The sequence below is a fragment of the Leucoraja erinacea genome, chromosome 1 (assembly GCF_028641065.1).
Source record: "Leucoraja erinacea ecotype New England chromosome 1, Leri_hhj_1, whole genome shotgun sequence".
Classification (NCBI taxonomy): Eukaryota; Metazoa; Chordata; class Chondrichthyes; order Rajiformes; family Rajidae; genus Leucoraja; species Leucoraja erinaceus.
In genome coordinates, this window is record NC_073377.1 from 91084841 (window position 1) to 91229019 (window position 144179).

The window sequence follows — 144179 nt, forward strand, 5'->3', positions numbered from 1 at the left end:
CTGTCAGGTGATACCATGTTATAACTGGACTGGAACAAATTAGCCAGAGGCACAATAAATTCTGGAGTGTAGGTCGGGAAGGTTCTCATTTTATCTCATTAGTTCAGGCTGAATAATCTCAGAGGCTGCGGAATGGCCAAGGCTGACATAAAGCTAGTGGAATAACATAAGACGTTTTTCAGAACATTTGTGCTCCCACATTGACTAAATCTGGCAGTGAAACTCTAGGTGAGATGTGGCAGCATCTGACCTCTGGGCTGTAACATGCAAGTGCAAAAGTCAGGAACTGTCAGGTCTCGGGTTTGATCTAGTTTCTGTTTCTTATTGTTTTTTAGTATTAGAGTGTGCATTCTTGTTTTATTTTGGTGTCTCGCATCTCCTCTTGTTTCAGGTCCCATTTCCTGTCAGGTCGTTTACCTCATGTGATTATTGGCCCTGCCCTGATGTGTTTCACCTGTGTCTCGTTATCCCCTGCTAGTCTGTATTTAAGCCCTTTGTGTTTTAGTTCTCATTGCCAGTTCATTGTGTATGCTACTTGGTATCACCTCGTTCCAGCTCTAGAAATCTTGTGCCCTCGACCATTGCCTGTTTTTCGACCTCTGTTTTTTTGCCTGCTCCTAGATTGTACTGTTGCCTCTGTTTTGCTTACCTGTGTACCAACTTGGACCGATTAAACTCTGAAGACTGATCTGCCCTGTGTCTGAGTCTGCATTTGTGTCCTCCTCCTTGTTCAGTTCTTATAGGAACACACGGCCCAGCCTGCTAATGGTTCTCTACTAAATAGATGACAAAAGGGAAGTATGATTTGGTCTGTCACTACCACAAAAGAGGTTCCAGTAAAATGGAGAGAACTAATTGAAGTCTTACTCGCAATCCCAAACCAGATGCTGCCTGACCTGCTGAATTCCTCCAGCATTTTGTGTTTTGCTCAATATTCAAGCATCTGCAGTTCCTTGTGTCTCCACTAATTGGTAAATCTGTTTGCCTGTGTAACCTCAGTTGGCACCTGCAAAATTCCCGGTGAGTTTCAAGAAACCTGGAAAATCAGTGGATTGTTTTGAAATATTGCTTTAATTGAGCAATTAACAGCGAACCTCTCTCAAAGGGTTGCCTAATTTGACTGTATAGTGAAATTCCCAAAATCCTTGATTGAACCTGTTTTCCCAGCATCCAAACTTTCACTGTTTACAAAGGCCCCATCTGTAATCAAACCCATGCATTTCTGTGATTAAAATTCAGTTTTGTCATTTTTATATGTAGCTATAGAGATTCAAAAGTAGGTTTCTTCTTTAAAATGTAGAATAAAATAAACCCACCAGAATTTCTTGGAAGTGGAAGAATATTCCCTGCAAATCTCTACTTTGACTTCTTCTTTGTAAAACCACTTTGTTTCACCTTCAGGGCTCAGAGGACAGTTAAGGGATAAAATTGAATTGACACTTGCCCACCAGGAGTGGGCAGGGAGATGTGCAACAGAGAAACTGCACAAAAACTTCTGACATCTTGCGCATAAAATAAGCCAAGGTTTCCCTCTGCTGGCTGGTTTGTTACTTTACTTATTTTATATTTCACACATAAATCATGGGCATTGGTGGAAACATCAGCATCAATTATCCAGCCCTAAATGGTCAGAAAATGTGGTGGTGAACTGATTTTTTGAAATTGAGAAGTTGAAAAGTATTAGTTTTCAAAGGATCCCGGATATACTTGTTCATGGATCACTGGACATTAATGTGTAGGTCTATACTGCAAATGTTAATGAGACCAAGTGTAGACTAGTCGACCGTTTCACCGAACACATGCGCTCGGACCACCTGGGCCGACTTGATCTCCCAGTTGTTAACCATTTCATCGCCCCAATGGACTCCTCCATTGCCAATGAGGTTACACGCAAACTGGAAGAAGAGCATCTCATATTCCACCTGGGTAGCTTACAACCCAATGGTATGAACATTGAATTCTCCAATTTTAGCTAACTAACCTGCACCACTCATTCCCTCATTTCCCTCCTTTGTTCCCTGTGCCCTACCTGGATGCACACCCATTTCTCCCTTTCCGCTTCCCACCATCCCCTTCTTCCTATTTTCCTTCTGCTGGCTTTACACTTCACATCTCTTCCCTCCTTATCTCACTTTATGTCTTTTCATCTCAGACCTTTGTTCAACCATCTGCCAATCAAAAGTCCCCTCGCTCATATCCCCTTATCACTTCCAAGGGTACAGTATGTCCCACCCCACCTCTCTTCCACCTCCCCTCCCACCCCCACCCAGCACTAGCAATTTGAAGAATGGTCCCGATCCAAAATGCTGCCTATCCATATTCTCCAGAGATGGCAGCTGAGCTGCTGAGTTACTTCAGCACTGTCTTTTTTTTGTAAACCATCATCTGCAATTCCTTGTACTGTATTTACAAAGAGGATGTGTGTTTGCCTGTAGTCCAAGAGCCAAGAATGTTTGTCATATGAACTGACATAGAACAATTACATTTTATTTGCAGGAGCTTACCGAGTCCACATATGAAGATTGTGTATTTTATACCCGTTGGGTCCAATCCCCCAACGAGGGGGCGGGGGGGGGGGGGGGGGGGCGCGACATCAGACAGGAGGGCTGGTCCCCAAACGCGGCGTTGGCGCTCACCCCGGAGACAGGTACCCCTCGGAGCCAATCACCCCATCACCCATTCCCTCAATGTAGCCCAGAGAGCGGGGCCAGGTCGAGCGAGTGGGGCTAGGAAAGTGAATAAAAGCAAGGCGGGCCAAGACGACTGGGAAATTTTGAGCGCTAGCGAGTAATGTTTTGACGAAGGTAGAAAAATACATACATACACACGCACACACATACATACATACAAGATGAGACTTTTATAGGTATATTAGACCAAGTGGGACCCGTTGGGCCCTGTCCCCCAACAAGGCGCGGGGGGGGGGGGGTTTGGTGGGGGGCGTAGGCGCTCACCCCGGAGGGGGGCGGGCGCCGATCCGAGCGAGGCCACGGGCTGACCTGGCGAGGCCGCATCTTCAGTGTGACCAGGCCAGGCAATGGGGGAGGGGAACGTTCCAGTGTGGTGACTCCTCCCCCATTGGAAAGAATCAATGGTTTATGAAGTTAAAACCGTTGGGGAGGTGGAGAGGGTGGCGACCTCCTCCCCTTGCGGGGGCATTGTGACGCCACCATCATTAAGCTATTATCCATGGTTGTAGAATACTATATACAGTTGCTCCTCGACTTGCGTTCCGATAAACCCATCGTAAACTGAAAATATTGCATCGAAAACGCATTTTATACATTGCGATCACGTGACGTGCGGCTCGCTGCTGTTGCCGAGCGTTTGCTGATCGTAAAGTCGAAATATCGCAAGTCGAAGCATCGTAAATCAGGGAGCATCTGTACTTGACTGGACCTTTAACAGTGATTAAAAATGGCCTCACTTGAAAGGACTGTCAGGGCCCCAGTATGAAGTTGAGGGAGGAGGTATAGAGACAAGTGATGCATCTCTTGGGGTTCAGGGGAAAGTCCTGGAGAGGGGGTGGTTTGGGTGGGAAGTGATGTGGGAACCAGGGAGTTGTGAAGGGAATGGTCTCATAGGAAATCAGAAAGGGGTGGAGATGGGAAGATGTGAGTAGTGGTAGGACCCTTTTGGAGGTGGCGGAAATGTCAGAGGATGATGTGTTGTATGCAAGGGCTGGTGGGGAAAAAAAGTATATATATATATATATATATACACACATACATATATATAGTGCCCTCCATAATGTTTGGGACAAAGACGCAACATTTATTTATTTGCATTTGTACCCCACAATTTAAGATTTGTAATAGAAAAAAAATCACATTTGGTTAAAGCACACATTGTCAGATTTTATTAAAAGGGTATTTTTATACATTTTGGTTTCACCATGTAGAAATTACAACTGTGTTTTTACATAGATCAGAAACACTCTTCAGGAGTCGGGTGTGGATTTGTCAATGACCACTGTCTGCAGAAGACTTCATGAACAGAAATACAGAGGCTACACTGCAAAATGCAAACCACTGGTTAGCTGCAAAAATAGGATGGTCAGGTTACAGTTTGCCAAGAAGTACTTAAAAGAGAAACCACAGTTCTGCAAAAAGGTCGTGGACAGATGAGATGAAGATTAACTTATATCAGAGTAATGGCAAGAGCAAAGTATGGAGGAGAGAAGGAACTGCCCAAGATTCAAAGCATACCACCGCATCTGTGAAACACGGTGGTGGGGCTGTTATGGCCTGGGCATGTATAGCTGCTGAAGGTACTGGCTCACTTTTCTTCATTGATGATACAACTATTGATGGTAGTAGCATAATTAATTCTGAAGTGTATAGACATATCCTATCTGCTCAAGTTCAAACAAATGCCTCAAAACTCATTGGCCGGCGGTTCATTCTACTGAAAAACCATGATCTCAAACATACTGCTAAAGCAACAAAGGAGTTTTTCAAAGCTAAAAAATGGTAAATTCTTGAGGGGCCAAGTCAATCACCCGAACCGAATCCAATTGAGCATGTGTTTTATATGCTGAAGAGAAAATGGACGGGGACTAGCCCCTAAAACAAGCATAAGCTAAAGATGGCTGCAATACAGGTCTGGCATTGCATCACCAGAGAAGACACCCAGGGTGATGTCTATAAATCGCAGACTTCAAGCAGTCATTGCAAGGAAAGGATATGCAACAAAATAGTAAACATGACTAATTTAATTACGACATTGCTGTGTCTCAAACATTATGGTGCCCTGAAATGGAGGGGCTATGTATAAATGCTGCAGTGTAAGCACAAGGTAGTGATTGTGGGAGATTTTCTACACATAGGTCAGGTGGCGGAGGTACGCGTTCTGGAGCACTTCGGGTCCAGTGATCACAATACCATTAGTTTCAATATAATTATGGAGAAGGTCAGAACTGGACCTAGGGTTGAAATTTTTGATTGGAGAAAGGCTAACTTTGATGAGATGCGAAAGGATTTAAAAGGAGTGAATTGGGACATTTTGTTTTATGGGAAGGATGTAGAAGAGAAATGGAGGACATTTAAAAGTGAAATTTTAAGAGTACAGAATCTTTATATCCTGTTCGGTTGAAAGAAAATAGTAATAATTGGAAAGAGCCATGGTTTTCAAGGGAAATTGGTCACTATGTTCGGAAAAAGAGAGATCTACAATAATTATAGGCAGCATGGAGTCAATTAGGTGCTTGAGGAGTATAAAGAATGTAAAAAGAATCTTAAGAAAGAAATTAGAAAAGCTAAAAGAAGATATGAGGTTGCTTTGGCAAGTAAGGGGAAAGCAAATCCAAAGTGTTTCCACAGCTATATTAATAGCAAAAGGATAACGAGGGATAAAATTGGTCCATTAGAGTGTCAGAGTGGACAGTTATCTGAAGAGCCAAAAAAGATGGGGGAGATATTGAACAATTTATTTTCTTCGGTATTCACCAAGGAGAAGGATATTGAATTATGTGAGGTATGGGAAACAAGTAGAGTAGCTATGGAAACTATGAGATTCAAAGAAGAGAAAGTACTGACACTTTTGAAAAATATAAAAGTAGATAAGTCTCCAGGTCCTGACAGGATATTCCCTAGGACATTGTGGGAAGTTAGTGTAGAAATAGCAGGGGCTATGATAGAAATATTTCAAATGTCATTAGAAACGGAAATGGCGCCGGAGGATTGGCGTACTGCACATATTGTTCCATTGTTTAAAAAGGGTTCTAAGAGTAAACCTAGCAATTATAGTTCTGTTAGTTCGTCAGTGCTGGGAAAATTAATGGAAAGGATACTTAGAGATAATATATATAAGCATCTGGATAAACAGGATTTGATTAGGAACAGTCAACATGGATTTGTGCCTGGAAGGTCATGTTTGACTAATCCTTGAATTTTGGGTATTAATGGTGTAGCAAGATGGATTCAACAGTGTCTGAATGGGAGATGCCAGAGAGTAATGGTGGATGGCTGTTTGTCAGGTTGGAGGCTGGTGACTAGTGGGGTGCCTCAGGGATCTGTGTTTGGTCCACTGTTGTTTGTCATATACATCAATGATCTGGATGATGGTGTGGTAAATTGGATTAGTAAGTATGCAGATGATACTAAGATAGGTGGTGTTGTGGATAATGAAGTAGATTTTCAAAGTCTACAGAGAAATTTAGGCCATTTGGAAGAGTGGGCTGAAAGATGGCAGATGGAGTTTAATGCTGATAAGTGTGAGGTGCTACACCTTGGCAGGACAAATCAAAATAGGACGTCCATGGTAGTGAATTGAGGAATGCAGTTGAACAGAGGGATCTAGAAATAACTTGCATAGTTCCCTGAAGGTGGAATCTCATGTAGATAGGGTGGTAAAGAAAGCTTTTGGTGTGCTGGCCTTTATAAATCAGAGCATTGAGTATAGAAGTTGGGATGTAATGTTAAAATTGTACAAGGCATTGGTGAGGCCAATTCTGGAGTATGGTGTACAATTTTGGTCGCCAAATTATAGGAAAGATGTCAACAAAATAGAGAGAGTACAGAGGAGATTTACTAGAATGTTGTCTGAGTTTCAGCAACTAAGTTACAGAGAAAGGTTGAACAAGTTAGGTCTTTATACTTTGGAGCGCAGAAGGTTAAGGGGGGACTTGATAGAGGTCTTTAAAATGATGAGAAGGATAGACAGAGTTGACGTGGATAAGCTTTTTCCATTGAGAGTAGGGAAGATTCAAATACGAGGACATGACTTGAGAATTAAAGGACAGATGTTTAGGGGTAACATGAGGGGGAATTTCTTTACTCAGAGAGTGGTAGCTGTGTGGAATGAGCTTCCAGTGGAAGTGGTGGAGACAGGTTCGATTTTATCATTTAAAAATAAATTGGATAGGTATATGGATGGGAAAGGAATGGAGGGTTATGGTCTGAGTGCAGGTAGATGGGACTAGCTGAGAATAAGTGTTCGGCACGGACTAGAAGGGCCGAGATGGCCAGTTTCCGTGCTGAAATTGTTATATGGTTATATGGCCTTTATTAAAATCAGATAGTGTGCACTTTAACCACGTGATTTTTTCTATTACAAATCTTAAATTGTGGAGTAGAGGCAAATAAATAAATGATGGGTCTTTGTCCCAAACATTATGGAGTGCACTGTATACAGGTGTATATGCACATATACTAACTTTATGTGTTTACTGTGATAGTTACAGAATACCATGTTTACATATTTGCTGTTCTGTTTAAATAAGAATTTTATTGCTCTATTTCTGAACATATGAAATAAAACACTCTGACTACCTGGCCAATTGAGTTACTCCACCAGCTTGTTTTTGCTCCAAACTCCAGCATCTGCAGTCTCTTTCGACTACATTGTGGAAAGTGGCTCAAGTGCAAAATTCCTGGCTCTGTCCAGCCATGATCATATTGAATGGCGGTGCTGGCTCGAAGGGCTGAATGGCCTACTCCTGCACCTAATTTCCTGTTTCTATGATCCATGTTTCACACATCCCCACCTCCCTCGAGTCTCGGCCACCAAAAGGGTAAAGAAAGAAGAACACAATTTGCTGGAGTAATTCAACGGGTCAGTCAGCACCTCCAGAGAACATGGAAAGATGACGCTCAGATTGATCTGGGATCAGGGCCCCAACCCAAAATGTCTCCGATCCATGTTCTCCAGAGATGCAGTCTGACCCACTGAGTTACTCAAGCATTTTGTGTCTTTCTTTGCAAACCACGTCTGCTTTCAGCCTCGGTTTATGCGATCTCGTTGCTAACACTTTAACACCCTTTCCGATACTGACCTTTCTGTCCTGGGCCACCTCCACTGTCAGAATGAGGCAAAACCCGAATGGGGATATGAGGCAGATAGATCAGCCACGATTGAACGACCCGGTAGACTTGATGGGCCAAATTGCCTAATTCTACTACTATCACCTATGACTTATGACAAATGCAAACTGGAGGAACAGCACATCACGTTTCGCTTGAGCCGCTTACACCAGTGGTATAAAATATGACCTGTCGAACATCGTAACCCTTGCACCCCCTATCTCTCTCTCTCTCTCTCGCTCTCTCTGTCCCTACCCCCACCCTAGTCATCGTACTAGTTTCACTGTCACCCTGCTGAGTTTCACTGTCTGTATGACTTTTTTTTATCAACTTCCCCACATCCAGCAATGTACCGATTGTGGGCTCAAACTTTCCTTGATCATCGTTACTTTTTATCCAAATCTTTCATTCGTTTGTTCTATGTGCCTTCTATATCTCTCGTTTCCCTTTCCCTTTCCCCTGACTTTGCTCAGTGTGAAAGAAGCGTGGCCTATATAATATATTCCTCCTGTGCAGAGCCGCCGCCTGGCCCGCTCACTGACTGAGTGAGTGACTCCAACACTCTGCGCCTGCGGTTCCTTTGCATCTGCAGGGGCGGGCACCTGACCGGAAGTCGCGCGCTGGAAGCGACGTCAGGCGTTCCATGGCGACGGCGCGGGGTTTGCAGCGGAGTGAGCGCGCGCTGCCCTCGGTCGCCGGGTGAGCGGCCCCGACCCGCCCGCCCGCGCACGCACGCGCGCCCACCGCCAACCGCCGCCACCGGCCCAGCGCCATGGCCGCCCTGGCTCCCGGAGACCCCAAACTCGTCTCCATGATCGTCAATCACCTGAAGAACCAGGGCCTCTTCGACCAGTTCCGCCGCGACTGCCTGGCCGACGTGGACACCAAGGCGAGTGAACGGGGACTTGGCCGGCCGGGGTGGGCTGCCGCGGGCGGGTTGGGGGTGCTGGAAGCGACGCCGCTCTGCGGGGCTGGAGCCCTGGCACCACCTGAGGAGGAGGAGGAGGGGGCAGATCTAGAAGCCCTGGCACCTCGGGGTGGGAAGGGATGTGAAGGTAGAAGCCCTGGCACCTCGGGGGGTGTGGTGATGGGAGCATGGACACTTGTTTTTGTTTCGTGGGGGGGAGAGGGTCGTAGTCGCTGCTTCAAAAAGGCAGCCAAAATCATCTTCAGTACTCATGTTTAGTACTTTGCTGCACATCCTTTTGCATGCAATGACTGCCTTCAGTCTGCGATTCATAGACATCACCAGTTGCTGGGTGTCTTCTCTGGTGATGCTCTGCCAGACCTGTATTACAGCCATCTTTAGCTTCTGCTTGTTTTGAGGGCTAGTCCTCGTCAGTTTTCTCTTCAGCATGTAAAAGACATGATCAATTGGGTTCAGATCGGGTTGGCCACTCAAGAATTGACCATTTTTTAGCTTTCAAAACGATAGCAGGCAGCCTTTGGAAGCCTTACCCCATTACTCAAACCTCACGTCAAAAACCTTGGCGTGATATTTGACTCGGCATTGAAATTTGACAAACAAGTCAATGCCGTGGTAAAAGCTAGCTTCTTCCAGCTTCGGACGATAGCTAAAATAAAACTATTCCTCCAGTTTGATGACCTCGAAAAGATCATCCACACATTTATCTCCTCCCGACTCGATTACTGCAACTTCCTTTACCCTGGCATCAGCCAATCTTCCCTGTCCTGCCTGCAACTGGTCCAAAACGCCGCAGCGAGACTCCTGACGGGCACCCGAAAAAGGAACCACATCACCCCGATTCTGGCCTCTCCACTGGCTTCCTGTGCGGTTCCGAATAAATTTCAAGATCCGTCTTTATGCCTACAAAGCCCTTAACAGGCTTGCCCCCACCTACATCAAAAGTCTGCTTACCCACCACACCACCTCCCAAGTCCCTCAGGTCGGCCGACTTGGGGTTACTGAACATCCTGCGGTCTAGGCATAAACTCAGGGGTGACCCCGCCTTTGCAGTTGCGGCTCCTAGACTGTGGAACAGCATCCCTCTTCCCTTCAGAACTGCCCCCTCCATCGACTCTTTTAAGTCGAGACTTAAAACTCATCTTTACTCTCAAGCCTTTCTTGACGTCCTCTGAGGGAGGGCTATATGCATGTATTTATGTATGTACTTAATCTATGCACCAATGTTGTGTAACGTTTGTACCTCCACCAATGTAAAGCACTTTGGATCAACGAGAGTTGTTTTTTAAATGTGCTATAGAAATAAAAGTGATGACTTTGAAAAACTCCTTTCTTGCTTTAGCAGTATGTTTGGGATCATTGTCTTGCTGCAGAATGAACTGCCAGCCAATGAGTTTTGAGACATTTGTTTGAACTTGTGCAGATAGGATGTGTCTATACACTTCAGAATTCAATATGCTACAATCATCAGCAGTTGTATCATCAATGAAGATAAGTGAGCCAGTACCAGCAGCCATACATGCCCAGGCCATAACATCCCCACCACTGTGTTTCACAGATGAAGTGGTATGCTTTGGATCTTGGGCAGTTCCTTCTCTCCTCTATACTTTGCTCTTGCAATTACTCTGAAGAGTGTTTCTGATCTGTCAGACAGGTGTTTGGGTTTAAGAAGGAACTGCAGATGCTGGAAGATCGAAGGTACACAAAAATGCTGGAGAAACTCAGCGGGTGCAGCAGCATCTATGGAGCGAAGGAAATAGGCGACGTTTCGGGCCGAAACCCTTCTTCAGACTGAAGGTGTTTGGGTTTTTTTCTTTATTATAGAGATAATTCTTCTGTCATCAGCTGTGGAGGTTTTCCTTGGCCTGCTAGTCCCTTTGCGATTAGTAAGCTCACCAGTGCTTTCTTTCTTCTTAATTATGTTCCAAACAGTTGATTTTGGTAAGCCTAAGTTTGGCTGATGTCTCTCTAATAGTTTTTAGAGGGCTGATGTCTCTCTAATAGTTTTTAGAGGGCTGATGTCTCTCTAGTAGTTTTTAGAGGGCTGATGTCTCTCTAATAGTTTTAAATGTTTCCCAGTCTCATAATGGCTTCTTTGACTTTCAAAGACTTGCACAACTTTGGTCCTCATGTTGATAAACAGTAATAAAAGTTTCCAAAGGTGATGGAAAGACTGGAGGAAAGACTAGGTGCTGAGAGCTCTCATACCTGCATTAACGAGGCAATTAAACACACCTGAGCAATTACAAATGCCTGTGAAGCCATGTGTCCCATACATTATGGTGCCCCGAAATGGGGGGGACCATGTATAAACACAGCTGTAATTTCTACATGGTGAAACCAAAGTGTATAAAAATGGCCTTTAATAAAATCTGACAATGTGCACTTTAACCACATATGATTTTTTCTATTACAAATTTCAAATTGTGGAGTACAAGCAAATAAATAAATGATGGTCTTTGTCCCAACCATTATGGAGGACACTGTAAGAGGTGTAACTAGCTGGTCAAAAATGTTTGCCAGCAATCCCACACATTGCTTTACATGTTGGGAAGTAAAGTGAAAAGCAAACAAAATCTGCAGACGCTGGGAATATATGGGGCAAAACATTGGGGATATGCACGCAGTAGGTCTGGCAACATCAGTGAAGAGGGAAAAACCTCAGATCAAACTGAGAAACATGAAGGACAGGGAACTCAGGAAAGTTAGTGGGGATCTCTTGGGGATAGTCTGCACCACAGTAGAGGAGATACTGGACACCTTAGAGTGGGAAAGGTAGGTAAATGAATGTCAGTGTTCAGGAATATACCTAATATTCCTGAACACTGAGAAGCTGGAGAATAAATTACAGGGGTCCTAGCTGACATATATGCAGCATCACTAATCAAGGTGAAGTACTGGAGGGTGGCTAATGTGTGCTTTGTTCTAAGAAAGGCTGTAAAACAAAACCTGTTAATTATAGACCGGTGAGCCTAAAACATAATTGTAGGTAAGTTACTTCTGGGTATTGTGAGGGATAATATATACATGCATATGAGGAATAGTCTCGACACCGAGACGTCACTATTCCTTTTTTCCAGAGATGCTGCCTGATCCGCAGAGTTGCTGCAGCATTTTGTGTCTAAATTTTGGAAAGATAGGATTGATTAAGGTTAATCAGCATGGAGTTGTGTGTAGGAGATCATGTCTGAAGAATTTGATTGATTTTATTTTGAAGCAGTGAGGGAGACGTATGACGATAAACACTCTTCATTTGTAATCCAAGAAGAATTGATACATAATTAGCTTGATGGTCGGAAGCAAAGGGTGAAGATAGTTTTTCAGAGTGGAGGCTTGTGACTGGTGATATGCCTCAGGTTGGTGCTGGGTCCATTATTTGTCATGTGTATCAACAATTTGGTTGAGAATGTGCAAGGCATAGTTAGTAAGTCAAAGACAAGTCTCAAAGAGTGAAAAGGGTTATCAAGAATTTCAGCAGAATCTTGATCAGTTGTGCAAATGGGCAGAGGAATGACAAATGAAATTTAATTCATACTCTGGTAAGTGTTGTAGATCAGGGACCCTGGTGTATGTAGTCAAGGACATTGTCAGGACATGGGGCTGATATGCCAATATGCTATATCTATGAAGAGGATGGGAGAGGCTGGGCAGACTAGTACTTTATTTGTTGGAATGTAAATGAATGAGGGGCAACTTCATTTGTGTATAAAATCATGTGGGGACATACAGGTACGTTGAATGCACACACTTTTACCTTGAACACCTCATATTTCTAGCATAAACTATTCTAAGTGGGACCCGTTGATCCCAGTCACACAGAAGGCCTGGCCCCCTAATGCAACCAGTTCCCCAACACAATATTCCACCACTCACCTGTTCCCTCAATGCAACCCGTTCCCCCAACACAGTATTCCACCACTCACCCATAGCTCCTAACTGCACAGGCATGGCTCATTTCCCCTCATCCCCCAGCACTCCCTCCCCACTCTTCATCCTCCCTCTTCTTTCCCTTCTCCCCCTCCCCAAATCCCTCCCTCATCTCTCCTTTTCCTTTGCCCTACCGTCAGTCCCTCCCTCCATAACTCATCTCCCCTCCCTACCCCTCTATCCCCCACCTCTCCCACTCCTCACCTCCCCCTATCTTTCCCCCCCCCCACTATCCCTCCTGACCTCCCCCACTACCTGCCTCTATTCCCCACTCCCTACCTCCCCCACTCCCCCCCCCCCTCACTCCCTCTATTCCCCCTCCTCCCCAACTTTCACATTGTCTATCCATTCTGCAATAAATGTTTACCAAAGCCATTCTGTTTAGCAGCTGGTATGTTGGGTGTCCAACCTGCACAGCTCATGTATAGACTGTGGTCTGTTAACTTTGATAAACCATTTGCAATCGTTCTTACTTTGCTGTTGAGGTAAAAAGATTTTCTTCCTTTCTCAATAAAATGTTTGTTCCAGGGCATTCCAGAGCAGTATCTTTTACCTTTCCCTTGTTTTTCTCCAAGGTGATTTTTTTTGTTGTTGAAAATACTAAGTCAGCTAACCTGACTAGGATATTATTAAAAATCAGGCTATGGTACAATTTTCATCGTGGTTTAATAGTAGTGAATGGTGGCTATCTCTATGCCCGTACTGATCTAAATGCAGATTACAGCAATTAATGTCAAAGAAGTATCTGGTATAATTTAAGCATGATCATTCAACATTTGTCTTAAAAATATTTAAAGTCTTCATGTAGTCAAAGCAAAATGAACGAAAGGAACAGGGATTCATCATTTGCCAAGCTTTATCCCACCCCCACCTCTCTTCGAACTTTCTCCCCTCTATTACAATCAGCCTGAAGTAGCGACCCGGCCTATCCATGTTCTCCAGAGATACTGTCTGATCCGCTGAGTTCTTAAGACCTGTGCAGACCAACTGGCGGGAGTTTTTGCAGACATTGTCAAACTCTCACTACCGAGGTCTGGGGTTCCCACCTGCTTTAAGAATGCATCAATAATACTGGTACCCAAGAAGAGTAAAGTGTCGTGCCTCAATGACTATCGACCAGTGGCGCCAACGTCTGTGGTGATGAAGTGATTTGTGATCAAGTGCTTTGAGAGGTTGGTTATGGTGCACATCAACTCCTACCTCGCCAAGAACCTCAACCAACAACAGTTCGCCTACCGCCACAACAGATCAACAGGGGATGCAATTTCACTGACTCTCCACTCTGCACTGGACCACTTGAACAATAAAAACACTTACATCAGGCTGTTGTTTATAGACTACAGCTCGGCGTTTAATACCATCATCCCTTCCAAGCTGGTTACCAAGCTCAAGGCACATTAGCAACTCTACTTCCTGAGAAGATTATGGAGATTTGGCATGTCGAAGAGGATTCTCCTAAACTTCTACAGGTGCACGGTATAGAGCATTCTGTCTGGTTGCATCGTGGCCTGGTTCGGCAACATGAACGTCCAGGAGCGAAAAAGACTACAAAAAGTTGTGACCACTGCCCAGTCCATCACCGGCTTTGACCTCCCCACCGTCGAAGGGATCTATCGTAGTCGCTGCCTCAAAAAGGCAGCCAAAATCATCTAGGACCCACACCATCCTGGCCACACACTCATCTCACCATTGCCATCAGGAAGAAGGTACAGGAGCCTGAAAACTAATATCCAGGTTCAGGAACAGTTTCTTCCCCACAGCCATCAGGCTATTAAACACAACGAATAAGCTATGAGCTCTGGTCTGCAAAATATTATTATTATTTGTTATTTGCACTATATTTGTTAATTATTGAACTTTTCCCCGTTATGTACAATGTTTACGTAGTCACATATTCTGTTGTGCTGCAGCAAGTAAGAATTTCATTGTCCTGTCCGGCACATATGACAATAAAACACTCTTGACTCTTGAGTTACTCTAGCACTGTGGCTTTTTAAACAAAATTGTAAATTGATTTTCTTTATTTTTAGCCTGCTTATCAGAATTTAAGACAACGAGTGGATAATTTTGTGTCCAACCATCTTGCAAGTCATACATGGAGCCCTCATCTCAACAAGAATCAATTAAGAAATAGTCTTAGACAGATGGTACTACAGTAAGTTTGTATTTTCTTGTGATATGTTTAATATATCAAACAAATTGAAGTATAAAATATACATTTGTGCAGTCAAATAATGAACACATTTTAATTATATTTATATTACAAGTTGTGTTGGATATTTTTCTTTAATGTAATTGCAGGTCGGGTATGCTGGAGGTAGGCGTTGACAGAATTATTTCTCAAGTTGTGGATCCAAAAATTAATCACATATTCCGACCTCAGGTCGAAAAAGCTGTTCATGAGTTTTTAGCAACAGTAGATCGGAAAGAAGAGCCTGCTGCTGTAAATGGTGCTCAAAACTCTGAGAAACAAGAATCAACTACTCCAGGTACCATTGAAAATTACCAGAGAAAACCATATAACATCTTAGATTTATATTTCAAAAATCTGTTTGATCGATAAGGGTATAATCGATAAAGTTTCCCTCTGGCAAACTTGCTTCATCACAGTTTTGAATATGCCATGTGGGTGGATGTTTTTATTCCAGGGTCACTGAGGCAGTAATGTTCAAAGCAGAATATAAAATATATTATTTGTGAAATCCCTCTGACAATGCAGTACAGGTGCACAACCTTTTATCCGAAAGCCTTGGGACCAGACACTTGTCGGATTTCGGACATTTTCGGATTTCCGAATGGAAGATTTTTAGCGTAGATTAGGTAGGTAGCGCGGGCGGCTTGAAAAGTCTGGAGCGGCTGCCTCCTCCCCGGAGACAGGGGAATCATTGTAAATCATTGCATAAATGTTAGTCAGTTAGTTTGGAGGGATTTTATGTGGTGGTGGTGGGGGTGGGGGGGGGGGGGGTGGTAAAGGGGGAAACTTTGATTCTTAGTCCCCTACCTGGTCGGCGACTCCCAACATCGCGGAGCTGGGGGCTCCGTCCGGCCGCGGGCGGCGCCGGTTGGAGCTCCGACCCCGGCAACTCTACCCCTGGCTGCGAGGCGCTCCAAATCCAGCGCCGCCCGCGGCCGGAGGCCCGCAGTCCCAGCTCCGCGAATGCTGGGAGTCGGCGGTCACAGCGCTCCGGAGCTTATCGCACGGCGACCCGGTAAGGCATTGCTCGCTCCCCGCTGGTATCCCAGCGCTGCGACGGCGCCGACTCCCAACATTCGCGGAGCTGGGGCTGCGGGCGTCCGGCCGCGGGCGGCGGTGGATTTGGAGCGCCTCGCAGCCAGGGGTAGAGTTGCCGGGGTCGGAGCTACAACCGGCGCCGCCGGCGGCCGGACGCCCGCAGCCCCAGCGCTGCGGAGCTTACTGCACGGCGACCCGGTAAGGCATTGACCGCTCCCCCGCCTCTCCGACCAGGTAGGGGACTAAGAATTAAAGTTTACCCCTTCACCCCCCCCCCCCCTTCACTTAAAAGCCCTCCAAACTAACTGACTAACTTTTAAGCAATGATTTACAGATGTTTAAGTGTCTCCCCGGTCTCCGGGGAGGAGGCAGCCACTACAGTAGTACAGACCTGGGTTGACCGTGGGTCATTTGGGGTCAAGTTTGGCGCCAAACGCGAGCTTTGGTGTGCAGACGACATCCTGGAAAAAATGGCCGGTTTTCGGAGTTTTTCGGTTTCCGGAACTCCGGATAAAAGGTTGTGCACCTGTACTGAAGAGGGAGCAATAAATTCTGGAAAAGGTATGGCAGTCCAACATTGGTGGTCTGTGGGATAGAGTAATGGAGATTGTGTAGGGGGAACGTGGAGTGATCTCATAGAGTCATAGAGTGATACAGTGTGGAAACAGGCTCTTCCGCCCAACTTGCCAACATGTCCCAGCTACATTAGTCCCACTTGCAAGCGTTTGGTCTATATCCTTCCAAATGTGACCTATCCATGTACCTGTCTAACTGTTTAATTACCTCCTCTGTCAGCTTGTTCCATGCACCCACCACTCTTTGTGTGAAAACGTTACCCCCCCATCCATTGAAGCCATGTGTGTACTGCACAATATTTTTATTAAATCAACATGAGGTAACTGTTAATTTCGCTTGTAATATTAAAGGCAGTAGCAACCTTTTAAGAGGAATCTTGACAGGTACTTGAATGAGCAGGGCATAGAGGGATATTAAATTAATACAAAGAAGTGGGATTAATATGGATAGGCATGCTGGTCAGAATATATGCTGTGGGCTAAATGGCCTGTTTCGATGCTGTACAATTCAGTGACTCTAAAGTTGTCCCCCAACACCCACGGTATATTGAGATATAATTTCTGATCGGATATGCAAATGCATTTAATGTCAACTACGAAATAAGGAAGAAAAATTCCAAAAGCTAAAATAATAAAGACCAGCCCACTTTTAAATAAAATTAAGTGACCCGATCAGCACACAATTATTAAAGAGGGAAATGAACAGCAGCTTTCAGCAGCAAGAAGTTTCGTTAATTGTAGAAATTGTCTGTGAATGAACTTGGTTACTCATTTTTGGGACATGGATTTTGTTGGTAAATCAATTTTGTTGGATTTTAGCTTCATGGTACTTCACTTGAGAAGTTTGGAACTGGTGATATTTTGATGTAATTGTTGATTTGTCATTGACATTAGTAGAGGCACCAGAATTGCAAAGTGCTGCCAATGAGGCTTTGACAAATTGTGGCAGTACCCTTTTGATCTATCACAGTAAACCGATATTGTGCAAATGTATATTTGAGATGAATACAGTGTTGATCAAGCATGGTGCTTTGACCTTGATGTTAGGCTAGTTGAGGTTTTTTTTTTAAATGGCAAGTGAAGTATATTCCATCAGATGCCTCACAGCTTGTGAGAGTGAAAACATTGAGGATTTGAGATTAATCTTCCGCTACAGAACACTACTTTCTGACCTATTCTTGGAGTCAGTCATTACCTGTCCAGTTGAGCTTTAGCACAGTGTTGCTTTAGCATAGCACTGCTGGGATATTGCTGGAGATTCAGTGGTAATGCTGTTAAATACCAAAGCACTGTAGTTAAATATTGGTCCCTTTGTCAGAGATTGTTACTGCCTGACAGCTGAGTGACATAATTACTGCATGTCATTTAATAGCCACAAAGCTGAATGTTCTCAGGCAGTGCTGCATACAGACCTGCTCCATTGTATGAACAATTACAAATTGTGGAAACACACAAGACTGCCGTTTGACCTTTTGTGTGTGGTTCAGTGAAAAAAATAAATGATTGGTTTAATAGAACATGTTAGAACAGAATAAAATAATGAAATCATCAGCAAATATATCAATTTCTGACTTTATGCTGGAGGCATGATATGCCATGATATTCTGGGAACTGGTGGAGTTAGCCTTTGTCTAAGGCAAACACTCAGTTCTTTTCCAATTTTATTTTTAATTTTGCCCAATTTTGGATGAATGTTCTGAAATTGTTGATAGTAATGGATGGCTGCTGCTGTACTTATCTTGTTTGTGCAATATCCCAAGTCTAAATGATGCATTTTGGGTCGCTGCGTTTATGTAATGCTGTAATGCTATGATAATTTATGAGGAATAGACGTTTTATATTTTTACATTGTACTATGTTTTAATTTGCAGGTCCTTCCAGTTGTCCTAATACAAGCAAAGCTGATGATGCCCTTTCTATCCTGGATACAATAACCTCTCTTAATCAGGAAGCTAGTGCTGCCAGGTCTACAGTTGAAAATTCGTCAAGTAAAAATTGTGAAAAGAATTCTAAGAAGATCTCCACGACAGAAATGAAGTCTCAAAGTTTTGATCTTGGAATGGAGAAAGATCATGTCACTGAAGAAGCTGAAAAATCTATATTGGAAGCCAAAGTGGATGATGGGAAGATATATTCTAAGTCAGAAGGATCAATTAATGCTTTAACATCTTTGAAGGCATGTGAAGATAAGCATGAAAAGGCTGAGACTATTGTGGAAAGTACAGAAGATGTGAATGATAAGAGAGACAAAGATGCAATAAGAAATGAACTAATTGGGCTTTCAAAGATCGAGAGAAGGGGAAGAAGAAAAAACTCTGAATCTGTGAGACGCATTTCTGAAATTCTAACTGTTAAACAGACGGCCAAGGAAAACTTAAAGAAAGGTACAGAAAACTGCTTTGTTGATCAGAATTACTTAAGTTACTTTGAAAATTGACAGGCAGAAAAAAAACTGTCTTGTGATAATAAAAGGTCTAGGGAAAAAGGTTTCCTTGTAACCTTTCCGCAGTAATCTGACATCATTGTTTCATAGAAACATAGAAAATAGGTACAGGAGTAGGCCATTTGGCCCTTCGAACCTGCACTACCATTCAATATGATCATGGCTGATCATCCAACTCAGTATCCTGTTCTTGCCTTCTCTCCATACCCCCTGATCCCTTTAGCCACAAGAGCCACATCTAACTCCCTCTTAAATATAGCCAATGAACTGGCCTCAACTACATTCTGTGGCAAAGAATTCCAGAGATTCACCACTCTCTTGTGTAAAATTTTTTTTTCTCATCTCAGTCCTAAAAGATTTCCCCTTTATCCTTAAACTGTGACCCCTTGTTCTGGACTTCCCCAACATTGGGAACAATCTTCCTGCATCTAGCCTGTCCAACCCCTTAAGAATTTTGTAAGTAGAACATTTCCTTAGAAAACAATCTGTCAGTTTCACTGCAGGTGACTATTAAAATTGATATGCAGTTACTTCCGTTGACCCATGTGTAATGACGCTCTGTCAAACAATGTAATTAGTCTTTAGTCTTTTTAGTTTGCTGTAACAAAAATAAACTTGCAGCTACTAAAATTACATATTTTTCAATCCTGCAGGAAAAAACTATTGTGTCAAACCCTGCAGCCGTAGCTCCTAACCCCCAACCTCATTGACACAATAATTTTTGTGCAATTTTTAATAATTCAAAGTTTCTCAGGAGCACAGCTCTCATGTCATAACAGAACTGTCAATACCTGTGGCAGAGCTGCTGTTCGATTTATGACATCACTGTTGGCAAACCTTCAATAATTACTTTAAAGGTTTAATTTGAATGTGTTAAAGACTGTGGTTGGACGTGGAGATTTTGGAAAGATGAAATGCAATCAGGGCTCTTGACAGCTTTTTTTAATATCTATTGATGTGCCCGACAAGAGGATGTTAACAGGTTAACTAGGGACAAGCATTTTGTATTTCTGACAAGCAACTTGCGATACATTTAATCAAGTATTTAAAGATTTTGAATTTGTTACTCGTTGATTATAAATTAACGTGTTAACAGTATTAAAGGAAGCGTGACAACAGCTTAAAAAAGAAAGTTACTTAAAGGGCAGAAAACAGGCTGGTCATGACTGTTTTTCCACGCGAATTGTAAAGGTACACCAGCTGTTACTGTTAAATTTCTTGTCCATCTAAATTATTTAGATGGGTAAGTGGACAACAAGGTTATTATTCGTGGGCATCTGTGCAGAACAGTACAGTGCACTGGAAAGCTGGTGGACTATAGGGGCACAATTCTTTGGCTAGAGGGTGAAAGCAAATTAATGTTCACATTTTTTAGAACAAAATGCACTGGAGGTTATTACAATAATAATTCCCATCTGAGTATATTCCCTTCTATTAATCTTCAGAATATTTCCTGGAAGATTCTGATTTTGAAGGCCTGAGTGACATTACTGTCAGTTCCGTCCACACCAGTGATCTTTCCTCTTTTGATGAGGAAGATGATGAAGAAGAGGAGGGTGAAGTTCCAGATTCTGACAGCTCTGATGAAGTTCAAGAACAAAGTTCAGAAGGTACTATATAATTTTTTTATAATTTGTCCCAACTTAGAATAGTAAAGTTAAAGCAAAATGTTAATCTTAAATTTCCTCATGAATACATTGAAAAAGTATTTATTTCTCTAAGTTTACAGAGAAGTTCCAGCTTTAATTGAGATTCTGCTGAATGAAAATTCTAACGCTAGTTTTACTTTGCTCCCCTAACTCCTTTTAATATTAAAATCCATATTAAAATCATGCAGCACGTATTGTGCAAAAGTACAATAAATAAATGATTGCTATATGCCGCATGTTGAACTCACTGGTGCAAGTATTCTTTTTAATCAAAAGTCGCCTTGACTGCTCCCTTGCCACTGTCCTGATGTTGACCTGAACATTCCCTCTAAAGTGCCAGTTATTGTAGTACTGGTTAACTGACCTTGTACATTTTTGCATAAATTTAAACTGGAAACAAAAGGTGCCTTTAGTATACTTGACATGACAAACTAGAAACTCTGGTTGCTTTAGAAAAGTGAGTCTTTGAACAATAAATAGATGGAACATTCCTGTTGCCAAAACCAGAAAATATTTGACAAATTATCAAAGGTAGACAAAAATGCTGGATAAACTCAGCGGGTGAGGCAGTATCTATGGAGCGAAGGAAATAGGCAACGTTTCGGGTCGAAACCCTTCTTCACACTGATGTGAGGGTGGGGTGGGGGGGCATGAAGAAGAAAGGAAGAGGTGGAGCCAGTAGGCTGAGGGAGAGCTGAGAAGGGGAGGAGAAAGTAAGGACTACCTGAAATTAGAGAAGTCAATGTTCATACCGCTGGGGTGCAAACTGCCCAAGCAAAATATGAGGTGCTGCTCCTCCAATTTACGATGGTCCTCAGGACAGAAAGGTCGGATTCGGAATGGGAGGGGGAGTTGAAGTGCTGAGCCATCGGGAGATTAGGTTGGTTATTGCGAAGCGGAGATGTTCGGCGAAGTGATCGGCAAGCCTACGCTTGGTCTCACTGATGTAGAGCAGCTGACATCTAGAGCAGCGGATGCAATAGATGAGGTTGGAGGAGGTGTAGGTGAACCTCTGTCGCACCTGGAAATACTGCTTGGGTCCTTGAATGGAGTCAAGGGGGGAGATAAAGCGACAAGTGTAGCATTTCCTGCGGTTGCAAGGAAAGGTTTCAGGTAGTCCCTACTTTCTCCTCCTTCTCAGCTTTCCCTCAGTCCACTGGCTCCGCCTCATCCTTTCTTCTTCCCGCCCCCCCCTCCCCACCCTCACATCAGTCTGAAGACCCGAAACGTTGCCTATTTCCTTCGTTCCATAGATGCTGCCACACCCGCTGAGTTTCTCCAGCATTTTTGTCTACCTTCGATTTTCCAGCATCTGCAGTTCCTTCTTAAACTTTTGACAAATTATCTAAATCTTTTTCACACAAGGATGTGATTCTTTGGTTCCTGAAATTTAAAAAAGGAAGGATATCTCCAGTTGTCATATTTTTATTGTCTTAAAAGTGTAAGTTGGAAGTTGATATATAGACGTATGAGGTGTTTAGAGAGAAAGTGGAATTAAATTCAAAAAGCTAAATTAAAATCAAAATGATTAGGCTTGGACCTCATGTGCTGAATGTTATTTGAGTAGTTATTTATTTTAATCAATGCTGTAGATCTGTCATTTCTGATCATAATGTAACATACCCTTCCTTAATCAGTATGTGCTATTTTTTTCTGACTTATTTACATCTGTTGCCCATGCCAATCTCTATATCTGTGTTCTGTAGTATTTTCTGTTGCAGTTCAATTTATTTTTATTTATTTATTTATTTTTTAATTTTATTAGAAGTACAGTACATTACAATAGTACAAGCCAAATATATCTTATTACATTTATTGTACCACTTCATTTTTTAAGCTTTAAAAAGAAAGAAACAAAGAAAGTGAGAGAGTCGTGATAATGTGAAAGAGTGATCAAAAAGAAAGACCCATTGAGCAAAGAGTTAGGGAAAAAAGTTAAGAAATAGGCCATAGAAAAGAAGAAAGAGAAAAAGAAACAAAAGCTCTATTATGAAGACCGCGCAAAAAGGGATATACCAACTTCGTATTTTTCGTGCCCCCCTTACCAGATCCTGACATCATTTCTTCAGTTGTTCAATTTCTGATGCAATTGTTTCAATTTAAATTATGGGGTTGTCCCACTTAGGCGACCTAATCTGCGAGTTTAGAAGAGTGTCTTCGACCTTCAAACTCGCAGCATGGTCGACACGTGTTCCTAGGAGGTCCTATGAGGTCGCTGGAACTCTCCTTCATGCTCGAGGGAAGTTTACGAATACTCGTGGCCTCAGCTAGGTCGCGGAAAACCTTTCAGCATGTTGAAATATTTTACGCGATTAAAATTAGGTCGGCATGGTTCTTTTGAACTCGTAGTGCAGTGGAGTGGGGTCGCTATTTAGTTACAGGCAGTCGAGGACAGCTGTAGGCAATCTCCTTCGCTGACCGGGCTTTTGATAGGCTCATGGGAGTTTTCAGGACCAGGGAAAACCTACCGTTAGATAAAATGCCCCCTAAACTTTATTATACTTCATAAAGGTGTCGCCACTCCTTCTCTTTCCCCCCCCCCCCCCCACACACGTCTTCCGCTTCTCTCCCCCCCCCCCTCCCGCCCGTCCTCTCTCCCCCCCCCCCCCTTCTCCCGCCCGTCCTGCTTCTCCCACCTGTCCCCTTCTCCCCCACCCGTCCCCCTTCTCCCACCCCCCCCCTTCTCCCCCCCCCCCCCCCCCCCCCCCTTCTCCCCCCCCCCCCCCCCCTCCCCTGAATGTCGTCCCATTTAACTTCTCTTTAAACCTGATCCCAGAAGTTATCACTGTTTCCCCACCCGTCCCCCTCCTCCCACCCGTCCCCCTCCTCCCACCCCCCCCATGTCCCAACCACCTCCCACCCACATTTCCTCTCAAAAATAAGTGCAAGGAGCTTGCTAACTTTGCCATAGAGATAAGACTATCAATTAGGTTACCTTTGATGTTTCTAGTCACTGCTTCCAGTATGCAAGTCCAATTTAATTTTATGCTCTCCTGTTTACTATCCTTAACTTTCACCTACTTTGCTCTGTCAGCACGCTTGTGCAGAATACACGATTCCTGCTTTCCTTTCATGCCACAAATGCCCTTAATCTCAACAGTCCTTGCAAGCCTTCTAATAATTAAAGTCATCTTTAATTATCCCTCCTACCTCAAACTTTGCAAACTTCATTGTGTCCCAAATCACTACAGAAGTTTCTGAATTTACATTTGAATCCCTTCAGTTAGATTTCTAATCCATCCATATAACCATATAACAATTACAGCACGGAAACAGGCCATCTCGACCCTTCTAGTCCGTGCCGAACACGTATTCTCCCCTAGTCCCATACACCTGCATTCAGACCATAACCCTCCATTCCTTTCCCGTCCATATAACTATCCAATTTATTTTTTAAATTATAAAAACGAACCTGCCTCCACCACCTTCACTGGAAGCTCATTCCACACAGCCACCACTCTCTGAGTAAAGAAGTTCCCCCTCATGTTACCCCTAAACTTCTGTCCCTTAATTAGCAAGTCATGTCCCCTTGTTTGAATCTTCCCTACTCTCAGTGGGAAAAACTTATCCACGTCAACTCTGTCTATCCCTCTCATCATTTTAAAGACCACTATCAAGTCCCCCCTTAACCTTCTGCGCTCCAAAGAATAAAACCCCAACTTGTTCAACCTTTCTCTGTAACTTAGTTGCTGAAACCCAGGCAACATTCTAGTAAATCTCCTCTATACTCTCCCTATTTTGTTGACATCCTTCCTATAATTAGGTGACCAAAATTGTACACCATACTCCAAAATTGGCCTCACCAATGCCTTGTACAATTTTAACATTACATCCCAACTTCTATACTCAATGCTCTGATTTATAAAGGCCAGCACACCAAAAGCTTTCTTTACCACCCTATCTACATGAGATTCCACTTTCAGGGAACTGTGCACAGTTATTCCCAGATCCCTCTGTTCACCTGCATTCTTCAATTCCCTACCATTTACCATGTGCGTCCTATTTTGATTTGTCCTGCCAAGATGTAGCACCTCACACTTATCAGCATTAAACTCCATCTGCCATCTTTCAGCTCACTCTTCCAACTGGCATAAATCTCTCTGTAGACTTTGAAAACCTACTTCATTATCCACAACCCCACCTATCTTAGTATCATCTGCATACTTACTAATCCAATTTAGCACACCATCATCCAAATCATTGATGTACTTGACAAACAACAGTGGACCCAACACAGATCCCTGTGGCACCCCACTAGTCACTGGCCTCCAACCTGACAAACAACCACCCACCATTACTCTCTGGCATCTCCCATTCAGCCACTGTTGAATCCATCTTGCTACTCCACCATTAATACCCAACCATTGAACCTTCTTAACCAACCTTCCATGAGGAACCTTGTCAAAGGCCTTACTGAAGTCCATATATACAACATCCACTGCTTTACCCTCATCAATTTCCCGAGTAACCTCTTCAAAAAATTCAAGAAGATTAGTCAAACATGACCTTGCAGGCACAATTCCATGTTGACTGTTCCTAATCAGACCATGTTTATCCAGATGCTTATATACATTATCTCAAAGTATCCTTTCCATTAATTTGCCCACCACTGACGTCAAACTAACAGGTCTATAATTGCTAGGTTTACTCTTAGACTCCTTTTTAAACAATGGAACAACATGCGCAGTACGCCAATCTTCCGGCACTATTCCCGTTTCTGATGACATTCGAAATATTTGACGTGAAAAGTAATGGGGAGGGCATGTTGAAATGAAAATATTTGGACCATGCAACAAATTATAGATAGGTTGCATAAGTGAGCATAAACTTGGCATATAGAGCTTAATTTCATGGGATGTGAGGTCATGCTCTTTCGTAGGAGTGATCTAAAGGTTGTCTATTTTCTAAATGTATAAAGATTGCAAATGATTGAAGTGCACAGGGATCTAGGTGTTATTGAGCACAAATTGCAAATTCAGCATGCAAATTCACTATCTGGTTAGCAAGGCAAATATATTGGCTTTCATTCCAAGAGGGATGGTCTTTAGGAATGCTGAAATATTGTTGACATTGAGGTAACACTTGGCAGTCCAATGACATTCACTAGACTAATGGAAACAAAAATTGGTGGAATGTTGATTAAAAATCAAACTGCTGGAGAAACTCAGCGGGCCAGGCAGCATCTGTGGAGGGAAATGGCCAGACAATGTGCTCCTCCAGCACACTACTCATTTTTGGGATGAAAAGTCTGTCCTTTCACCAGCAGCTAAGAAATTGGATCTGAACTCTTTAGAGTTTAAAAGAATGAGGGTGACATGAGATCCTATAGGACACAGGTGTGGGGATGTTTCCATCAGTACAAGAATCTCAAATGAAGGGAAATAGCTACATGTTTGAGGATCAGTCTTTTAAATCAGAGATACATAGACATTTCTATGTATCCTTGCAGAGGGTGGTGAATCCGGATTTTTTTCTACCCAAGGGGTTTATGTAAACTGGGTCATTTGGGGTATTTATCATGAAAATGACTACCCACTGTTACTGGAGACACAAGGAACTGCAGATGCTGGAATCTTGAGTAAAACTGCTCGAGAAACTCATCGAGTCAGCAGCCTCTCCAGGAAAGAGGTGGGGCCAGGACAAAGCCTGGCAGGTCATAGCTGGATACAGGTTAGTGAGGTTGAATTGGCAGATGGGTGGATAAAGGCGAGAGGTAAGAAGGAGACAAAAGGGTGTCAGATAAGGAGAGAAGAAAAGTGAAATGTAAAGCCACAGGGAGAAATATAGGTGTTAGGGGATCAGAGGGGAAATGGGGTCGGATAATGGAGATAAATGGGTGTGGACCGGGGTAAGAGAGGGAGAAAACTAGGGAGAGGGTATCTAAAATTGTAGAATTCAGTGTTTATTACCGTTGGATTGTAAGCTAAGCAAGCTGTCCTTCTATCGATGCGCCGTGGAAAGTATCCTCACCTATGGAATCCTGGTGTGGTTTGCCAGCTGTACTGTGGCTGAGAGGAGGGCGCTGCAGGGAATTATAAAAACTGCGCAGTGCATTACAAACGCTAACCTGCCCTCCTTGGATGACATATACAAGGCCCGATGCTTGCGCAGGGCCATAAATATCAAGAAGGACACATCCCACCCTGCCAACCACCTTTTTACTCTGCTACCCTCCGGGAGGCGATTCAGGTCTCTGCAGGCTCGCACTGGTAGACTAAAACATAGTTTCTACTATTGTGCGATAAAAGAGCTTAACTCCAATAGTGAACACTGGGAAGCAAGAAGTAACTTCGAGGAATACCGCTAAATTCTTTTAGTCTCTTTTAAAAATGTATTTATATTCTACTATTAACTGTACATATGTGCATTGGTGTCGTGTTGTATTTCTTTTAACGGAGGAGAAGCAAATGGAATTTCGTTGCTCAGTTTTGTGCAATGACAATAAACATATTCTATTCTATTCTAAGCGTAATATAAGATACTGTTCCTCCAATGTGCGTGTGACCTCACTCTAGCAATTTGATCCCCAATGGAGGAACAGTATCTTATATTCCGCTTGCGTAGCTTACAATCCAACAGTAATAAACACTGAATTCTACAATGCATGTAATGGCATATTTAATGGAATGCAGTAATAATCGCAGGAAAAAAGCATCCATTGTTACGAATCAGTCCAGTTTGTAAGAAATGTGTTACTTCAAGCAAATTATTTAAGTTTGCAAATCAAAAGCTGAGATACACGTAATTAAATCAGAGCATGAGATTTGCAGCAGCTCCTCTGTTCAAAAAGAACAAACGGTTTGTCTTAATTCGCAGAATAAAATAAAGTAGCTTTGTTCCAAGAATAGAACCAAGACATTGGGATTGAGAAACCAAAATGAAGGAAAATTTAGGTTTTTATTAAATATTTACTCTGTTTAGAAAAAGATATGAATGTAGAACCAAATGAAGAAGGACAAAAGGAAGGTAAAGCAAAACCAGGACGACATCCATATGTCCACAAACCGTTTCTGTATTCAAAGTACTATAGTGATTCAGACGACGAAGAAACAGTAGTACAACGTCGACAGTCAATCGTAAGTTGGAGCAATTTCTTACTATTTTTACTGTTTATTTTTTCGAATTATGAATTTGGGTGTGGAGAGTGATTGGAACGGTTACAAGAAATGATTTAAGTAAATGTATTTGTGATGCTGGTTTATAAGCAAAAATTATAAGATAAAATGACAGAGTTTGTGTGTTTAAGAGTTCCATTTCTTATGCTTGAAATACTAAATGTATATTTAATTTCATCATGTGTTCATTATTTTACTGTCAGGCTAACATTCCTCTCCAAACAATTTCTTCAATGCATTCAGATGCCAGTTAAGAGCTTCCCCAATTATACCTCCCTAAGTATTGTAACCATCCTGATTGCATAACAATTTTTGGGGAAGGGTAGTTTTGGGACTGTACAATGAAAATTCAAAAGAAAAGATTGAAATTGTATCATTATTTCACAATACTATGGAACTGATTAAATCATATCGGGTATTTTTAGTTCGGATCTAGTTTATTGCTGGGATTTAAGCTCACAACAGAAATTTAAATTTTCATTGGACTATGACATCCAAGTTAAAACCATCTATAAAACAATGTCTTGTTTGTGTAATATATGAATTGTGTAATTATTTATGTGAAACAACATCTTCAAAGTAATAAGAACTAGAACTTAGTAACGTTATAAACAAAATTGGTTGACAAGCTTGTGTTTGTTAGCCAACATAGTTTGGGAGGGTGAGTATTAGTTTATTCTAGTACTGAGATAGGGAAATGCTTTTGTTTACATGCCATCCAATTAAATCATACTATATGTTGTACAATCAAACTGTACTCAAGTAAAGTAGAAAAAAACAAAAACCTGCAGTTGCTGGAATCCTGATCAAAACACTGCTAGTCAGTGGGTCAGGCAGCATCTTTGGAGGAAATGGGAAGGCAATGTTTCAGTTTGGGGCCCGTTCCTATCTCTCCACAGGTAATGCAGAGAGAAAAATATCAGAGTGTAGAACAATGTGTTATAGCATTATGGTGTTATAGTTACAAATATGATAGGTTGGAAGATCGGGACTACACCCTATCATATCAGTGGACCATTCAGTAAATTGTCAGATAACAGCAAGGAAGAAGCTGTTCCTGAATCTGGTGATACATGCTTTCAAGTTTTCGTATCTTCCTCCTAACAAGAGAGTGGAGAAGAGGGAATGACTGGGGTGAAAAAGGTTCTTGATTATGTTGGCTGCTTTCCCATGGTAGTGTGGAGTGCCGATGGTGGGGAGGCTGGTCTATATGATGGACTGGCTACATCGACAACTCTTAGCAGTTTCTTGTGGTCATGGGCAGAGCTGTTGCCAAACCAAGATGTGGTGCATCCTGATAGGATGCTTCCCATGATGTAAGTGTAGAAGTTGACTGAAGTCATTTGGAGACATGCTGAACTTCATTGGATTTCTGAGATATTAGAGACATTGGTGTGCTTTCTTGGTTGTAGAGTGGAGCGATTGTAGTGGATGATGGTAGATCCTCTTCACGACCAGCACACAGAGTCACCAGGCTCTGGCACCAGCTTAGAATGGTTTGTATGCATTTGTAACATGCCTTTCTTCAGATGTGCCAGGAATAAAAAAATTACATTTTTCTTATATTTTCGCATAGGCAAAAGAAAAGGCAGAGAGGTTATTGAGGCGACAGTGGAACAGGGAAAGAGGAGAGGACAAGCACAAACAGTTGGAAATTGAGAAAGATGGGCCACCAGAAGAGACTCAAAGGAATGAAGAAAATCTCCAAATATTGGAAAAAGGTAGTTACGTCTTTTATTTCAGACCTTCAAAGTGGGGGAAATAACTGTATTTCTGTCTCCGGACAAGGTGTTTCCCCCGCTAGTCTAGTTTTGTGTTTTTATTTTGACATAGATGAGAATTGTGGCCAAATTTTGTTTTGTTCTATCACGAAATGCACTTTCACATACCATTTGCTTGTGTGCTTTAAAATATTTCAGGAATGCATAAACCTCAAGTTAAACCAAGATGTTGCAGTACTTTTGAATGCCTATTTCAGTCCTCAAAACAAAATTGTATGTGTTTAAAACTTTATTTTGTACTGTCCATGATCAAATTTTGCCACTTATCAACTGCATTAGTAATATAGATTGAATAAGGCCTTTCTGTCCACTGACTGCAGAAACCATCAAACACCCATTTACACTAATTTTGTTTTATTCTCCCTACATTATTTTCAAGTACTGCCTTTCAGTGACACACTAAGGACAATTTACAGTGATTAAGTAACATACTAACCTGCTCATCTTTGAAATGTTGGGAAGAATCCAGAATACCCAGACGATCACAGCGAAGCATTTTAACCCAGAGTACTCAAGATATGAGAGAGAAGCTCTACTGCAGTGCCACTGTGCTGTTTGTTATTTGATGTAATTAGGTACATTTCTTTCAGTGATGTCTTCCAGTTATTAAAAATATAGGTATTGAAGCCAGTTCAGGGAAAATGCGAAAATCAACAACCCTAATTTCAAAAATTAGCAAAGCCAATTTGAAAGCACTAAACTTGTTGGAGAAAACTAGTTACATTTATTATTAATATTATTATCACCACATCCATTGAGATATAGTGAACCTATCTAGTCAAATCATACCTTACATGAGGACAATCATACACAAGTAAATAAGTGGAATGATTGCAGTAGATGATAGTAGATCCTCTTCTGAGACCAGCTTGCAGGATTTGCTCCGGTGCAATCCTGCATCTATCAAGACCTAAGTTTCTGCAAATATCGTGTCTGATTTTGGCCTAATGAAAGATGTATTTATTTTCTCACTTTTTGCAACTGTAAGGCCCTGGGTCCTGACAAAATTGGGTCAGAGTGGAGATATCGAACATGTTGGGTGCCATCCAGGGTTCGGCCTGGCCCAGCTGAAGGCAGTTAGTTTAGTTTAGAGATACAACATGGAAACAGGTCCTTCATCCCACCTAGTACACGGCGACCATCGACTAACTGTGTACACTTGTTCCATGTTATCCTACTATGTTATCCACATCTTACACATTCTGAGAAATTGAGGCCAATCAATTAATCTCCAAACCAACACATCTTTGGGTTGAGGAAGTAAACTGGAGCACCCAGAGGAAACCCACGCGATCACAGAAAGAATGCAAACTCCACACTGACAGTACCCGTAGTCAGGATCGAACCTGCGTCTCTGGCACTGTGAGGCAGCAGCTCTACCAGCTGCGCCAATGCACGGCCCTGTTCCTTTCTTGGCCATCGCTGCTCCTTGCTGCTGCCAAGGATGCGCTCAGAGTTTACCTAGCTGCTATAGGACCTCGAGTGGCCCGCCTTATCTAACCATTCCCACACGTTGGCCTGTGGTCCTTAAGGATAAGGGGGAAATCCTTTAAAACCGAGATGAGAATAACTTTTTTCACACAGAGAGTGGTGAATCTCTGGCACTCTCTGCCACAGAGGGTAGTCGAGGCCAGTTCATTGGCTATATTTAAGAGGGAGTTAGATGTGGCCCTTGTGGCTAAGGGGATCAGAGGGTATGGAGAGAAGGCAGGTGTGGGATACTGAGTTGGATGATCAGCCATGATCATATTGAATTGCGGTGCAGGCTTGAAGGGCCGAATGGCCTACTCTTGCACCTAATTTCTATGTTTCTATGTAACTGCACTGGCTAAATGGAAACTTGAGCTGCTACTTCCCGCAGCTGTCCCTCTGCGTCGGTGCGCTAAGGACGACATTTTCTGCTTGAGGAACAGTATAAAGCTTTGGGACCCAACTGTGATACTTTACGTGTTTAAGAGGGAACTGCAGATGCTGGAGAATCGAAGGTTACACAGAAAAGCTGGAGAAACTCAGCAGGTGCAGCAGCATCTATGGAGCGAAGGAAATAGGCAACGTTTCAGGCCGAAGAAGGGTTTCAGCCCGAAACGTTGCCTATTTCCTTCGCTCCATAGATGCTGCTGCACCCGCTGAGTTTCTCCAGCTTTTCTGTGTAACCTGTGATACTTTACGCTGCTTTCTGAGGGGTACAAGAGGTGACTGTCCACTCTTCCATTGCTATCATGTCCAAACAAAATAAAATGTAGGATGGCTAGTTTTCCTTTTACATGCTACTTTACAACTATAATGTAAAGTAACTGAAATATTTTACAACATAGAACTAGAATTTTGTTCTCGACAAAAGAATGGCCTACTCCTGCACCTAGTGTCAATTGACACTGCGATCCTTCATTGTTATAAACATGAATGCATACATTTTGTACTGCAATATCCTAGTAAGACCTATGGCCTAAAGATTCAACACTCTATTCTCTTTCCCTCTACATTCATTTTTTTTCCCCTAGGTATTAACAGTAATTCAAGTGTTGAAACCAATTTAAGAACAATGCAAGAGCCAACAGCACAAATTTCAAAAGTTAGCAAAGCAGCTTTGAAAGAGCAAAAAATCTTGGAGAAAAAAGTGGCATTGAGAAGAAAAAGGAAAGGAGATTTAAGGTAAAATTCTTCCACTTGCGTTTGATAGAACTTTGAAGCAACCATGATATATGGATGCAGAAATGCTCATCCTTTGTTTCTGGATTTGACAGTCGCCTTCTGGTACTTCTTTATTCCTACGTTTTGTAAATTTGATGTCATACAAAATCCTGCGTGTGTTCTCACTGGATGATGTTATTCTCCCATTACCTGTCCTGATGTAAGGCTTCAATTCCCGAACAGTCCACCCCCAACACAGAATTCCATCAGCAGTTTGTTTATTGTTCTAAATTCCACCATTGTCGTCGTTAGTTACCTACTATTTGTGTCCTTTTTTATCTAAACTATTTTTTTGTTAAGCAATGCTCTAAAACAAAAATCGTTCTCACGTCTTTCTCAACCCTAAATTTAACTTAGCTATCAATATCATTGGTCAGTTCTTGAATTCCATCCTGAAAACTATCTACCAGTTTTCTCTGCTATATTTTGGTTCTTTATGTGACTTATCATCACGTTTTTCTTTGTGCAATCATTTTCCTAAGAAGCAGTAACATTTTAAAAAAATTATTGTTAAAACATAAACTGCTTGGTAACCGATAAAATGACTCGTGCCTAGGCATGGTACTAATATATCGTGCAATAAGTAAATTCCTGAAATCAAGCTTTTGATAAAATATTTTGAACATGGAAATTATTGGATTGGATTGGATTCAATTTATTGTCATTGTCTCAGTTAAGAGACAACAAAATGCTATTTTCCTTAGTCATACAAATAAAAAAAAGCACAAAACACAGAAGTCCACAACACAACATCCCCACAGCAGCAGCAAAGTTCCCACTGTGAGGGAAGGAACCAAAGTCCAGTCAGCCTCCTCGCTGATCTTCCCCGTGGTCGGGGCCACCCGAGCACCCCTTCGTAGCCGCTATGGGTGGCCCGATGTTCAGGCCCTCTCGCCGGGAATGATGGAACCCCGATGTCGAACGGGAGAACATCCTCAGCGGCCCGGACCTCTAAATCGGCCACCTCCCACCGGAGTCCACAGGCCGAGCTGGGCGGAGATTCACGCTGGCGGCCCCCGACAAAGGGTCGCAGGACTCCGCGATGTTGGTCAGTGCCGGCCGTCTTGGGAACTCCGCAAACCACAGCTCCGCGATGTCAATACAGCAGGCCCAACACTCCGGAGCTCCAAACGGCGATCCCAGGTGAGGCATCGCCCGCTCCGCGATGTATCCAGCGCAGCGCCGCCGCTGCTGGAGCTCTGGTCGGTCCCGGCAGGAAAGGCTGCGCCAATCCAGTAGGCCGTGGGGGGGAGGGGGCGGTTTCCGCCTTACCATACCCTCTTCCCCCCCACATTAAAAAAAAACAACCACAAAGACATACTTTGAACATAACAAAAAATAAAAAAGATACCGGCTGAAGGCAGACGCAGCCATGACAGCACCACCGGATGTCCATGGCATGCCAATAAAGTTAATGTATTGGATGCATGAAGGATATAAATGTTAGATTAAATACTAAAAACAGAATTAAGAATTGCCAAAAGTAAAATTATGCAGTCAGCTTTTTAAAGTTTTCATTCGTTTCTAAGTAAAAGTAAAATTAGTGTATGAATTGTAATAAGTTTTTAAGTCGGAAAATTGAACTTTTTTTGATATTTGGTGAAATTACATTACAGTTTTCTGAAGCTTTATATGCACGTGAAATGTACAAATCCCTCCACAGATGGTGACGGCTACTAAATTCAATATTCACTATTTTTGATATCCAGTATCTTGCAATAATATGAACCGAGAGATGTTTTTATGCAAATACATGCTATAATAAATCCTACACCATGGTAACCAAAAATGAACACAATACTCTAAATATTGTCTTGTACAACTAACATGACCTACCAGCTTCTACATTACAAGCCGTGTTATCTTACATCAGTGTACTCTTTGGGTGAAAGGAGGGCATGGAGGTATGGAATTATGTTATAATGTTTATCGTTTGTTCAAAGTTGATAATACACCAAAGGCCATTCTTGAGCTGTGTGATAGAGTTACCATATAGGTATTTGCATATGACGTTTGAAACTCCAATGTTGCTGCAGTGTAATTGGCATTAGGCAGAATATTGCAAATTGTAGTTTTGTCATCCAATTTACCCATGTTTTGCAGAACATTATCTCGGGAAATTGATTTGCACCATGAAGATAGAAAAAGAAAGAGAGAACTGCCAGAAGAATTTAAGGAGACACGGAATAGATCTGAGGTACATAGAACATACTAGACTAAGTGGAACTTGTTGGGTCCCAGCATCACACAGGAGGGCTGGTCACCAACGCAATATTCCACCTCTCCACCAATTCCAATACTGCTCGCCAGTGGGGGGGGGGGGGGGGGGCTGTCTGTTGCGCTAGTATGGGTGTTGCGGGCCGAAGGTACTGGTTTCCAGAGGGCTAGTATAGACATTGTGGGCCGTATAGATGCTTGGGCAGGCATCCAACTGTTGCAACAATTTTAAAGCCAAGCCAAGGCAAACAATTGGGCTGCAGACACCCAACAACCAAAATTCATCTTGTGAACACAAACTTGTTAAAAAAAGGCGAGGCAAACAATTGGGCTGCAGACACCCGACAACCCAAATTCATTTTGTGAACACAAACTTGTTAAAAAAGGCAAGACAAACAATTGGGCTGCTGACACCCGACGACCAAAATTCATTTTGTGAACACAAACTTTTTAAAAAGGGCTGCAGCCACTTTACAGCCGCATCGAGGGGACTCGCCGTGGAGTAGACGTGCGTTCAGTGTTATTCGCAGCTCAGACAGTCGTGACCCTCTCGCTTCCTGGTCTGGCAGAGACTGAGTGAGGCACGACACTTCCTGGTTTTATAGTCCCTCCCTCTGCCGCCAGCGGGGGCAGCAGAGAGAATGGGGAATTTTGTTAAAACATTAATATCTCTCTCATTTTTCATCGATGGAAAACATTCTCTGCCATAAATGACGGCCGTAGGTGGCGGCGTTCTCTCGGAAATCGCAGCACATTCGGCCAAAAGCGGTCAAGATCAGAGATTTAGTAATATAGAAGATTACCATTCCTTTCAACTTTACAGAATCTCCTGCATTTTTATTTTCAGGGATATGAAATAACTATTTTTCAAAGGGTCAGTGAATAACAATATTTTCATTAAATTTTTTAAACCCACTTGCATCAAGAAGAGGAAAGGTTGAACATATATCAATCTGGTTGAACCCGGGAATAAAAAGTTAAATTGCGTGGATATCGCATGACATGTTACTTTGGTTTCATTTGTATGTAATTTGCTTTTTGATTCAGCCAGGGTAAATGTCACTGAGTTAGTCCCATTTGCTTGCTTTGGCCCATTTCCCTTTAAACCATTCCTATCTGTGTACCTGTCCAAATGTTATTTAAGAATTGTAATTTTACCCAGCACTAACACTTCCTCTAGCATCTTATTTCACATACCCAATACCTTTAGTGTGGGAAAAATGTTGTAATTCGTGTTCCTGTTAAATCGTTCCCCTCTCCCCTTGAACCTATGCCGTCTAATTTTGGACTATAAAAAAACCCGTCCTATCCAGTCTCTTACAACTAACGTCTTTGTGAATCTTTTCTGCACCCTTTCCAACTTAATGACATCATTCATATAGGTAGGAACCCAGAACTGCATATAAAACTACAAGTGTGTAGGAAGGAACTGCTGATTATGGTTTATACCAAAGATAGACACAAAATGCTGGAGTGGTTTTAGAAAGTGGTGAAATCATTGGACAAAGTCAGCATGGATTTACGAAAGGTAAATCATGTCTGACGAATCTTATAGAATTTTTCGAGGATGTAACTAGTAGCGTGGATAGGGGAGAACCAGTGGATGTGGTGTATCTGGACTTCCAGAAGGCTTTCGACAAGGTCCCACATAAGAGATTAGTATACAAACTTAGGGCACATGGCATTGGGGGTTCAGTATTGATGTGGATAGAGAACTGGCTGGCAAACAGGAAGCAAAGAGTAGGAGTAAACGGGTCCTTTTCACAATGGCAGGCAGTGACTAGTGGGGTACCGCAAGGCTCAGTACTGGGACCCCAGCTATTTACAATATATATTAATGATCTGGATGAGGGAATTGAAGGCAATATCTCCAAGTTTGCGGATGACACTAAGCTGGGGGGCAGTGTTAGGTGTGAGGAGGATGCTAGGAGACTGCAAAGTGACTTGGATAGGCTGGGTGAGAGTGGGCAAATGTTTGCAGATGCAGTTTAAATGTGGATAAATGTGAGGTTATCCATTTTGGTGGCAAAAAACGGGAAAGCAGATTATTATCTAAACGGTGGCCGATTGGGAAAGGGGGAGATGCAGCGAGACCTGGGTGTCATGGTACACCAGTCATTGAAGGTAGGCATGCAGGTGCAGCAGGCAGTAAAGAAAGCGAATGGCATGTTGGCTTTCATAGCAAGAGGATTTGAGTATAGGAGCAAGGAGGTTCTACTGCAGTTGTATAGGGTCTTGGTGAGACCACACCTGGAGTATTGCGTGCAGTTTTGGTCTCCAAATCTGAGGAAGGACATTATTGCCATAGAGGGAGTGCAGAGAAGGTTCACCAGACTGATTCCTGGGATGTCAGGACTGTCTTATGAAGAAAGACTGGATAGACTTGGTTTATACTCTCTAGAGTTTAGGAGATTGAGAGGGGATCTTATAGAAACTTACAAAATTCTTAAGGGGTTGGACAGGCTAGATGCAGGAAGATTGTTTCCGATGTTGGGGAAGTCCAGGACAAGGGGTCACAGCTTAAGGATAAGGGGGAAATCCTCTAAAACCGAGATGAGGAGAACTTTTTTCACACAGAGAGTGGTGAATCTCTGGAACTCTCTGCCACAGAGGGTAGTTGAGGCCAGTTCATTGGCTATATTTAAGAGGGAGTTAGATGTGGCCCTTGTGGCCAAGGGGATCAGAGGGTATGGAGAAAAGGCAGGTACGGGATACTGAGTTGGATGATCAGCCATGATCATATTAAATGGCGGTGCAGGCTCGAAGGGCCGAATGGCCTACTCCTGCACCTAATTTCTATGTTTCTATGTTTCTATGTAACTCAGTGGGTCACGTAGCATCTCTGGAGAAAAGGAATAGGTGATGTTTTGGGTCTGAACCCTTCTTGCAAGTGCGGTTTCACGAATGCTTTGTACATTGTAACATGATATCTCAACTCTTATACTTAATGCTCCAACTGCTGAATGCAATGTGCCAACCATCGCATTTACCACTTTGTCTACTGGGCCACAATTCTCAAGGAACAACCTCTGAATCTCTCTTTTGTACAAAACCTTTCAGGGCCCCACCATTTACTGTGCAAGTCCTGCCCTGGTTTTACTTGCCAGAATGTATTTTCTCTGCATTTGTCCGAGTTAAATTTCTTCTGCCATTCCTTAGTTCACTTTCCCATTTTTATCTTGATCGTGTTGTAATCTTAGACAACCTTCTTCACTGTCAATTATACCTCCAATTCTGTATCCAATCAGCTAGCTCTCCTTGGACCCCATCTGATCTAAACTTCCAGAGTATCCTACCATGCGGAACCTTAGCGATGGCTTTGCCAAAGTCCGTGGAGCCAATATCTGACGCCCTGCCCCCGTCAACCTTCTTGGTTCCTTCTTTGAAAAAAAACCACAATCAAATTGGTGATACACTATCTCCCATGGACAAAACACTGCTGATTATCCTTAAACAATCCCCTGTCTTTCCAAATGTATGTATTACCTTATCTGTACAGAAGCTATCACAGTGACCTGTCCTCCAGAGATGTTCGGCATGCTGGTTGATGGTTCCCATGTTTTTCTTTGCAGCCCTTCTTAAATAGAAACACAATATTAACCATCTTCCAGCTACTTACCTCACAATGATTCATATATCTTAGCCAGGCCACCAGCAATTTCTCTCTAATTTCCTATGTTGTCCTTGGATCCACCTGATCTGACCTCAGAGATTTATCTACCGTCATACTTTTTAGGACAACCAGCACCACCTCAACTGTAATACAAACTATTCTCAGGACATCACCATTTTCCCCAAGTCCTCTAGTCTTAGTCTGCAGTAAAAATAGAGGAGAAATCACTCATTTCCTGCAGCTCCACACATTGATGACACTTTAGTTTAAGAGGGGCTGTTTTCGCTCCCCAGTTTCCCTTAATATACTTAGAACATCTCGGGGTTCTCTTTAATTCTATCTGCCAGAGCAATCTTCTGCCTCCTTTAATCCTTTCTGAATTCTTACCACCCATTGTGTAAAAGAGCAAATCCTGTCCAATATCGTCAAACTTGACCTTGCCCCAATTTAGAACATTAATTTGCAAATCTCCCTGCCACATTATTGGGTCCATTTTCAGGTAATTTCTGATCCAGAAGAGATCCCAATGGTCAAAAATCTGAACCACTGCTCCCTGCACCAACACATCGGCCATACACTCATCTTATCTTTCTATTGCTACCCTTGCAGGCACATGACAGTGGGAGTACTCTGGAGATTACGACCCTTCAAGTCCTATTTTTAAACCTAACTTCCTATGTTCATTCTGCTGAACCATTTCTAATTTCCTACATATCTCTCTTTTGCCAGTCTGCTGCACAATAACTTCTGGCTGCTCATCCTCACCATTGAATGTTTTGCAGCCACTCTGAGACACCCTGTACCCAGGCAACATGAAGGCAACACACCATCGTGTAATCCCTATTGAGGCCACAAAATCTCGTACCTGCCCCTTTAACAAACGAGTTCCTATCAATATAGCCTTGTCTCACTTCATTCTTTCCTGCTGTGCCACAGACCTGATTGTTGCTGCAGCTTTTCCCTGAACCGTCATTTACCACTTTTTCTTAACCTATGGCCCCTGGTTCTGGACTCCCCCAACATTGGGAACATGTTTCCTGCCTCCAGCGTGTCCAAACCCTTAATAATCTTAAATGTTTCAATAAGATCTCCTCTCATCCTTTTAAATTCCGGAGTATACAAGCCCAGCTGCTCCAATCTATCAACATATGACAGTTCCGCCATCCCGGGAATTAACCACATGAACCTACGCTGCACTCCCTCAATAGCAAGAATGTCCTTCCTCATGTTTGGAGACCAAAACTGCACAATATTCCAGGTGAGGTCTCACTAGGGCCCTGTACAACTGCAGGAGTACCTCTTTGCTCCTATACTCAACTCCTCTTGTTATGAAGGCCAACATGCCATTCGCTTTCTTCATTGCCTGCTGTACCTGCATGCTTACTTTCAGTGCCCGGTGACGAACAAGGACCCCCAGATCTCATCGTACTTCCCCTTTTCCCAACTTGACACCATTTAGATAGTAATCTGCCTTCCTGTTTTTTGCCATCAAAGTGGATAACCTCACATTTATCTGCCATGCATCTGCCCACTCACCCAACCTGTCCAAGTCACCCTGCATTCTCATAGCATCCTCCTCACAGTTCACACTGCCACCCAGCTTTGGGTCATCTGCAAATTAACTAATGGTACTTTTAATCCCTTCATCCAAATCATTAATATATATTGTAAATAGTCAATATATATTATAAAATGATCACCAATACGTCCACGATTTCTAGAGCCACTTCCTTAAGTACCCTGGGATGCAGACCATCGGGCCCTGGGGATTTATCAGCCTTCAGTCCCATCAGTCTACCCAACACCATTTCCTGCCTAATGTAAATCTCCTTCAGTTCCTCCGTCATCCCAGATCCTCTGGCTAGTACATCAGGAAGACGGATCAAAAATCCCTGTTCAACTCATCTGCCATTTCCTTGTTCCCCATAATAAATTCATCCTGTTCAGTCTTCAAAGGTCCAACTTTGGCCTTAACTAGTTTTTCCTCATCACATACCTAAAGAAGCTTTTACTATCCTCCTTGGTGGTTCAGTTGGAATCTTTCTTCCTCTTTGGAATGAACCGATCCTGCACCTACTGTATTATTCCCAGAAATAACTGCCATTGTTGTTCCACTGTCATCCCTGCTAGGATATCTTTCCAGTCAACTTTGGCCAACTCCTCCCTCATGTAAATACCACTAAATAAAACTGAAGCAAATAAAGGCAAACAGAAGAACTAGCCTTGGGGGGGGGGGGGGGGGGGGAGCGAGAGGGAGGGGGAGGGGAGAGAGAGAGAGAGAGAGAGAGAGGGGAGAGAGAGAGAGAGAGAGAGCACACATAAACTTTTCACAAACTAACAAAAACAAACATAAAGAAACATTTGGGTGCAGCAGCATCTATGGAGCAAAGGAAATAATTTATTTCCTTCGCTCCATAGATGCTGCTGCACCCGCTGAGTTTCTCCAGCTTTTCTGTGTAACCTTCGATTCTCCAGCATCTGCAGTTCCCTCTTAAACACTAAATAAAGAAACATTTGATGGGCGGAGATAAATTGTTAGTTGTCATGCACACTTGCCATCGGGCTGCCAGGCAATTGTGTGTCCCCCGCATGTTTTATAAGCGATTTCCGCCCGGTGTACCCTTCTCACTTTCAAATTGTACAGTAAAACTTACCATATTATGGTCATTACCTCCTAATGGCTCCTTAACCTCAAGGTATATCCGGTTCATTACACAACACTAAATCCAGAATTACCTTCTCCCTGGTGGTCTCCAGTACAAGCTACTCTTAAGAATCCATCGCGGAGGCACTCCACAAACTCCCTTTCTTGGGGTCCAGTATCAATCTGATTATCCCAGTCTACCTGCATGTTTAAATCTCCCATAACAACTGTAGCATTACCTTTACTACATGCCAATTTTAACTCTTGATTCAACTTGCACCCTATATCCAGGCCACTGTTTGGGGACCTGTAGACAACTCCCATTAGGGTCTTCTTACCCTTACCATTCCTCAATTCTATCCGTACTGACTCTGCATCTCCTGATTCTATGTCACCCCTCGCAAGTGACTGAATTTCATTCCTCACCAACAGAGCTACCCCACCCCCTCTGCCCACCTGTCTGTCTTTTCGATAGGACGTATACCTTTGAACAGGTGAAAATAAAAGATCATACCTTATCTTTTTATTTCCACTCTGTTTCCTCGTCAAAGCCAGAGCCTTCAACTTATGGACCAGTCCTATCTTTTCTCCATAACTATTTAAACAATTAATAGAATTATAACCATTAGTCCCAAAATGTTGCCCAACTTACATTTCAGCCACTTGCCCTGCATGTCCCATTGGCGATCCAGTTATGCCCCCTCTCAATATATCAAGATAACTTTTCTGGATGCACATAACTAATCAATATCAGGGAAATGAAAACTTCTACTATTAGAGCCCTATTACTATGAGTCATAGTCATACAGCACAGAAACAAACTCTTCGGCCCTTCTTCTCCGTGCTGACCAGGTTGTCCCATCCAAAGAGTGCTATATGCCTCTGCCTGACCTACATCCCTCTAAACGTCTCCTGTCCATGTACCTGTCCAAATTTATTATTATCACTGCTATCTGCAATCTTCCTAAATAGTTATCCTCTAATTCCCGAAGACTATTCGGGGGCTTATAGTACAATCACATCAAAGTGATCACCACTGCCTTATTTCTCATGTTGCACCCTTACTATGAGTCATAGTCATACACCATGCAGATAATCCCACAGGACTATCCTTGGGGGAAGTTCTTTCCAATCAATAAAGCAACTCCATTTACTCTTGCCTCTATCTCGACTGTAGCATCAGTACACCAGAACATTGAGCTACTGGTTCTACCTGTCCCTCAACCATGTTTCCACAATAGCTATAATGTTGAAGATCCATGTACCTATCCATGTCCTGAGTTCATCTGTCAGGTTTGCTTTAAAATAAATGCAGTTTTGCCTATTAGACCTTCCTTGCTCCCTGTCCTGCTCTTGCTAATCCAGGCTACCACATCTTACTTGGAGTTATGGTGCTGAACTAATGCAAGTAATTTAAGTTCCATATTATAATGATTATACACATGACATTTGTTTCACTTAGTACTTGCAAAAAATAGAATAATATTAAAGTAACCTATTTACTGATTACAAATTCTTCTCAATGTTTCTTTTTCAGAACAAGGAAAAAGCTTTTGCTTCTTGCACTTCTAAAGACTCCAAGAATGCACAGTCCACAGATCAGTCACTCGGATCTGTTCAGATACTTTCGGAGTTTAGCCAGTCCAATAGTGAAAGAAACAACCATTTAAAAAATGATCACGAGTCTAGTCAAAAGCAACCAAGAAACAATGATTCAGATGTGGGCAGATTGGATATGTCTGGAGTAAATAAGCTTGATGACTTTGGATTAGAGGAAAATCTTACAGATTCGTCAAAGCACAAAGATGAGATAAAACATGTAAAACAAAGTGGGGAAGTAATGTCTGAAAGCAGCCCTTGGACACATGATGTTCATATTGACGCTGATCAAAAGCAGGAATCTGCTTTAGAGGACAATGTCACAACCAGCTGCCATCAGGTTATCTCATCGCGTGACAGCAAAGCTCTAATTTCTTCAACAGATTCTGCAGAATTACCAATAAAAGAACATGGTCAAGATGTCAAATCTAGGGACCACTCAAAACTAAAAGAAGAAAAAGGGAAAGAAAAGAAATATACTGCTGAAAGCTCCGGACCAAAGTCTAGGGAGCATACACAGGAAGATACAAAGGGTCATGAGAAAAACAAAGAAAAAAGAAATGAATCTGAATGCATGCGGCCAAAGTTCAAAGAAAACTCACAAGATGATGTGAAATCCAGTGACAAATGGAAAGAAAAAAGAAATGATTCTGAAAACTCGTGCTCCAAATTCAAGGAAAGCATACATGAAGATGCTAAAAGCAGAGAAAAGAAAAATGATTCTGAACATGGTCGAACTAAATCTAGGGAAAATACTGTAGATGAGAAAAGCCATGAGAAAGGTAAAGACAAGAAATACATGGCTGAACGCTCTCGATCATTATCTAAGGAAGGCTTCCAGGAGGACATGAAAGGTAATGAAAAAGTAAAAGAAAAGAAAGGTGAATCTGGGAACTCCCGATCAAAATCCAGAGAGAAATTGCATGATGACACAAGAAGTCATGAGAAAGTCAAAGAGAATCAAAATGAATCTGGAATCTCTCGGTCAAAATCAAAGGAAACTGTACAGGAGGATGTTCGAAATAAAGATAAACAGAAGAACTTTGAAAATTCACGGTCAAGATCAAAGGAAGATTTGCAAGAAGATAAAGCAAGGGAGAGGAAAATAGGAAAGAGAAGAGAATCTGAAAGCTCCTTGTCAAAATATAAGGAAAGAGTTGATGGCTCTCGATCCAAAACAAAGGAAAGCATTGAATTGTCACGATCAAAGTCCAAGGAAGATGATGAATATATTCAAAAAGGAATAGAGAAAAAGCATGATTCTGAAACTGCTCGCTTGAAATTCAATAAAAACATGTAAAACAAAGTGGGGAAGTAATGTCTGAAAGCAGCCCTTGGACACATGATGTTCATATTGACGCTGATCAAAAGCAGGAATCTCTGCTTTAGAGGACAATGTCACAAACCAGCTGCCATCAGGTTATCTCATCGCGTGACAGCAAAGCTCTAATTTCTTCAACAGATTCTGCAGAATTACCAATAAAAGAACATGGTCAAGATGTCAAATCTAGGGACCACTCAAAACTAAAAGAAGAAAAAGGGAAAGAAAAGAAATATACTGCTGAAAGCTCCGGACCAAAGTCTAGGGAGCATACACAGGAAGATACAAAGGGTCATGAGAAAAACAAAGAAAAAAGAAATGAATCTGAATGCATGCGGCCAAAGTTCAAAGAAAAACTCACAAGATGATGTGAAATCCAGTGAAAAATGGAAAGAGAAAAAAAAATTATTCTGAAAACTCGTGCTCCAAATTCAAGGAAAGCATACATGAAGATGCTAAAAGCAGAGAAAAGAAAAATGATTCTGAACATGGTCGAACTAAATCTAGGGAAAATACTGTAGATGAGAAAAGCCATGAGAAAGGTAAAGACAAGAAATACATGGCTGAACGCTCTCGATCATTATCTAAGGAAGGCTTCCAGGAGGACATGAAAGGTAATGAAAAGTAAAAGAAAAGAAAGGTGAATCTGGGAACTCCCGATCAAAATCCAGAGAGAAATTGCATGATGACACAAGAAGTCATGAGAAAGTCAAAGAGAATCAAAATGAATCTGGAATCTCTCGGTCAAAATCAAAGGAAACTGTACAGGAGGATGTTCGAAATAAAGATAAACAGAAGAACTTTGAAAATTCACGGTCAAGATCAAAGGAAGATTTGCAAGAAGATAAAGCAAGAGAGAGGAAAATAGGAAAGAGAAGAGAATCTGAAAGCTCCTTGTCAAAATATAAGGAAAGAGTTGATGGCTCTCGATCCAAAACAAAGGAAAGCATTGAATTGTCACGATCAAAGTCCAAGGAAGATGATGAATATATTCAAAAAGGAATGGAGAAAAAGCATGATTCTGAAACTGCTCGCTTGAAATTCAAGGAACATTCGGAAATCGCTAGATCAAAATCCAGGGAAAAATTGCAGGGAGATGTTCAAAATGAAGAGAGAATAGAAAAGAAGCGTGATTCTGAAAACACTCGACCTAAGTCTAAGGATAATGTTGATGCCTCTCGGTCAAAATCCAGGGAAAAAGTGCGAGATGCTGTCCAAGGTGAAAAAAGAATGGAAAAGAAGAATAGTTCTGAAAATGCTGGTGCAAAACCGAAGGAATATTCAGAAAGCTCGCACTCAAGAGTAAAAGAAAAGGGGCGAGATTCTGCTCAGGGCACTTTGAAAGGAATTGACAAGAAGCATGACTTTAAAATCAGACATTTTGAAAAATCACGTTCAAAATCCAAAGAAGACTTGCAGGAAGATAACACAAAGAAGATGGAAAGAAAATGCGAATTTGGAAGTACTCGGCCCAAGTCTGGGGAACGCTCTGAACATTCACGATCAAAATCTAAGGAGCATTCTGATAGTTCCCGATCAAAACACAAAGACAGGGTGCAGGAAAATATTCAAATCAATGAAAAAGGAACGGACAGGAAGCACAAATATGAAAATACTCTTTCAAAATCCATGGAACATTCTGAAACATCTCACTCAAAATCCAGTGAGAAAGGAAAGGAAAACATTAAGGACTGTGAAAAAGGAAAATTAAAGAAGAATGATTTACAAAATGTTCAATCTAAATCTAAAGACATTTCTGAAACTATGCAAGCAAAGTCCAAAGAAAAAATACAAGGCGATCGGAAAGGATTAGAGAAGGATGATGTTGAAAATATTGGGTCATGTTCTAAGGATCAAGTGCAAGAACTTCAGGGTAATGTGATTTTAGAAGAAAAAGCGATTAAGTCGCCAACTGCTATGTCCAAGCCTGAAACAATGGAAGATGAACAAAGCAGAGAGAAGAACACTAACTTTATAAATGTGGCAAACAATGAGGAGCAGACAGAAATTGCCAAAAGTAATGAAACAGACGAGAGAAATAAAGTGGGGAATGATCAGTCAGGATCCAAAGCTCACCTGAAAACAAATATTAAAAGTAATGAGATAGTAGAAGAAAAAAATGGTATTCAAAGTTTGGAATTAAAAGAGAATCATTTGGAAGAAAATGAAATAAGTGATACAAAAGAAAAATCTGAAAATACGCTGTCAGGATCAAATGAAGATCAAACTGATCAGATTGATGATAAAAAAAGAACTGAAACAGAAAATTCCCAGTTGAACTCAAAAGAGAGCATATCAGATAGTAAGGAAATTCTGCACAACACTCCAGGAAATTTAGTGGACATAGAAAGTTTGATAAAAGCTGAAGACAAATTAGAGGAAAGAACAAAAGTCTTTGAAGATGAAAAGAATGAAGCGGGACCTTTGAAAGATATAAACATGGGAGAAAAGGAGATTGAAATTGTACAAAACACTGAATGTAAAACATTTTTAGATGAAGAACAAAGTAAAAAAATAGCTCATGACCAACTCGTAAGACCAAATAAGGTAAATATTCCTCCAAATGTGGAACAACATGAATCTTTAAATACCCCTTGTGAGACCATTTCCCCTGGTACACCAACAATGAATGATGCTGGGCTTCTCCATTCAATTGCTAATAAAGCACAGTTTGTTCATTATGATCCTTCTTCACCGGCTACTCCAACACTCGATGAAACATTTAGCTATGAGGCACCTTCTAGTGTACCGGAATCTGTTGTACCCTCTGTGGAAAGTCCTGGAAAGCAAAAGGCTCATAGTTCAGAAAATGTTGCAGAAGAATTGGGTGACAAGCATCAAGATGAAGAAATGGACTCCAAATGCGATTCTTCAAAAGTGGAGTCACAAGGTAGCCAAGAATTCAATCATGAAATGCATGAACCATTAAATGTTCAAAAAATTGTTAATTTGCTATTTTTTAGAGTTCTTGGAACATTCAATATATTCTAACAGCAGTGGAAAATTAGAATTAATTAGAGTTTCTGCAGTTCAGATGTTCTTGATTGTTCTTTCCCGTTCTGTGTATTTGTGAAAGCAAACTTTCAATGAGTTGTAGGTAGAGTCATGCTGTCTATATTTGTGGAATATTTATTCATTCTGCTATTATTTTAAACTTCCTGTTTGGCATTTTTTTTTTAAACCTGAGCGGAAGAAGCATCCACAACTGAGAAGACAAACCTGATATCATAACTGATTTCACGGTTCAAATTTTGATAAGTTCAGGATAAGCTAAGCAGCTTCCCCCATAGCCCATGATAGATGCCCTTGACTGATCTCAGTGTGATTTTTTTTTTTTTTTTTTTATATATTTATTTTTGTCAACTAACTTTTATATATATATATATATATCAACTAAATTATATATACTAAATTATATATATACACATCAACTAAATTATTTATTTATTTATCTATTTGTCTATTTATTTATTTATTGACTTGGCGAAGGTTGTGCATAGAATGATTTATTTACAGTGGGCCTCCAGATAGATAGAAACATGAGACTGCAGAGTCTGGAATCCTGCGCCAAAAGTTGTACTGAAGGCATTCAGCGGGTCACGCAGCAGTTGTCGAGGGAATGGAAAGATGGTGCTTCAGGTCGGAACTCTTTAGACTGGAGTAGAGGGAAGTAAACGATACGAGAGGTGGGGTGGAGCAAAACTGTGATCAAGGTGATGGGTGATAGAAGTGTGCAGAGGGGTGTGATTTGCAGATCAGATGGTGACAAAGGCTGGGGGTGAAAAGGAGACAAAGTGTGTCGTAAGGAAAGAAGACGAGTGAAATGTAAAGCCAGAGGAAGGGGTATGGGTGGAATGGATGGGGCTCGGGGGATAAAAGGGAAATGATTCTTGAAATATCACTGTCAATACCTCCACAATCTCTAAAGCCACTTCTTTCAGAACTCTAGGGTGCAGTCCATCTGGACTTATCCACCTTCTGCCATTTCAGCTTCCATAGCACCTTCTCCCAAGTAATAGCCACTCCTAACTTCCACTCCCTGACTCTCTTGAATTTTAGGAACATTGCTGGTGTCTTCCACTGTGAAGACTGATACAAAAAAAGTGATTCAACTCCTCTGCCATTTCTTTATTCCCCGTTATCACTCTTGCATCATTCTCCAGTGGTCCAACTTCCACTCTTTTTCTTATTCTTTATATCTGAAGAATCTCTTGCTATTATTGGCTAGTTTACCTTTATTTCATATTTTCTCCCCCTATTGCCTTTTTAGTTAACTTCTGGTGTTCTTGCAAAGCATCCAAATCCTCTGTTTCCCCTTTGCTCAGCTACAATACCAACACATCCGATTTCACCTTCTCCCTCTCAAATTGCAGATTAACAATTATCCACAGCCTAAAGGTATAAATGTTGAATTATTTAATTTCAAGTAATAACCCCTCCTGAGTGAGTGCACATTACTCCCATCGCCAGGTCATGTTACTCCATATGCTCATCTGCCACCCCCCACCAACCTGTCCCAGCTCTTTGTTCTTCCATTTACCCCCCCTTTTTCCCTTCCCCTGTCTCTTCTATCCAGATCCCTGTGTTCAGCTTTGCATTTTACTCTTATCTCAGATCTTTTTTTCTACTTTTTATCTCTACCATACGCCACCATCTTCACACCAGTAAGCTCACCAGTGCTCTCTTTCTTCTTAATGATGTTCCAAACAGTTGATTTTGGTAAGCCTAAGGTTTGGCTGTTGTCTCTAACAGTTTTATTCTTGTTTCTCAGTCTCATAATGACTTATTTGACTTTCATTGACACAACATTGGTCCTCATGTTGATAAACAGCAATAAAAGTTTCCAAAGGTGCTGGAAAGACTAGGAGCTGAGAGCTCTCTTATACCTGCAATAAGGGGGCATTTAAACACACTTGAGCAATTACAAACACCTGTGAAGCCATGTGTCCCAACCATTATGGTGCCCTTAAATGGGTGGGAATTACAAATCTCAAATTGTGGAGTACAGAGGCAAATAAATAATTGATGGGTCTTTGTCCCAAACACTATGAATGGCACTGTATATCTATCACTTGCCTGCTTTGCTTCATCCCCATCTCTCTTCCAGCTTTCTCACCGCCCACTCCATGTCTGAAGGAGCTCGAGCTTAAATACCATCTGACCATTCCCTCCATAGATACTATCTGATCTACTGAGTTCCTCTAGCACTTTGGGGTTTTTCCATCCTCCATATAGATGATTGTTTTGTATGAATTTATGGTTGAGAGAATGACAACTAATAATGCTATCATAGGTTTTCTTAATGTTTTTACCCATTCATGTAGAATTGCCAGTACACCAGGATGTCCTGCCAGAAATCAACACAAGTGCCAAAAGTGAATTGAAAGATGAAGATGTTGTAAGTAGCATTTTGGAAAGTTTACAAGCCTGGAAAAAATTATATGATTTTGTGGCCCAGTCATAGGGGGTGGAACAAATGTATCTCCTCTTCCATGCGATGTCCATCTAGTATGTTGCCTGCTTTTTCCAATAACAGGAGGTTATAAGAACCATTGCTTCTTCAACTGTACCACTATCTCTATCCCATATCCTTTTTATAGTTTCCATTATCTAATATTTAACCTGTTCATGCTTTCACAGTGGATAAATTGAATCAGCAATCATTTGAAACCAGTCTCCCAATTGTTTCAAAACCTTTAAAATGCACACACATGGGCAGGCCCTTCAGCCCATAATGTCCATGCTGAACATGACAAGCTAAACTTATTTTTGTCTGCAAATGATCCATATTCTCTCGCCCACCCCCCAAATACCCTGCCTGTCCAATGTGCTGATCTGAAAGCCTCTTGAATGCCACTATCATACCTGCTTCTACCAATACTCCTGACATCGCATTCCAGGCATCCACCAGTCTCTATGTTTAAATAAACAATTTGCCCTGTGCATCTGCTTTAAAATTTGTGCCTCCCAATCTAAAGCTGTGCCCTCTAGTTTGACAATTCCATCTTGCGGGATAAAGATTCTACCAACCCTAACTATACCTCTCGTAATTGTATATGTTTCTGTTTGGTCTACCCTCAGTCTCTGATGTTCCTGAGAAAATAATCTGTTTGTCCAACCTCTCCTTATAGCCAATACCTTCTAATCAGACCTGCATTCTAATTGACTTATTTTGCACCCTCTCCAAAGCCTTCACATCATTCTTGTATTGGGGTGACAGGAACTGCACACAATACTCCAATTATTGCCTAACCAATGTCCTATAAAGTTGTAAAAATAATTCCTAACTCCTACACTCAATGGCCCGATCAGTGAAGGCAAGCATACCATAAGCCTTCTTTATTACTCTTATCTACTTGAATGGAATGGAATACTTTATTGTCATATGTGACTAGGCACATTGAAATTCTTCGCTACATACCCAATGTATACGAATAGCATTCTTGTTTGCCACTTTATTTATTTTTAAATTTTTATTTATTAGAAGCAAATGTACAAAAATAGAACCAACGGCATATGAAATAATACAGTTATTGTACAGCTTCACTTTATACTTTTAGCTATAGTTGGAAGAAAAGAAAGGAGAAAAAGTGAAGTTCGCAAAGATAGAACCCCTAGATTACCAAAGTGGTGTAGCCAAAGAGTGAATAAATGAAAGAAAGAAGAGAGGAATAGGAAAAATAAAAGGACAAAAAGGGAAATAAATAAAAAAAGTGGTGATATACCTGCTTCGCATCCCTCCCCACCCACCTCACCCAACCCGTAATTAGATTTAAATCAAAGTTGTGTTGTACCATACTATCCTTGTAATAAATCAATGAATGGTGACCATGTCTTCGAAAAATGAGCTGTTTTTTCTGCCAAGACAAGTCTAATATTTTCGAGATGTTTATAATCCACATCTTAAAAGTAGGGACTGATGTATGTTTCTAAAATTTGAGTATTAGTTTTTTTCGCTGTTATCAAGCCATAATTAAGGAAACGTCTTTGAAATAATGATAGCAGAGCAGGCTTCTGACGTACCTAGAATGATCAATTCCGTATCGGGATCCAATTTTGTTTTTAATGTTTTTGAAAATTCCTCTTCAAAAATTATGTGACTTTATACAAGAGACAAAGGAATGGGTTATAGTTGCTTCCTGGAGAAGACATTTATCGCAAATAGGAGATACATTTGGAAAGATCTTATTCAGTTTAGACTTTGAATAATAGAGTCTGTACAGTTTTTTAAATTGAATTAACGAATGCCTAACGTTAATCGAACAAATGTGTATATATAGAAGGTTTTCCTCCCATCTGTCTTTTAGAATTTTTAGGCCGAGTTCATCGTCCCAAGCTCTTCTAATTACTTCTGACGATGGGATTTCTATATTTAAACGGGTGTTAATCAGATATGATATTAACTTGTTTGAATCCGAGTTTCTATTCATGCATTCGTCTAGTGTGTCTGGCAGTAAAGATTGGTAGTCTTGGGTATATGATTTCAGATAGTCTCAAATTTGAAGATATCTAAAATATTGATTACCTTTCAGGTGATATTTTGACTGTAATTCTTGAAATGAGAGAAGAGTTCCTATCTCATAAAGGTCTCCCGAGTTTTTAGATTCTTAATCTTTCCCAATGTGTGAACGTTTTGTCTAGAATAGATGGCTTGGACGAAGAATTGGTGGCAATTGGTGAGAGAAGAGATACATTTCTCAGTTTAAGGGTTGTCTTCACTTGTCTACAGATTTGTAAGGTACTGTGGATAATCGGATTTTTCCTGTTGCCACTTTTTCCTTGTTTGCCACTTTCAAGGAGTTATGGACTTGTTCCCCAAGATCCCTCTGTACATCGGTGCTCTTTATGGTCTTTTCATGAACTGGGTAATTTCCTCATATATTCGACCTCCCAAAGTGCAGCACCTCACACATGCTCAGATTAAACTCCATCTGCCATTTCTGTAGCTGATCTATATCCTGCTGTATATTTTGACAGTCATCCTCACTGTCCGCAGCTCCACCAATTTTGATGTTATCTGTAACCGTACAAACCAAACTATCTACATTTACATCCAAGATGTTTTTATATAGATCTCAAACAAAAGAGGTCCAAGCACGGATCCTGCAGAACTGCACTGGAAACAGACCTCAAGCCAGAATAACACCCATTAACCGCAACTATTCTGTCCTCTGCGTTCTACGTTCTACTGTTAACAATCACGTAGGGAGGACAGTTACCGCAACCTTCTGTCTTCTTTGAGTAATTTGGTTTTGAATCCAAACATCCAAGTCGCCATGGGTCTAATGCATAGATCTCTGGTAATGCGTAGGTCTCTGGATCAGCTCATCATGAGGGACTTCATCAAATGCCTTAGCCTAGTCCATATAGGCAACATCCACTGCCCTCACATATCACTTTTGTTACCTCCTCAAAAAATGTTAATTTTTGCAAACCTATATTAATCATAACCTCTTCCATAGGGAAGAGCAAATCATTTTAAATCTTTATAATTGGATTCAACTCGTAATCTAAATCTGATGAAAATGTATTTCTGCTTCAAATTTTTAGTTAATTCAAATTTGTTGCTCCTTCACCAAATGTGCTGCTTAATTTGAATTCAACCTGGTTTAAGCAGGCCAGAATTACTAACATCCCTGGCCACCCAACCTCTCCTTGCAGGAATAGATGAATGAATTCAGTGAAGACATTGACAATGTTTCCACCAAAACCATTAGCAGTTGCGTAAGTATTAAATTCATGAATTGTTGAGTCATAAGCCCAAAGACTTATTTCATCGTTGTGAAATTGACATCATTTCTAACGATCTGTTTAGATGCTTTAGACGTTTTCACCCAAAGTAACCCAATTTAGCAATTTGAACGGCAAATTACTCCTACGGATTTTATTGAGATGGCTGGGTGCAAAATAAGCTGCTTCTGATGGTACTGATCCTCTGTGAAAGCAACAAAATACTATGTACAAATGGTAGTGGTTTTTGAAGTATTGCTTTGAAACTTTATCCAAGGCCTATTCTGAAGTCGCCATGTTAATAATTACCAATTCACCTGAAACCTGAATCCATTCGCAACATTTCTTCCCACTTCCATTTCACACACCAACTGCATTTTGCCATAATAGACATCACAAGTATGGGCAAACAATAACAAAAAAAAATCGGAGTTCTCATTTACTACAATGAGCAAACATTTTAGTCAGAAATATTGCTTGTCGTAACTAAAAGTAATTTGAGATTTTCATATTGGAAAGTAACTGGCTCAACAGGTTAGGAATTATTTGCCACAGAAGGCTGTGAAGGCCAAATCAGTCGATAATTTTAAGGCAGAGATAGATAGATTCTTGATCAGTACAGGTGTCAGAGGTTATGGGAAGAAGGCAGGGTAATGGGGTTTGGAGGGAGCGATAGATCAGCCATGATTGAATGGCGGAGTAGACTTGATGGGCCGAATGGCCTAATTCTACTTCTATCCCTTATGACCTTATGGTGATTTTCCGATTCTCGAGTTGTTATTGCAACCAGTCCCTTTCTGAGATACTTGAGTCTACCACAGAGGTTAGTATTTAAGTGGAATATCTTGATCCTTGTTTGGGCAACTAGACCAGGCAGTCTTGTGCTTTTGTATGGAGTTTGTACGTTCTCCCCGTGATCTGCGTGGGTTTTCTCCGAGATCTTCTGGTTTTCTCCCCCACTCCAAAGATGTACAGGTTTGTAGGTTAATTGGGTTGATAAAAAAATGTAAAAATTGTCCAGTATAAAATTGTCCCACGTCCAGTGCTGAGTAATGCTCTACCTAGAGCTTTTCAGCGTTCTACATTCAGATCCAGATCCAGACCTTGCTGTAGATAATTCATCTGGATTGTGATTGATTTTTTATTTTCTTGTACTAGCCACACATCCTTTGATTCCATTAATGTCCTGAAAGTCATCAATTAATTCAAAGGCACGCTTCCCCAACCTTCTCGAACTTCCTTCCAAAATGTACCATCCTCTGAGTGAAATTTAACCTCGTATCCGACCAAAATGACCTCCCTTATTTTGAAACTACGATCGTAGGTCAGAAAATTGAATGTCGTTAACGATTACATTTAGTTGGTTACATATACTGCTATTTGTTGGAGGTTACAACTCGGTGGGATCTAATTGAGAGTGGGGTTTTTTTACGTTGTTTCAACAATTTCCATTTACCACATTTGTAAACGGGAATAGAAAAGTCACTTTCCTTGTGTGTCTGACCTGCCTCGTTGGTTTAACATGTGCAGATGAGATCTTACAGACATAGAAACATAGAAATTAGGTGCAGGAGTAGGCCATTCGGCCCTTCGAGCCTGCACCGCCATTCAGTATGATCATGGCTGATCATCCAACTCAGTATCCCGTACCTGCCTTCTCTCCATACCCCCTGATCACCTTAGCCACAAGGGCCACATCTAACTCCCTCTTAAATATAGCCAATGAACTGGCCTCAACTACCCTCTGTGGCAGAGAGTTCCAGAGATTCACCACTCTCTGTGTGAAAAAAAGTTCTTCTCATCTCGGTTTTAAAGGATTTCCCCCTTATCCTTAAGATGTGACCCCTTGTCCTGGACTTCCCCAACATCGGGAGCAATCTTCCTGCATCTAGCCTGTCCAACCCCTTAAGAATTTTGTAAGTTTCTATAAAATCCCCTCTCAATCTCCTAAATTCTAGAGAGTATAAACCAAGTCTATCCAGTCTTTCTTCATAAGACAGTCCGGACTGTCCTAAACATTTCCGATTAATTCCTGCAGGCTCCACATTATCGCACTGAGCCCTTGCCTACTCGTTGGTGGTTAATGATTTTTCACTCATTACTTGTTCACATGCTGACTGCTCCCAGTGTTTGCCTCGACTGACTTACTACTCAGCCTGATAGTTTTCAATCATGGATGAAGATGTTTATTTATCTTAGCATGAAAGAACCAAACATGTCTGTTTTTAGACTGAGCAGATACTGCATAGTCTTGAACTGAATTTCAATATTCACACCCTGTAGAGCTATTAACAAATACTCCGTAACAATCCAACAAGTTTATTAGCATATAATAAAGTTACACTACAAGCAGGCGTCTATAAGAATAGGCAGTCGCTTCAGCACTGGAGCAGGTTAAGCATAGTTCCCGTATCTAAAGGTAGGTTTGCAAATGCGACCCGCACGCGTACAGTACAAGCTCGCATCTCCATCCTTCACCCGCGAGAACTATGAGACTGGGGGCTGTTGGAGCACCAGAGATCCAAGAGATGGGTGTGGTGAGACTGGAGACTGGGGGACCGACCGTGGTGACGAGAAAGCAGGATACATGCCGTGCCGGGGAGAAGAGAATATCGGTCGTGCGGTGACACAGTCCAGGAACATCCGGGTACAGGATCGTGGGTTGGGGTTTCTTCACTGGTAGAAGGTGTTGACGGTTTCGCAGGTAAGTCCCTCCATTTGAATCGACCATGTACGAACTCCAAAACGACACCGGCTTGCAATGTGCTTTATGGTAATGCAAGCCTCGACAGGCTCGCCAGGGAGCTGGTTTTTTTGATAGAATTTGTTGTGTTCCATAACCATGTTGGTCCGAAGTTCACACAGGTGTCTGAACTTGTTCATTAAACAGACTGGGTCATTTATAGACTCTTGAGTGGTGATCTCCTCATTGTTGTCACCCATCACAGTCGGGGCATTGTAGAACCACTCAGCTCGTTGAATAGCTTCAGATCCCGCGACGTTGAGAAGTACAGCAGCTATCTGGTCTGGAGGTGCTCCGCGATGGGCAGCTCGAATGTTGTTTCTGTTGGTGTGGCGTTAACTGTTGCAGATGGCGCAGGCTTCGACTTTTTCACGTATATACTCGGTCATACCGGGCCAGTAAAACATGCTCGTTGTAAGATCGCTTCCACACTGGGGTGGCCCCTGAGGATGGCATAAAAGTACTTGTCCTGAAGAACAGCTGGGATGACTGCTTTGTGACCCTTGATTATGACCCCGTCCTGTAGCACCGGTTCGTTGCGAACGAGGTAGTTTGGGCGAATCGCAAGTGGGGTACTATGTTGTTTATCCAGCCAGCCACGCCGGATGACTGAGGTCAGTAGTTGCAGAGTTTTATCTGCAGCCGTGTGCTCTGCCAGGCTGCTTAGGCATTCAGTGGGTACGTACGACACCATCATTACTGTGAACTGGTCATGTTCTGAGGGCTGTTCGCAGGTTTTGCGTGGGGCTCTTGATAGCATGTCAGCTAGGTGCATGTCCATGCCCTTTTTGTAGACGGTGGTGAAATCGAAACACTGTAGCTGCATCATCATTCGTTGCAGGCGAGCCAGAGCGGCGGGAATGGGTTTGTTCTGAATGGTGACCAACAAATGGTGGTTTGTTTCCACGGTCACGGACTTGCCAAAAATAAAGTCCTTTTGTGCAGGGAAAAACCACAGCAAGCAATTCTTTTTCGATCTGGGCATAACTTTGTCAGTCTCAGATAGCGTGCGGGAGGCGTAAGCAACAGGTCTGCAGTCACCTTCGGTGGTAGTCTGTAGACTAGCAGTGCCAAGTCCATATTGGGATGCATCACACGCGTGCGTCACCTGCAACTCCAAAGCAAAGTAGGCCAGGGTTGGAGCACTGGCGAATTGGAATTTAAGGATTTCAAAAGTTCTCTGGTGTTGTGGAAACCAGGACCAGGCAGTGTCCTTGTGGGTCAGTTCTCGCAGGGGAGCAGATATATCGCTGACGTTGGGAATGAATTTCCCCAAGTAGTTGACCATTTCCAGGAATCTCGGTAAACTCGTATTGTCAGTGGGAGCTGGCATCTCGTTGATGGCAGTGGTCTTGGAGGGGTCCGGTCTGAGGCCATCACTGATGAATACGTGTCTGACATAGTTGACCTCTGTGACAAGAAAGTTGCATTTTAGAGGGTTGAGCTTAAGATGGATGTCTTTAGCACAGTCTAATACTTTTTTCAAATTGGCATCATGTTCAATGTAGTAGATGGAGCCTAATCTATATATTACTAAAAGTCTGTTCTTGACCGGTTTTGGCGATCTGTGCTGCGACTTCCGAGAGAACGCCGCCACCTACGGCCGTCATTTTTGGCCACCTCGCTCAGAGCCCCCCTCCGCCGCATGTGTGCCAAGGATTTTTCCAGTGGATGAAAAATGACAGAGATATTAATGATTTTACAAAATTCCCCATTCTCTCTGCTGCCCCCGCTGGCGGCAGGGGAGAGGGACTATAAAACCAGGAAGTGGTGTGCCTCATTCAGTCTCTTCAAGATGGAGGAAGTGGAAAAAATCCTCTTATCCTATTTTGTTCTGTGGATTTATGAGAAGTTGTTCAGTAGTTTAGTTTAGAGAAACAGCATGGAAAAAGGCCCTTCGGCTCACCGAGTCCGCACTAACACTATCCTACACACACATTAGGGACAATGTTGACCGATACCAAACCAATTAACCTACCAACCTCTACGTCTTTGGAGTGGGAGGAAACCAAAGATCTCGGAGAAAACCCACGGGGAAAACTCCATGCAGACAGCACCCGTGGTCGAGATCAAACCCGAGTCTCTGGCGCTGCAAGCGCAGTAAGGCAGCAACTCTACCACTGTGCAACCGTGCCGCCCAAGTAGTTAGTTGAGTAGATTCAGCAAAGGAGATGAGAAGAAATGTCTTTAATCAGAGGGTGGTGAATCTGTGGAATTCACTGCCACAGACGGCCATGGAAGACATCAATGAATATTTTTAAGGCTGAGATTGACAGATTCTTGATTAATAAGGGTGTCAGGGATTACGGGGCGAAGGCAGAAGAATGGGTTGAGGGGAAAAGATAAATTAACCATGATTGAACTTGATGGGCCAAATGGCCTTATTCTGTTCCTAGAAGTTATGAAGTTGGTATATGACTTAGGATCTTACAAGGCTGAGTTTATGTTCAAGAATGCAATTGTCACTTTGTTTAAATTATATACTTGCAAGACCCTACAAAATTAGTCTTGGTCCAGCATTGCTAATTGTTTAATCATCGTCATCATGTTTTATGCATTAGATGTTCTGATACTTTGAGACCATGGTGGAGTGTTCTGTTGTAATTTAATTGGGAATGCTAGGATATGACAGCCCGTTTCCTTTTGTAAATAATTATGGTGTGGTTTCTGCCAGTCTTTCATTCATTATAGTATTTTTTGTACTATCCAATGTTCTTCACTCCTGGAGTCCATGGCAGTAGCCCAAACTTTGTAATGATTTCATCACTAATGGCTATTCCGATTGTTATTCCTCACATTAGCCCAGTTGATGAATGTATTAACTGCTGATTGCAATTAGTCTCAATTCACTGCGTCAAACATCTAGGTGTGCGTACTGGTCATATAAACTTCTGGCAATTGCTTCTTAATATTAAATATGCATTTAGGTAATTTAGGGAGTTAGATGTGGCCCTTGTGGCTAAAGGGATCAGGGGGTATGGAGAGAAGGCAGGTACAGGATACTGAGTTGGATGACCAGCCATGATCATATTGAATGGCGGTGCAGGGACGAATGGCCTACTCCTACACCTATTTTCTATGTTTCTATGCAATGCTTTTTACAGTGCCTCAGGGATCGGTGTTGGGTCCTTTGTTGTTTGTCATGTACATCAATGGTCTGGATGAAGGTGTGGTAAATTGGATTAGTAAGTATGCAGATGATACCAAGATAGGGGGTGTTGTGGATAATGAAGAGGATTTCCAAAGTCTACAGAGTGATTTAGGCCATTTGGAAGAATGGGCTGAAACATGGCAGATGGAGTTTAATGCTGATAAATGTGAGGTGCTACACCTTGGCAGGACAAATCAAAATAGGACGTACATGGTAAATGGTAGGGAATTGAAGAATACAGTTGAACAGAGGGATCTGGGCATAACCGTGCATAGTTCCTTGAAGGTGGAATCTCATATAGATAGGGTGGTAAAGAAAGCTTTTGGTATGCTAGCCTTTATAAATCAGAGCATTGAGTATAGAAGCTGGGATGTAATGTTAAAATTGTACAAGGCATTGGTGAGACCAAATCTGAAGTATGGTGTATAATTTTGGTCACCCAATTATAGGAAGGATGTCAACAAAATAGAGAGAGTACAGAGGAGATTTACTAGAATGTTGCCTGGGTTTCAACAACTAAGTTACAGGGAAAGGTTGAATAAGTTAGGTCTTTATTCTCTGGAGCACAGTAGGTTAAGGGGGGACTTGATAGAGGTCTTTAAAATGATGAGAGGGATAGACAGAGTTGATGTGGATCAGCTTTTCCCTTTGAAAATAGGGAAGATTCAAACAAGAGGACATGACTTCAGAATTAAGGGACAGAAGTTTAGGGGTAACATGAGGAGGAACTTCTTTACTCAGAGAGTGGTGGCGGTGTGGAATGAGCTTCCAGTGGAAGTGGTGGAGGCAGGTTCGTTGGTATCATTTAAAAATAAATTAGATAGGCATATGGATGAGAAGGGAATGGAGGGGTTATGGTATGAGTGCAGGCAGGTGGGACTAAGGGAAAAAAGTTGTTCGGCACGGACTTGTAGGGTCGAGATGGCCTGTTTCCGTGCTGTAATTGTTATATGGTTATATGTTATATGGTTATTGGTGCATTGTGCAATCAATTACTTGTAAAGTTGTGAATAGTTTACAGACAGATTACTGTATTGTAATGACTGAACCTTTCATAAAAATTCATTGATTCCATAGATATCTTAGCAGGTGAAACCTGTTTAAGGACCAAAATGGTGATTCAGTGGCATTTATACTCGGATGTAACTTGTTTTTAAAGGAATCGTATGCAAACTATTAATGCAGCCTTTCCTTCCAAAATAGACTGGTGAATCTGTCAAAGGTGCTGAAGAGCAAAGTTCCACTAAAAGAGAAAGGAAACCCAAGCGTCCATACACTCCAGTAGAAAATTCTCCTAAAAGGAGACTACTTCAATCAGGTATATTAAACTGTAATCTCTGCTTTTCATTTTTGAGTTATGGAGAGCAAACATGAGGCCTTTTCTGCATTACAAACATCTTGGAGAAATTTAAGCCTTTAGTTACCTAGATTTTTTCTTGCTGTATTTTTTTTTTATGCATCAGAGGCAGAATCTGCAGCGGATGAACCTGTTGAAGCTGTATTAGTTCAAGTACAAGATGAGGAAAAAGCAACACAATCTCGAGGCAAAATTACATCAAAGGTTGAAGAAAAAGCAAGGTAGTTTTCTGATCTAGTTATTAGATTCGCCTTCCGTTTAGACAGATTGAATAAATCCCTCCCTCCATTGACATATTTGTAATTTACCATGATTTATTGAACTGTTCAAGTTGGTACTTGTATTGTTAATTGTGTAATTGCAATAATTATTTTCATCTAAAGAGCTTATGTATTGGGATGTAGCATGAAAAAGCCCATTGTCATTATATCAAACCAATGGGAGGTAATTAAATGAATGGAGTGAGACCTTTTTTAAAAATTACATTTGCCCTATTATAGAAAATCTGTATTCACCCTTTGGGAGAAGGCCAACTCTTTCTGCATCTAATATTGCATTAGCAAGTAACAAAAAGTATTAATTTATCAATTAATCTATTTATGCTGGTCTAATTTGAGTAAAGTATGTTTCTCTTTCATATAGCTAAAAGCTGCAGGTCAATTTGCACACAAAACCTTGAATGTGCAGAACTAACATCTAATTCTGTAGTACCTATATTTTGTCTTAGATCATTTGCAATTCATTGAGAAAGCATTGTACTATTTTTGCATCAGTATGTAAGCTCACCATCAGGATAGTGCATAAATGAGCATCAGATGAATTCAGAGTTCCTTGGAATTGCAGAAGTGAATTATTTTAACACCTTATAAAGAAAAATTATCAATCCGATAATTTCCACACTGGACCTATACAGTCTTTAACTTCATAGGGTAACTTTGCTGTGAATGCTTAATACATAGCTCTGATTTCCTTTTTAAGAAACCAGACAAATGATGCGAGTAGCCAGAATAAACCAAACACTCGTGCAGCAAAGAAAGTAAGTAATCAAGAGCATTGGTCAGTACCTGAACGAGAACGACGTTCATCGACTTTGGCAAAAGAGAAACTAACACCAGATTCAAAGGCAGGAAAATCTTCAGCAACAGTATCAGTGACAAGGTAAGATCGTCCTATAAATCCCCTAAGGTCCAAACTAAATGGTTCTTTATTGTCAAATGTACTGAGGTACAGTGATATTCTTTTTTGTATACAGTTCGTACGTATTGTTGATATATTGTTACAATTGAAACTGGGTTTTAACATGCAAATTAAGTGCATGACTTAGTAAAGTCATGTGATCTAGTTAGCACGAGCAGTTGCAGAATGAGAAGCCTGTAGAACCCAATAAAAGAAAACTATGACACATAGTGCTGTCTCTGTTCTTTATCTTGAAGATAGCCCTCAAAGCAACACAAAACATCAGTCTGAAGAAAGGTTTCGGCCCGAAACGTTGCCTATTTCCTTCGCTCCATAGATGCTGCTGCACCCGCTGAGTTTCTCCAGCTTTTTTGTGTAACCTTCGATTCTCCAGCATCTGCAGTTCCCTCTTAAACAAAACAACATGGTGCCAGTGGTGGAATTACAGTTTATTTTGCATGTCAAAATAAATTGAGTATGAAATTTAAGTTAAAACATTTCCAAATTGCACTATTAACAAAGGTTTACCCTCGTTTCTTTACATATCCCCAAGGCTTTCTGGTAATGTGCAGTCTGCTCTAATTACAGTGTAAATTTATATTTTATTTTGACTGTCACTGGCATCAATAACTTTGGATTGGAAATTGCAGTAACATTGCAGTCATTCTGCTAGAATTAACAAGTCATTGAGTTATGGTAGGTGAAGAAATAATAAAGATTGTACCTGCAGGACATGGCCTGCATCTCTAATGTAAAGCTAAAGGGAGGTCCTGAAATGTTTTCATTGTAAATTAGCAGAAATTTTAACACTTGGATTCAGACCTATTTATCTCCTTCCCCCTCCCCTGACATTCCTTCCTCTGTTTTCACAATTTGCAACTTTTCAATCTGTTCTTCCCACACCTTCTGTTGTAACCTCCAGCCATTGTTCCAACCTTCTACCAATCATAAATCCCTCTCACCTGTGTTCACCTATTACCTGTCTGATTTAACCTGCCTCTGGTCTCGTCCGGCTTTCTTCCCCCAAACCCCTAACATAGTCAGTTTGAAACGTCACCAATCCATGTTCTCCATAGATGCTGCTAAGTTACTCCAGCACTTAGTATCCTTTTCTGTGAACCAGCATCTTCATTTCCCTTGTTCCTACTTTTTATTAATGAGGGGCGTTTCAAATAGGCTCAATCAAAAATGTATCCTGTAAAATATTTAGATGCAAAGCCATTGAGGAAATATTGAACTGAAGTTGGAAGAGCTCTTATTGGGAATAAATTCCAAAATGAAAAATACAGATCTTAAATCGTTATTTCTATCTTTTCTTAAAGCTTAAAAAATGAAGGGGTACAATAAATGTAATAAGATATATGTGGCTTGTACTACTGTAACTTACTGTACTTCTAAAAAATTTTAAAAAATAAAATAAAATTTAAAAATTCTGTAGCGTCTACAGTATGTCATAAAATTTTGTCATTCAACAGATCACGAAATCAACCATCCCCTGTGATTAAACAAGGACGTAAAAGAGAAGCAAGTCCAGAACGCAAAAGAAAGCAAAAAACAGAAGTGCCACCAAAACGAACGAGGCGATAACTCAGAGTGTTCGAAGTTGCCACTTTAACTCAACAAAATTAGTTATGTACATTTTATATTATAAATTATATTTGTTGTAGTAATCTAAGGGAAATGAAGTCAGTATTGATAGGTTAATACTGTCTTTTTACTGTACTTTTGTGTTGTATATGATAAATGCAAACATGTTGTGCTTTTACCTGTTGTATCTTGCAATTTTAAGTACAAAGGTTTTTCATTCTATGAATGTATTTTATTTTTACCAAATCCTATTTAATAAAATTGTTTGCTGAAAGTAAGCAACTGAGGGATGCAGCCATTCACAGTATAATTTTGTACATTGTACATTCCTTGATGTTCCCTGTGTTATATTCTTGGAGTGAGTAACAAACTATTTTGTACTCATACACGACTACTGAGCATGTTCAGCTGCTTTATAATAAAACATATGTGCTCATATGGTGCTTTATCATGTAGATACACCTGCAATCATTTGATGAGAAAGATAATCTCAATAAACATTAGGTAACTTAGGTGAAGATTGTAATGAAGATCAAATTTTGAAATCATAAACTGTCATAATGCTTCCATGAAACTTTCATAATAGTTTCGAGTTCTTGGCTGCATGTTCTGACCATCATGCTGCAGACGATGAGCTGGCTGATTTGGAGCTAGGATTTCATGGTTACTCCAAGCTTGATAGTTTCCTCAATGAAAAATTAAAGTCGGGCTTTAAAATTAAATTTAAAATTAAAATTTGCTTCTGTCCAAAAAATAGTATTTTATAATTTTCTACATTTTCTTAAAATTAAAATTGTTTACTACAATTACATTTTGTGCTTTTAAAATATTTCCAAATATGAAATGTATCCTGTGGTGCTTGATGAAAAATCAAATGTTTGCAGATAAAATTAACATTCACAAAACTCATTGGATCAGGCCAATGAAAAACAAATATGTTAGTGTTTAATCTACAATTTACAACAATCTAAAAGTATAATTTTAATCTAATTTTAACTTAATTTTTAATTTTAAATGATAATGGCAATTACCTTCGTATAGGATTGGAGAACTTTCTCATTTAAAGGAATAAAGGTAATGCTAATGAGTTGGTTAGGAAATTCTCATTGAAGGTACCAAACTTATTTTAAGTCTTGCCTGGCAAATCTCTTATTAACATTCACTTTATAAATGATGAAAATCTGTCAAGAGTCTCAAATAGAATCAAAAATTAAAGGTGTCATTTTGTCTTTTCCCTGGATGAAAGAGGTACAACTTTGAACTTAACTAGGTCATTTTTGTTGGTAAAAGGTAGCTTTGCATTTGTCCGCAAAGATCTAAATGGTTGTTTTAGACACCATTATTGTTGATTGATCAGGCTCGGGAATTTAATTGCTTTCTCTGCTTCAACCTGAAAACTTAATTTCAAGGATTAAAATTGTCAATTTTCTTGTCTATCCATGCCTTTCCAATTCTGCTGTCCTTGGAAATCAACAATAACATTTCATCTCTTTTCCTGCTCTTGCTTGTCCTTCCACCCAAAAAATAATAATCATTGCTTCAATGTGTTGCTCTACAAAGTGCAATACATGGCAGACATTCGAGGAACAAAAAATAAGGTCAATGAATGGTTGACTTCATGGTCTCCTTATTGACCTAAACATTTTCAACAGTCAAATTTCAAGCATCAACCTTATTGAGAATTGTTTCTGAATTGAGTATTCTCAGATGTATTTAGCTTAATAAAACTGAAAACACTACACCCGTGAGGTAGAGTTCAGTTGAATGGCTGGAATCTGGATCTTCGACTGATCTATTTTGATTTCATCAGTAAATTGGAACATGCAGGGAAATGCTGAAGTGAAAGTAACTGCACTGGTAGAAAATTATGTAGCTCTTTGGCAGAGTTAGATGCTGATGAATTGCACAAAATCTCAATTTGTTAAAAGCTTATGCGCAGTTTAAATGGAATCCATAATAGATTTTAACGTAAATATATGTAAATTATGCTAAAAACAATCAGTACATGGGAATAGACTTGGCGAAGATTGATGGGTTGGCAGATGGAGGACGGTGGAATGTTGTGAAGCCAGAGTGATGTTGCACAGAAACAAGAGCATGAGTAAAGGTATGATATTATATAGGGCCCTGACAGACTGCACCCAAAGTATATAATGTAGGCATGATTTCCCTTCCAAAGGAAGGATATACTTCTGATAAAAGAAATGCAATGAAGGCTCGCTAGATGACACCAATGCATTCTTGGTATGGGGAAATTTTCCTATGAGGAGACACTCTAAACTTTAGAAAAATGGGAAGTGATATTGAAACATAAGATAGATATTGTAACTCAGCGGGTGAGGCAACATCTATAGAGCAAAGGAAATAGGCGACGTTTCGGGTTGAGACCCTTCTTCAGACTGATGGGGGGGCTGGGAAGAAGGAAGAGACGGAGCCAGTGGGCTGTGGGAGAGCTGGGAAGGGAGGGGGGGTTGGGGGGAAGGAGAAAGCAGGGACTACCTGAAATTGGAGAAATCAATGTTCATACCACTAGGGTGCAAACTACCCATGCGAAATATGAGGTGCTGCTCCTCCAATTTACGGTGGGCCTCACTCTGGCCAAGGACAGAAAGGTCGGATTCGGAATGGGAGGGGGAGTTGAAGTGCTGAGCCACCGGGAGATCAGGTTGGTTATTGCGAAACGATCAGAGGTGTTGGGCGAAGCGATTGCCAAGCCTACGCTTGGTCTCACCGATGTACAGCAGCAGATGCAATAGATGAGGTTGGAGGAGGTGCAGATGAACCTCTGCCGCACCTGGAAAGACTGCTTGGATGGAGTCAAGGGGGGAGGTAAAATGACAAGTGTAGCATTTCCTGCCGTTGCAAGGGAAAGTGCCAGGAGAGGTGGTGGTTTGGGTTGGAAGGGATGAATTGACCAGGGAGTTACGGAGGGAGCGGTCTCTGCGGAAAGCCGAAAGGGGAGGAGATGGGAAGATTTGGCCAGTGGTGGGATCCTGATGGAGGTGGCGAAAATGTCAGAGACGGCTGGTAGGGTGGAATATGAGGATAAGGGGGACTGCCCTTGTTATGAGTGCGGGGAAGGAGTGAGCAGAGTTACGGGGTATAGACGTGACCCTGGTGAGAAGTAACCCTGGTGAGCCTCATCTACAGTAAAAGAGGGGAACCCCCGTTCCCTAAAGAATGAGGACATCTCTGATGCCCTGGTTTGGAACACCTCATCCTGGGTGCAGATACAGCATAGACCAGTGGTTCCCAACCTTTTTTTGGCCATGCCCCACCTAATCACCTCTAAAATCCTGATGCCCCCCCTTGCTTTCCCTTGAGAGGAAACGGAGGAAATAGATATTATAAGGGTAACTTAGCAAAAGCTCTTTGAATCGCATTTCTAAATCCAATTCAATAAATAAGGTTCTCCCATGACCTCGTGCGCTTCGTGCAACGTGCATGAAGAGCGATGGCGCGGTGATTGTGTAATAACTACACAATAAAGACCTTTTTTACCCCCAAAAAATTATTTACTCAAAATAACATCTGAAACATAAACTACATATGTTTACCTGATGGAAAATCCAAAAAAATAAAAATCGAAACCCAGACCTCCTCAGTCGCGCTCAATTGCCCCCCTTAAAAATCAAATTGCCCCCCTGTGGGGCGTACGCCCCACGTTGGGAACCACTGGCATAGACGGAGGGAGTAGGGGATGGAGTCCTTACAGGAAGCAGGGTGGGATGAAGTGTAGGCCAGATAGCCATGGGAGTAAGTGGGTTAATAGTAGATGTCGGTCAGTAGTCTGTCACCTGCGATGGAGATGGTGAGGTCTAGAAACGGTAGGGAGATGTCGGAAATGGTCCAGGTGTATTTAAGTGCCGGATGGAAGTTAGTGGAATTCTTACAGGGTTTGATAAGCTGGTTGCAGGGATGATATTTTCCCTGACTGGGTTGTCAAGGACCAGAAGTCGCTCTAAATATGGGATCAGCTAGTTAGGTTTGAAAAATCCTATTTAGGATTTAGATGAGAAAACATTTTCTTTTACCCATAGAATAGTTATCTTTGGGATTTTCTATCCATATGGGGAGTGTAGTTTCAATTGCTGACTATATCAAGACAGGTTGTTAAATAAAGGATTCAAGTATTATGAAGTTAGTACAGTGAAGTGGCATTCAGGTAACAATTAGCTGAGCTTTCATTAAATTCTGGGCAGGCATGAGGGGCCAGCACCTGCCTTTATGATGTCCCTTTAAAGTTGTAAATCTTTTAAACAAATTAAATTTCTAGACAGCACATATATTTACTTTACTTTAGACTTGAGAGATACAGCACAGGAACCGACCCTTTGGCCCATCAAGTCTGTACTGACCTTCGATCACCCCATACACTAACACTATCCTACACACTATGGACAATTATTACAATTTTACCAAAGCCAATGAATCTACAAGCGTACATCTTTGGAGTGTGGGAGGAAACCGTAGCATCCTGAGAAAACCCACCCAGTCACAGGGAAAACGTGCAAACTCCGTACAGACAGCATCCATAGTCAGGGTCGAACCTGGGTCTCTGACGCTGTAAGGCATCAACTCTACCACTGTGTCGCCCTATATTGTGATGTCATGGGATTTAGATTAATATTCTTTGTTTTAATATAGTGTTTTACTTGGCCTTTAGATCATGTCAATATTTTTTCCTGAAATTATTCAACACAACTTGAATTGTTTCATACTGGATGCTTTTGTATTTAGTCATTATTAACAATGTAACAGTAAAATGACTGAACAGTTCCACTTCCCAGGATGTTTTAGATGTTTCTTGCACTTCACAAATTATGTTCACTCATATTCAATATGTCACATGGAAATTTGTATATGGTTGATGTCTCATTGAGGGAGTTTCTGTAAACTGCATGGATGTGTTTCTTGGATTGGCTGGTGGTTTAGGTAGTCGCCTAGTATGATCAATGGTGGCATAGGTGGCATCAATATTTTTGCTCCAGTAATTTCCATGTTCCAGATCCTATAAATGAGAAATTGCTAATATTATTCATAATACTCATCATTCAGAAATCAGTAAAATTAATCAACAGATATTAAAATTATATCAGGTATTGAAACATTGAACAAGTTCTTGCAGAGGTGATTCTCTGAGTTCTCGGAGAATGATTGGCTTTTGATTTGGAAGGGCGTCAAAGGTTACACGTAGTAGGCAGGAGAATGAGGTTGAGAAGGAAAAATGGATCAGCCATGATGGAATGCAGGATAGACTGAATGGCCTAATTCTGCTTCAATGTCGTAGGTAATAAGTGACCACAGTTCAGGAATGGTGATTGGGAAGCGCATGTGAAATTCAAAAGTCCTGAAAATGGGAGAGCTATTGTGATATGGGGTTAACCATTGACTATATTTCCAATGCAGACACCATATCAGCTCTGTTGTTTGTTAATCAGCATTATTATGAACTGCAGTTGCTGGGTGCTTCAGCAAAGGTTGCAAAATTTGCTCAGCCATACCCCCACCTCTTAAATTAGGGATAGGTGTTGAGTGGCTGCAGTTTAGGCAGATTTTTGAGCATGACCTTCATCCTTTGTTGGTCCAGGCAGAAGCCTATTCCATGATGGTTTGAGATGGTTAGACAACATTGTGGGGATAGGGGGTGGAGTGAGAAAGGAGTGTTTATTTCTGCTAAGCATGTTCAATCATGCATAATAATCTGGAACATTAAACTCCAAATTAGCAGCACTGGTATTGAATTAGTGTTGCATATTAACTGATAATAAATTAATCTGAACTAATATCAGTTTGATTCTGACAGCTGTTATTGAAGTGTGCAAGTTAAGCATGACCCTGATCCGCACCATAACTCATCCCACAAAAATGCTCATTGACATTGTGCGCAGTTTTGGGGCTTAGTCAGCCATAGCCATAAGACACAGGAGCAGAATTAGGCCATTTAGCCCATCGCGTTTAGAAGGTTGAGGGGGCCCTCATTGAAACTTACAGAATAATGAAAGGCATAGATAAAGTGGATGTGGATTAGATGTTTCCAATGGTGGGAGAGTGTTGGATCAGAGGTAGCCTCAGAATTAAAGGGCACTATTTTAGAAAGGAGGAACTACTTTAGTCAGAGTGTAAATAATCGGTGGAACTCATTGCCACAGAGACCTGTGGAGGGTGTCAATGGATATTTTGAAGGCAGAGATAGACAAATTCTTGATTAGAATGGGTGTCAAGGGTTATGGGGAGAAAGCGGGAAAATGGGATTACGAGGCAGAGATCAGCCATGATTGAATGGCGGAGTAGACTTCATGGGCCGAATGGCCTAATTATGCTCTTATAACTTGTGAACGTGAAATAAATAAAGTAATGTCTAATGGGCAACATACCATTCCGTAGCACCTTCAATACAATTTTAAAAAGGATAAAGTTATGGATAAGGATTTACCTCTTCTTTGGTTTGCACAGCGACATCTTTATGAAATCTCTGAAGCTGAATTGAACGTGGATGTTTCCTTCCTATAGTAAAGTGAGATTTTGTTTTATATAATTAAGATAAATACATACCACTTTGATCATTTCAGACAGAATCAATGTGGGGAAAGCCAGATACAGTGAAACCCGCCACATATCAGCAGTTCTGGTAATGGGAATTCACACTTGGATTTCACAAATCACTTTTGTATGTGAAAAAGAATCCATAAACACACATGTATACAGATAACTGATCGAGTTAATCAAAATAAGAACCTTTTCTCCTCTGGATACAATACAATCAGAATTTACGGGCGGCACAGTGGCACCGCGGTAGAGTTGTTATTTTGCAGTGCCAGAGCCCCAGGTTCAATCCTGTCGATGGGTGCTGTCTGTATGGAGTTTGTATGTTCCCCCATTGACCCAATGCTTCCACACCTCAAAAGAATCCTTAAATAGAATCCCAAATTTCCTGGAATTTTCAAAAATGCTTCCTGCGTGCTATTTGTTGTTGGGTTTTTTTGCTGGCACACATTAACAACACAAAGAAGACCAAGGCAAAATAGATCTAAGTAACTACACTATATCTGCCAACTTCTGTTACTCACTTGTACAGCGTTATGCAAGGCAGGTTTTGTTGCCTCCAACTGCTTTTGTTGTCTTTGTTTTTCCAACCTGCTCTCGTGTTTCAGTTTCTGCTCTCTCTCCCTCCCACTCTCCCTCCTTCCTTCCCTCCAGTCCCCCACCTCCCCCCCCCCCCCCCCCCCCCCCCCCCCCATCCGTCTCTTCGGCCAGTCCAGGATTTACTTAATGGTTTAGCAGGCTGAAGCCCAGGGCCTCAAAGTCTAGGGGGTCTCTGGCCAAGGTGTATTGACACTGTCATAGGACTTTCTTTCATGTGCTGTCACAACGCACTGTAGTCTCTAAACAACCCTTCAGTAATTTTCCTTGCCCTCCATTTCAGAATAATACTGTTTTAAGCCGATAACTCGACACTAGTGCTGGCAATAAATAAATAAATAAAAGTGTAGCTTTCCTGCCCCTTATCTCATCGGCCACGTTCGGCTGCACATCGGTGTCAATCTGGTGGCACTGGGGTCCGGCAAACTTTTACACATGCTCCAGTAAGCAGCGATGGCGGGTGCAGTGAACTTTGGATACTTGCAGGCTTCAAAAGTCAAAACTCAGGGGTAAGTAGGTAAGTGCAAAGATATTTGAATTTGGAAGTTGGCAAGGAGCAGTGCTATGGGTAGAGCTGATAATCGTTGCTAGAAACCTACTGTGTAGTACTGTGGCTGCCACTGTCATGTTAATAATAAAACTAAGCTTATTTGTAGCATAACGATAGGAAAAAGCATACTCGTTTTGTAAACAGTTTTTGGAAGCAGATTTGATTCAGATTTTGCAATATAATTGTCAATAAGGAACAATTCTTTAAGAAATATTTCCCAAATATTATACAGAGCAAAAAAGGTTTCCTTGAGATAAAAGACCACTAAGGAAAAAGCATGGCTGATTTAGTGTTTAACTATCTCACTACTGAGCTTGAAATTGACTTTAGAAAATGCCGAGGGCAGTTTTATGACAATGCTGTCAACATGGCTGGTAGGTACAAGGGTATGCAGCAAAAATTACTGCCGATGCCGCGAACTGTTTTGGAATTATCAATGAAATTTATACCTTCTTTTCATCCTCCACAAAGAGATGGGCAGTTCTAAAATCATTTTTGCAACATCAGTCAAAAGTGCCTAAATATTTGTCAGACACTATGTGGGGGTGGGAGATTGCAACCTTCATGTGGTCCGCCCTGTTTCGACGAATGCAATCAACCTGGCTTGCACAATCAAATAAGATCAAATAGAACAAGTTGTCCTTTAGGATGTGCACTCCATACGCAAGAAGAAGAAGACACTAGGTGGAAGGCACATGCAAAAGCCACAGAAGCTATTTTGGAAAGTTACAGAGCTATCACTGATGCCCTCGGTCATTTGTACTCTGATGTTAATGTGAAGGGTGATACCAGGCTTCAAGCTAACAATCTTTTGCAGAAAATGGAAGAACTGGAATGTGTGTTTATGCTGCATTTTTGGACCCGTGTGCTAGGTTATTTTCACAAGGTCAACAAAGCCATTCAGAAATCAAAACTGTTATTGAGTACTTGTGCAAGTTTGGACAGTTCGCTTCAGGATTTCATAAGCAAAATTAGAGGAGATTTTGATGAGCTTGAGCACCTTGCCAGATGTTAACTACAGAACTGTCACAGGGGGACAAATAGTAAGGAAATGGCAAGGAAATTATGGAAGTGCACCTGTTCCTGATGCTTTAGATAAACTCTCTTCAAGAGATAAGTTTAGGATAAAATCCTTTATTCCTATATTAGATGCACTTGAAACCAATTTAAGAAGAAGAGGTACTGTGTACAGTGATGTTGCACAAATGTTTTCCTTTCTTGCTAATCTGACCGCATCTAAGCAAGAAATTCAGCAAGGTGTTGAACTGTTGATGGAAGCATACCCAGAAAATGTTGACCTGAAACTTACTGGTGAACTTTTGCACTTTCACTCGTACGTGAGACAAAGCCATAGGCCTACAGAAGATTCATACAGACCGTTATCAAATTATATATAAGGAAACAATTCAGATGGCCTTCCCTAATATGGAAGCAATCTGCAGCTGTTTCTTAGCTTAATGGTCACTAGCTGCTCGGGAGAGACGTCTTTTTCAAGACTCAAAAGAATTAAAAATGAATTAAGGTCCACAATGCCTCAAGAGAGGTTATCTGCACTGAGCATTCTGTGCATTGAGAGTGACAAACTTAGACAAATAGATCTTGGTGAACTTCTGGATGATTTTGCAATGAGGAAGGCTAGAAAAAAACTTTTTTAGTCTTAGTGTATTTGATGATTGTAGTCTTGATTCTTTATTTCTTAATATGTATTTTAAAACCAACTGTTTAATGACAACATACAATAGGATCTAAAAGTGTAACACAATTTTAAACATCCGTCATCATCACTTGGCTTTACTCAAATTATTTAAAACACTCTTCCATCTTTCTCTAGTCGTGGGGATGGGGGATTGGGAGGGGCCTCAAAGCATGAGAGTTGGCAGCCCTGTCTAAGGCCAGGATGTGACAACAGACGCACAGGGAGACACATACACAAAGGAAGACACACACACACACACACACACACACGGAGACAGACACACACACACACAGGGAGACAGACAGACACACATACGGGGAGACACACACACACAAATGGATACACACACACACACAGGGCCACACACACACACACACACGGGGAGACACACACACACATGGACACACACACACACACACGTGCACATATACACACACACACACACACACACACACACAGGGATACACACACACATACACACCCACACACACACAGAGACACGCACACACACACACACACACACACACACACACACACAAGGAGACACACACAGGAAAACAGGCACACACACACACCTTTCCTTCCCCCCACCTCCATCCTCCCCCTCCCTCCCTCTTTCCTCCCCTTCGTTCCTCCTCTCTCCCTCCCTCCTCCCCTCCCTCTCTTTCCTCACCCTCCCTCTCTTTCCTCACCCTCCCTCTTTTTCCTCACGCTTCCTCTTTCTCCTCTTTCTCCTTCCCTTCCTTCAATCCCTTTCTACATTCCCTCCCCCAGTCTCTCTTTGCCGCCATCCCTCCCTTTTTTTCTTTCTCTCTCTCTTTCTCCCCTCCCTCTCTTTCCCCGGCCACCCAATCTGGCGGGCACGGTGTAGCGTGGATTGGCGGAGTTGGCGCTGCCTTGTGAGTTGTAGGGCAGGAGGGAGGGAGGGAGCGAGGTTGCCGCGGCAGCCAGAAGCGCAGCGCTCGCAGACGGCGCACAAAAGCGCTGACATCCGCTGCCCGGGACCGACGCGCTTCCCCAATCCGTGCAGATCACTGTCATGCGGCGCAAAGAGACAAACTGAGCAGCAAAGATCCTATAGCTCCGCTATATGATCTTTGCTGTGCAGGGACTGAAGACAGCGTGAGAATTCTGTCTTCAGCATGAGGGAGTGAGAATTGGCTGAAATGCGTGAGTGTCACGCTCAAAGCGTGAGAGTTGGCAGCCCTGCTGCAATCCCACCACACACTGGAAACCTTCCACCATAAGACTTATCCAGAATTCTACCACTACCTGAAAAATAATCAAAGGCTCAACTTCCACTCAGAAAGAGAATTCCAAAGACTCATTGTTATACGAAAATTTTCCCGTACAGTCAGTGATCCATAGCCCTGTGGCCATGTTTAAAGGCCATAGTGCTGCAACCGGAAGCACTGTATTTAGCACCCATGGCGCTGCAGTTGACAGCTCTTTTTTTAAATTCCCACACGTTAAACTGACAGCGCATTGTTTAAACCTTTGAGCGCCAAACCAGCAGTGCTGTGTGTATTACCTTCACACCCCTTTGCGGGCCAGGTGCAAAAATATCCCAAAATTATTCCATTTCCCTAAAATTACCTGACGCCAACCAGAATTTCCAGAATTTTGGGTAATTTCTTTCAAAGTGGAAACACTGCCATGACTGCGTGGGTTGCTCTGATCTCCTCCTACGCTCCACAGATTTGTCCCTAGCATGTAAGATAATGCTAATGTACGGGGATCGCTGGTCGGCACGGACTCAGTGGGCTGAAGGGCCTGTTTATGCGCTGTGTCTTTAAACCTAACTACAATTGCCTAAATATGGCATCTTTCAATCCTAAAATGCTTTACAGTAAATTAAATTTAAAAAACAGAAGATGCTGGTAGATCAGGCAGCATCTTTCGGAAAAAGCAATAGTAATGTTTTAGGTTGATGACCATTTGGCTGGAGTTCTGATTATAGGTGAACAACCTGAAATATTGATAATGTTGCGTGAGCTACCACAAATTTCCTGCATCTTCCAGTGAATCTTGTTTCTTCAGAATTTAATTTTTATGTGTAGTCATGCTGGGCAAATATTAATAAATACTCAGAAAATCACATGCTTAATCCAGAAATAATTTTGTTCTGAAGGCAAATTGAATTAGACATGTTAATTTCATTCATAATAAATTCATGTCAAAGGTGCAGAAGTAGGCCATTCGTCCCAAAGAGTTTACACCGCCATTCAATCATGGCTGATTTATCTTTCCCTCTCAACCCCATTGCCATCAACCTATAACCTTTGGCAATCTTACTAATCAAGAATCTGTCAATCTCCAATAAAAATACATATTCTGTGATAATCATAGGTTATAGTTACCTATAACGTATAAACAGGAGATAATATTATATGCACCATTTATTAATTGAACCATTCTTGTAAAAAAGACAAAAACAATTGTTACCTTTCAACCTTTTCTTAACCATCCATATAGCTGTCAAAATGACACCAACAATGAATAACACCAAAGCTGAACTGATGCTGATCATCACCCATGGGATCCTGGATGCACTGCGGCCATTTGGAACAGTGAGAGTGGTTTCCATTGAAGGTATGCCAGAAGCTGTGGAAAGAATGCCAACCAAATAACTCTATGTGGAATTTATCTAGAAGATACGTCAGTAAATAACAATAGCAGGGCAGTTACCAGAAAGTGGAATCTCCATCAGACCGCTCTTCTCTGTACTGAATTTGTTGCTGACTTTACAGAAGAATAGGCCATTATCTTCTTTCCTGCTGGGATTGAGCACCAATGTTTGTAGATAATGGTTTATTTTCTTGGCTTTTTCTGTTTTGCTGGTCTTTCTGTACCACATATATGTGATAGGTAAAGAACCACTGGTGACTGCACATTTCAGTGTGACTGTACTTTGTTCGGTAACGTTTTGACCTGGAAGAAGCCTAATGATGGGCTTTGAGACGCCATCTGTAGAAAGAGGTAAGGTTATTTTTCAAAATGTGGCATTAATTGGAATATTGAAACACAAGCAATGGATTGTAAACAGCTCTATGTTTCTTCTTGTTCTTGTCCACAAACAAAGCAGTATTTTTTTTTTTAATTTGTTTTTTTGTTTCTGGGGCTAAATGAGATCACCAAATTCCCAAATAAATTTTATCACATTTTCCATGCATGTATAAAATTGTTTTCCAATTTTTCTGAATGGAGTATTTCTCTCATTGTATACCACATCCCCTTAATATTATTGGCGCAAAGATTAATCAAGACGTCACATAAATTATCTACAACAATGTTGCCGATTCAGCATTACAGCATAAGAGATGCAAAACTCACCCATCAAAAGTTTATCATTTAAAATAATTTTGTAAGGAAATAATTTTGCTTTAATCACTGGGAAATGTTAAATCTCTATTACATTCATACATTTGCTTCAGCTAAGTAAAATAAAATGTATATTGAAAACTTTTTAAATGGTTTAATTTGAATCATTGTAACCTTACCTTCAGTAACATAAAGAAAAATCTCTTCATATCTGATGCTTTGGTTCTTGCTACTGGCTTCACATTGGTACATCCCAAGATCTTCTACCCTCAGATGGGTGATCATGAGTGAGAGATTCCCAGTTGAAGAATTTGCTGGCATTTGAATCCTATTTCGAAAAGATTCATCCAGAACACTGATTTTAGATTTACCAATGATTCCTGCCATTAATGACGAATTATTCTTAAGCCATCTGAAGCTGGTGTCATATTCTTCGAGGAAATGAGAATAACATGGGAGCATTGCACTTCTCCCAACTGAACCTTTCACCTTGTTTTGCTGTGCTTGATGGATAGAAACTGCAAGAGTCAGCCAGAGATAGGAGTTAGATTTCTCAAGAGCACATCTCCATAAGATGTAAATAATTTCCTTACATTTTAAATAACTATATTTAACAAATGCCGGCCAGTCCATAAATACTAAATCTGCTCATTTATATTCAAATGATACTAAATATAGACAAAGTATTCAACTGAAATACTTTTTCAGGGTTGTATTTTCATGTTCAACAATTTAGATAGCTTTATTGATATATAATATATCCCAGTGAAATCCAATCTCATTATCTTATGTTGCCCTTCACTTCAACAAGAAAATGAAGCCACTGTGAAGTATAAGGGCACAGTGATGCAACTAATAGCATGAGAGAGACGAGTTCAATCCTGCGCTCGGATTGAAGTATAAGGACAAGGACTGAATGCCACATATGAAGTATAAAAAATATTAATTAATTGTCATTAAAGTTAAACTGAAATAAATAATTGTAGAATGGCAGTTTTACCAGTTCTATTTTAAATACAATGGTAATTTACTGTTACCACCTCCAAATCAAGCGTATTCTCATTGTGAATGATGAAGAAATTAATTATACTATTATTATAAAATGGCCACATCTGTTTTGGAGAGAGAATCAGTTATAGAGGGATATGGCACGGAAACAGGCCCTCAGTCCACCGACACCCCTCCGACCATCTGCATACACTAATCCAACATTATAAAGGATATTTACTGGCTTAACTAACCTGCCGACCAGCGATCCCTGCAAACAAACACTATCCTACCTGTCCTCGGGATAATTTACATTTATACCAAGCCAATTTGCCTACAAACCTGTACGTCTTTGGAGTGTGGGAGAAAATCCATGCAGATCATGGGGAGAACATACAAATTCCGTATAGGCATGCACCCTTAGTCACGATGGAACCCGGATCCCAGGTGCTGTAAGGCAGCAACTCTACCACTGCGCCACTGTGCCATCCTATGTTTATAAAGACAGTCCTGAAATAAACTTTATATTTGTGATTATATAGGCACCAACTTCAAATTGCAATGTTGCGGGCTCCCTGTTCAATTAAACACACAATCTGTTAAATAATATTACTTCTGACTCTTTTCCAGTTTGAATATCTCCCATTAATGCAATCCTTTGCGGTCTCTATTACTTACCCGAAACAATACAAAGCCAAGTAGTTAACAAGCATCTTGAAACCTTCACTGTCATTGTGCTCTTTACCACGGTGCAGCTAAAGTAACAAGCTTACAAATGTTTCAATAAAAATACACTTCCTCAACATCCACATCAGCACACTTCACTGGCACTTCCTATGAAGTCACGTCTTCAAAAAATACCGAGCTTAGTAATATTGGAATTTCCGCTTTAACTCTTAATACTTGTTGGTTTGGTTAAAATGATTTATCAAAATGAGTCTGTTAATGTCATGGAACAATCAATAATAGTAGCTCTGTGGGATATGCTTGGTTAAAATTGACCATCTCAGCAGCAGATGGCTTAAAGTTTCAAATATAAAATATACTCAGGCAAGAGTCCGTGAGTAGTTTTCTGAGAAATTTCAAAGGAAGCTATTTTTTTTAAAGGAGTGATTTGAATTATTTTGAAAATTGTGTCAGCGATAGGGCACGCTGCATGAGGGTGAGCTCCTCCTGCGAGCTCACTCTCATACAGCGTGCCAGCACAGAACAGCAACTGAGGCTCAATCAATGTGGAGGAAGAGGGGCTTGTGTAAACATATGAGAAAAAGCTACAGTTAAATAAGAAATATGTAATTTTCCCAGGGGTTCGGCATATACTGTATGTGCAGAATTGAGGACAAACACAAAAATCTGGAGTACAAACATAGAAAAAAGGTGCAGGATTAGGCCTTTCGGCCCTTTGAGCCTGCACCGCCATTCAATATAATCATGGCCGATCATCCAACTCAGTATCCTGTACCTGCCTTCTCTCCACACCCCCTGATCCCTTTAGCCACAAGGGCCACATCTAACTCCCTCTTAAATATAGCCAATGAACTGGCCTCAACTACTTTTTGTGGCAGAGAATTCCAGAGATTCACCACTCTCTGTGTGAAAAATGTTTTTCTCATCTCAGTCCTAAAAGATTTCCCCTTTATCCTTAAACTGTGACCCCTTGTTCTGGACTTCCCCAACACCAGGAACAATCTTCTTGCATCTAGCTTGTCCAACCCCTTAAGAATTTTGTAAGTTTCTATAAGATCCCCCCTAAATCTTCTAAATTCTACAATCCGTACAAGCCGAGTCTATCCAGTCTTTCTTCATATGAAAGTCCTGGCATCCCAGGAGTCAGTCTGGTGAACCTTCTCTGTACTCCCTCTATGGCAAGAATGTCCTTCCTCAGATTAGGAGACCAAAACTGTACGCAATACTCCAGGTGTGGTCTCACCAAGACCCTGTACAACTGCAGTAGAACCTTCCTGCTCCTGTACTCAAATCCTTTTGCTATGAATGCTAACATACCATTCGCTTTCTTCACTGCCTACTTTCAATGACTGATGTACCATGACACCTAGGTCTCGTTGCATCTCCCCTTTTCCTAATCCTAATCGCGTAACTAAGCGGGTCAGGCAGTATCTCTGGAGAGAAGGATTAGGTGACGTTTCGGGTTGAGACCCTTCTTCAGACTGAGTCAGGGGAAAGGGGAATGAGAGATATAGACAGTACTTAGGCGTAGAGCTGGGGAGAAGGAGGAATCACAGAGGGGGTACAGCAAGAGAGAGAGTTCCAGAACTCTCATCGGAGAGAGGAGGAGAACTTCTTTAAAGTAGGCATACCTTGAGGGGATTTTGCAGTGGTGCAGACAAAATATGTAAGGAGGAACTGCAGATACTGCCAGAACTGCAGATGCAGGTTTAAACCAAAGACAACAAAAAGCTTGAGTAACATAGTAGGCCAGTGACAAAATATGTAATGAGGAACAAGGAACTGCAGATGACAAAATGTGTAAGGAGGAGTGGGAGTGAGGGAACAAAATAACAGCAGCAGTATATTAATATATCTCCAGTGATCTCCTTTCTGGTAATCTCTGTTCCATCAAATCTCTTGTGTCCCATGATATCCAAGATGGCCACTTCAAATATGACCCATGGAGTCGCAGTTTTCTTCTTATTACACACCATAGTGATTAAACCATGTGGTCTGAAAACATTGAGAGACTTCAGCCCACATACACAGTGGTGCAGTGGTAGAGTTGCTGCCCTCACAGAGCAAGAGACCCGGTTCGATCCTGACTACGATGTCAGTAGCAATGTTACAAAATTTTGAGATTTAAAAAATCAAGTCTGCAATTTATCCCATCAGATAAAGCATAACAATAAGTTTAATTTGACACCAAATTCACTTTCATATCTCAAGTATTAAAAAAGTTATGACCATTTTCATACTCGGAAATTAGCATCTTGTTCCCTATTGATTTTCAATGGACATTACAAAAAAGCTGTGATCTTGGATAATCAAAAGCCCATTTCTTAAGGAAAGATTAACATTTTTAAATAGCCTAAGTGTCCAAAGATTATTCACAAATAATTCACAATATAACATGATTTTTATATCTAATTTACATTAATTTATAGGCCAAATGGAAGGAATTTAGTGTTCAATTGCTGTAAATAAATGCCCATTTAAATCGGCTTTCTAGTGGGTTCATGTGGAACGCGCTGGTTTAGAACGTTGACATAGCGCTGGATTAGTGCCCTCAAATGCCGAGAAAAATACTGCGGGATATAAAAAGCCCAAAATGAACTATTCGTTATAGATAACTTGATATATAGGGTTATATATATGCCTCATTTAATGTAAAAATAAGGTACATACCTTTAATTGTTTGCTTTATAAAACCCTGGGGCTGCGAGAGGTTGCGGAATGAAACAGTAATTTTAAAACTATTAGAACTATATTATCGAGGCCTATAAAACTAATAATACCTTTTGCGACCGGGTCTTGCAGCGATTTTTCGTTAATGATTTACTAGGCTGAACATGTGCGATTAGTACAGCCTAGTAAAAATCGCGTTTTAAACCCGCCCCCTCCAAACAGCGCCAAAATCGCGGCCATGGCTGAGGGCAGATTCCCAATGACGATTCAGGTAGGTTTTGTAACATACCTAATGTCAGGGTGCCTATGGAGATTGTACGTTCTCCCCCTGTGCTGCGTGGGTTTTCTTCGGGAGCTCCGGTTTCCTCCCACACTCCAAAGACATGCAGGTTTGTAGGTTAATTGTCTCGGTAAAATTGTCCCGAGTGTGTGTCTGTGTCCTTATGAGTGCTAGTGTACAGGAATCGCTGGTCTGCATGGACTCAGTGGGCCGAAGGGCCTGTTTCTTCACTGTGTCTCTAATCTAAACTAGACTAAACTAAACTAAAGTCCATCCCCCAGCCCATTCAATCCGACACAGGATACAGTGTAGTTGTCAGCCAAGAGTTTAAGCTTTAAACATCGATTGTGCTACAGTATGGCAGATGGAATTAACATGCACGGCACTGAGGCTCTCCACCACGATTCACTGCATTGACTATTGTGTCGAAGGCAGAACAGGGACAGCTTTTCTCCAGTCGTGTTCTCTCCAGAATCATTCATCAGGTCAGACATTTGTTCCTGATCAGTAACCCAAACCACTAGTGCGTGCAAGCAGTGTGAATCTATCTGCAATCTGCTGCAAGATTTGCTTGATTAGCACTTTTGAGGAGACCATCTTTCTTTCTAAACCAAAGCCATGATATAACCCGCCATGCTGCTAATCCAATTATTTATTTTGCAAGTGAAGTATTGTTTTATGACAATGGAGTGGAGAGAAATGTGTAAAGCTTCTACTGTATTTCTTTGTTTATTTTTAAATAGGATATGGGCATCATTCACAAGACCAGCATTTATTGTCCATCCCTAAATGTCTGGGAAAAGATAATGGTACTCCAACAATGTCGGCTTGTTGTAGCCCCAGGTGAGAGTGCCCGTTTCTACCACTCTCCAAGGCATTGTGTTACAGATTGAAACATCTTCAGGGTGAAAAGAAATCCTTCAGAACCATTCTAAACCTTTTACTCCTCATCTTACCATTTTTGCCATTGGGATAGGTTTCTGGCTAGGGATGGTGTGATCCCAAGAGGGATACATCATTGTGAACTGTGGAACGAGGTAACCAACCTTTTGTGGAGGAGGGGGCATACTTCCCTAACAGTGATGACACCCCCGCTGTGGTTTGTTCACAGTAAAACCTCATAGACCATAGAGGAGGGAGTGGTGTCAGTTATTGCCGATGACTGCTGATCATGGTTAATTGGCAAAAGGTCTAAAAATGCTGCAGTAAGGATCTCTAGAGAACATGGATAGGTGACATTGGAACCCTTCCTCACACGGATTCAGTCAGCTGAGTTACTCCAGCACTTTGTGTGATCTATCTATCTATATACTTTTAAAACTCTGTGTGTGTGTGTGTGTGTGTGTGTGTGTGTGTGTGTGTGTGTGTGTGTGTGTGTGTGTGTGTGTGTGTGTGTGTGTGTGTGTGTGTGTGTGTGTGTGTGTGTGTGTGTGTGTGTGTGCGCGCGCGCGCATGTGCGTGCGTGTGTGTGTGTTTGTGGGTGTCAGATTTGGCCTTTGATTCCTTGGTCCGACAAAACCACATGCAAAAACTCCGAGATTGTTTCCATTTCGTTAGCGATTTTCACTTTTATATTCACTAATCCACTCCTCATTACATTTAGACATTTTTCTGTACACATTTTTAATAAAATCCTTTCTCCCCCACTCACTCATTTTTCCGCCTCCTGCTGGCCAGCCACCATAACGGCTGCTGCCGCCCGGCTCTCCTCCAAAAACGCCGACAATTTTCACATTTCGCTAGCGATTTCCACTGCTGCCGCCTGGCTCTCCTCCACTCCCAGCCTCCACATCCTTCCTGTAATGGGGCTGCACACAATCCTTCAAAAGCAGCCTAACCAAAGTCATATAAAGTTGCATCATGACTTCCTGACACTTATACTCCATGACCTGATCTATGAAAGCAAGCATTCCATTCTTTACTAATCTGTCAATGCGTGTTGTCACCTTCAGGGAACAATGGACATGGAGTTCAATATTGCTCTGCAAATCACAACCAATTATTTTCCTCAGCTTGACCTGCACTATTGACCAAAAGTTTTTGCAACTTATTTATTACCAAAGTTTGTATTACTTTGAATTTTTTCCAATAAACTTCCCGAAATGGTTGATAAATTCACATTGCAAGTCATGGTTTGGTTGGTATGGAAGTAAACATTTTTATTTGGAAGACGATTGTTATCATACAGACGTGACGCAAGATCACTTTTGCTACGGCCAAAGGTTTAAGAAGACTGAAGAGCGGACTCTACACGTTGAGTAGTGGCATTCACCCATTGGTGGGTGCCCATATAATTGTCACTCTGGACATGAGCACAGCTATACCAACCCGGCATGGGGGGGCTGGTGAGAGGTAAGGTGGACCTGGCCTGGGGGGACCGCAGAGAGCTAAGGGGGACTTGGTGGTGAGGGTTTGGGGGGTGGGGGCAAAGAAAAGATAAGAGGATGAGTGCCTTCTGTAATTTTATTGGCGCCTTTATGGCGACTCTTTTGTGCACATTGTATGCAAAAAAAATAATTTCACCACACCTAGCTAGGTATAATTGGCAATAAAGTCTTATCATCAAACACAATGCTAACATTTATTTCAAAAGGGCTTGTATACAAAAACAGTGATGTAATGCTGAAGCTCTTTAAGGCGCTGGTCAGGCCGCATTTAGAATACTGTGAGCAATTTTGGGTACCATATCTGAGGAAAGTTGTGCTGGCTCTGGAGAGGGTCCAAAGGAGGTTTACAAAAATGATCCCAGGAATGAGTAGGTTAACATATGCCGAGTGTTTGACGGCACTGGGCCTGTACTCGCTGGAGTTGAGAAGATTGAGGGGGGACCTCATTGTAATGTATAGAATAGTGAAAGGCTTGGATAGAGTGGATGTGGAGAGGATTTTTCCACTAGTGGGAGAGTCTAGGACCAGAGGTCATAGCCTCAGAATTAGAAGGTGTTCTTTTTGGAAGGAGATGAGGAGGACTTTGTTTAGTCAGAGGGTGATGAATCAGTGGAATTCTTTGTTACAGAAAGCTATGGATATATTGGAATGTATGTGGGATAGTTATTATCTAAATCAACATGTAGAGGAACCAACGAGAGAGCAGGCTATTTTAGACTGGGTTTTGAGTAATGAGGAAGGGTTAGTTAGCAGTCTTGTTGTACGTGCCCCCTTGGGCAAGAGTGACCATAATATGGTTGAGTTCTTCATTAGGATGGAGAGTGACATTGTTAATTCAGAAACAATGGTTCTGAACTTAAAGAAAGGTAACTTTGGGGGTATGAGACGTGAATTGGCCAAGATTGACTGGCAATTAATTCTAAAAGGGTTGATGGTGGATATGCAATGGAAGACATTTAAAGACTGCATGGATGAACTACAAAAATTGTTCACCCCAGTTTGGCAAAAGAATAAATCAGGGAAGGTAGTGCATCCGTGGATAACAAGGGAAATCAGGGATAGTATCAAAGCGAAGGATGATGCGTACAAATTAGCCATAAAAAGCAGCATACCAGAAGACTGGGAGAAATTCAGAGACCAGCAGAGGAGGACACAGGGCTTAATTAGGAAAAGAAAAATAGATTATGAAAGAAAACTGGCAGGGAACATAAAAACTGACTGCAAAAGTTTTTATAGATATGTGAAAAGAAAGAGATTAGTTAAAACAAATGTAGGTCCCTTGCAGTCAGAAACAGGTGAGTTGATCATGGGGAACAAGGATATGGCAGACCAATTGAATAACTACTTTGGTTCCGTCTTCACTAAGGATGACATAAATAATCTGCCGGAAATAGCAGGGGACCGCGGGTCAAAGGAGTTGGAGGAATTGAGTGAAATCCAGGTTAGTTGGGAAGTGGTGTTGGGTAAATTGAATGGATCCCCAGGGCCAGATAGGCTGCATCCCAGAATACTTAAGGAAGTAGCTCCAGAAATAGTGGATGCATTAGTAATAATCTTTCAAAACTCTTTAGATTCTGGAGTAGTTCCTGAGGATTGGCGGGTAGCAAACGTAACCCCACTTTTTAAGAAGGGAGGGAGAGAGAAAACGGGGAATTACAGACCAGTTAGTCTAACGTCGGTAGTGGGGAAACTGCTAGAGTCAGTTATTAAAGATGGGATAGCAGCACATTTGGAAAGTGGTGAAATCATTGGACAAAGTCAGCATGGATTTACGAAAGGTAAATCATGTTTGATGAATCTTATAGAATTTTTCGAGGATGTAATTAGTAGCGTGGATAGGGGTGTAGCTGGATAGGGCTGTAGATAGGGCTGTAGGTGGATGTGGTGTAGCTAGACTTCCAGAAGGCTTTCGACAAGGTCCCACATAAGAGATTAGTATATAAACTTAAAGCACACGGTATTGGGGGTTCAGTATTGATGTGGATAGAGAACTGGCTGGCAAACAGGAAGCAAAGAGTAGGAGTAAACGGGTCCTTTTCACAATGGCGGGCAGTGACTAGTGGGGTACCGCAAGGTTCAGTGCTGGGACCCCAGCTATTTACAATATATATTAACGATCTGGATGAGGGAATTGAAGGCAATATCTCCAAGTTTGCAGATGACACGAAGCTGGGGGGCAGGGTTAGCTGTGAGGAGGATGCTAGGAGACTGCAAGGTGACTTGGATAGGCTGGGTGAGTGGGCAAATGTTTGACAGATGCAGTATAATGTGGATAAATGTGAGGTTATCCATTTTGGTGGCAAAAACAGGAAAGCAGACTATTATCTAAATGGTGGCCGATTAGGAAAAGGGGAGATGCAGCGAGACCTGGGTGTCATGGTACACCAGTCATTGAAAGTAGACATGCAGGTGCAGCAGGCAGTGAAGAAAGCGAATGGTATGTTAGCTTTCATAGCAAAAGGATAGAAGCAGGGAGGTTCTACTGCCGTTGTACAGGGTCTTGGTGAGACCACACCTGGAGTATTGCGTACAGTTTTGGTCTCCAAATCTGAGGAAGGACATTATTGCCATAGAGGGAGTGCAGAGAAGGTTCACCAGACTGATTCCTGAGATGTCAGGACTGTCTTATGAAGAAAGACTGGATAGACTTGGTTTATACTCTCTAGAATTTAGGAGATTGAGAGGGTATCTTATAGAAACTTACAAAATTCTTAAGGGGTTGGACAGGCTTGATGCAGGAAGATTGTTCCCGATGTTGGGGAAGTCCAGGACAAGGGGTCACAGCTTAAGGATAAGGGGGAAATCCTTTAAAACCGAGATGAGAACAACTTTTTTCACACAGAGAGTGGGTGAATCTCTGGAACTCTCTGCCACAGAGGGTAGTTGAGGCCAGTTCATTGGCTATATTTAAGAGGGAGTTAGATGTGGCCCTTGTGGCTAAGGGGATCAGAGGGTATGGAGAGAAGGCAGGTACGGGATACTGACTCAGCCATGATCATATTGAATGGTGGTGCAGGCTCGAAGGGCCGAATGGCCTACTCCTGCACCTAATTTCTATGTTTCTATGTTTCTATATTTAAGGCTGAGCTCGATAGATTTTTGTTTAAGAGGGAACTTGATTAGTACAGGCGTCAGAGGTTATGGGGAGAATGTGGGAGAATGAGGTTAGGAGGGAGAGATAGATCAGCCAGGATTGAATGGTGGAGTAGACATGATGGGCCGAATGGCGGCGTCGTTGTCGTCATCGTCATCATCATCCCCAGCCGTGTCTTTCTATCAGTAAGTCAGATGTGGTGTGTTCACTGATGTTCAATTCCATTCATAGCCCATCAGCACACAACAGCACGAACTAGACCACACTCAGCCATGATCAATGCAGATGATTTTCATGCCAACAAAGTGCTAGTCAATGGCTATCTGAAGCAAGGGGGGAGAGACAAACCTTGACATTCATTGACACTAAGATTGCCAACTCATCAATCATCAACCTCCTCTCGGTTGCCATTGACTCAGAACCTTAGCTTAACCAGTCACAGAGAAACTGTGGTTGCAAGAAGGGTCGGAGTCTGGATATCTTGTGGAAAGTGGCTTTCCTCCTACTACCCAGAGTAATTCCACTGCCTCGAAGACAAGTCAGGAGCAGAGTAGAATGATGTGACATAAATTCAGGAAGGTGCAATTGAAACCAGGGCATATGGTCACCTTGTGATTAGTTGCAAACAGTAAGTTAAGGGCCTGTCCCATTTACGTGTCCTTGGCATGCAAATTACGCGACCTCGTGGTCGCGTTGAGGCGCATGGGCATCATATGGCCGCACAGGGCCCGTCCCACTGAGAAGCGCGGAGGGGTATGTAGTTGTGCTCTACTTCGCGCAGCGCTCCGAAATTTTTGTAGCAAATAAAATCTTCGCGCGCCAACAGCCTGTCGCGTAACTGACGGCGAAAGTGGGACAGGCCCAAGACCCTGGCGAGACGCAACGTCTCACCTTCAACAGCACAGAAGCAGGCAAAAGATCACCAAACTCGGCCTGGGGCTCACGGCCGTTGCAGATCCGGATCCGCCCCCACTCCTACTCCCAGAGCGGGGCCAAGAAAATTGAAGATGGACACAAAATGCAGGAGTAATTCAGCGGGACGGGCAGCATCTCAGGAGAGAAGCAATGCGTGACATTTTGGGTCAAGACCCTTCTTTTCAGATTGACGAAGAGTCTTGACCGGAAACATCACCCATTGGATGGACTGGGCGGTGTTCACCGCTTTTTGAAATCTTCTCCTTTCCCGGGCATTCAAGTTGCCAAACCAGGCCGTATTCACATGCATCCTAAATGTCTTCTCTTCAGAGATGCTGCCAGTCCCGCTGAGTTACTCCAGCTTTGTGTCCATCTTCAAATGACGTCACGCGCTCCAGACGGCTGTGCGTACGCATGTAAGCGCGCCCGACCTTCACGGGACCGTCGAGTAATTTGCGTGCCAAGGACACGCAAGTGGGACAGTCCTGCTGTGTGTTGCATGCCTTTGGAAGGAATAGAAAGTGACTGAGTTGCTCCAAATGCAAATGTAATTAATGCACAAAGCACCATGAAAGTAAATGCTGAATTCATCATTATTTCATTGAATGGTGTGCCACATGATAACATTTCTAGGTTTATCTCTCATGGACATTATTCTTTACATTTACCTCATTTGCTATATATTCAAATAAAGTGTCTGTTTTTTCTCTGTTTTAATTTTCTCCCAAATATTCTATGCCTGTCAGTTGATGGGTCAAATTGTCACTTAATCTGACTGTTCTGATACAAACCATTGCTCCCCCTGAAGGTCAGAGATGCAAGCCACAATTTCACTGAATTTTATCGTCATATGTCCAGAAACAGACCAATGAAATTCTTACTTGCAGCAGCGCAACATATATGTGAACACAGTACTCTGTAAAACCCATAATAAAAAAACAAAAAAAGATATATATATATTATTTCACTCCTTCCAGCGGGAAAATGGTATCGGAGCCCGAAAACTGTAATGTTCATGAGCAGTTTCTTCCCTATAACCATTTAGCTATTAAATAATTAAACAAACAATAATAGTGCAAATTAAAAAAAATAATGCCCTGGCCTATATAGCTTGGAGTTATTTGGACGTTCGTAGTGTTTAATAGTCAAATGGTTGTAGGGAAGAAACTGCTCATGAACATTACAGGTTTCAGGCTCTGATACCATTTTCCTGATGAAGCAGTGAAATGAGAGCATGGTGATGTTGGTCTCTGATGATGCTGGCTGCCTTTTTGTAAATCCCTTCGATGGTGGGGAGGTCAGTGCCCGTGATGGGCTGGGTGGTGTTCACCGCTTTTTAAAATCTTCTCCATTCCCGGGCATTCAAGTTGCCAAACCAGGCCGTATTCACATGCACCCTAAATGAAGCAGTGATTAAATTGCTCTCTCACCTTATTATACTCCCTGCTCACAACCTGATCTTGCCTGCAGTGGAGAGGGCAAAAAAAGAGAGCGCGATCACCATGCAGAACACATTTGCTCAGTTGCCAATGATGGCCCTGAGCTTTTGGATGCTTGTCTCTTTAACTCTCCACCTCATTGCATGTTTACATCTTCAATCTTTGCCATCAAGAAGTGTTCCACTGAAGCTCAAGGAGTAGCACGTCAAATTTTGCACATTACACCGTGGTCCTAACACTGAGTTCAACAGTTTTAAATTACGATTCTGCTATTTCCACCTTTGTCACTACCATGCTTATTTTGATTGTCTTTATCTGTTCCAGTACAGTTTACATTTTCTGTGCATTATCATCCCTCCTTTTTTACTATCATGAACCCTTTCATTGCCTCTCCTCTCCCCTTTTCCATGCATAATAAAAAATAACTTTCTCATTAATGTAATTGATCTGAAATGTCAATTATTTATTTCTCCAATGACGTTGTCTAATCAGTTCGGTAGTTCCAGTATTTATGGGTTTTGTAAGTTTTTCCACCCTTTGAGACTTTAGTTGCCCAAAACTATTTCTGCTGGAGTGTAACAGTAAATTATAGACCAGGAGTCTCCAAACTATGGCCCGCGGGCCACATCCGGCCCGCCTCGAGATTTTATCTGGCCCGCAGCAAGCTCAGCGCAGGATGGAGCGTATATCAGTTAAGGGCCTGTCCCACTTAGGTTATTTTAGACGACTGCCGGTGACACTCACAATCATAGTGGGACAGCGCAATGGACCGACCCATACAACAAGCTACCACCCAGTCGACGTCAAGCTACGATAAGCTACGTCAACCCGGCGACACAGTTCCTCGCGACTTGTGATGTCCACCTGCGACCACACCTACGACAACCATGACGACACCCTTCGACCACACAGGCGATAACCTAGGACAACCGAAGTCAACCTACCTCCACCCGTGACACGCTACGAAAAGCTGCGACCCTGTTGGCGACAAATGAAGAATTCTCTTGACGCCGGTACTGTCGCCGGTTGACGTAGGATGACGTACGTTGTTGCCAATGGAAATCACCAAGGTCATCACCCGGCGACAACCAATGTCACCTGGCGTCATCCTGGCGACAACCTATGACAGCAGAAGACAGGCAACAAACCCACTGTCACCGAAATGTTTTGAATATTTCAAAATCCAGCGGCGACAAGAAAAAAGTTAACGACACTTGAAGAGACAACTCACGACAATACAGGCATCACCCCGCGACCATGTGGCAACAACCTATTTTCCGGTTATCGCCGAATAAAATCACCTAAGTGGGATAGGCCCCTTAGGCGTTGAGTCGATTCGAGTCGGAGAGAACAGCAGCCTGGAGCTGCTCTTAGTGTTATTACCAGGTAGGTCCCTCGGATCGTCAGAGCCTGGACATCACAGGGCCGTCGTGAAGAAAGGTGCAATGTTGTTTGGCGGCCCCTGTTATAGACAATGGACCAAAAGCAGGTGGTGTGAAGAAGGGAACACAAAGTATAATTGATAAGAAACAATTATTGAAGTCCGTCTTCCTGGAACCATTATATTTGCTGAAATCGCCATTAACATAATTAATACCAAATCACCTTGAAAATCTGTGCCTACAAGGCAAAATGATTGACGTGACCTTTTTGCCGCGGAGCAGGTGATGCCTTACCTGGATCGGCGTTTGAAGCTCCGGAGTGTTGGGTCTGCTGCTTCAACATCGCAGAGCTGTGGTTTGTAGAGCTTCCAGTGCGGGCGGCACTGACTTCAACATCATGGAGTCCTGGGACTTTTGCCAAGGGCTGCCAGCATGGGCTTCGGGCGTCGCGGACTATGGTAGGAAGTGGCCGATTCGGATGTCCAAGCCGCTGAGGTTGTTCTCCCGTTCCGACGTCGGAGTTCCATCATTCCAGCGAGAGGGCCTGAACATCGGACCGCCCGTAGCGGCGACAGCAAAGGGTTCGGGAGCCCCCGACCATGGGTGAACAACACAGGAGGATGACTGAACTTTGGTGCCTTCTCTCACAGTGGGAAACTTTGATTCCGCTGTGTGGGGATGTCTGTGTTAAAGACTATTGTGTTCTGTGCTCTTTTTTTTATTCGTATGGCTGTATGGTGACCACATATTTCACTGTACCAATTGGTACAATGTGACAAATAAATGTCTCTTGTCTTGTCTTGTCTTGTCTTGTCTTGTCTCTTGGAGATGCTGCCTGACCCACTGAGTTACTCCAGCACTTTGTCTTTGTTTGTAAACTAGTAACTGCAGTTCCTTGTTTCTTCTATCTTCTTTATTTGCTGCACAATTGGTTCCATGCCTGAAGCTGCCCTAGCAAGTCCTAGTAAGTCCTAGTCTTGGACTTGTCTTTTTAAACTTCGTCTCCTTGTTGAAGATGATCCTTAAAACACGTTCCTTTCTCCAAACTTATGGCTACACTTAAAACTGCTGAAATGTACAAATCAGCATCCCATGCAGCTTGCAGGACCCTCATTGCAATATTCACACTAAAATAATTATGGTTTACTGTAAAGAAGTGTCATCAACACACTGTGTCTTTACTTCACTTTATTCATACTGTAACATACATTACTGCACTAGCTGTACGTGGTCTGTCACGGGAACTAGAGAGAGATCAGTGGGTGGGGAGGTTGTAATTATACTTGTGATATGGGGAGTGGTTAGTAGTGGTGAGGTCACTATGTTAAAGGTACATGCACATATCATCTACATCCTTCCCCTTGGAAACCAAAGGCAACAATGTAGTGACAGGGCGACCACGTCACATGCGCTATGAGCAGTTACGCAAAGTCGCCATAACGGACAGTCGGCTTGACAACGCGTCCCGACCGGGTTCGCATCTCCCCATCTCCCCTCCCTGCAGGAAGAAAAGGAGCAGGTGCAGGTGCAGGTGACCGAACCGGAATGGGGGACCCGGGAGGGGGTGGAGAAGACGGAGAAGAAGAAGGGGACGCGGGCGCAGCAGCGGGCAGACGGGCAGGCGAGGGAGGGTGAGACGGGGGAGAAGTCGGCTGATAGAGCTGAGAAGGCAGGGACCGAGGCATGCGAGGAGCGGCGGGAGGGGTGGAAGACTGCAGCGGCGGAGCAAAAGGGTCCGTGGGCGGAGGTGGTGGCTCGTTGACAAGCCGCAGGTGCTGTCGTGACCGGCGGTAAACGGTGCCGTCATGGTCGACCAGATAGGACCGAGGCGAACTTGCGGAGCCGACGACGGTGGCGAGCCTGGAGTGAAAGGAGGGGGACTGCATTCAGGCAACTTGACCGGGGAAGAGACTTGGGAGAGGACGGCAGGACTTATCGTGGGAGCGCTTCTGGATTTTGTGCTTAAGGGCAATGCGCTCCTGGACAGCAGCGGGCTTGAGGACGGAGGGCACGAGGGAGCGCTGGGCCACCGGGATCGGGGGCCTCGTGGTGCGAGACATGAGTCGCTGCGCAGGGGAGCCCATGGCAGGGTCGCGGGAGATGTTGCGAAGGTTAAGGAGGGCAAGGTAAAAGTCAGAGCAAGACAAACGACAATGTTCCAGCAAGTCTTTGGCACTGCGGACTGCGCGCTCTGCCAGGCCGTTGCTCTGCAGGTACTCCGGGCTACTGGTGTAGTGGCGGAAATTCCAGCTGGCCGAGAAATTCCGAAACTCGGCGCTCGTGAACTGGCTGCCATTGTCCGACTGCAGACTGGCCGGGGAGCCGAAGGTAGCGAAGTGGCAGCGCAGCTTCCCGATAACGGCCGAAGAGGTGAGGGAGTGCAGCTGGTCAACCTCGAACCAGCTGGAGTAATAGTCGACAAGGACCAGGAAGTGCTTGCCACGCCACTCGAAAATGTCAGTGGCAACCGCCATCCAGGGCAGTTCGGGAGCAGGCTGCTGAAGAAGCGGCTGCCGTTGCTGGTGGGGAGTGAGACTGTTGCAGATGGAGCAGGCGGAGACCCTCTCCCGGATGTACTGAGCCATACCGGGCCAGTAGAACTGGCTCTGAGCGTGAGACAAAGTGGCCTCGGCCCCAGGATGACCGCGGTGGGCGGCCTGAAAATAGTGGTCGTGCAGCGCAGCAGGTACAACCACCTTGTGTCCCTTCACAACCACGCCGTCGTGCAGCACGAGCTCATCCCGGACCAGGAAGTAGGGCACGGCACCTGCCGGCAAAGTGGAGCGACGGTCCGGCCAGCCCTGCTGGATGACAGCTGCAAGCTGTTGGAGGGCGGGATCCTTGGCAGTGTGCTGGACCAGGGACTGCATCTGCTGTGAAGGTACAATATTGACATTGAGCACCATCAAGTCAGACATTTCATATGGGTGGCGATCAGTGGACGTTAGCGGTGCGCGGGACAGCATGTCGGCCACGAACATGTCCTTGCCTTTGCGATAGACAATCTCGAACGTAAAACGCTGGAGCTGCAGCATCATGCACTGCAACCGGGATGAGGCAACGTGAATCGGCTTGTTGAGGATGGTGACAAGCGGTTGGTGGTCGGTCTCGATGGTGAAAGTGTTGCCCAGGATGTAGTCCTTGAACTTGGAGCAGGCAAATACCACAGCCAGCAACTCCTTCTCTATCTGAACTTAGCGCTGCTCAGCAGGGGTCATGGTGCAGGACGTGTAGGAATCAGGCAGCTGCAGGCCATCGTGGAGCTGTAGACAAGCGGCACCAAGACCGAACTGGGAGGCGTCGCAGGTGATGACAATGGGACGCTGTAGGTCGAAAATTTTGAGCGTGGGGGTGCTGACCAACCTGGACTTCAGAACGTCAAAAGCTCTTTGGTGTTGAGGGAACCAGGCCCAGGCAGTGTCCTTCTTAATCATCTCCGTTAGGGGCGCGCTCAGCTCGCTGAGGTCGGGGATGAACTTCCCCAGGTAATTAACCATGCCCAGGAAATGTTGCAGGCTGGGCACGTCAGTAAGTGAAGACATTCCGGAGATGGCAGATGTTTTCTGCGGGTCGGGCTTCAGCCCCGAGGCTGTAAAAACGTGGCCCACATAAGTGACCTCCGGGACGCGGAATCGGCACTTCTTGGAGTTTAATTTGAGGTTAATCTTCCGGGCCCGGTCCAGGACTTGGCGGAGGTTGAAGTCGTGCTCAGCAACATCCTCACCGTAGACCAGGATGTCGTCAACGATGATGGCACATGGTAGACCGGCAAACAGTTGCTCCATTGTCCGCTGGAACACCTCGCTGGCAGAGTTGATCCCGAATGGCATCCGGAGGAACCAGAACCTGCGGAAAGGGGTGCTGAAAGTTGTCAGGTATGAGGACTGCTCGTCAAACGGTATCTGCCAGAAGGAACTTTTGGCATCGAGAACGGAAAAGATTGTGGCCGGGCCAACCTGTGCAGTGACGTCCTCTACCGTTCGCATGGGGTACTGCGGTCGTTTGATGGCAAGGTTCAGGTCCTTGGGGTTGATGCAAATGCGTATCTCGCTTTTGTCCTTTTTCGCGGCAACAACCATAGTGGAGACCCACCTGGTGGGTTCGCTCACCTCTTTCAGGATGCCCATGGTAACCATGTTGTGCAGCGTCGACTCAACTTTATCCTTCATGGCGAAGGAGACGCGGTGTGGCGGACGAATCACTGGCTCGACATTGCGGTCGACAACAATCTTGTAGGAGCAGGGCAGCTTGCCCAGCTCGTCGTCAAAGCGGTCAGGATATTCGATCAGGGGGTTCATAAGGGTCTGCACCTGGTGGATGTCACGGTGGAAGGAGACCAGGCCCATGTCTTGGCAAGCTTGGATGCCCAACAGGGTGATGCAGTTTGAATCTAGCAGATAAAAAGTGAGGGGCCGAGAGGTCTCCAGTATCTTGCAGTGCAGAGTAGCCTTCCCCACAGGAACAAGCACGCCCCCCATAGGCATGCAAAAGGGATCGATCAGAAGTGACTTTCTCATTAGTTCTTATCTTCCTGAAAAGGCTTGTTGACATTACATTTGCGACCGCCCCCGTGTCGATTTTCGCGGTGAAGGTCGAGTTGTTCACAGCTACACGAACTGAAGGGTCCGTTATCAGTGCAGGTGTATCCAACAGTGAAAATATGCTGGTCTCCCCCTGGGAGGAACTCGAGTCAGACATATGGAGTTCGTCAGGCTGGTACTGGGAACCAAGCACGCTATCAGCTTGCTCCAAATTGTTTAAAATACGCCGTGGAGCAGCAACAGGCTTCCCACGGGAACGACAGGCAGCAGAGAAATGGTTCAATTTCCTGCAGAAGTTACACGTTTTGCCCAAGGCAGGGCACACATTGAATTGATGGGAGGCAAAGTTACAATTGAGGCACCGCTGCGGGTTGCTTCCCCTGGGAGCAGTGGGCCCCCGTTGTCGTGGCGGACCCATGTACCGCCGACGGCCAACAAAACTGGCAGAGTTAATATCATGATCAGCCGGTGACACCGCCGAGGTGACAGCTTCGGCCATACGGCAGGCATGCATGGCCTCATTAAAAGACAGGTCGGGCTTGCGCAAAAGTTCAGCCCTCAGCTTCTCATCGCATAGACCATAAACCAGGATGTCCCTGGTCAGTTCATCGGGGGTCAGCGTGTCCAGGCGGCACCGCCTGGCCAGGTGTCGCAGCACAGCGACATAATTATCAATGGATTCACCTGGGTTCTGACGCCGCCCGAACATTTTAAAACGCTCTAAGATGCAGTTAGAGGGGATGTCGCACATTGTGGTAAACTTAGCCATTAAACATACCAGGTCACGAGCAGTTTCATCCGCAGCATAGACGTATGAGTCAGACCGTTCCAGGGCATCGGGACCAGCCAAGTTGAGAAGCAGAGAAGCTTTGACCTCAGGGGTGGCGGCAGGATGAGCGATTGTGACATAGTGGTCGAAGTCACGTCGAAAGACATCCCACCGATGGGCAATGTCAGAATCGAAGACAAGCGCGTCGGGCTTGCGGCAGGAAGTGGCCATAACGAGGAAATAGAGAAAGGGGACGGGGAACTGGGTCAAAAGGAAATAAACAACCGATAAACAGGAGGCGCAAGGATAAGATTTATGACACCATGTAAAGAAGTGTCATCAACACACTGTGTCTTTACTTCACTTTATTCATACTGTAACATACATTACTCCACTAGTTGTACGTGGTCTGTCACGGGAACCAGAGAGAGATCAGTGGGTGGGGAGGTTGTAATTATACTTGTGATATGGGGAGTGGTTAGTAGTGGTGAGGTCACTATGTTAAAGGTACATGCACATATCATCTACATTTACTATGCTGACTCTACCTTGTTGTACAAGGTGATGAGTTATTGCTTTGCAAAATACCAAGAACTGCACAAAAATCGACTAAGAAAAGTATCAGTTTGTCAATTTTTCAAAAGATGGACCTTTGATTTTGGCGATTAACAAATGCTCAAGTTCACAAGGTAAAACCACTGACCTTTTTGAGTTCTTCTCATCTGCTGGTTAATATTTTCCATCATCAGAACACATCCTCTTGCTGTTAAAATATTCAAGCTATACAGGAATAGCTACTTCCCCAGCAGCCATCAGCCTATTAAACCTGGCTCGGACAAAACTCTGAATATTAATAAACATTTTCTGTTATTTGCACTTTATCAGTTTATTTATTCATGTGTGTATATATTTATATCATGGTATATGGACACACTTATCTTTGTTGTAAATGCCTACTATGTTCTGTGTGCTGAAGCAAAGCAAGAATTTCATCGTCCTATACAGGGACACATGACAATAAACTCACTTGAACTTGAACTTGAAATATATTTCGAATCAATATTTACATTGTCACGTAGCAGATCAAATGGTTAGATCAATCCACTACATTTTTTTTGTGGAGATTGAATTTTGTGCACATTTATCAAGGCAGTTGAGACAAAAGCATTTATATTAACTACTTAATAGTGAACATATGAAATAAGCTTCCCATGGAAACTATAAATAATGGAACCATCTTGAATGGAGTGGCTGAGCAGTGTATATATTTGATACCAAACAGGTTTGATACCAAGATATGGTACGTCCCCTATAAATTACTAATTTGGCCATCAATGTCATATAGGAAGGATGTCAACAAAACAGAGAGAGTACAGAGAAGATTTATTAGAATGTTGCCTGGGTTTCAGCAACTAAGTTACAGAGAAAGGTTGAACAAGTTAGGGCTTTATTCTTTGGAGCGCAGAAGGTTAAGGGGGGGACTTGATAGAGGTCTTTAAAATGATGAGAGGGATAGATAGAGTTGACGTGGATAAGCTTTTCCCACTGAGAGTAGGGAAAATTCAAACAAGGGGACATGACTTGAGAATTAAGGGACTGAAGTTTAGGGGTAACATGAGGGGGAACTTCTTTACTCAGAGAGTGGTGGCTGTGTGGAATGTGCTTCCAGTGAAGGTGGTGGAGGCAGGTTCGTTTTTATCATTTAAAAATAAATTGGATAGTTATATGGACGGGAAAGGAATGGAGGGTTATGGTCTGAGTGCAAGTATATGGGACTAGGGGAGAATGCGTGTTCAGCACGGACTAGAAGGGTCGAGATGGCCTGTTTCCGTGCTGTAATTGTTATATGGTTATAATGTATCTGTTATTTTGTAAGTTTCTTGATTCCTTTTATGTAGCCACTAATATTATGTGGATATAGGGAAGATAGTTGAGGACGGTCGTTGGTTGAGGCCCAAAAGTGAAACTTTATAATTCAGTCTTCGAAACAAATCAGGACATTGACGTAAAATTTTAGCAGTTTCTCCTTCCACAGATTCTGCCTATTCTAATAACTCCTGAATTCTGTTTATATATCTCCAGCCTCCTACGAGGGAGATAGATCAGCCATGATTGAATGGCAGAGTAGACTTGATGGGCCAAATGGCCGAATTCTAGTATCACTTATGACCTTATCAATATTTTTTTGTTTTGTGTTTTGAGACAGTAAAATTAATTTGATTTTAAAGCATATGGGTGCTTCACAGATACAAAACTATAAGGGCCAATAATTTAATTCATAGCTGATTTTACTGCAGAAAACAATGGAATATATCCAATTATGTCTAAATGATACACCGTTTGTTAGCATCATGATTTTGAACATTATGTTCATTATCAGAATGGCATAATTGCAAAAGTGTGAAAGTAACTAAATAATCACTGTTCATTGATCATTAATATTTTCTCTCCATAAATTATACATATTTCTTCAGTATTTAAGAAAATTGATTGTGTTGTTTGTGCCAGATGTCTATTTCCATCTACTTGTTCAAGGCATACAGGCAGCATGTCATGCTGTTCCATTGGAATTGATAAGTTGAGTCAATCTTCCCAGAGACACACCAAATAAGGCAGCCAGTCTGCCCAGACTGTGCACAAATGTCTGAGAGTTCACTGACCTGTTTGTCATGCAACTTCAGCAGCATTTTATGAGGTGTTTGGGCTGAATTGGGTTTTTTCAATGTCCTGAGTGAATTTGTTGCTCATCCCATTAACTTGCCAGAAACAGAAAACAGCTGCAGCAATCAATTGCAATTTAACAAAGTCAGCCAACAGCAGCTGGAAGTATTTGAAATGAATACAAATTCATCACAACCAAATAATCTTGGCTCTCTTTTGTGTTATTGTTAACCAGCATGTTATCCAGATTTTATATCTTGATTGGCTAACTATTTGGTGAAACATAAAGAAGTTCAAGGAGTTAACTTTATTGTTTTTGCCCAAGAGGACTAAAAGAAAAAAAAGACAACTGATTACTTGTAGCAGCAAATGGACCAATCCAAGAGTCTCTTCTATTTGGTTAAAGAAAGGAAATGAATCTTTAAGTTGTAATTGTTTACTTTGCAGGAGGTCGTGAACCATGTTATGGAACTTCCCTGTTTAATCTCTTGCACTAGGTCCATTAAATGCTGCATTTCAATCCAGCAGCTGTCAAGATATATTTAAGTACACAAATCTTCCATCTATCTTTTGAATTGAACACCATAACTATGACTGTTAATAATACAACACAATAATTATGATTGCTGTGATGAATTTTGTTGCATTGGCTTGGGCCAAATAGAAGTGGTCTTGCCAATGCAAACACAAAACATGATCTCGACCCTGCCATTGTCATCACTAGCACGAGGACCACATGGAACATTCACAATTGCCCTAGCATCACCCTTTTCATGACCTGAAACAGTGAATTAATCAATGGCCTCATGGTGCTGTCCACTCTCTTGTCTCTCTTCCACACTGAAAATCTGGAGGCAACAATTTATGTTATACACCCATGGGCCTGTCCCACTTAGGCGACTGCAGGAGACTATGCAGTCGCCACATGGTCGCCACATGTCCACAGGTGGTTGCCAGGGGAGTGGCCTTCATGGTCGTGAGGAGTTCCCGCATTCTGGGAACTAGTCGTGGCCTCATTATAGTCGCCGCATATGTTTCAATATATTGAAAAATTAGCGGCAACTAGAATGAAGCCTCCATGGAGAGTAATGAGAATTCTCGTGCCGTAGGTGGGTTGCCAGGAGGTGCTAGTGGGTTGCCAGGAGGTCGAAGGTTCTCGTAGGTTCTTGTAGGTTGTAGCTGGTGCTGACCGGTGAATTTCATCGGCTCATTGGGAAAAAATAAGGTAAGCAGTAGTTTTCAGAACCAAGGATAACCGACCGGTAATGTTAAATGTCCGCCGAGCTTCACAGCCGTGTATCTCTGGCTTCTTAAAAGTTGTCTCCCCTTCTCTCCCCTTCTCCCTCCTCCCCTTCTCTCCCCTTCTCCCCCCTTTTAAAGAACTTACCGTACACTGTGCTTTAACCATCTTAATTACAGCACCGGGGTGGAAGATTGCAACCTTCACGTGGTCCGCCCTGTTTCGACTAATGCAATCAACTAGACGTGCACAAACAGAAGATCAAATATAACAAGTTGTCCTACAACTTTAAGGTGTGCATGCCACACGAAAGAAGAAGAATTACAGCGCCAAACATCCTGTTCATCACGGTGTGTGTCTCTATCACCTTGGCTTTGCACCGTGTGAATTACAGACAGCGCTCTCCCCGCTTGCCCTGTCCCCTGCCTTTGCGATGTGTGTGTGTTCCACTCCGACAGTTGCAGTTCAAGACTGCTGGCAACTTGACACTCGACGGCAGACGCCTGAAAAATCGCCGAAGTGGGGCAGGCCCATAATTTATACTTTTACTAATAGGGTTATTTTTGCTGGGACTCTCCAAATCACAAGATAATAAACTTCCACATTTACAAACATTTGCTTCTCATTATTCCCTCCATTGTCCACCACATGGTGAATCCTTTCTCCAACCAATTATTATTTCCAAATTTGACTATTCCTACACTTTCTTGCCTGATTTACCGTTCTGCCAAAATCCATTTGAAAATCTGCAACTTTTATCCGACCTTACATGGTCTCTTTTCCTCTTCATATCTCGGTATTGTGGCTTGTAGCTTGTGGCTTGAAAAATATTTGTATTTCAAAATGTAGTCATGGATTAGAAGTCCAATCTCCTCTTCCAATGTCATGGACTTTATTTATCTGGTCTTGTAAATAGGCCTCCATACATCTCCAGAATTATTAGAGAGGTGCCTTGTGATATCTTGCTCCAAGCTCTGCAACTCTGTCTCTGTATCCATTTATCTCAGTTTCTCTTCAGGTAATGTACCATGATGTTAGAAAAACCCCTAATATTGCTGCGATAAGGAAAAAAATATTGCAGCATTAAGTTACTTAGCATGCCATTTTTTTTGTTTCAATGTTTCCAATTCATAAGTTTGCTGTGGTGCATTCTTAATGAGATATTTTTCCTCGATTCTTTAGATTTAAAATTGTTTTAAATGTTTCTCTTTGTTGTTTTCACAATCATATTTTCGCTCTCTTAAAATCAACCTATTTTCAATTTGGTTTTGTCTAGCCTCTGTCTAACTAAAACGAAAAATAAATCCACTCAGTACGTCCTTTAAAGTCCTTTAATGATCTTCAAAGTCCTGAAGATAAGTTTAACCAGACCAGACATAAAAATAGCATAACCATAAACATAGGATGGATCTGGCTATTCTGTAACTGAACTACCTTCTCACCTGTAACAGTATTTACAAAGCAAGAAGGTGCTGATTTCAATATTTTCAATCTTAACCACTTCCATAATATTTCAAAGATAGACACAAAAAGCTGGAATAATACAGCGGGCCAGGCAGTATCTCAGGAGAAAAGGAATAGGTGGTTTTGGGTCGAGACTCTTCTTCAGACTGAAAGTCAGGGTAAAAGGAAACGAGAGAATAGAAGGTAAATAGACCAAATTAAAGCACAAAGGGGTTTGCTGAACTCTCGTCAGAGAGAGCCTTTTTCAAAGTAGGCATACCAACATCTCTCGCTGCACCACCTCTGTGCATCACCAGTTGCTCTGTTTTCTCCACATAACCGATAGCATTGTGCTTGTACCATTCTACTAAATCTGTGCATAGCTGTGAAGCTTTGACATCCTACCTGATGTGAGGTGATGTGAAGTAGAACAACACTCCAGCTGAGATTCTATGTGCATTGCCAGCATTGGATCAATCATGGTAATATAGAATGGCAGGGCAACTTTGAGGGGCTGAGTTGTCTACCCCTGCTCCTATTGTGTTAATGTTATGTAGTACACCCAGTTAGTGTTCCTTAACAGGAGCACCCATGTTGTGGCCCGACCAGCTGATCATATCATCATTATTAATTTAGTAAACTAGGACTGTTGTGCTCGACAATGGAAGGATCCTTGACTTTGTTGAATGGACATAACAAAGGGGGAAGTTCCTTAAAGGACACAAAGTGTTGGAGTAACTCAGCGGGTCAGGCAGCATAACTGGAGAACATGGACAGGTGACATTCAAGGCAAGACCCTTCTTAAGTTCCTTCCTTGTTTAAATCCATGCCTCCATTCACCAATCTTTTCAAGTTGCCCAGCCACTTTTAAAGATTTGAATGCTATAGACCTAAATCTCTATGTCTGTAGGCACATTTAAATGTGTGCCCTTTAATTTAAGTTAACTGTCCACGTTGCTCTATTGTTAGTCATCCTTGATATTAGACTATTTTCTGTGCTCAGTGCTGATCGTGTCCAGGTCAGGTAAAGTTTGCCAAGACTCATGGAGCAGCACAACCCAGAACCCTTATTGAAGGTTTATTGAAACCAAGTAATGTTACTATTAACATTATGTAACATACTATAAATAATTTCTAATGTCTACCCTCGTACTCCATCAAAACCTCAATTTGAAATGTTAGTCAAACACAATTTCTCTTCTACGAATTAAATTCTGCAAATGTCATTGACCTATGTTTAACAATGCTATTAAATCTGGTTCAAGATTAGCGTCGCTCCAAAATCACTCCCCTACCAGTGATGTTAAATGCACTGCGGTGTCTGTGTGCATTGTTCTTCCTTTCTCTTTAAACAATTATCAATATCCAATTGAATGAGAAGATACACATCACCAACTGTGAAAGAATGCATGTTGGAAATTACTTCAGCGTGACATGACCTGGGAATGATTAAACGAGTTCAGCTGACGGAGTTCCGACTCCCATTCTCACGTACAGCTACATTTCAAGTGTAAGCCCGCGACTCTTGGACATTACTTGGACATGTAGCTTATACTTGGACATGTAACGATCTGTTGGCTTCCTCGACCACTTGGAAACAAGGCAACGTCTGTCTGGTTGAAAATACATTAGACAATAACTGCAGGAGTAGGCCATTCGGCCCCGAGCCAGCACTGCCATTCAAGGAGATCACGGCTGATCATCCACAATTAGTACCCCGTTCCTGCCTTCTCCCCATATCCCCGTGGTGGCGCCACACTAGGACGCCTTGACTGTGAATGTATCACTATTCTCATATCCTCAAAAAAAAGATACATTCACAGTCAAGGCGTCCTAGTGTGGGTTACAATAAATGACGCACATTTGGATCTAGCTATCAGTCAATTAGTGCACCGCAAATTCCTAGAAATAATATTACGGCTAGACAACACTTTAAAGTTAGACACAAAATGCTGGATAGGTGGTCGAGAGAGAGAGAGAGAGAGGAAGGAGACTTTCAGTAGCTTGAAGTCGTTGGTTGCGACATCAATATAGTCGAGGAGAGAATCACCTTGGCGTTCTTTGAAACAGAAGCAAAGTATTTTACTATTAGGAAGGAACTGCAGATGCTGGTTTATTCTGAATGTAGGCACAACATTCTGGAGTAAAATCATCTATGGAGACAAGGAATAGGTGACGTTTCGTATCAAGACCCTTCTTCAGATCCTGTATTTGGCTATATCCATTTGATTGAGGTAAATCCTTCTCATTTGAAAGGATTTGTCATCTCATTTGTCATCTCGACGTTGGAGCCGCAACTCGGGTATGTGTTACTGCAATCGGGACAGGGGTGGGGGCGGGGGACGGAAGCGGATGGGAGAGGGGTTTGAAATCATGGAAACCACAAACCTCTGAAAAGCTTTGACCCACGGCCCGGGACTATTGACATCGGCTCAATACCCGAACAACCCATAACATGAATCTGATTGTACAGCTACCGATCGGCACCTCTCTGTTGCGATTGCGGGTTTGTAAAACAAATATAATTCTTCACATAAGTTTTCAAGCGTGCCTTGATAAATGATTAGTAGTGAACTAAACACAATTCCAAAATAATTATCGGGACGGGCAGTATGCAGTGGAGTGAGAAACAGACCAATGTTCCAGTCGGTGATCTTGCATTAGAACGAGGAAATGCTAAACATGTTTAAGCAAGGTGGAAACAAAGAAGTGCCAGTTTACAGAAAAAGACACAAAGTACTGGCATATCTGGAGAACACGGATAGTTGGCGTTTCGGCTCGGGAAGAAGACTGAAGAAGTGTCCCGACCCGAAACGTTCCCTATCTATGGTCTCCGGGGATGTTCTCGGGTTGGAGTAAAGGGTCTGTTCCAAACAGCAACCTCTGGTGACCTTGCCTGCCACACAAAAAAAAAAATCAAGGTCGAGGTGATCTACAACCTCCTACCACCTCCCACGCAAATGTTGAAAACCTTTTGCGACTATGAAGAAAACCTCCTTCGACCTACAGTGACCTCCTTCAACTACATTGAAAACTAGCTTCCACCATGCATGTTTTACTGGAGGACGAAATTGGAAGTTGTCTCGTTGAGGTTTATGAGGCTCCAACACTTCTGTTTTTGAAAACATTTCAAAGACACAAGTGGAGATTGCAGGAGCGCTGAGCAGTACCAACGTTGTCTTTACTGGAAGAAATCCCTACGTGACATGTTTAAGACTGACTCAATGACTGTTCGATAATTACTACGGGCATAACTTGGACGACTGTGAACTGTCATACCTACACATGTGATTCATGGGAGGATCAAACTCAGCAACAAAGATCTTAGAGCTCCGCTATAAGATTGGGGCAAATTGGGTTGGTGGTGAGAGGTGGGTTGTAACGGACTATCTGGCCATCTTGGTCAATCAGGTGGATTGGACGTCTGTGGTGAAGATTACCTAATTACGTAATCGAAATTGGAAGTTGTCATAATGACAGAGGATGTCAGAGGTATCACAGATATAAATAGGAAGAGAGTAGATGGAAGGGGTGTAAGAATGGTGTTAAAGTAGAGAGAAATAAGTGGTGTTGGGTTAGAGTATAGTAAACCAATGTATCTTTCAGGACAGCCCCGCTTGTAGATCCTGGGAGGAGGTAGAAGTAGCCTTTATATGGTTGGGGGACCATGGTGCTGGAAGCTGTGAGGAGATCCAAAGGAGTTGAGATCAGTGACAGTCTGTGGGACAATGACCACGTGTTCAGCAGTGGAGTGGAAATATGAAGAGGTGTGAGCGTTCTGCTATAAACCTCAGCAAGGCATAAGTCTGTTCAGACAAAAGCAGTACTGTGCCCTTGTGAATAACTCACACGTTCTTCCAATATACCTCCATCCATCATACCTATTCTGATAATTACATGTACAGTTCTCGTGTTTCCATAGTATCTTCCTTTCCCCTTAGCAACCGTTTTCCTTCCATCTCCATCACAGTGGGTTATAGACATAAGCATAGACATGGAGAGATAGTTTTTCAGCCCACCATCAGCCCAGTTACACACATCCTACAATAATCTTATTCATTTTCCCATACATTCTTATCAACCCCACTCGATTATCTAACTCATCTACACACTAGGGATAATTGCAGTGACCAATTAACCTAACCACTTGCTCTGGTTTTGTATTTTAGATGGGGGGGGGGGGGACTAGAGCAGCCAAAGCAAACCCACATGGTCACAGAATATGCAAACACCACACAGACAGAGTCGGGATTAAACCCGGGCCTCTGGCAGTCTGAGGCAAGATTGCAAGCAGCAGTGCCACAGCTTTGCCCACTTATCTTCCATAATTTCCACTACATGCAATGTCATGCAACTTGAAACATTTTCTCTTCCCCTCGCAAGCAGGATTCCAAGGAAACCATTCCTTCCATGTCACTCTTAATCTCCACTAATACATACTCCTTTATGCTTGCCAACTTTCCCCAGTCAATGCAGGAGATGCATCACCTGTCCTTTCTACCTCACCTCCTCCTACCATCCAGTGACCCAAATGCCTTCCCAGTCAAGCAGCAAATCGTTTTTGGTGTGCTCCATTATCAATTCATAATGCGATTGTCTGCATTGGAGATACCAAATGTGTAGGAAGGAACTGCAGATGTTGGTTTACACCGAAGATAGATACCAGATGCAGGAGTAAGTCAGCAGGACAGGCAACATCTCTGGCGAGAAGGAATGGTTGACATTTCGGTTTGAGACCCTTCTTCAGACTGAAGAACTGAAGGAGTTTGAAAAAGGGTCTCGTCCCAAAACACCTTCCATACATTCTCTCCAGATATGCTGCATATACCGCTGAGTTATTCCAGCATTTTGTTTCTATCTTTGGAGATACCAAATATAGAGAGAGAGAACACTGTGCAGACCTTCTCCTGTGAGTCGGGAAGGATAACCATGAGCTTGCAGATAAAAATCCAGATATGTATCAACAGTTGAGGTTTTTTTAAATGTTAGCGATACTTTGCATGCTGTAACTGTCAAGTTTCCAATGTTTGCTGTCCAATATATTTTGAACCCCAACACAACCATGCTTTAAAAGCTTTAATAATCAAGAATGTTTAATATTTGGCCGATTTCATGTTAAAATTCAATAACCCACATTAAACAGCCCTTTAACAGGTTGGACTGTATCTCCCTGTTTTAGCACCATATATGCACAGTATAGTACGCATAGTTTTCCACATAGTATTTAGAGATTCTTGCTAATTCTTAAACACTTTAAATAAATATTTTGGTACATCGACTAATACTCTCTTGAACCTCTACAGGTATACAGAAGACAACATATTGACTGGATGTATCACGGCCTGACTCGACAACTGGAATGTCCAGGGCCCAAGAAGATTGCAAAAAGCGATGAACACTGCTGGCCGATCACGGGTACTGACCTGAGTGAAGAGGCGGTGCCTCAAAAGGGCAGCCAATATCATCAAAGGCTCCATTCCACTCTGGCCGCGTTCTCATTCCACTCCTGCCACTGGGAAGAAGACACAGGAGCCTGAAAGACTGCAATATCCAGGTTCAGGAAAAGCTTCTTCCCAACACCCACCATGCTGTTGAAAACTCCGAACTCCAACTACACTCTGAAGCTTGGATTGCACTAGGGTCTTTTTGCTTTGTTTTGTTTTTGCACTATATTGCTTTATTTTATTTCTATTTGTGTTTGTTTATTATATTATCTATTGAGTTCTGTGTTTCTTTTTCGGGACATGTGATAATAAAACATTCTTGACACCGTTACTTTTATTGGTTCTATATTAATTGCGTGATTCTGGGAACCCAACAGACATTTAACTTCATACATGAGCAATAACTAAATATGCAATTCGTCACTCAAGGTGCGGATGGATTTTTCTCAGCCGATATTTAATTAGTATGCTTTCTTCCACCCTGGTATTGTCCGGTGGGGTTTCAAGTGCCAGAAATATATTTTAATTATAGTGTTTTGGACGAATAATTGCCACGATTCCAAGCAAAAAACAACTGCGGAGACTTTCGAGAAAGTCTTTCTGTCATTAAACCATCAGTTCTTATTGCCCCGGTGCAGTTTAAATACGTTAGTTATTATTATTGTTGTTGTTAAACAATGCTATATGATAAAAATGCTATTTCTTAACTCTACGTCAGTAACATAAATCAGCTACTCAATTTAATCTTGCGTTTGATTGACACAAAAAGCTGGAGTAACTCAGCGGGACAGGCAGCATCTCTGGAGAGAAGGGATGGGCGACGTTTCGGGTCGAGACCCTTCTTCAGTTCTTGGTTCACCAGTAAATGCTAAGTTACTTCGCGTTAGTCACTTCTCTTGTTTGAATCTAATCGACTCGGTTGAAGAAGGCAGATAGATTTGGAAGTAAATGCCTGTTTGGTGGGTAGGGACAGAGCGCGGTTGCAGCCATACGCTATTTTAAAGTACCGTGTCTGAGGTACAGGAAGGGCAAACGCACATTTTATCCATTACACCTACCACAAGGGTTTGAAGCTTATACGGGTTGACACACTTTGGAGGGTGGTTTGGGGAGGATTCAATATTTCACATACAAATACCACTTATTCCTCAATACAAGAAAAAATCCCATATCGTAAGGAAACATTTCATCCGCACGCCACAATGGTACATTCAGATCTCTAGTCTGGAAATAATTGTATTAAAACACGTTTTATTAATTATCTTTATTAATCGCATATTAATAATTCGTGTTTTAACTACTGCAGTCCGTTCCATCTTATGTTGAAGTTGTTTACCTTAAACAGGACAGCTCTAGTAGTTCCTTCATACAGGAAACATCTCGGCTTGTTATAGGTGTGACCTGGCCAAGGGGAAAATCACGTACCTGGAGTTAGAGGGACTAGAAATCCAGATCTCGGGGTTGCTTCAGAGCCACTGGGAAATGTAGTGTGTAGAATGGAGACTGCTGTATATTAGCGAAATAAATTAAAACGAATGGGTAAAACGGAATACCAAGTAAAACGTCACGGGTAAGTGAAAATAATATACGTCGATGAGTATATAATGTTGTGCTACATATTTTATCAGTCTAAAACTGTTGTGTGTTGGCTTTATTGTAGTAATATTTGTATTTGGATGTTGGATTGGACCATTATCTGCCATAGACACAAAAAGCTGGAATAACTCAGCGGGACAGGCAGTATCTCTGGAGAGAAGGAATGGGTGGCGTTTCGGGTCGAGACCATTTCTTCACATTAACTGTCAATATATGTATCGCCTTGAAGAACCCAAAATCTCCCCTCTGCCCCTAAATGTGAAAATGATTATGAAATTCTCGCAATAAAACTCCTCATCTTAATACCTATCTTCCTGTTAATATTTTAATGTCAAAGATTAACATTTACAAATTTGAATCGTTTGACCAGTTTATTTAAAAAAACGGAACTAGTTCTGACATTACTAAAATAAAGGTTAATGTAAATTAAAATAAAAGTATTAATATAACATCGGTGTGCATGCAGTAACAGTATCATCATGACAATTTTACTGAATTTATTCCTAATCGGCGCACTTCCTTTCCCAGTGATTGCGTTCGGTTTCTCAAACAGCAGCATTTAACATGCTTTAATGGTCCAAAAAGAAGGAAAAGTCACGGAGAGATCAGCCCATTAAAGTCACCAGGAACGGGGACAGCACTTTAGTATGTGTAGCTTCCCGGAGTATATGCTAAACCCGCTGAAATTTACGGTATATATTATACCTAATTATTACTGCCGACATCTAAAGCTCGTTACTGGGCGAGGAATGTACTGCATATTATCATTTCCACAGCCCGTGTAATTAGATGTAACATCATTATTATATGTAACATCTAAAACACATTACAACTATATATTTACCTAGCGCTCACATTTGTGATGATTGCATTGGGATTGCGTTGGCTTTATTGTTCGTTTCAGTGTATATTTGAATTAGTTGAAACAAAAATAACAGATGTGGAACGCCATAAATATTCACTAGTCCATTTGGGGACAGGGGTATGACTCACCATTGTGTTTTGGCCGCTGTGAACCCCAGATAGATTCCCTCCCCCCTGCTTGAGTGAGACGTTGAGGTAGAGCTTGGAAGTTCATACAACCAGCAGCTGCCGGGAATATGCCGATTGCGGGGTTAGTGATTAGCTGCTGGCTCTGAAATGTTGACTGACATCAGCTAAGGAGGGCGGAAAAGAAATAGCCTGACACTTAATGCTTGTGGCGACTTCCTCTCTGCTATCTCGGCCGCTTGAAATGGATGCGTCCCAGAGCGAGACCGGACAGAGGATGCATGAAGATCAGATTCTGATAAAGGGGTTAAACCGCCTGACATTCCCAAATTGCCCGCCGTCTCGCTAGCAAACGCTCGCATTTATTACTGTGGGCAATTTAGCTGACCAGTAGTAGTTTAGTTTTAAGTTACACAAAGTAACAGGCATCACATTCAATAAAACGTGCACATTTAAAACATCAATTGAGCTTGCCGCTAAAGCATATCATCAAAGGATAATTACGGCACTGGAGGCCATTCGGCCCGTCAGGTATTTTAGCAGCTCGCCCCGACTTTGTAATCTTGAAAACAATTACCTTATTTTATAGTCATGCAAACACCGCAATTAAACATGCCTTCAACCCATCCACAGGCTCTGGATTTTAATTCCAACCACACACTTCGTCAAAATAAAAAGCTTCATCTCATTCTTGATTCTTCCCCACTTTAATTTCTACCGTGACCTCTAGTCCCCAATCCTGCCACCAACGAGAACAACATGTACTCCGAAGATGGACATACAAAGCTTGAGTAACTCAGCGGGACTTGCAGCATCTCTGGTGAGAAGGAATGGGTGACGTTTCGGGTCGAGACCCTTCTTCAGACCCTTCCTACACACATTTACTCTGTCCTTACCGCTCGTCATTTTATATATTTCCGTCAGATCACCCCTCGTCCTTTTATTCTATGAGGAAAACAGTTCAATATTTCACCTGCTCTTCATCCCCCCCAAAACTCTGCTGTATCTCGACTTTATTTTTAAGCGAAGCGACCTTCACTGAACATAATATTCCAACTGATGTTGGCATACAACTGTGTTGTATGGAGGGTCAGTACAACTTTTGGGGATTTATTTGTATAATCTATGCATATACCGCTAATAAACAGTTTTGAATGCCTTATCTATCACTTTTCCAATCCGCCATGCCACTCTCAATGACGTGCACCCACGTCGCCCATATCTGCCTCTGCACCCATTTAGTATGATATCCTTTATATTACATCCGCAACCAAAAATGGGAGCTACATTTATCCGCATTAATATTCATCTGCCCCGGGCCTTCTTGTTATACCTGCCACTTTATATCCTGCTACAATCTATCATTACCCTTTTCGCAATTCACAATACCACCAAATTGTGTGCCATTCACAAATTTAGAAATTGGACCTGCATCCCCCTGTCTACCTCATTTATATAAATCAAATTTGTAATTACACTAATATCGATCTAACAGGAAGAGGGCGACAATGTATATACAAGACAATCAAAGATAGACACAAAAAGCTGGAGTAACTTAGAGGGTCAGACAGCATCTTCGGAGAAAAGGAGTAGGTGACGTCTCGGGTCGAGATCCTTCTTCAGTCCCGACCTGACCCGAAACGTCACCTATTCATTTTCTCCAGAGATGCTGTTGACCCGTTGAGTTACTCCAGCCATTTATGTCTACCTTGGGCTTAAACCAGCATCTGAAGTTCCTTCTTACACTATTTAAAGGACAATATTCGGTGTATTCACTGTATCTGCACAGCTGCTGAAACGGTTGTTCACAAAACATTGTAAATATGAATCTTTTCGCCCTTCCCTACTTCGGTCCTTGTTTAAGTTGTTTGAACTCTTTTACGAAATAACTATTATTTTCGTGGTAATTTCATACCGGGAATCGATCTTCGAAGATGCCACCGATAGGCTTGGCGTTAACTTAACCTTGATTTATGCAACTGAAGTAAAATACATTTCGTTTTACTATGTAAAAAAATCGGTGTCAGTGGCAATGAGTGGATTTCAGAACTCGGCACGTGAGAGTTTGCTGTGCTCAGGAGTAAACTAGTCACGATTATGCAGCGTTTTATATTAATGTGTTTTCTCACGTTATTAATCACCTTGAAACTAAACAGCTAAATAACAGTTGGGCATGTGTTTACTGTCTGAGGATAGAAGATTAGGTTTCTGCCGAAAACTAGTCCCATCCATCAGCCCGGAACGGTCGGCCGCTGTGGCACAAATATGTGGTGAACACGACTGTTCTATTGTGGGGTGGGGATACCCCTTAGAAATATATTTAGCGCTTAAATGTCGCGACTTTACGGAGTGAAGAGAACACAGTTACATGCATTGCCATGAATTCCACATCAATCTCCAGCGAAAAGCCCTTAAATTACGACGTTTGGGTATGCACCTTTGATAGCTTTTGAAGTAGGGTGTTTTTTAAAGGATTTCTAATTAGACAACAATCATTGTTGCGAAATATCTTGCAAGGCATGTTCATAAGTTGTTATGCTTTGAAGGGATGATCCTTCGCGGGTATATTTTTTTGTTTTGTTTTTGCTGTCCAAATTGCCTGCTCCACCCAGCGTTGTATCAGAAACCTGTCGTATGCACATTATCGCCGACCACAGTCATTGCTTTCGTCAAAGGAATTTTAATTGAATTGGACGCCATGCTATCTGTTTGATAAAAGTATTAATACTTCACTGATAAACTTTTTTTATCAGGTGACCCTGGATTATAAATATCAGCGCCTGAGCAATGTGCAAAAAAAGTACATGTGACAATTTCCAAAAATCGATTTTGGCTCATTATCGAAAGAAAAAACAGATCAAAACAAACAAGATGCGGCCGGCAATTGCTCACAATTAGTGGGATGTCTTAACTCGAGTCCAAAACAATTCTTAATAAATTCTTGCAGTTATTTAATCTGTAAATTATGTCAGATGGTCAAAAATAACTATTAACTATCGATAACATGTTCGTCAACACGCGCGATATAACACTGAACATAAATGGAAACGTAACTCATTGTTTAATTAATGTCTCAACAAAGCAATTATTTCTTGAATGAACCGTTTAATATTTCGGCTGTTTCTTAGCAAAGCAACAATTCAAATATGTAACTTCGAAACGTATGAGGATTTCACTTGTATAAATTAATATTTTACATTTCAGAAACAGGTTGTACATTCACAATTTTGTCATAGGAAGAACACATTGTCAATTGCCCTGCCATATATATGCAACGGCAGCAATCTACCATTGAAATCATAAACAGAATGGACTTATTCGTCTAATGTTTTTGTTTAGAATTTAGCAGAAAATCCGCGCAATGTAATGAACATGAAATATGGGTCATGGATGCGGTGCAGATTACGAATAATGGGAATATCGATCATTTGGCGAATTCCCGAACATTTGGTTCTTTGATTTGGCTCTGCCACCGTCTAAGCTTAGAATAAACGCCCGATCAACGTGTTCACGTTGGAGACAAATACAGAGGGTTAACGTTTATTGTGTCAAATCCCATTACATTTCACCAAGCAACAAGCAAATTGATAGCATTGTCCTTTAGCCAACCAATGGTTTCAGTGTGAATTTAAATAGCATTTAATATTCGATGCCTGATGATTTTTTAGGATCCCAGTATATTCAATTGACTTTATGTAGTCCGCGCAGAATCATTGTCCTGCGTGTCAGTCGATAAACTCGGATTTGAGCACAACAGAGATTGCTGCTTTAGCTCTCTCTCTCTCTTTTCAGCTAATTGACTTCTAATTACTCAGAGGGAAAGACTGATATGCGGGTTGACAGCTTCCTTTTCAGAATGCAACTGAGTGAGGGAGAGATTTCATATCAGAACCTATCACGCCCTAAAATCCGTGGGACCTTCTGTCTGTGATAATGGCAATCATTAAAACCGATGTGTTGGACGACAATCATCTCAGGAAATTTAAAATTATATCTCACGATAATCTGATTTGTATTCACAGAATGCATAAATATTATTCAGTGCTTCGCTTAAATCCCAATTATTTGTCACAACGATGGTAAAACATATTCGGCAAAGAAATGTATTACCGCAGTAATCATTCTCCTAATCAGCGCGTATTAAAGAGACCTTATAAAAGCCACTTCAAGTTTTAAGTACAGACATAAACAGACAGCTTTAATGTATCTAGTATCTTATTCGTGATCAATCTGACTGAGCCAAACCATTACTTAGAAGCCATTGAAGCGAGTCATTTATGTTCCCCCTTAGATGCCTGACGATTTCAGGCAATTTTAAACGCCAACTCTTCAACTGGAAACATCGCTCACATGACAATTGAAGTTTCCAATTATTTGTTGGGTCAATTGAAAATTATACAAATCCTTTGGCATTCCACAAAGATGGTAAATGTACATTGAAGATCGTCGGCCACCCGAACGCAACACCGCACAGAATAGGGACAATAACACCAATGGAATAATGGAATTTGCATCGATGACATGCAGCCAAATTACCACTATTTTCGTGTTTAGTTTAATCGAACTGATCTTCCACTCTATGTGAAGCAAACTTGCTGTTTAGATTCGGAAGAAGTCTGAAGATTAGAGTCCGAAGTAGGGTCTCGACCCGAAACGTTACCCATTCCTTCTCTCCAGCGATGCTGCATGTCCCTCTGAGTCACTCCAGCTTTTTGTGTCTATCTGTTGTTTGGATTCATTTGATATTTAAACTTACAGCGTACTGTTGATATTTTTAGTCGAGTTTGATTATATTTATTGCACAAACAGCGACCACGTCTACATTCCAGATTTTACAGTTATGGAATTATTGCGTTTGTCAACTCGCCAAAACAACAATCAAACTTGGAAAACCGCCGAATAATTTTATCTTGCTAATGTAACCTTGCCGTTTATGCATTGGGGATAATTTTGCAGATAGAAATCGAAAATGATATAATTTCAATAGTCTTGATGAAACCCAGGTAAATGATTATGTACATTTTAAATACATTGTTTCTCGTTTAATTCCTAAGGATACATTTAGTCACTTGGTATAAAACCACGTTTGCTCCGCAACTGGTGACCAATAGAAATCTCTGTATTGAACTAGAAGCATTCAGGCTCTGCCTCTGTAACGTCAGCTGGTCCTCAGCAGAGAAAGCGCCAGTAAAACTTGCGTCATTAAATCAGTAATGTAGGTCGGAATTCTCACACGGCCCTTGTAACAGTTTGGAAGACCTATAGCGACCCAAAGGTAATTCCGAGATGCTTCCGAGCCCCGCAGCACCGAGCACGCCATTCTCTGTCAAGGATATTTTAAATTTACAGCATCACCAGCAAAAACAACGGAGTCTACACTCGGACTTAGGTCTGGACACCCTTCTTCCTTCTTGCATGCTGGAGCGAGTCAATCAGGCCAAGTGTATTCCTAGCCAGGCCCTTGGAAACGAGGTGATCAAATTCCATAGTCAGAGGAACCATGCAACATTTCCAACCAGACTGGCCTTAAACAATGCTCCGAACTCCAGCGAACTGCGGATGGACTTCTCTTTTCAAAACACCCCACAAGGTAAATAGAACACTTGGGTGAATACTGATATTATCTGTGAATATTAATAAATATTTGTTGATTAGTGTCGACTCGGAGGACCTGCTTATGTGCTATGTGACTGCATAACTATTTGTCTGAGGACTAACCCTCTGCAATTACTGATTGGTGAAAGAGCAATATAGATCTACACATCTAAGATGTTAAACACATACATACATGCATTCATGGGGTTGTTACGGATTAATTGAACCAATGTAGTTGCGAAATTTCCTTTAGTAAAACCCTGATCTTGGTCGCTTTCTCCTTAATCTTGCAATCCGAATTCTGCTGGAGAATTTTCCATGCAAATATTGCGGTCCCCTTGTGCGTTTGGAATCTGCGCTGATTCTGTAAGGATATCAACAGGTTTTCTGCAGCTCTCTTGATCATTTCAAGTTTCCGGTGAAATAAGTCAATAAATGTTATTAATATAAGTTTCAGACATTAATTGATTATTAGATTAAACGGCCCCACCCAGGGACTATTGCCATAATGCAATGTACAAATACAGCGGGTTGCTCTAATTTGCTTATATAACAACTTTTATTCGAACTTCATCAAAAGGAGTGTCAACTAACCGGAACTTCAAATATTTAAGTCGCTTACTTTTATTATGGGTTCAATCAACATGGGGCATAACAGTTTAAGCAAATGATGCGGGTTTTGAATACTTGGACCCGACACACGTGAGAATTTATTTCTTCCCATTTTCAAGGGAAATGGCAAATGGGAACAAGATATTTACTTTGCAAAGGTCGAGACATTTTTTTCTACGTTTATCTATGTGCGATTCAAAGAAGTCCTGCGTTGGTTTCTTTTCGTTAACATGTTATGTCTGTCTTAAGACCTAGAAAGAAAATCGATGGAAAAGAATATTATCCCGGAAGGTAAGAAAAATGAAGATTTCGAAGGTCCAGTGCGGAGAAATCGCCGAAAACCGCGGGTGTTGTTTTCTCAAGCCCAGGTGTATGAGTTGGAGAGACGTTTCAAGCAGCAAAGATACCTGACCGCCCCCGAGAGAGAACACCTGGCAAACGTGTTAAAACTGACCTCGACCCAAGTCAAGATTTGGTTCCAGAATCGCCGATATAAATGCAAGCGGCAGCGTCAGGACAAGCATTTGGAGTTTTGCCCATCCCCGCCTGTCCCTCGGCGGGTTGCGGTGCCTGTGTTGGTTCGTGATGGAAAGTCTTGCTTGGAACCATCCCCTTCGTACGGCACCCCATATAACGTTAGCGTCCCTCCATACAGCTACGGTATTTACCCCAGTTGCAACGCCAGCACCTGTGAGGGGGACTACAATTGCATGTATTCGAGCATACCTCCGGTGCAATCAAGTGCCTCTGTCAGCCCTTTTGTTAATATGAGCATGAATTACAATGTTAGCAACACGGGTTACCCCGCAACACAATCTCAGGCCCATCAAAGCGCAGGGGTCGCGGCTTTGCAAGGAAACCTCCATGGAATTAGAGCTTGGTGAAGGTTATAGTTACTCTGTACTGGCAACCTACTTACTCTGTACTGCCAACCTAGAGACAAGGGGGCAGCGAAGTCGGACAATTTTCAATATATGAGTGAAGAGATGCGTTATTTTAGACTGCTAAGAAATTGGAGTAAAATGCGTGAGGACACATCTTATTATTTATTATATTAGTTTAATTATTTTAAAGAGTTGTTCGCTTTGTAAGGCGTGTGCACGACATGTGTGATTTCAAAAATAAGAAGAAGGCTATCAGAAATACGTTTGGTTATGGGCTCACCCCAAGCTAAGGAATGTCTACAATAGTTTTCGATCTGTAGTCTCTTGGAATTTCCATTGAATATCAGAAATATTTTTGTAAACTTCCATGTTAATAAAATAAGGTATTAAGGGTATATAGTGACTGAAAGTGACATTATTTAATTGTATATGTTTTGTTTGAAACCCAGTCATTTGTGGAGAGAACAAGGTTTGTGAGCCAACACGTCCCAGGATTCAGCGAACAGCACATTCAAGAGAGTTAATAGCACTCTTATTAATTGTGGGGAACGCCATTCCCATCTTAATTAGTTCAGAGTCGCCAACCGAACGTGTTTAGATGTTTCTACACGATTCGGCTCGATCAGCACCATAGCCTGGAATGTTATATATGTATTCCCATGCGTTCTATTTATAGAGTCGTGTTCTGTATTTTGCCTGCATTGCACATTCTGTTGTACATCACTGCCTACCATACACATTTCAGATAGGCTTTCAGCCAAGAAGACTGATTCAGCTACAGCCGGTTAACCAATTACTGACCGAATTCCAGAAAGGTGGATGTAATACGGGAGATGAAGGATCTCGTGATGGGAATGCGGTCTATTGGTGAATTGTCAGCAGCAGCAACCGATACCCAGTAAAACTCGGTCCCTGCGGCCCTGACAGGGTGTATCAAAACATTTATTTTGCAGGTTCCCTTTCTTGAAAAGGTCGTTAAAATCATCGCAGTAATTAATTATCCATCCACTTAACGGCAGCTTTTTTCGCGATCGTTCCTGAATTTTAAAAAAAGTCTGCGTGGTCGCTGAATTGTTTAATACGGCAAGTGTTTCTTGACCACACAGGAGAGAGTCCCTACCTTAAAGTTTAAACCCCACCCAGCATTTGTGGCTACTTGGTTGATTTAATCGTGGTTCTGTCCTATGAAACATTGCATAGGAAGAAGAACCTTGCCCCTTTGTGTAAAAAAATAATACACAGTGCTGGAGTAATTCAGTGGGTCAGGCAGCATCTCTGGAGAACACGGATAGGCAACCTTTCGGGTCGGGACTCTTCAGAATTGGTAAAGATGAGGCAACGAGGCCCTGAAAATTAAATTTATTGAAGAGTTGAAGGGCTTGTGAGGTGAGGTGTGAAGAAAGGTCCCGACCCGAAACGTCGCCTTTCCATGTACTCCAGAGATGCTACCCGACCAGCTGAGTTATTCCAGCACTTCGTGTTTTCTTTGTAAACCGGCATCTGCAATTCCTTGTTTCACCATTCTGCCTTTATGTATATTTGGTTTTCAGTTAACTTCTCGGTGGCATCACCGGTATCACCATAATAGTTAATCACCAGAGGCCATGACCAGGAACATGTGTACGTTTCCGCTTGATAATACAGGACACTGCGGATGCCACAAATGGTTTCACTGTAATTGATATGGAAATGAATTTCAATTACATTTAATGTGAAGAGTACGTTCATTTAGAATCGTCATTTTTCAGCACCTCGACTAGATTATGCTCGATTTGAGCGGGCAGAATAAATAAAGGTGATGCAGTCGGGCTGAAACTCCTCGGCGCAAATATATTTTTGACACATTCACGTTTAAATTGGCGTCCTGCTCAAGTCAAATGCGGTCAGTGAGCGAATCATAAATGAAATAGAAGAGTTTTATCAGGCAGTGGTGTTTAATGTACGCGGTGTTTTTTCTAGCCGTGATCAACTGCTATAATTTATGGAACAGCCCGAAGTGTTCCGCATATAAGTGAAATCATGCCCCCCCCCACAACTGTACCCTCCCTTACCCTGGAACAGATTATCATGTTCTTCCGTCAGTAATATGAATAGTTATTATTGTGGGAATAGTGACAGGGAAATAGTAGAGCGATCACAATTGTAAATTTGTTTGATTCGGGATGTTGAAGACTGCTACTTCTCGTCCTTGTCTTGTCTTGATTATTGCCCACAACAACAGCCAGCAAGCTCTCACTGTCAACTGTAATCGAGCTAATGGTGTAAACAGGAGCGGCGTCAGCTCGTCTCTGCCAGGAGAAACACTCGCCTTTATCACTCTCATAATCCTGTTTGTATTTATTCAGGGTGGCATTAACTAACAGACCGTGCGCTGGAGTAGATATCCAGTCTTATTATCGGATGTCTATTAAGCGCTAAAAGGAAGCTTTCAATTTAAGGCACGAAGTGCTTTGAATTAGTGCTCAGCGTTGGGTTACTCCATCACTTTGTCCTTTTTATATAAACCAGCACCTGCAGTTCCTTGTTTCTAAGATTTCAATTTAGTTGGATAATCCGGGCAGCCGGACAATTGCCATCATCCGTTTGTGACGTGAACCGCAAATGTTCCCTATAATATATTTAGTGGAAATCATCGATATATTCCCGCTTGTTAATGTGGCAGAACTAAAATCTTCGGTAAGCAGTCATAAATATCTGCCTCTATTTTAATTTATAGCCTACAACAGCGAGTTAACATTAAATCAAAGCAAATGCACGGGAGGTTCTGCTGTACTGGGTTAAACTTAAGCAGAGCAAGGCTATGTTCAGTGTGTGTGCGTCAGTGCGCCTCTACTATCGATGCCACGAACACAATAATGACATTAGATTTTGCGGCACAATTATTGAGCGACGCTAGTCGGCAGTGGCAATTCAGGTTACTTCCTGAGAATCGTCACTAACTCTCAACAGCGTTCCTTCCTCTCGATAATCTTTAAGAAGTCGCTGAATCTTTATTACAAAATGCTATTCATTCAGTTGCTAAATCATCCATCTGTGCTAAATGTTGCGGGATAAACATTATCGGGACGTCCTTTGGTCTGATTCAGCCGGCTTCCCTAGGTCTTGACCCCCAAAAAAATATAAGCCCTGTTCAAATTATACCGACTTTCATTCTCTCGTAAAACAACTGCTTACGCACTGTTAATGTATGAAAATTAGGAAAACATGGAGACATGTCCATTATTTATTTGTAGACCATGTGTTATTTTCCCATTTCATTGCATAAGAGGGAACATTAGCTAATCTTTGTCCCGAGTGTGACTCTTGTGGGAGGGTGGCAGTAATAAGTGCAACGAGTACAGTTACATTTTACACGGTGCTGAATTATAATTCAGAATTACTGGCCGGTGGATGTTAATCAACACCCATAGCAAAGAAAGCCACTGCCCGTGGCAGTTATATGTAAAAATTCCAAAGTCAGCGACGAACTGCTCCTGGGCTGTTGCAGAATTGGCAGGTGCAATGAGTACAGGATCAGTGATATGTTGTGATTAGTCGTTTCCCCCTCTTCTTTGTGTAAAAACTGTCGTTGAATGATATGTAACGGAGGCGTTCACAGTTTATTGGAGTCAAACTATTGTTAGACAAACTCTGAATGAAAAATAAACTCTATTTGTGGATCATAATGTCCTCAAAATATACACTTTTCTTCAGAGTAAAATCAGCAAATTAAAGTTTATAACTTCTTAATATTTAATTCATGTTTTAATGTCATGAGCCATTTTTTGAATTTTGTGTCTGTAAAATATTTAACACCTTAAATATTTTGATGCTCTTTTCAGGACTGAGAAATATTCAGTCTCATTTCTAGCTCAGCCAGCTTGATAATAATACTGAAGAAGGGTCCTGGCACTAAATGTCATGTCCATTCCCTCCTCAGATGCTACCTAACCAACTAGGTTCATCCAGCACTTTGCTTTTGCTCTCACAATTCCAGCATCTGCAGTTTCTTGATAGCATTACTGCTGCTGAACTCCACAGATCCCCTGTAGCTGGCTGTTGGTTGTAAATCAGTTCAGTAATAGAAAAATCAGTACCAGAGTGCACTGTGTGGACAGATTTCTTGAAGATAACTGATAAGAACTGATAAGAACTATTTGCAATTGCTATCAGGAATTGTGGGAATAGATTGATTATTAACAATCCCTAATTGATTGTTCCTCCTCAGGGTAAGGAGTGAGGAATATTTACCCTTGAAAATTTGTACTAACTATTTGCTTGCTCCCTTTCACAATGCACGTGAACTTCTAAGCACTCAGACTAGACTGTCAAAGCAGCTACACAAATCAATCCTACATCCCAGGTAGACAAAAATGCTGGAGGAACTCAGCGGGTGAGGCAGCATCTATGGAGAGAAGGAACTGGTAACGTTTTGGGTCGAGACCTGAAAAAGGATCTCAACCCAAAACGTCACCTATTCCTTCTCTCCATAGATGCTGCCTCTCCCGCTGAGTTCCTCCAACATTTTTGTCTGCCTTCGATTTTTCCAGCATCTGAAGTTCTTTCTTAAACAATCCTACATCCCAAATCAGATTCAGCAGGCGCTATTTAGATTACACACTGTGATGACTGTGTGTGATTGCATTTAGATGTGATATTAGCCAAAGTTTAGAAACAGATCCATGGCTATTGAGCATTGAATATATTGAGATCATCCACTGGCCAAAATTGTATGGTTTAATGTGTTTGCATTCATAAAGCACCTGGAAGGTTTTAGGATCCATCCTCAGATGGTGTGCCAGCACTGGTTACAGTTTCCCAGGCTTTGTATAAATGTACCCAAGGATCTGTCCTTGATTTTCATTCTGGATGGAAAAATGCCACACTATATATCAGCACTTTTGAAGCATTTATGTAGAGACCCTTCGTCCCTCTGCTGTGTCTTGTTAAATCACTTAAAAAAGTACTCTATAATAATTAAAGAAAGTCGCAAAATGCCGGAGACAGCTTCAGTCTGAAGAAGGGTCTTGACCAAAAACATCACCCATTCCTTCTCTCCAGAGATGCTGCCTGTCTCACTGAGTTACTCCAGCATTTTGAGTCCATCTTAGGTCATCTATCCATGTTCTTCATGTTGCCTGGACCATTGAGTTACTAGCATTTTGTGCCTTTTTTTGGTAAACCAGCATTTGCAGTTCCTTGTTATTACATTATACACTATTATAATTTATTGTGTCCGATATCTTCCCATTGCTGATGTGGATTTTCATTTGAAACATGTTTGTCTGGTGATTTTATTTGTTAATATCATTTTATACTTCTATGGCCCATTTTTACAACTTGCATCACATACAACTCTGTTATTGTTAGCAAACCTGGATATAACTTTCTAATTAAAATTAATGTTTGAGGCCCCAGCACTGAAGGTTAAATTCAACCAATTAAAGAACTTTCCCCCAACATCTATCTTGCCATTCAAGTTAGTTTCCTAACCAGATCATTAACCTGCCCTCAAAATGTTAGCTCAGCAATGATAATACCAGGGCAATGGTCATTAATGTTTAATGCTTTGTGTGTTATTCCTAACTGTCACTGTATGTCATGTTGTCACTTACGGGCGGAGCACCAAGGCAAATTCCTTGTATGTGAATAGTTGGCCAATAAACTTATTCATTCATTCAAACGTCCAAATGGAAGTGAACTTGAAGATAATTGTATTAACATGACATAGCTTTTTCTACCTTTTTCATGTAAGGGGAAATACAGGCAAATGACTTTGTTGGAGAAACAAGGAACTGCAGATGCTGGTTTACAAAAAGAGACACAACGTGCTAGAGCAACTCTGTGGGTCAGGCAGCATCTCTGGAGAACATTGATAGGTGGCATTTCCGGTTGGGACCTTCTTAAGACTGATTCTGGGGTTGGGGGCTCGAAGAGAGGAGAGGCTGGGCAAAACCCGGCCGGTAATAAGCGGATAAAGGTGAGTGGGGTGATTGGACAAAAGCTAGAGATGAAAAAAAAAGTATGAAACAAAAGGATGGTAGAGTTTTGTGATGTGCTTTGTCTTCATATGGATCAGTTAATATCTGCTTCTTGTATTACTGTGGTGATACAAGAAGCGAATATTAAAGTTGGTGATAGGGATCGATCGAGTAAGCTGGAAATCCAAGGTGAGCATAAATTTCTGGAATGATCCATTGATTCAGACAAACTACATCACGGGTTTGGCTTGTGGACAGGTTGTGAGGGAGCAGCTTATTTCCCATTTCTATCAGACGCCTGAACGAATCACTTCTTTTACACTCCATTCCTGGAGGTACTGCCTCATATTCTAAAGGGCCTGTCCCACGAGCATGCAACCTGCATGCAGCAAGCGCGACCAAACCAGAAGCGGGACCAGCCGCGCCTGCAGGTCGCAAGCGTGGCCAAACCAGAAGCGGGAGCCACTGCGTAGGCCTGTCGAGGCAGTGCGTACGGCGTCGAGGCGGCTGCAGGCCGGCAGGCCATTGCCGCGCAGAATTTTTAAACAGGGTCAGTTTTTCGGAGCCCCGCATGATGTCGGGACCAGCTCTGCACAACTCCATACAGCTCCGGCGATCGAAGTGGGACCGGCCCCGCGAGAATGTACGGCTCAAGCAACCACGTTAGGTCACGCTTGCCGCATGCAGGTGCATGCTGGTGGGACAGGCCCTTTAGGTCGCGCTTGCCGCATGGAGTCGCATGTCCGTGGGACAGGCCCTTTACTCTTAACTCTACTTTTTTTAGATTAATGTTTCTTTTGCACCCCAATTTTTGCACAATTCTACTGTTTTCGGCTCTGCGCATTGACTGGAAAGCATGCAACAAAAGCCTTTCACTGTCCCTCGGTACACGTGACAATAATGTGAACAGAACTGTTTTGTATTTATTGTATTCATTGTTGTATCGATCATTATCATGTTTACTATATATCCTATTAGATCATGTGAACAAGGAATCTTATCGTAGTGTACATTACAATAAACTCTCTTATTCTGAATCTGAATCTGACCAGAACTGCACACAATACTGTATGGTCTCACCAGTGTCTTGTACAGCTGTAGTATGATGTCCCAACTCTTGTACTCAATGCTTCAACTGATGAAATCAAAAGTTTTAATTGTGTATGTATTGTTCTCGTTGAATTACCCTAAATGCATTACTTTGCACTTGATTGAGTTAAATTCCGACTGCCATTGCTTTGCACATTTTTCCAGTTGTTCTACATTCTCGATTGTGTTATATGCTTAGTTATCCATCCTTACATTCCACGGTGGCAATAATCTTGGTGTCATCTTTAGTTTAGTTTAGAGATACAGTGTGGGAACAGGTCCTTTGGTTTACTGATTGTGCGCCAATCAAAGATCACCCATACAATAGTTCTGTCCCACATGCGAGGGACAATTTATAGAAGGCAATTAACCTACAAAACTGTACATATTTGGAATGTAGGAGGAAATTCGAGCACCTAGAGAATACCCATGAAGGCACAGGGAGAATGTGCAAACTCTGTGCAGACAGCACTCGTAGTTACGATCAAACCCGGGTCTCTGGTGCTCTTAGGCAGCAGCTCGGCGCTGCTCCATGCATAAACTTACTAATCATACCACCTACATTCTCATCCAAATTGTTATTTTATATATATGACAAAGAACAGGGTTCCCTGCACCAATCCATGTGGCACACTGTTGGTCGCAGGCCTCCAATCAGAATAACAGCTCTCCACTACCATTCTACCACCAAACTCATCCTGTACCCTAGTGCTAACCATTTAGATCTCAAAGATTTAATGTTGCAGTTCAATAGAGATCTGATTTTGGCTTAGTATTTATTATATTAGTGTGCAATTTAATTTTCCAGAAACATATGACATAGCTTTACATTTCAGTTTCTTAATTATCTACAAAACAATTGTTTACATATAATAACAATTCAAAACTATTGTGAAAGCGTACTATACATTTCAAGATAAGAAACCTCGACATCTTGCACTGAATTTCGCAAAAGTGCATATTCTTGATAAGTGAATAGCCAATTTAAAACAAGCTGCCATTTCCTTATCAGAAATAGTGGAAGTATTTAGACATAAGACAGATACATGATTTAACAAAATTTTGTTTCACTAGAGAAAACTTTCTTCGCTTGAGCTCACATAGCTCAAGCTCACGCTTGAGACTGGACCCTTTCCCAACCACCATTCTCCAAATCACCACTTAACACACAATTACAGCCCAACTGCAAAAGACTGCGGCCTTGTCCACTACCCACACCCTCTGTGCTGCACAACATCACTTCTCTATCATCAACAATAAAAATAGAGGAGGTAAAGAGGCTGTTCATAGGACAGAAAAGCCAGAAATTTCAAGACCGGATAATGTTTCCCCCTCTACTCTCAAGCTCTGTGCCGAACAACTGGCACCAGTCTACAAAGTCATTTTCAACCAGTTCCTGCAAACCTGTACTGTCCCTGCCTGCTTCAAAGTCTCCACTATTGTCCCTGTACCCAAAAAGGCCATGGATTATTGGTCTTAATGACTACAGACCTGTCACACTGACCTCTGTAGTCATGAAGACCCTTGAAAGGATTGTACTGGCCAAGCTGAAAAATATCATTAAACTGCAGAGGGCTGGGCCAATAGATCTGTGGATGATGCAGTCACCACACTGCACCTGATCCTCCATCACCTAGACCGCCAGGGGACCTATGCGAGGATTTTGTTTGTTGATTTTAGCTCTGCATTCAACACCATTGTGCCAGAGCTACCACACTACAAGCTGACTATGCCTGAACCCCGCTGTCGGTGGATCACCAGCTTCCTGTCAGAAATGAAGCAGCATGTGTGGCTGGGCAGCACATCTCGGACCCGCAGACCTTCAGCATAAGAGCACCATAAGGCTGCGTACTCTCCCCTCTCCTCTACTCTCTCTACACTAATGACTGCACCTCCACAGACTCCTCTGTCAAGCTTCTCAAGTTTGCGGATGACACAAACCTGATTGGACTGATCCAGGATGGGGAGGAATCTGCCTACAGACAGGAAATGACACAGCTGGTGTCCTGGTGCCATCTGTGGAGTATTTTAAGTTCCTGGGAACCATCATCTCCAAGGAACTTAAATGGGGGACCACCATCGACTCCACAGTCAAAAAGGCACAACAGAGGATGTACTTCCTGCGGCAGCTGAGGAAGCACAATCTGCCACAGGCAATGATGGTCCAATTCTATATGGCCATCATAGAGTCTGTTCTCACCTTCTCCATCATGGTCTGGTTTGGCTCACCCACCAAGCACGACATCCGGAGGCTGCAGCGAATCGTCCGATCAACTGAGAAGGTTATTGGCTGCAACCTTCCCTCCATTGACGAACTGTACACTGCAAAGGTCAGGAAGCGAGCCGGTAAGATCATCTCTGACCCCTCTCACCCTGGCCAAAGTCTTTGAGTCACTTCTCTCTGGAAGGTGACACCGGACTGTCAAAGCTGTCACAGCTAAACATAAAAACAGCTTTTTTCCACGAGTAGTAGCTCTACTCAATAACCAAAAATCTGTAGCCTCCTTTTGCTCTGGTCATTTATTTAATTCACATGTTTAATCAATAATGTTTTATTATTAATGCTTAATGTTTTATGTGTCATTCCTAACTGTCACTATATGTCATGTTGTCACTTGTGGGTGGAGCACCAAGGCAAATTCCTTGTATGTGAATACTTGGCAAATAAACATTCATTCATTCATAGGTCAAAATTTTAAGAAAGACTGGTAAACAGGTCGACTGCCCTATGAGTAATCTCTAGTCACCAGACTATAAAGTGCAGAAACATGCATTCATATTGGTATCTATTCAAATATTTTACTGCAGTATCAGCTACGAAGAAGAAATGTTCTCTTGTTCAACAAGGTAATCACCTTAATTAAGCACTATAAATGTTATCCACCACAATCGACCCAAACCAATGTGTTATCTAGATTCAGCTATTTGGGTGTAGTTGACATGAATTGCTTCATCATTAGACATGTTATGATGATCCTTAAACACAAATGATACTGGATTAAAATTATAGGTACCATTCAGTGTTCCCACCCAACAATTACACACCCAATGTACTCTCATTTTGATCAGCTCTTTCATGGGAATGTACAGATAGCATTTCCAAACCATTGTTAGTCTGGGATCGCAGCAATTAGCTCCAACTCTATCATGCCTGTAGCATTTGTGTCCTACAATATTGAACTGCCAGTCATGGCCATCCCGCAAAAATGTTTCCATCGTGATGTTCCTGAGGGTGTTAATCTGCCTCTCACACTGTTAATTAAAACTTTTTATTTGAATTTCACAGCAATTTGCATACATACAATGATAACAGACAGTGACAGTCAAGGCATAATTGTGCAACAGTATGTAAGCGACCCTCAAAGCCCTTACCCTTACCCACCTTCAACCCACCCGAACCAGGTCGGAACCAAACGGGGACAAACAACACTCACATACATACACATCCACACAAATATGGTAAGATAAACAAAACAAAAGGTACTAAAATTTTTTTTTTTTTAATAAGTGAGTCACTAATAACAGTAAATAAGTAAGTAATTAAAGAAATAAGTGTGGGGAGGGGAGGGGTTTAATGGGAGAGCAGCTGCAGTAGAGCAGAACAATGGTGGAGAGCACTCAGTCCTCTTCCGAGTCCGGGGACAAGTTGAGAGAGTTAACAAGTTCCAAGAAAGGGTTCCATGTATCTAGGAAAGTCTTGGTAGAGCCTTTGAGAGAGAACCTAAGTTTTTCAAGCTTTAAATTGTAATATTCTACTCTCACACTATGTTGTTACTTAAAACGGAAGAATTTAATGTTAATGCCATTGGGTTGTAAACTACCCAAGCAGAACATGAGGTGCTGTTCCCCAGGTTACATGTAGCCTCACTCTGGCAATGGGAGATGCCCAGGACAGGAAGGTCAGTGTGGGAATGAGAAGGGGAGTTAAAATAGTTACCAACTGGGAGATCCAGCAGGCCTTGGCGAACAGAACAGAGTCTATGCTTAGTTTCGCCGATGTAGAGGAGGTTGCATCGAGAGCACTGAATGCTGTAGATGCGGATTGAAAAGTTGCATGTGAGTCTCTGTATCATTCACACAGTCCATCTCCAACTCTTGCCTTCCCTTTCATGACTTCTCTATGTTACATAGAAACATAGAAACATAGAAATTAGGTGCAGGAGTAGGCCATTCGGCCCTTCGAGCCTGCACCGCCATTCAATATGATCATGGCTGATCATTTCCAACTCAGTATCAATACCAATTCCTTCTCTCCATACCCCCAGATCCCCTTAGCCACAAGGGCCACATCTAACTCCCTCTTAAATATATAGCCAATGAACTGGCCTCAACTACCCTCTGTGGCAGAGTGTTTATAGAGATTCACCACTCTCTGTGTGAAAAAAGTTCTTCTCATCTCGGTTTTAAAGGATTTGGTCCCATTTATCCTTAAGCTGTGACCCCTTGTCCTGGACTTCCCTAACATCGGGAACAAGCTTCCTGCATCTAGCCTGTCCAACTCCTTAAGAATTTTGTAAGTTTCTATAAGATCCCCTCTCAATCTTCTAAATTCTAGCGAGTATAAACCAAGTCTATCCAGTCTTTCTTCATAAGACAGTCCTGACATCCCAGGAATCAGTCTGGTGAACCGTCTCTGCACTCCCTCTATGTTCATTTCAAGTGACAGCTTAAGATCTAATATGAATTAAAGGGCCCATGAACTCCCATTGCTATCTTAGTCACACTTCCTCTTGACTTATTTCATGTAAAGTTATTTTATTCTCTCACTTTCTCTTCTTTGGTCTTATTTGATTTGGCTTTGCCACTTTCCATACCGTTGTTTTGATTGCATTGATCTGTCCTTTCCAACCTATCCCACGCGCTCATCAATTACATCCACTCTAGTTTCCTTCTTAGCGTAGCAACCAGGATTGCATTTCTTTGTCCCAGCCTTCCATCCCACTATAGCCCTATTTCACGTCTATAATTTTTACATCTGCAATATGATGCCACCATCTGATACCTCGTCCTCTCCATCCTATTCATCATTCCACACTCGATGTTGATCATCAAGCACCATTTATATTAACCTATACTAGTTCCATTACTTTCTACCCATATTACCCTCAACAGCCTTGACATTTTACCACTCACCTGTACACTACAGACAATTCCCTGTGGTCAATTAATTTGCCATCCTACATATCTTTGAGATGTTATAGGAAACCAAAGCACCCAGAGGAAAGCAATGCATTCACAGGGAGACCATGCAAAATTTACCCAGACAACACATGAAGTCAGAATTGAACCTGGATCCCTGGTGTTGCACACTCTGCAAATACAGAATGAGGGACAACTTTATGGAATGCATTCATTTAGTCCACATGGATGATTCTGCCTTTCAAGACATTTGTCACTTTAATTATCTAATCCATTCCCATTCTGAACCTCTTTACCCTTGGCTTAAAATGCTGTACCAAGGAAGCTCATTGCTAACTCAAGAAACAGCAGCTCATCTTTCATCTGGGTCAGGAAGTCGAGGATCCAGTTGCAGGGATGAGTGCTGACACCAAGTCCTGCTAGTTTGGTGATAAGCTTGGATGGTACAATGGTATTAAAGGCAGAGCTGTAGCATATCCAGGTGTTCTAGGGATGAGTGTAGGGCTACAGCGATGGCTTCATCCACGGGCCTATTGTAGCGGTAGGCAAACTACAGTGGGTCAAGGCCGCTGGGTAGACTGGATTTAATGCATTCCATAACTAGCCTCTCAAAACATGAGCTGCATAATGATTCTATCATTTTTTATTTTCAATTTCCAGCATCTACTGACTTCTGCGTTTGGTTTAACTGGTATTAGCAGTAGCACCTAAACGGCACAACATGAACAATAAAAGACGATTAGTCCTGTGATGCCTGATGAAAGTGGATGATAATCATCAACAGGTTTGGGGCCAGATTCAATATCCATCCATTATTTACTGCTTGGGCACCACCAATATGAAAATTAAATACAGGGACAAAATATCAGAGAATGTGGGCTGTCAGCAATTCATAAAATAATCAATGCCTTCAAGAGATTAAAACAGGAAACTGGAAGCAAAAAGTGAAAAAACAAACTAATTCTATTATATGTGAGACAGCTTTGAAATTAGTTGAGCCATCCTTCATGAAAATACATGTGGTACAAAGTTATGCTTGGTGGGCTTTACTGGCATGTTGATAAGTTTGACTTAATTGTGGATTGAAGAAGACACAAAAGACTGGAGTAACTCTGCGAGTCAGTCAGAATCTCTGGAGAACATAGATCTACAGGGAATGTTTTGGTTCGGGACACTTCTTTAGACTGAATTGTGGACTGAATCAGACAGAATTTAGCGATTTTACAACTTACCTTCAGCGGCGCTGCAGTTCTGCCACTGGCTGTGCGCGCGACTTTGGCACCTTTGATGGGGGGGGAGGGTGGGATTAAAATGCCATTTTCTCCTGCCCGTTGGGGGCGGATTTCCTCGGGCTGCCAGCTGCTGCAGAAAAATTGATCCGCCTCCCGTTCGCTCTACATATATTTTTTAAAATCACTGGACTATTTAATTTTTGGATTAAAATAAAAAGTGACTTCGAACGCCCTCAACGCCTACAACGTGACGGATCTCAAGTACGGGACAAAACAGTGTAAGTCATTTATTTTACATATAAACTTGCTTCTTGGGATGTCTTTAATCAATCCTCTATAAGCGAAAATGTGATTTGGGCCCCATACGAACCGGCAGTGTTTTTTCCTGCCGATATGGGGTTCAAATTCACTGCAAATGCAACGTTCCAATCGATCACATTCCAGAAGCAAGATGATTAAAATGCCCATTTTTTTTGGGAGATAAGCCATCTAAATTGTCTATATTTTGTGTTATTCTCTCTCTCCATGATAATTATTTTTTAACTAAATATTCACAACAGTTTAATAATTTGATTATATTTTGAATGAATGATTATATCCCAGATTCCTTCCATCTGGGATATAAATTCATGACAATGAGATTTAAAAATCATGTTATTTTGTGAATTCTTATGTGAATGGGATTAGTTTGTTATTTGGATACTTAGGCTATTTAAAAAAATTATCCTTTTCTTAAGAAATGGAATCTACAGGACATTGTTAATGGGAAAGTAGTGGGCAGAAAGGCATGTCATGTGTGGTTTGAAGAGCAAAAACTTGTAGTGTACAATGCCAAAATTAAAAAGTTAAGGAAAAACAAGGTGTACAGAGTTGCTTATTGGTTACAATCTGAGGAGTATGATGATGCTATTGATTATGATATGATATTACTATTTCCGTCACAACGGTCAATTTTGTAATTAGCTATAATTAGGTAATTAACTAATTATATGCTTTAATTTCAGGTCATCCAAGTAAGATGTTTTATATTTGTTTTGGAATGCTTTCATCTATTATAACTGAACATTTCATTCAGTTCTCTTATTTTTTAAGAAAGTTATGGGCTTTTGACTGACCTCGATCACAGCTTTTGTGTTAAGTCAATGGAAAAGCAAGATGCTAATTTCCGAGTATGAAAATGGCCATAACTTTTTTAATACTGAAGGTATAAAAGTGAATTAGGTGTCAAATTAAACTTATTTTTATGCTTTATCTGATGAGGTAAATTGCAGAACTGATCTTTTAAATCTCAAAATTATGTAACATTGCTACAGAATAGTGATAAATCCCCAGCACCTGCTGACTATTGCCCCAAGGTTTTGAAATATTTTGTATGGAAATAAAATATGAGCTTGTGTCTACTTCCAAAATTCCATAGATTCTTAAACAGGGTCTATAGATTGGACCAGAACCCACAACTTCAAAAAGGGGGAGAGAAAATGGGAGCCATCAATCAGTAGCATGGTAAATGCTAGAATCCATTATTACCTGAAATTAGAGCATTTAGAAAACAATTGTAAAATTGGACAATCAATGTGGATTTATGACAGAAAAATCATATTTGACATCTCTTTTGAAGTTTTCTTGAGGTAGTAACTACCACAAAAGATCAAATCAATAGATACGACGTACTTGGACTTTCAGAAGGCCCATGTTCAAGTTCAAGTTCAAGTTCACATTTATTGTCACATGTGCCAATTAGGGTACAGTGATATTTGAGTTACCATGCAGCCATACAACACACAATAGAATTTGGCATAACTGGAATCAGCATTTCTCACTGTGATGGAAGGCAATAAAGTTCAGTCATCTTCCTCCTTTGTTCACCTGTGGTCGGGGCCTTGAATCCTCCGCAGTTGCCGCTACAGATGTTTAGGCCCTCTCGTCGGGATGATAAAAAATCCGATGTCAGGACGCATTAGAACACACTCCGCGGCTTGGAGTTCCCGAATCAGCCGCTTCTTACCGGAGACCGTGGCTTCACAATGTTAAAGTCCACAGGCCCTGCAGTCAGAGCTCCAAAACTGGCGATCCTCGGTAAAGGATCGCAGTTCCGTGATGTTAAAGCCCGCTCTGTGCCCACGGCTAGAAGCTCCACGAGACCGCCTGCGGCCTCCACCTGGATGTTAAAGTCAAAAGGCAACCCACGGTCCCGAGCTCCTGCTGCACTGGGAGCTGCGGTTTGCCTCGGCAAAGGATGCCTCTGCCCAGCTCACTCAGGAGCTGCTCCAGCTGCGGGAGGCGGCTGATCAGTCCGGGCCGCTGAGGAGTCCGTTCGCCGCGCGCGCGCGTGAGGGCCTGCATTGAAGATCTGGGCCCCGGTCGGATCACGGAGGGAGAGGCTGGCTGGAAAGGGTGCCATTTACCAAACAATTTCAGTTGTTAGTACTGATTGGGGATGCTGTACGGGAAATCAGTTGTCCAAAGTGATCACGACAATAAAATGAATACAAGGAATACGAATACAAGTGCCATGCCACGCTCGAAGACCTGGGACGGTCTCCGGTCTGGAAAGGCTGTACTAAACCAGTTGTTAGTACTGATTGGGGATGATCAGCCATGATCACAATGAATGGCGGTGCTGGCTCGAAGGGCCGAATGGCCTACTCTGCACCTATTGTGTATTGTTAGGCCACGAGAGGGGGCGAAGATGCGACATGGAAAAAAGTTGCATCTCTGTCGAGGTAAGTGACTGAAAACGGTTTCCCCCTATTCCCTCCCCCCCAACCCCCCATCAAAACATACCGAGAAACATTAAAACATACATTTAGACACACTAAAAATAACAAAAAAGTCGAAAAAACACACGAACTGCTGGTGAGAAAGTTCTGAACAAGAAGCTATGAAACAACATTAGAGTATTTGAGGTTGGGTGAAATGTGTTAGCGTGGATTGAGTATTGGTAAATGAGCAGATTGAGACCATGTTATTCACAATTAGTTTAGTTTAGAGATACAGGCTTTTTGGCCCACTGAGTCCGCACTGACCAGCAATCTCTGCACATTAACACTATCCCACGTACACTAGTGACAAATTATACCAAGCCAAATAACCTACAAACCTGTACGTCTTTGGAGTGTGGGAGGGAACCAAAGATCTGGGGGAAACGTACGCAGGTTACGGGGAGAACGAACAAACTCCATAAAGATAGCACCCGTGGTCAGGATCTAACCCGGGTCTCTGGCGCTCTAAGGCTGCTACTCTACCACTGCACCACCATGCTGCCCTACAATGTACAACAAAGTTTAAAATGGCCAAATTTGCTGATAATAAAAGCTGGCTGTCATTGTGGGTTGTGAACAAGTTGCACAGGGACTGCAGGAGTAATATATGATATATTACTAAAACTCTCATCTTGTTTGTTCCTGTATGTGCGTGTGTGTATGTGATCCTGGAACTATGCCAAAATGGTACACGATAGCGCTACAATTTTTGGACGAGCTTACTTACAATTGTCTCAGTTTTGTTCAGATCTATGTTATACATTACAAGTTATTCACATTTTTAAAATCCTGTTTGAAAAATAATCACTTGAACACTGCAGTGGCAGTTACAATGGGATCTCAGTTACATAAACTGCCCGCGAACAGTGCTCCACCCGACAATGACACCACAATGGGACCTCATTTTCATAAACTGCCCATCAACAGTGTTCCACCCAGTGCAACAAGGGATTTGTTATATTGTTGTAAGGAGAAGGAGGGAGTGAGATTGGGGAGAGGTGAGGAGTGGGGGAACAGGGTGATAGATGTAGAGGGGGGTTATGGAGGGGAGAGGGGTTATGGAGAGAGGGAGTGACTGAGGGTAGGGGAAAACCGAGCGAGGGAGAGGTGAGGGAGGGAGTGGGTGAGGGTAGGAGGAGAGGGGAAAGAAGAGGATGGGTGAAGAGGAGGGGAAGGGAGTGCAGGGGATATGGGTGAGTGGTGGAATATTGCGTTGGGGAATGGGTTGCGTTGGGGGACCAGGCCTCCCATGTGACCAGGACCCAATGGATCCCACTTGGTCTAGTATATATATATATATATATATATATATTACTACAAGTCTGATCTTGACCACTTCCTGTTGTTCTGTATATTGATTTTAGAAAAAAAAACGCTGCCACTTACGGCTGTGATTTTTGGCCATCTTACTCAGAGTCCCCCTCTGCTGCACAGGACAAGAGGATTTTTCCTATCCATGAAAAATAAAAGAGTTATTAGTGTTTAAAAAATGTTGAGATTCTCTCTCCTGAAGGCCACGCCCCTTCCGGAGGAACTATAAAACCCGGAAGTGCCTCAGTCAGTCTCTGCAAAATGGGGGAGCAAGAAGGTCATGTCTCAGTCTGAGTTGTGGATAACACATAACACATGTCTACTAAATTGTGAATGTGGTTTTACTGACCTTGAGTGCCCTTAATGTGGTTTGAAAATGAAAATGTGGTTGGTTTGAAATAAAGCACAGCAAATGGTTGGTGGTGGTTGGTTTGAAATAAAGCACAGCAAATGGTTGGTGGTGGTTGGTTTGAAATAAAGCACAGCAAATGGTTGGTGGTGGTTGGTTTGAATTAAAGCACAGTGGACCAACTCCATTTTCCTACCATTTCAAGCAGGGTGCAAGACCACCAAATTCAAGTGCAGTTTCCTACCACTTCAAGCAGGGTGCAAGGCCGACAAATTCAAGTGCAGTTTCATTCCATTTCAAGCAGGGTGCAAGGCCACCAAATTCAAGTGCAGTTTCATTCCATTTCAAGCAGGGTGCAAGGCCACAAATTCAAATGCAGTTTCATACGATTTCATGCAGGGTGAAACCAACATAAAACCGCACAAAACACCAACCTCACAGTACAGTAGACATTCAGTGTGATCAGTTGATTCACAGCTCAGACAGAGTTGTGACCTCTCCCTCCCCATCATGCAGAGACTGAGCCACACCAACACTTCCGGGTTTTATAACCCCTCCCCATCCCACCGGAAAAGGTGTGGCCTTCATGGCGTGATTGACAGGAGAGAGATTCTCAACATTTTTTAAACACTAATAACACTTTTATTTTTAATTGATGGGAAGAATTCTCTGCACCTGCTGAGTGGAGGGGGACTGAGTAAGATGGCCAAAAATCACAGCCATAAATGGTAGCATTTTATCTAAAATTAATATACAGTGCATTTGCTGTAGTGCCTTTTAACTTCAAACCAAAACACCCAAACCACCATTTGCAGTAGTGCCTTTCAACTTCAAGCCAAAGCACCCAAACCACCATTTGCAGTAGTGCCTTTTAACTTCAAGCCAAAGCACCCAAACCACCATTTGCAGTAGTGCCTTTTAACTTCAAGCCAAAGCACCCAAACCACCAATTTGCAGTAGTGCCTTTTAACTTCAAGCCAAAGCACCCAAATGACAGTTGACTAGTCATGTGTTCAGTGTTATTCAGAGCGCAGTGGCTATGCAATGGAAGGCATTTAAAAACTGCATGGATGAACTACAACAAGTGTTCATCCCAGTTTGGCAAAATAATAAATCAGGGAAGGTAGTGCATCCATGGGTAACAAGGGAAATCAGGGATAGTATCAAAACAAAAGATGAAGCGTACAAATTAGCCAGAACAAGCAGCCTACCAGAGGACTGGGAGAAATTCAGAGTCCAGCAGAGGAGGACAAAAGGCTTAATTAGGAAATGGAAAATAAATTATGAAAGAAAACTGGCAGGGAACATAAAAACTGACTGCAAACGTTTTTATCGATTACTAGACCAAGTGCAGGCCCGTTGGGTCTGCTCCCCCAATGGTGTGATCCCCCAACCCAATATTCCACCATGCACCCGTCTCCTCCAATGGAACAGAAGCCGTTCTCAAAAGTAAGATTCCAGCACTGCCCTGCCTCTTTAAAAAAAATCCCTGCCTGCTGCAGCAGTGAAAAGTTCAGTGTTCCTGTCTTGCAACATTGTTTCGAAGTGTGTTGGAAGCTGAGGAAGGAGCAGCCGTCAACGAATCGAAAGGCAGGAAGGGATCCGTACTGCAGGCGGACTGATTTGAGTTTTATATATATATAGATGTGAAGAGGAAAAAGATTAGTTAAAACAAATGTAGGTCCCTTGCAGTCAGAAACAGGCGAATTAATCATGGGGAACAGGGACATGGCAGACCAATTGAATAACTACTTTGGTTCTGTCTTCACTAAGAAAGACATAAATAATCTGCCGGAAATAGCAAGGGACCGGGGGTTAAATGAGATGGAGGAACTGAGTGAAATCCAGGTTAGCCGATAAGTGGTGTTAGGTAAATTGAATGGATTAAAGGCCGATAAATCCCCAGGGCCAGATAAGTTGCATCCCAGAGTACTTAAGGAAGTAGCCACAGAAATAGTAGATGCATTAGTGATAAATTTACAAAACTCTTTAGATTCTGGAGTAGTTCCTGAGGACTGGTTGGTAGCTAATGTAACCACACTTTTTAAAAAAGGAGGGAGAGAGAAAACGGGGAATTAGAGACCAGTTAGTCTAACATTGGTGGTGGGGAAAATTCTGCAGTCAGTTATAAAAGATAGGATAGCAGCACATTTAGAAAGTGGTGAATTAATTGGACAAAGTCCGCATGGATTTATAAAAAGGTAAATCATGTCTGACGAATCTTATACAATTTTTCGAGGATGTAACTAGTAGAGTGGATAAGGGAGAACCAATGGATGTGTTATATCTGGACTTTCAGAAGGCTTTCTACAAGGTCCCACATAAGGGATTAGTATACAAATTAAAGCACACAGTATTGGGGGTTCAGTATTGATGTGGATAGGGAACTGGCTGGCAGACAGGAAGCAAAGAGTAGGAGTAAACGGGTCCTTTTCTGAATGGCAGGCAGTGACTAGTGGGGTACCGCAAGGCTCAGTGCTGGGATCCCAGCTATTTACAATATATATTAATGATCTGGATGAGGGAATTGAATGCAACATCTCCAAGTTTGCGGATGACACGAAGCTGGGGGGGGCAGTGTTAGCTGTGAGGAGGATGCTAGGAGGCTGCAAGGTGACTTGGATAGGTTGGATGAGTGGGCAAATGCATGGCAGATGCAGTACAATGTGGATAAATGTGAGGTTATCTACTTTGGTGGCAAAAACAGTAAAGTAGACTATTGTCTGAATGGTGGCCGATTAGGAAAAGGGAAGATGCAATGAGACCTGGGTGTCATGGTACACCAGTCATTGAAAGTAGGAATGCAGGTGCAGCAGGCAGTGAAGAAAGCAAATGGTATGTTAGCATTCATAGCAAAAGGATTTGAGTATAAGAGCAGGGAGGTTCTACTGCAGTTGTACGGGGTCTTGGTGAGACCACACCTGGAGTATTGCGTACAGTTTTGGTCTCCTAATCTGATGAAAGACATTCTTGCCATAGAGGGAGTGCAGAGAAGGTTCGCCAGACTGATTCCTGGGATGGCAGGACTTTCATATGAAGGAAGACTGGATAGACTCGGCTTGTACACACTAGAATTCAGAAGATTGAGGGGGATCTTATAGAAACTTACAAAATTCTTAAGGGGTTGGATAGGCTAGATGCGGGAAGATTATTCCGGTTGTTGGGGAGTCCAAACCTAGGGATCACAGTTTAAGGATAAGAAGGAACGGGACCGAGATGAGAAAATCATTTAGGAATTTTAGGACCGAGATGAGAAAACCATTTTTTACACAGAGAGTGATGAATCTGTGGAATTTTCTGCCACAGAAGGTAGTTGAGGCCAGTTCATTGGCTATATTTAAGAGGGAGTTAGATGTGGCCCTTGTGGCTAAAGGGATCAGGGGGTATGGAGAGAAGGCAGGGATGGGATACTGAGTTGGATGATCAGCCATGATCATATCGAATGGCGGTGCAGGCTCGAAGGGCCGATTGACCTACTCCTGCACCTATTTCTTATGTTTCTATGTTTCTATGCGACGTGACCCTCTGGCTTCCTCCATTTTGCAGAGACTGAGTGAGGCACACCACTTCCTGGCTTTATAATCCCTCCCCCTCCGTCCAGCAGGGGCACCAGAGGGAATGGCAATTTTTTTTTAAACATTATCTCTCTGAATTTTCACTGATGGGAAAAATCCTCTGGTTCAGGAAGGCGGACATGGGCTCTGAGCTAGGTGGCCAAATATGACGGTCGTAGTTGGCGTCTCTCGGAAATCACCTACCACAGTGAGCCCAAAGCGGTCAAGATCAGACTTTTAGTAATTTAGATGCGTAGATAAATGTATATATATGTGGTATATCTATATTATATTAAACTCTGCGTGTACCTGGCTCGCTGGCTGTGTGTGTTTCTGACTTGTGGCTGCCAGCCTTTGATTCGTTGCTACGCCAACACCCGACCCACAAACGCGCTGATTTTTTCCATTTTGGTAGAGATTTCACTTTTCATTCCAAGTATCCACTCCTCATTAAATTTTGTCGTGTTTATGTACACATTTTTAATAAAATCCTTCTCCCACCCCACTCCCCCCCCCACTCATTTTGTCGCCTTCTGCTGGCCAGCGACCATAACGGCTGCTGGCACCCGCATCTCGCCTCAAAGACGCCATTTAAAAACAGCCGCACTGCTGATTCCTGAGCCGCTTGAGTTGGAGGACCACGTCTCCCATGGCGGCTACGGGTAGGGAACGGTTGTGTTGGGGGAGCAGACCCAACAGGTCTGCATTTGGTTTAGTGTATATATTTAGTGTGTGTATATGTATGTCGCGGAGCATCACACGGGAGGGTTGGTCCCCCAATGCAATCTTCCACCTCTCCACCAATTCAAATATTGGTGGCCATATTGGTGGCCAGTGGGGGGCATTCTGGAGCGCTAGTATGGGTGTTGTGGGCTGAAGGGACTGGTTTCCACTGGGCTAGAATGGACATTGTGGGCCCGAATGGATTATTGGGCTGGCGGTTCGGTCACTCAAGCCTGTTGCGCTGGCAGCTCACTCACTCATGGCTGGTTGGCTGGCAGTTGACTCACAGCTATTCATTGAAATTCCATTTCAAGCACGGTGCAAGGCCACCAAATTCAAGTGCACTTTCTTACCACTTCAAGCAGGGTGCAAGGCCACCAAATTCAAGTGCAGTTTCATACAATTTCAAGCAGGGTGCAAGGCCACTAAAGACAGCGATTCGTGACCGCTCCCTCCTCCATCTTGCAGAGACTGAGCCACGCCCACACTTCTAGGTTTTATAGTCCCTCCCCCCCCTCCCACCAGAAGGGTCATGGCCTTCACGGCGTTATTGACAGGAGAGAGAATCTCAACCTTTTTTAAACACTAATAACTCTTTTATTTTTCATTGATGGGGAAACTCTTTGGCACCTGATGAGCGGACTCTGAGTAAGATGGCCGTAAATCACAGCCGTACATGGTAGCGTTTTTCTAAAATCAATATAAAGTTCAAAACAGGAAGTGGTCAAGATTAAGCTTTTAATTATATAGAAGGCAAGGCAACTTTAATAAGGCAAGCCAACTTTAATTAGTCAAGGCAACTTTATTTAGGAAAGGCAACTTTAATTAGGCAACACAGCTTTAGGATTTCCAAACCAAAGGCAACACAGCTTAGCATTTCCAAACGAAAGGCAGCACAGCTTAGCATTTCCGAACTACATTTTCAAACCACATTAAGGGGTCAGTAAAACCACTCACAGTTTTTAGACATGTGTTCAGTGTTATTCACAGTTCAGACTGAGAGACGTGACCCTTTTGCTCTCCCATCTTGCAGAGACTGACTGAGGCACTCAACTTCTGGGTTTTTATTGTCCCTCCGGAAGGGGCGTGGCCTTCCGGAGAGAGAATCTCAACAATTTTTAAACACTAATAACTCTTTTATTTTTAATCGATGGGAAAAAATCCTCTTGTCCTGCGCAGCGGACGGGGACTCTGAGTAAGATGGCCAAGAATCACAGCTGTAAGTGGCAACGTTTTTTCTAAAATCAATATACAGAACAACAGGAAGTGGTCAAGATCAGACTTTTAGTTATATACTAGACTAAGTGGGACCTGTTGGGTCCAGCATCACATGGGAGGGCTGGTCCCCCAACGCAATATTCCACCTCTCCACCAATTTCAATATTGGTGGTGGGGGCTTTCTGGAGCGCTAATATGGGTGTTGTGGGCTGAAGGGACTGGTTTCCAGAGGGTTAGTATGGACATTGTCGGCCGAATGGATTCTTGGGCTGGCGACTCAGTCACTCAAGCCTGTTGTGCTGGCAGCTCACTCACTCATGGCTGGTGGGCTGGCAGTTGACTCATTTCTATTCCGGTGCAAGGTCACCAAATTCAAGCAGCAGTTTCTTAGGCCACTTCAAGCAGGGTGCAAGGCGACTAAAGACAGTGAGTCATGACCTCTCCCTCCACCATCTTGCAGAGACTGAGCCACACCCACACTTCTGGGTTTTATAATCCCTCCCCCTCCCACCAGAAGGGGTGTGGCCTTCATGGCAGTGATTGACAGGAGAGAGAACTCAACATTTTTTAAACGCTAATAACTCTTTTATTTTTCATCGATGGGATAAATCCTCTTGTCCTGCGCAGTGGAGGGGGATTCTGAGTAAGATGGCCAAAAATCACAGCCGTAAGTGGCAGCGTTTTTTCTAAAATCACTATACAGAACAACAGGAAGTGGTCAAGATCAGACTTTTAGTAATTACTAGACCAAGTGCAGACCCTGTTCCCCAAACGTGCGGTTGTGGGGGGGGGGGGGGGGGGGGGGGAGGCGGCATGCACCGACACACACTAACTAATCACACCCCCCCCCCCGCACTCACGCTACTTACCCCACCTTGATATTATATTAATATTATTAATTTGCTCCTTTTACCCCATAACCACCCTATCTACTGACGCATAGCCCCCAACTTACAGTCACATCTAGAGAGGGGGGGTAGAGACTGAGGCAGAGAGAGGGGCAGAGACAGAGAGAGCGACAGAGACACAGAAAGAGGGGCAAGAGGCATAGGGGGGTGGAGAGGTGGAGAAGAGGGAGGGTGGTGTGAGGGTGGAAAGGTGGGGGAGGAGAGAGAGAAAGGGTGACTGTGAAGGGGGGAGAGAGGGGGGTGGAGAGGGGGGTGAGGGGGGGGAGAGGTGGGGAGCAGGGAGGGTGGAGGGAAGAGGGTAGGGGGTTTGGAGAGGATGGGGTTTAGGGGAGGGAGGGAGGGGAGGGGAGGGGGGAGAGGAGGGGAGAGAGGGAGGGAGAGGGGGGGAGAGGGGAGAGGGGAGAGGGAGGAGGGGGAGGAGGGGAGGGGAGGGGGAGGGGGAGGAGGGGAGAGAGGGAGGGAGAGGGGAGAGGGTGAGGGGAGAGAGAGGGGTGGGGTTGAGATGAGGGGCGAGGAGAGAGGTGGGGAGAGGGAGGGGGGGGGGGAGGAAGAGGGAGGGGGAGGGAGGGAGGGGGAGAGGGGGATGTGGAGGGGAGTGGGGTTAAGGGAGGGATGAGAGGGGGGGGGGATGGAGGGGAGGAGGGGGAGGGGGAGAGAGAGGGGAGAGAGAGAGGGGGGGGGAGAGGAGAAGGGGGGGAGAGGAGTAGGGAGAAGGAGAGGGGGGAGGGGAGAGAAGGGGGGGAGAGGAGAGGGAGGAGAGGGGGAGAGGGGGGGGGGAGGAGAGGGGGTGGGGGAGAGGGGAGGGGGGGGAGAGGGGGGGGGAGAGGAGGGGGGGGAGAGGAGGAGGGGGGAGAGGAGAGGGGGGAGAGGAGAAGGGGTGGAGAGGAGATGGGGGGAGGGAGAGGGGGGGGGGAGAGAGGAGAGAGGGGATAGGAGAGGGGCGGAGAGGAGAGGGGGGGAGAGGAGAGGGGGGAGGAGAGGAGAGGGGGGGAGAGGAGAGGGGGTGAGGAGAGGGGAGGAGAGGGAGGAGGGGAGAGGGGGGGGGGAGGGAGAGGAGAGGGGGGGGGGGGGGGAAGGGGGAGATAGGAGAGGGGGGGGGAGAGGAGAGGGAGGAGAGGGATAGGGGAGAGGGAGAGAGATGGGGAGAGAGGGGGGAGAGAGAGAGGAGAGAAAGTGTCTTTTTACTTCAACCCAAACCCAAACAACCATTTGCAGGCAGTGCTTTTTTACCTCTAACCATATTTTCATTTTCAAACCAAATTAAGGGTACTCACAGTGCTGTAGATATTTGTTCAGTGTCATTCAGAGCTCAGAGTGACAGAGACTAATTGACAGAGCTCCATCTTGCAGAGATTAATTGAGGCACACCACTTCCTGGTTTTATAGTCCCTCCCTCCCCCCTGCCGCCAGTGGGGGCAGCAGAGAGAATGGGGAATTTTGTAAAAACATTAATATCTCTGTCATTTTTGATCGACGGGAAAAATCCTCGGTACACATGCGGTAGAGGGGGGCTCTGAGCGAGGTGGCCAAAAACGACGGCCGTAGGTGGCGGCGTTCTCTCGGAAATTGCAGCACAGAAGGCCAAAAGCGGTCAAGAACAGAGATTTAGTAATATAGATATATATATGTATAATCTTGGTGAATTGGCTAGGATGTGGCTGATGGTGGATAATGTAAAAAAATAATAGTCATCCACATTGGTAAAAAATTGGAAAAATATAAAATATCTTTTAATGATGGGAGATTTGTCGATTAAGTGTGGATCCTTATTCTGAAATTTCTGAAGATGAGCATCCAGGTACCAGGAATGATTAGGCGAACAAATTATTTTATTGCAAGTGATAAAATGAGTACTAAGTAAAGATGTTTACTGCATAATTTGGGTCTGGCCTCTTTAACTAAGGAAGAGCATTTTCATGATAATGGGAGTACAGTATAGCAAAGATTCACCCGAATGACTCTTGAAGATGAGGTTTAACCTATGAAAAGAGATTGATCCTTCTAGGCATATATAGTATTATTTAAAAGAATAAATGGTTGGTTATTCCAGTGAAATAAATAATTATTACTGGGCTTGACAGGGTAGGCCCAGGGATAATGTTTCCCATGGCTGAGGTTAATGAAACATAGATCACAGTCTTACAATAATGAGTTGGCCACTCAGAACTCAGATGAGAAGAAATGTATTTACCAAGAGGGGAGAGTATTTTTGGAATACTTTATCGAAGGTGGCCATGGAGACTCAGTAGTGAGTATGTTCATTACAGATATCAACAGATTTTTGGATATTAACGTAATATATAAATAAGGATTTGGTGCAAGAAAGTGGATTTGAGAAAAAAGATTGAGTGTGATTTTTTTAAGAGCAGAATAAATGAGGGTTCTCTGGCCGAAACCTGCTTCTGTTTCTCATGTTCTTATAATTGTGATGTACAATTACTGTCAGACTTAAAAAAACGAATTTAACAAGAAATGCAAGAAATGCAAGGTGGCTTTGGAGGAGATATTTGTGAGGCAAGTCCTGCTGTCCTGATGTGCTCCAATGCATACTTCTCATGACTATATGTGAGGGAGTAACCTTGTATCCAAACTGCAACATAAACATCAAGGTATATGTCTGGGTGAATTGTGTAAAGAAAAATACGGTTCTTAGACATATTGGAATAAATTAAAACATTTGACGGAGAATAGCTTGAAGGGCCTGTCCCATTTCTGCTGTTTTTTAGGTGACAACAGGCGACTAGGCTGTCGCCACATGGTCGCCGGGGGTGTCGCCTGTATGCCCATGAGTAGTCTCCTCAGTTGCCCAAAGAGTCGTAGCTCCTTTCTGGTCGCCGCTCGATTTTCAACATGTTCAAAAAATTTCAGCGACAGAAGGCGGTAGTGGGTTGACGCCAATGAGCGTGGCTTGACTTCCCCTGATGTAGGTGCTGTCATAAGTTGTAGCCAAGTGACATAGGTTGTCCCTGCTGCTGACTTTGGTGAATTCCATTGGCGACTACCTACTCAACCTATGTCAACCGGCGACAGCTAACAGCGACTGGATTGTCTTCAGTTGTCGCTGACAGGGTGTTAGCTTGGATGTAGGTTGACCGGTTGTCCCCGGTTGTTACCTGTGTGGTCATAGTTTGTTGTGTGTGTGATCGTAGGTGGACGTTCTAATAGGTTGCCGGTTGTCGGTAGCTTGCTGTAGCTTGACGTCAACTAGGTGGTAGGTTGTTGTAACTTATTGTAGACATTGTTGTGGGGGGGTCTAGTCGCTGGTTTTTCAGCGACCTGCTATTACTATGACAGTTGCCGGCAGTTGCCTAAAAAATCGCCTAAGTGAGACAGGCCCTTAAATGCTTTATTTCCAACAAATAAAAGCCAATGTAAACTAAAACAAGAAACAAAGAGGACATCATGAGTGGGACAGGTGGTCATTATAAAGGTCAGAAAATCATTTGTTTGCACGTCATCAGTACTGGAGGAATAGATGCAAAGACTGACTAAAAGTTAAAAATTGTTTTAATGCCAGTTGATTTATAACTAGTTAATATTTATCCATTGGAACACATCATGCCTTTATATTCCTGTTGTGTTTCTGCTGTTGAGTGCTGGCTATCTGCACTGCTAGAATAAACATCAAGAATCATATCCTGTAGATACCAATCAAAATTAATTTCTTAGTCATCATAAATATTTCCCCTTCTAACTATATTAATTGCTTGTGATTTCATTGAAGCTCTAAGACTCTTTTATAATTAATTGTGAATTTTCAGTGACTGACGCTGTTACTGGGCTCCATAAATTTATACATTCTCCAAATTTTAATTAATGTACAAATGGGGAAATTGACTAATTTACATATCTGAAACAACTTAAATTCAAATCAATGTGCTTTATTCATTTTTATTTTGTCAGTTAAAGTTGAGCTCTGCAAAGAATTCATATTATTCATCAAAATGTGAAATGAGTTGGTGAAGGTCAAAAAAGGGTACGCCCCAAAACGTCACCTATCCATTTTCAGATGCAGCCTGACCTGCTGTGTTACTTCAGCTCTTCGTGTCTAGTTGTAGTTAATATTTGTCTGTAAATAAACTGACATATCCTGCATTAAAATATATTTTGTCAGTCATGGACAATATATTCTTTCAAGTATAATGAAATCCTAAACATTCACTGAAGGGTATGTTTTTATAATTGTGTTATATATAGTTCAAATATTTTTTTCCCAATTATTTTTGTGCAGTCAGCACTGTGGCATAGCGGGTAATGCCACTGCTTCACAGGTTTAACAATCCATGTTGAAACCCAATTTCCAGCACAGTCTGTGTGGAGATTACACATTCCCCCCATGACTTCATGAGTTTATCCCGGGTACTATGGTTTCCTCCTGCATCCCAAAGATGTGCAGGCTGGTGGCTTAACTGGTTGCCGTAACTTGCCCCCTTGTGGGTCAGAGGTAAAATTAGGGGTGAGGAGGGTTGAGGGCTTGTGGTAGCATCAGGAGAATGGAATGGGATTTGTGTCAGATTTGTGCAAATGGATTACTTATGATCTGCATAAACATGGTGGTCCACAGGGCCTGTTTCTGTGCTGTATCTCTCTGACTCTAATCAAAATTAAAATCCATGAAAAATGAAAAATTAAACTGTATTATGTTATGCTTCTATTAATTTGCTGGTAACTATGTCCATGAAGAAGGATCCCTTCATACTACATAGCAGAAAGGAAGCGTTATGATACACTGGCCCAGCCATATTCCATATGATCCATAATGGTTTAAAATAGAAACATAGAAACATAGAAGGTAGACAAAAAATGCTGGAGAAATCAGCAGGGGAGGCAGCATCTATGGAGAGAAGGAATTGGCGACGCCTCGGGTCGAGACTCTTCTTAAACATAGAAACATAGAAAATAGGTGCAGGATTAGGCCATTCAGCCCTTTGAGCCAGCACCGCCATTCAATATGATCACGGCTGATCACCCAAAATCAGTACCCCGTTCCTGCTTTTTCCCCATATCCCTTGATTCTGTTAGCCCTAAATCTAACTCTTGAAAACATCCAGTGAATTGGCCTCCACTGCCTACTGTGGCAGAGAATTCCACAGTTTCACAACTTTCTGGGTGAAGAAACATTTCCTCATCTCAGTCCTAGATGGCCTACCCTTTATTCTTAGTTTTGGACTCCCCCAAAATGGGGAACATTTTTCCTGCATCTAGCCTGTCCAATCCCTTAAGAATTTTATATGTTTCTATTAATTTGCATTAATACGTGGAATCAAAACTCATTAATCAAACAGGAACATTTTAGATAAAATCTAGAAAATTAACTGTGGGAAGAGAAC

At 42.3% G+C, this 144179-nt stretch overlaps 4 protein-coding genes across 6 annotated transcripts; 3 read left to right on the forward strand and 1 right to left on the reverse strand.

The window, feature by feature from the left end:
- The first annotated feature begins 8509 nt into the window (after positions 1–8509).
- LOC129710467 (biorientation of chromosomes in cell division protein 1-like 1) lies at positions 8510–43513 on the forward strand. Its single transcript, XM_055657843.1, has 10 exons — positions 8510–8691; positions 14685–14809; positions 14956–15143; positions 18333–18845; positions 20350–20514; positions 27475–27629; positions 29245–29389; positions 31951–32101; positions 34244–34337; positions 42152–43513. Exons 1-10 carry the CDS (start codon positions 8575–8577, stop codon positions 43511–43513), a joined length of 3015 nt encoding a protein of 1004 aa, XP_055513818.1. The 5' UTR covers positions 8510–8574.
- A 110-nt stretch (positions 43514–43623) lies between these two features.
- Positions 43624–63084, forward strand: LOC129699208 (nipped-B-like protein). The gene is made up of 6 exons (XM_055638830.1): positions 43624–46424; positions 48859–48932; positions 59362–59476; positions 59622–59736; positions 60494–60673; positions 62167–63084. Exons 1-6 carry the CDS (start codon positions 44537–44539, stop codon positions 62276–62278), a joined length of 2484 nt encoding a protein of 827 aa, XP_055494805.1. The 5' UTR covers positions 43624–44536; the 3' UTR covers positions 62279–63084.
- Positions 63085–64776: 1692 nt separating this feature from the next.
- Positions 64777–106434, reverse strand: LOC129699218 (carcinoembryonic antigen-related cell adhesion molecule 1-like). Of its 2 annotated transcripts, none has more exons than XM_055638845.1 (7): positions 106353–106434; positions 104907–104995; positions 75168–75506; positions 74356–74634; positions 74113–74271; positions 68715–68785; positions 64777–67289 (listed from the first exon to the last, which is right to left on the reverse strand). In XM_055638845.1, the coding sequence occupies exons 2-7, from the start codon at positions 104980–104982 to the stop codon at positions 67116–67118; spliced, it is 1098 nt and encodes a 365-aa protein (XP_055494820.1). In that variant the 5' UTR covers positions 104983–104995; positions 106353–106434; the 3' UTR covers positions 64777–67115. The 2 variants fall into 2 exon arrangements, with proteins under 2 accessions (XP_055494820.1, XP_055494813.1); XM_055638838.1 differs by lacking the exon at positions 106353–106434 and adding an exon at positions 106264–106333.
- On the forward strand, positions 106376–114990 carry LOC129699235 (homeobox protein Nkx-2.5-like). 2 transcript variants are annotated; one of them, XM_055638863.1, is made up of 3 exons: positions 106376–106497; positions 112568–113103; positions 113970–114990. In XM_055638863.1, the coding sequence occupies exons 2-3, from the start codon at positions 112800–112802 to the stop codon at positions 114602–114604; spliced, it is 939 nt and encodes a 312-aa protein (XP_055494838.1). In that variant the 5' UTR covers positions 106376–106497; positions 112568–112799; the 3' UTR covers positions 114605–114990. The 2 variants fall into 2 exon arrangements, with proteins under 2 accessions (XP_055494838.1, XP_055494829.1); XM_055638854.1 differs by lacking the exon at positions 106376–106497 and having other exon boundaries at positions 112053–113103.
- The last annotated feature ends 29189 nt before the right edge of the window (positions 114991–144179 follow it).

Coding starts and splice junctions, on each gene's coding strand:
- LOC129710467 (XM_055657843.1), top strand. CDS start 8,575: ATGGCCGCCCTGGCTCCCGGAGACCCCAAACTCGTCTCCATGATCGTC. Junction 15,144..18,332: donor ACAAGAATCAACTACTCCAG/GTACCATTGAAA, acceptor TTTAATTTGCAG/GTCCTTCCAGTTGTCCTAAT. Junction 32,102..34,243: donor AAAAGGAAAGGAGATTTAAG/GTAAAATTCTTC, acceptor CATGTTTTGCAG/AACATTATCTCGGGAAATTG.
- LOC129699208 (XM_055638830.1), top strand. CDS start 44,537: ATGGAGAAAAAGCATGATTCTGAAACTGCTCGCTTGAAATTCAAGGAA. Junction 59,477..59,621: donor AAGGAGACTACTTCAATCAG/GTATATTAAACT, acceptor TTTATGCATCAG/AGGCAGAATCTGCAGCGGAT. Junction 59,737..60,493: donor AAGGTTGAAGAAAAAGCAAG/GTAGTTTTCTGA, acceptor TTCCTTTTTAAG/AAACCAGACAAATGATGCGA.
- LOC129699218 (XM_055638838.1), bottom strand. CDS start 106,295: ATGAAGGAACTACTAGAGCTGTCCTGTTTAAG. Junction 74,635..75,167: donor TTTTCTTTATGTTACTGAAG/GTAAGGTTACAA, acceptor CTCTTTCTACAG/ATGGCGTCTCAAAGCCCATC. Junction 68,786..74,112: donor GGTTAAGAAAAGGTTGAAAG/GTAACAATTGTT, acceptor ACTTTACTATAG/GAAGGAAACATCCACGTTCA.
- LOC129699235 (XM_055638863.1), top strand. CDS start 112,800: ATGCTTCCGAGCCCCGCAGCACCGAGCACGCCATTCTCTGTCAAGGAT. Junction 113,104..113,969: donor TTTTCAAAACACCCCACAAG/GTAAATAGAACA, acceptor GTCTGTCTTAAG/ACCTAGAAAGAAAATCGATG.